General features: G+C 39.5%; 2 protein-coding genes across 8 annotated transcripts; both read left to right on the top strand.

The window, feature by feature from the left end:
• Positions 1 to 31,486: 31,486 nt before the first annotated feature.
• CFAP206 (cilia and flagella associated protein 206) lies at positions 31,487 to 75,084 on the top strand. Of its 7 annotated transcripts, none has more exons than XM_042253425.2 (13): positions 31,487 to 31,760; positions 33,834 to 33,942; positions 34,599 to 34,682; positions 37,444 to 37,534; positions 39,136 to 39,324; positions 40,121 to 40,279; positions 41,788 to 41,996; positions 51,599 to 51,718; positions 56,127 to 56,325; positions 58,277 to 58,417; positions 61,095 to 61,288; positions 63,363 to 63,506; positions 74,856 to 75,084. In XM_042253425.2, exons 2-13 carry the CDS (start codon positions 33,835 to 33,837, stop codon positions 74,907 to 74,909), a joined length of 1,692 nt encoding a protein of 563 aa, XP_042109359.1. In that variant the 5' UTR covers positions 31,487 to 31,760; position 33,834; the 3' UTR covers positions 74,910 to 75,084. The 7 variants fall into 7 exon arrangements, with proteins under 7 accessions (XP_042109359.1, XP_012038193.2, XP_042109355.1 ...); XM_012182803.5 differs by lacking the exon at positions 74,856 to 75,084 and adding an exon at positions 68,193 to 68,652; XM_042253421.2 differs by lacking the exon at positions 74,856 to 75,084 and adding an exon at positions 68,193 to 68,652 and having other exon boundaries at positions 31,487 to 31,847.
• A 6,126-nt stretch (positions 75,085 to 81,210) lies between these two features.
• Positions 81,211 to 112,679, top strand: SLC35A1 (solute carrier family 35 member A1). Its single transcript, XM_004011288.5, has 8 exons — positions 81,211 to 81,253; positions 85,376 to 85,553; positions 98,765 to 98,924; positions 99,102 to 99,254; positions 107,070 to 107,136; positions 108,963 to 109,139; positions 109,621 to 109,755; positions 111,775 to 112,679. Exons 1-8 carry the CDS (start codon positions 81,238 to 81,240, stop codon positions 111,900 to 111,902), a joined length of 1,014 nt encoding a protein of 337 aa, XP_004011337.1. The 5' UTR covers positions 81,211 to 81,237; the 3' UTR covers positions 111,903 to 112,679.
• Positions 112,680 to 113,697: the final 1,018 nt, after the last annotated feature.

The raw sequence follows: 113,697 nt of genomic DNA, 5'->3' as shown, positions 1-113,697 counted from the left end.
GATGAGATGGCTGGATGGCATCACAGACTCGATGGACGTGAGTCTGAGTGAACTCTGGGAGTTGGTGATGGACAGGGAGGCCTGGCATGCTGCGATTCATGGGGTCACAAATAGTCGGACACGACTGAGCAACTGAACTGAACTGAATATTCCAGTGTGTAGATATAGACCAGTTGTCTGTTGATGGGCAGCTGGATTGTTCCCATGTCTTAGCTATTGTAAATAATGCTGCAGTGAACATTGGGAGGCATGTGCATGTGTGTGTGTGCATGAGTGTTTTAAAATTAGAGTTTTCATCTTTTCTGGATGTGTGCTCAGGAGTGAGATTGCTGGATCATATGGTAGTTCTAGTTCTAGCTTTTTAAGGAACCTCTATAACTGTTTCCATAATGGCTGCACCAATTTACATTCCCATCAACAGAGAAGCAGTTTACAAACATTAATATTTAATCCTCCCAATGATTTCTGAAAGTAGTTGTAATTGTACCCAATTTATCAGGAGGGAAACTGAGGCTCGGGGAGATTCAATAACTTTCCCCAGGGCACATAGCTGGTGACAGGGTGGGAATTCAAAATACCACAAGGCATAGGCAGATGGTTGCTTGAAAGAGACCTGGACCCGGGTTTTTCAGACTTGAATAGATAAGAACAGCAGCTGACACTGGGGAGTGCTAGTGTGTGCCAGACAGGTGTATACAAGTGGAATCATTCGTGTTCATGTGGAACCATTAATTCAGGTACAGACAGGTCAAGTCACTTTCTCAGTGCCATACAGTAAGGAAAGGTCATAGCCAGTCTCAAATCCAGAAAGTGAGTCTTTAGCTCATGCCTTTCATCATTATTTTGTTCAGAGATAAAGGCCCTGGTGCCTGGTTGGTTGGGTCTCTGGGCGTGTGTCTTTGTGGCATCTGTGATGAGGACTGGAAGGACGTGGTTTGTCCTTGTTTGTCATGCATTGTTTTTGTCTCTTCTAGAAGGGAGAGGAAGTTGTACCTAGGATTGTGTCTGAATTATTGTAGTTACCCAGCAGATTTTCAGCTAAGCACACTCTGTAGAGGAGCAGAAGAAAAGCATCTTCTGAAAGGGTTCACTTCATTGCCTCAATTAAGGTGTCTCTGTTGGCATCAGTTGCCGGAGTCCAAATCCAGCAGCCAGGGATTCAACCTGAAGAGATGAACGGTGTCGGCGAATGAGACAGCCTCTCATTTTTCTATGGACTGCCTGTGTATTCCAAGTTTAAGATTCTCTTTTATACTTTTACAAAAACATTAAGCCAGAGGTTTGACATTTTCAATTCCCCCTCTCCCAGATTTATTATCTCCATAAATCACTGTTGCTCCTCAGAGTTCCTGCTTCAGTGATTCTCTCAGAATCAGCCTTACTATCTATTATCTACCTCTTCTAATGTGTCCTGTAGTTAACTTGTGATCACATTGTAACTCATGCTACATTCCTCAGTTTACTACTTATCTTCCTAAGTCCTGTTTGTCCCTAACATCCTAAGCTCACTATCTCTTAAAAAGGCTTCTAGCTATAGTGTCTCTAAAAATTCCTAGCTTATATAAGCTATAGTAAAATATGCTAACTTTACAACATTCCTTAAATCTTTAACTTCTAACTATTTTAATTATTTCTAAGCCCCAAATTCAGCAAACTCCTTTGCCATAAACATTTTCCTCACAAATAGGCTTCAGATATCAATCTCTCCCATGGCCTCACGCTGCAGCCTATGTGCTCATCCTGGAACACTTTTTTGTAAAAGTCCTTGAACAAATGTCAATGATTAACTTTATGAATTATTTTCAGAGCAATGCTGCAGAAGGCCTTGTGCCTTCTCATGCTCCTCTCAAGAACAATAAGCACCTTAATAATCCTTTTCAGTCAGCTCAGCCGAGGAGAGGAAAAGACAAGTCAGAATTACAAGGCCTAACTCCTTCATCCTGGGATCCATGCCTGCGGAATGAGGAGAGGGGGCTGGGGACCGTGCCTCCATTTTGTCAGTAATGCCTAACGCGGCTCCCAACAATCAGTGATAAACTGAGTAACATAAAAAGAAAGCAGGTGACTTGTTTTTTGGTTTGGAAAAGGAATCTAGTTTCTCAGGTTGCAACCAGATCGGAATAAATTACATGACGCCTGTTTTTAGTCTTCAGTATTTTCCTTGTTTATATTTCACCCTCAGCTCCACCCTAATCCCAACTCTTAGCTTCCTTTCGTTTTGTGTTTGCTCCTGCTCCGTCATGTCGACTCCTTGGAACCCCATGGACTGCAGCCTGCCAGGCTCCTCTGTCCATGGGATTTTCCAGGCAAGAGTACTGGAGTAGTCTGCCATTTCCTCCTCTATGGGATCTTCCTGACCCAGAGAACGAACACGTTTCTCCCGCATTACAGGCAGATTCTTTACCACTGAGCCACTGGGGAAGTTTCCTAAGGATTTTAATTTGGATGCTTTTGAGAAGGGTAGAGTTAGAGATCTTCTTACTTGACCTTCCCAGCTTGACCTGCTCACCAGAGGACTCCTCCACCCCCTCCCCCAAAATGCTAATCAGCCCTCATGTTGTACTGATCTCAGGGGGCCCTATCAGGACAGATTGACCTGATCCCTGACCCTCACTTGCCTTTCACCTTGTAGCCTGGAGTCAGCACTAAGCATGGTGGTAGGGCACCTCTTCATTCCTTTTCCTCACTCAGCTCTGCCTGTCCCAAGGCCAAGTTAGAGAAACAGCATCTTTATTGTTATTCAAATCCTTCACTTTGACTTGATCACTTCACACCACAGTTCTTTCTAACTTGAGTGTCTCCAAGATGATAGACCTCTGAGAATTAAAGTTCAAAATGAATGGATAATCTCAGCAGAAAAAGCTGAGAGTAAACTGAAAATGAGATTATCCCATCTGCAGTGCCTCTCAGCGGTCTCTTGTTTCTTTTTTTTTGTTTTTGTATTCTGCTACTTAAAATTTTATTGTTGTTGTTCAGTCACTGAGTCGTGTCTGACTCCTTTGCTACCCCATGGACTGTATCCCTCTAGGCTCCTCTGTTCATAGCATTCCCTGGCAAGAATGCTGGAGTGGGTTGCCATTTTTTCTCCAAGGAATCTTTCCAGCCCAGGGATCCAACCTGTGTTTCCCTGCATTGGCAGGCAGTCTCTTGTTTCTATGGCACTGATAAGGATGATCCTTGTGGATAAGAAAAAAAAGAATGGAAAACATAGCAATGAACACCGATGGAGCATCTGCTGCGTGTGTCAGCTATTGCACCAAGTTCCTTCTAAACCTTGTCTTAACTGAAATCTCACAGTAGTCCTGTAAGATGCCTCCTGTTACCTCTGACTTGAAAACTAGGAAACTGAGACTCAAAGAAGTCAAATCGACTGCTGAAAAGTCACAGAATTGTTTGACTGCAAACTCGTGTGCGTTCTGCAGCTACAGCACACCAGCCTAATTTAGTGCCTGTGCAAATACTGAGGAGGTGTCGGGGTGCCCTGCTTTCAAAATATATTGGAATTGTAGTGGGCAAGTCTAAATTACTGTGCAGAACACTTACTCTTCCAGTGGACATGGGCCAAGATTCAAGAATTGATCAACCTTCACTGAATGTGCTTGCGGAGCCCTCCTGATGTGGAGTGCAGGGAGGGATTTATGTAGGGGCATAGCCTGGAGTGCCCCCTCCTTACACCAGCATCAAGAAAGGCAGGTTCCCCTCAGGGTTCTGGAGAGAGATCAACTGCCTGATGCTCAAAGGTGAGAATCTCAATGTCAAGTGAAAATTGAAAGTGAGAGATGTCTTTGAAATCTCAGTGGAACCCTTACTCAAGTTTTCTGGCAAAACCTGATGGAAACTAAATCAGGGTATTTTCAAAAAGCAAGATTCCCCAAGTGAACCAATTTTTAGTATAATTTATCTTGATAACACTTAGTAGCCTTCCTGGTACCAATTACTCTGAGTACGGTGCCTGGAGAGGCCACTCTAGACCTTTGATACTAAGACCGACATAAGTTATTAAGGCTGGTAGGATCCTACTTCCTCGACCAAGGATGAAACCCGTTCTCCCCATGCAGTGGAATCTCAGAGTCTTAACCACTGGACCGTCAGGGAATTCCCTAGAGAGTTACTTTAAAAAGCACATAAAGAATGCCTTTTTCTTTGTTGTCTTAGACGCACCCCATACAGTAGGAGTCCATGTGGTGTCTATGTGGTTCCTATGTTTTTTTGTTGAACTTTTTGTTTTGCATTGGGATATATCCAGCTAACAATGTTGTGATAATTTTAGGTGAACAGTGAAGGAACTCAGCCATGTACATGCATCCATTCTCTCCCAAACTACCCCCCATCCAGACTGCCACATAACATTGAGCAGATTTCCCTGTGCTATACAGTAGGTCCTTGTCGGTTATCCTTTTTTTTTTTTTTTTACTTTTTTATTTAATACATTTTTAAAAATTTATTTTTGGCATGCTGGATCTTTATTGCTGCTCAGGCTACTCTCTAGCTGTAGTGCGCAGGCTCCTCACTGCAGTGGCTTCTCTTGTCGCCGGGCACAGGTTCTGAGGTGTGCAGGTTTCAGTAGCTGCAGCTCCTGGGCCAGGATCTAGAGCACAGGCTTAATAGTTGCAGTACATGGGCTTAGTTGCTCCGTGGCACATGGGACCTTTCCAGATCAGGCATCCTGCATTGGCAAGTGGATTCTTTACCACTGAGCCCCCAGGAAAGCCCTGGTTATCCATTTTAAATATAGCAGTGTGTACACGTCCATCCCCAACTCCTTATCTCCTCCCCTCACCTTCCCCCCGCCACACCTTTGCAACCATAAGCTCGTTCTCAAAATCTGTAAGTCTGTTTCTGTGTTGTTGTCTAGTTCTCTCTCTTTTAAAGCAAGTTTTATTTATTTATTTATTTATTTATTGGCTGCATCCTGTGGCACGTGGGATATAGCTCCTAGATCAGAGATCGAATGCACACCCCCTGCATTGGAAGCAGTAGTCTTAACCAATGGACCACCAGGGAAGTCCAGCTTCCATGGTTTCTAATACTTAGGAGGGTATATTAATTCCTAGAGACCATCTGGAAACTTAATATGAAGACCCTTAGAAACTGTAGTTTAATTACTGTAGTTTAATTTTATAGAAGTCATTCCACCAAGACAAGAACCTAGTTTTTAGAGACAATAACCCTGTGAGCTGAGAAACAGGTGCCTAGCATCCCTAGGAGAGATGAAGAAGCTGCTGCTACTGCTACTGCTGCTAAGTCGCATCAGTTGTGTCCGACTCTGTGCGACCCCATAGATGGCAGCCAACCAGGCTCCCCCATCCCTGGGATTCTCCAAGCAAGAACACTGGAGTGGGTTGCCATGTCCTTTTCCAATGCATGAAAGTGAAAAGTGAAAGTGAGGTCGCTCAGTCGTGTCTGACCCTGAGCAACCCCATGGACTGCAGCCTACCAGGCTCCTCCATCCATGAGATTTTCCAGGCAAGAGTACTGGAGTGGGGTGCCATTGCCTTCTCCAGATGAAGCTACCCACACCCATAACAGTCACAAAACACTGAGATTGGACTGTATAGTATCCCTGGGCTTTTATGTGACCAAGAAGTCACTCTGATATTGTCTTTCTCTAACTTTGGTTTCCATTTGACCTATTAAAGCCTGCATAGCCTAGCTTCGGGGGCCTTATTTCCACTGAAGCCATAGTAGAATAGTAGACACTATTTGGCACAACTCCAGTTTGTTTACAGAACAGAGGATTTTGACATTCTGCTACCTCTAATAAGCTCTCCTTTCTGCTTGACTGCTTGGCTGAAATCACTCAGAAGAAAAAAGGAGAAACCACTGGCATTTGCTGTCCAGTATCAGAAGTCAGGCCATGCATGAGTGCTTCACCTGTATTATCGAACCTTTGCCTCACAATAACCAGGGAAAGAAATTTAAGCACATCGAGGTTGGGTATTCTGCATCAAGTCACTCCATTTGAAAAGTACAAATGCATTAAGCTCATTGCCATCTGATTCCAAATAGCAGGATTGAAAACAAATGATTTTACTCTCAGTCAGTTCAGTTCAGTTCAGTTCAGTCGCTCAGTTGTGTCTGACTCTTTGTGACCCCATGAATCGCAGCACGCCAGGCCTCTCTGTCCATCACCAACTCCCGGAGTCCACCCAAACTCATGTGTATTGAGTCAGTCATGCCATCCAGCCATCTCATCCTCTGTCGTCCCCTTCTCCTCCTGCCCACAGTCCCTCCCAGCATCAGAGTCTTTTCCAATGAGTCAACTCTTCGCATGAGGTGGCCAAAGTATTGGAGTTTCACCCTCAGCATTAGTCCTTCCAATGAACACCCAGGACTGATCTCCTTTAGGATGGACTGGTTGGATCTCCTTGCAGTCCAAGGGACTCTCAAGAGTCTTCTCCAACATCACAGTTTAAAAGCAACAATTCTTTAGCGCTCAGCTTTCTTCACAGTCCAACTCTCACATCCATACATGACTACTGACTAGTCGGACCTTTGTTGGGAAAGTAATGTCTCTGCTTTTGAATATGCTATCTAGGTTGGTCATAACTTTCCTTCCAAGGAGTAAGCATCTTTTAATTTCATGGCTGGAGCCCCCAAAAATAAAGTCTGACACTGTTTCCACTGTTTCCCCATCTATTTCCCATGAAGTGATGGGACCAGATGCCATGATCTTCATTTTCTGAATGTTGAGCTTTAAGCCAACTTTTTCACTCTCCTCTTTCACTTTCGTCAAGAGGCTTTTCAGTTCCTCTTCACTTTCTGCCATAAGGGTGGTGTCATCTGCATATTTGAGGTTATTGATATTTTTCCCGGTAATCTTGATTCCAGCTTGTGCTTCTTCCAGCCCAGCGTTTCTCAGGATGTACTCTGCATAAAAGTTAAATAAGAAAGGTGACAATATACAGCCTTGACGTACTCCTTTTCCTATTTGGAACCAGTCTGTTGTTCCATGTCCAGTTCTAACTGTTGCTTCCTGACCTACATATAGGTTTCTCAAGAGGCAGGTCAGGTGGTCTGGTATTCCCATCCCTTGAAGAATTTTCCGCAGTTTATTGTGATGCACACAGTCAAAGGCTTTGGCATAGTCAATAAAGCAGAAATAGATGTTTTTCTAGAACTCTCTTGCTTTTTCCATGATCCAGCAGATATTGGCAATTTGATCTCTGGTTCCTCTGCCATTTCTAAAACCACCTTGAACATTTGGAAGTTCAGGGCTCACATATTGCTGAAGCCTGGCTTGGAGAATTTTGAACATTCCTTTACTAGCGTGTGAGATGAGTGCAATTGTGCGGTAGTTTGAGCATTCCTTGGCTCAAACTACTTGCCTTTCTTTGGAACTGGAATGAAAACTGACCTTTTCCAGTCCTGTGGCCACTGCTGGGTTTTCCAAACTTGCTGGCATATTGAGTGCAGCACTTTCACAGCATCATCTTTCAGGATTTGAAATAGCTCAACTGGAATTCCATCACCTCCACTAGCTTTTTCATAGTGATGCTTTCTAAGACCCACTTGACTTCACATTCCAGGTAGTTAGTTCTAAATACAAGCACTTTAATATTGAATTGAACAAAGTTCAAATTTTTCTTTAATACATAGCAACTGCATGCTAGGTCTTAAAATTGGCAGGGATCCAAGTTCATTGGTCTGCCTTTCCCTGTTTGTAACTATATGTGATACTTACTGTTTCTCATAGCACTCTTTCCATCTCACCTGCTTTGGGTGTCTGTTTCCTACGGCTGAACCTTAAAATTCACTGGCCAGACAGTGACCTTGACATATCACTCTATGCACAAGTGTTTTTCATCTCCCCACTGCACACCCCCCCCACACACACACACACACTCAGTGTTCCCAAGAAAGGTTATTTCTATTATTGGTCCATTTGAAGGATTATCACTTAATTACATAATAGGATATATCCACAGAGTTGTGCAGTTTAACTAGAAATATATTTATCTTTAGAAGCTCTACAATCTGTTTTAAAGAATCTACATCTTTAGAAAGCATAGAGATGTATGTGATATTAGTGATTGACTTTGTTTACTCAACATGCAGTAGGGAGCAACCTACTGTATCAGGTACTGTGTTAGATGCTCAGGTTCTTGGTATAAGAAGTAAGGGTGGTCCTTAGTCTTAGGGAAATCAGTTAAGTAGGTACAAGGATATTGAATACATGTATTATAACATTGTTGAAGGTTGGAGAAGTAGCAATAATGTGCTCACAGCTCACTTCCTAACTCATGTCATGTTGTACTGCCAAGGGGTTAATATCTACCATCAGTAGCCTTCTAGCCAAATTGGTAGTCTTGCTTTGTGCTAAGTCCTGTCCACAATAGTGACAAAATGGCTTGATTTTTAAATGTTCAGAGTCTTAGAAAAGTTCAATCTTCCAAGACTGAACCAGGAAGAAATAGAAATTATGAACAACCCAATTACAAGCACTGAAATTGAAGCTGTGATTAAAAAAAAAAAAAATCTCCCCCAAAACAAAAGCCCAGATGGCTTCACAGGAGAATTCTATCAAACATTTAGAGAAGAGCTAATGCCTATCCTTCTAAAACTCTTTCAAAAAATTGCAGAGGAAGGAATACTTCCATATTCATTCTACAAGACCACCATCACCCTGATACCAAAATCAGACAAAGACAACACAAAAAAAGAAAACTGTAGGCCAATATCACTGATGAACATAGATGCAAAAATCTTCAACAAAATTTTAGCAAACAGAATTCAGCAACACATCAAAAAGCTCACCCACCATGATCAAGTTGGGTTTATTTTAGGGAGGCAAGGATTCTTCTATATATGGAAATCAATCAATGTGATACACCATTTTAACAAATTGAAAGATAAAAACCATATGATCATCTCAAGAGATGCAGAAAAAGTCTTTGACAAAATTCAGCACCTATTTATAATTAAAACTCTTTAAAAAATGGGCATAGAAGGAAACTACCTCAACATAGTAAAGGCCATATATGATAAGCCTATAGCAAACATTATTCTCAATGGTGCAAAAGTGAAAGCATTCCCCCTGAGATAATTTGCCGCTATTATTCAACATAGTTCAAGAAATTCTAACTTCAGCAATCAGAGAAGAAAAAGAAATAAAAGAAACCCAGATCAGAAAACAAGAAGTAAAGCTTTCACTATTTGCAGATGACATGATACTGTACATAGAAAACCTTAAAGATAGTATCAGAAAATTATTAGAGCTAATCAGTGAATTTAGCAAAGTTGCAGGATACAAAATCAATACACAGAAATCACTTGCATTTCTATATACTAACAATGAAAAATCAGAAAGAGTAATTAAGGAATCAATCCCATTCACCATTGCAACAAAAAATTAAATATCTAGGAATAAACTTACCTAAGGAGATGAAAGAACTGTACACAGAAAATTATAAGACAATAATGAAAGAAATCAAAGATGACATAAACAGATGGAGGGATATTCCATGTTCCTGAGTAGGAAGAATCAATATTGTGAAAATGACTAATCTACTGAATGCAATCTATGATTCAATGTGATCCCTATCAAATTACCAAAGGCATTTTTCACAGAACTAGAACAAAAAATTTCACAATTCATATGGAAACACAAAAGACCCCAAATAGCCAAAGCAGTTTTGAGAAAGAAGAATGGAGCTGGAGGAATTAAGCTTCCTGACTTGAGATCATACTACAAAGCTACAGTCATCAAGACAGTATGGTACTGGCACAAAAGCAGAAATATAGATCAATGGAACAAGATCAAAAGCCCAGAAATAAACCCATGCACCTATGGGTACCTTATCTTTGACAAAGGAGGCAAGAATATACAATGGGGCAAAGATAGCCTCTTCAATAAATGGTGCTGGGAAAACTGGACAGCTACATGTAAAAGAATGAAATCAGAACACTTCCTAACACCATACACAAAGATAAACTCAAAATGGATTAAAGATGTAAATGTAAGACCAGAGACTATAAAACTCTTAGAGGAGAACATAGGCAGAACGTTCAATGACATAAATCAAAGCAAGATCCTCTATGACCCACCTCCTAGAGTAACAGAAATAAAAACAAAAGTAAACAAGTGGTACCTGATTAAATATAAAAGCTTTTGCACAGCAAAGGAAACTATAAGCAAAGTGAAAAGAAAACCCTCAAAATTGGAGAAAATAGCAAATTTTTGAAATTTTGAAAGAACTGACAAAAGATTAATTTCCAAAATATACAAGCAGCTCATACAACTCAATACCAGAAAAATAAACAACTCAATCAAAAAGTGGGAAAAATACCTAAACAGACATTTCTCCAGAGAAGACATACAGATGGCTGACAAACACATGAAAAGATACTCAACATCACTCATTAGTAGAGAAGTGCCAATCAAAACTACAGTGAGGTATGACCTCACACTGGTCAGAATGGCCCTCATCATAGACTGTACAAACAAAAAATGCTGGAGAGGGTGTGGAGAAAAGGGAACACTCTTGCACTGTTGGTGGGGATGTAAATTGATACAGCCACTATGAAAGACAGTATGGAGATTCCTTAAAAACTAGGAACAAAATCACCATATGACCCAGCAATTCTACTCTTAGGCATATAACCTGAGGAAACCGAAATTGAAAGAGATACACATATCCCATTGTTCATTGCAGCGCTATTTACAATAGCTAGAATGTGGAAGCAACCTAGATGTCCCTGGACATCCATCCACGTCCATGAATGGATACAGAAGTTGTGGTATATATATACACAATAGAATATTACTCAGCCATAAAAAGGAATGCATTTGAGTCAGTTCTGATGAGGTGGATGAACCTAGAACCTATTATACAGAGTGAAGTGAGTCAGAAACAGAAAGATAAATACCGTATTCTAACACATATATACAGAATCCAGAAAAATGGTACTAAAGAATTTATTTACAGGGCAACAATGGAGAAACAGACATAGAGAATAGACTTATGGACATGGGAGAGGGGAGGAGAGGGTGAGATGTATGGAAAGAATAACATGGAAACTTACATTACCATATGTAAAATAGATAGCCAACGAGAATTTACTGTATGGCTCAGGAAATTCAAACAGGGGCTCTGTATCAACCTAGAGGAGTGGGATGGGGAGGGAGATGGGAGGGAGTTTCAAAAGGGAGGGGATATATGTATACCTATGGCTGATTCATGTTGAGGCTTGACAGAAAACAGCAAAATTCTGTAAAGCAATTATCCTTCAATAAAAAACTAATTGAAAACAATAGTGCTCCTTCATTCTTTCTTTAAACTTTTAATTTTATATTGGAGTATAACTGATTATACCCCAATACAAACCAGAGATCAAGTTGCCAACATCTGTTGGATCATAGAAAAAGCAAGAGAATTTCAGAAAAACATCTGCTTTATTGACTATGCCAAAGCCTTTGACTGTGTGGATCACAACAAACTGTGAAACATTCTTAAAAAGATGGGAATACGTACCACCAGACCTGCCTCCTGAGAAATCTGTATGTAGGTCAAGAAACAACAGTTAGAACTGGACATGGAACAACAGACTGGGTCCAGATCAGGAAAGGAGTAAGTCAAGGCTGTATATTGTCACCCTGCTTATTTAACTTGTATGCAGAGTACATCATGAGAAATGCTGGACTGAATGAAGCACAAGCTGGAATCAAGATTGCTGGGAGAAATATCAATAATCTCAGATACACAGATGACACCACATTTATGGCAGAAAGCGAAGAAGATCTAAAGAACCTCTTGATCAAAGTGAAAGAAGAGAGTGAAAAAGTTGGCTTAAAACTCAGCACTCAGAAAACGAAGAGCATGGCATCTGGTCCCATCACTTCATGGCCAATAGATGGGGAAACAATGGAAACCATGGCAGAATTTATTTGGGCGGGCTCCAAAATCACTGCACATAGTGATTAAATTAAAAGATGCTTGCTCCTTGGAAGAAAAGCTATGACCAACCTAGACAGCATATTAAAAAACAGAGACATTACTTTGTCAAAGGTCCGTCTAGTCAATGCTATGGTTTTTCCAGTAGTCATGTATGGATGTGAGAGTTGGACCATAAAGAAAGCTGAGCGCCAAAGAATTGATGCTTTTGAGCTGCAGTGTTGGAGAAGACTCTTGGGAGTCCCTTGGACTGCAAGGAGATCCAACCAGTCCATCCTAAAGGAAATCAGTCCTGAATATTTATCAGAAAGACAGATGCTGAAGCTGAAATTCCAATACCTTGGCCACCTGATTTGAAGAATTGACTCATTTGAAAAGACCCTGATGCTGGGAAAGATTGAAGGCCAGAGGAGAAGGGGATGACAGAGGATGAGATGGTTGAATGGCTTCATGACTCAATGGACATGAGTTGGGCTAAGCTCCAGGAGTTGGTGATGGACAGGGAAGCCTGGAGTGCTGCAGACCATGGGGTTGCAAGGCGTCGGATGGACACGACTGAGCAACTGAACTGAACTGATTACCGATTAACAATGTTGTGATAGTTTCAGGTGAACAGTGAAGGGAATCAGCCATATATATACATGTATCCATTCTTCCCCAAACTCCCCTCCCATCTAGGCTGAGGAATGGCATGATTTAAATTTGGTTTTCTGCAAAGTGGAGTCTACAATCTCAAAGTTAAATTTTTCTAGTTCTCATATGGTTTTGTTCATCTCGAGGTGGTCAGTTGGCCAAGAGAAGATGGTTTTTTCCTTCACTGGTTCAGGCTGACAGATTCTTACTTAACCAAATACCATCTCTGGTTCTTCAGAATACAAGGGAATTCCCGCATCTCTGGGAGAGGAAGACACAAAAGACAATGCTGCAACTGCTGTCACCCATTCCAGAGAGTCCGGGACATGGTCTGGCTTCATACTCTCTGGTCTCACAGATACACTCAGTGGACTTTTACCAGCGAGCCCCCTCCAAGTAATGAGAGCATTGCAGAAATAAACCCCACTGTTCTTTTGCTGAATGATTTAGACAAGTTGCCCAGGGAGAGTGCCACTTTAGAAGGGTATGACCTAGTCACTCCTTGGGTCTTATCTCCAGGCCGTTCTCTGCCTCTTCTAGTCATCAACATAAGGAAACATGCCTAAAAAGACTCCTTGACAGACAAGTAGTATTTGGTAACTGTTAGTTATTATTTTTCATCCCTACAAAAATAAGCCCACAAATCATATATGACCCGTCATCTCTCATGCAGATCCTATAGCCACTGATTCTAATTTTTAAAATGTAACAATTTTATTAGTCTTACTTCTTCAGTCTTTTATGGAACTAGATGGGTGTGAATTATCATTTATCTACTGTTTGAAAATTCTAAAGTCTATTTAGTCAATGTAATATAACTTTATTTTAGCTTTAAAAATTTAATCTTATGAGATGCCTGCTGACATTTAAAATTGTTCTGTTCAGTTCCTTTATCTCTATACCCTGTGGAGTCTGTTTATTGACTATAGATGTTAAGCACTTTGTTAAGGAACAGACAGCTGCAAGATGAAATGTGTACTTCACCTGAGTGGTGGCATAGAAACCAGCATGTGTCTGAATCTATAAGAACTCAAATGGAAAGTATGTTTACAAGTTTAAAGGGCATAATCACAACCTACAGATTGGATTGGAATGACTGCAAGATTGTTTCAGGTTGTAAGATTTCCATGCAAAAGAAGTTAATAAAAGGCATATTAAGGTAAGTCCCTTATAATTGTGATTTTGAACAAGCTACTTTAAATTATACAATAGCATGAACTGACAAGAAAAAAATAAATAGAGGGACATCAGGATTGTTGGGGCTCAGAGCCCAAAACAACTTTGCAAGGCAGTCATAAAGATGAAACTGTGCATGTCCCTGAAACCAGAAGTCCAGCAAGAATTAGCTCAGAGACAAAACCGAAAAAGCCTGTTTTCCATTGATTTCAATACACTAAAGGCAATAGCTAAAACTGGACATGGAGAGTGTGAATGTAATAGAAACCCACCGAAATACCACAGGGTTGCTGTTGTTACTGTTGTTTTGCGCTCAGTCTTGGTATTCTTTAAGACATAATAGAGAAGCTGATTCTAAATTTTAGGTGGAAAAATAAGCAGCAAGTCTTTTAAGGGAAATTCTGACAATAAATGCAATGATGGGCCACTCACCTTTTCACTCTGTGCCATTAGAATCTGAAACAGTAGTCCTGGGGCATGAACAGAGAATAAATGTCACAGATTAGGATCTGAGAATAAAGCGTAAAGGTATAGGAGAAACTTAGGGATGCTGCCCCAAATTATGGAATATTCCATTCTGAATCTCCTTAATATTGCTTATTAATTCAGCATATGACAAAAATGGCATTTTGAAGAAGTGAAAAAAAGATGCCTTATTTAATTAATTGTTTGGAGGTAACCAGGTAGTCTTTGAGGGCAGAAATGATTGAATCATATTTTTCAGTTCATCAGAGTATATTCAGTTGGAAGAAGTGAAAAAGTGAAAGCATTAGTCGCTCAGTCGTGTCTGACTCTTTGCGACTCCATGGACTGTAACCCAGCAGGCTCCCCTGTCCTTGGAATTATCCAGGCAAGAATACTGGACTGGGTTGCCATTCCCTTCTCCAGGAGATCTTCTCCACCCAGGGAGCAAACCCATGCCTCTGGCATTACAGGTGGATTCTTTGCCTTCTGAGCCACCAGGGAAGCCCACTCTAGGTGGATCAAAGGTGTAAAAGTAAAATCAAAGCTGTAAAAATATTAAAAGAAGCCATTTGAGAACGTTTATTTCAGACTGAGGAGAGCCTTTTAGGTTTGACATAAAGCCTAGAAGAAAAAAGTATTAATAAAAATGATAAATTTAACTTAATAAAAATTTTAAAAATATGCTAGGTCAAAATCATAAGCAAGGACAAAAGACAAACCATAAATAAGAGGAAAATATTTGCATTTCCTATTAAGGCAAAGGGATAATTTATTTATATATCTAGGAATGAATAAGGAATGGATCAACAATCCAATATAAAAATAGATTAAAAATATAAGTGGAAAATGGAAAAAGTCAAACATCATTTAAACTTATGAAAAAATGTTATAATCAAAATAAGAGGAATGTGAATTAAAATTACATTAAAAATTTATTTCCTACCTATTAGACTGGAAAAGATAAGAAATTATAAAACTGTGCTGGTTAAAGTGTGAGAAAAACACTCTCATGCATTGCTGGAAGGAACATAAATTATACAGTTCTATGAGATTCAATTTGGCAATACCTGTTGAAATTAAAAAGCATATATTGTTTGACCCAGCAATTCCACTTTTAGGAGTTTATCCTACAGATATTCTTATATATGTAAAATAATATATGGACCAGATGGTCATTACAGTATTATTTGTAAAAGCAAAAGACTAGAAACGGTAGAACTGGTTATGTCAATTATGGTACATCTTTCCAATGATGCAATTCCAATGAAATAATAAGCTTCTATAAGAAAGGAGGAAAAAAAAAACATATGTGCTGATTAAAAAAAAACTTCCAAGACTTCTGAGAGTATTTGTTGAATGAATGTCATTAAGTGTAAAGTCAAGGTGTGAATGATATGCACAGTCTAATCTATGTATATGTTCATCTATTAGGCAAATACCGTTGAGCATCTGCTGTGTATCAGGCATCATGCTCCACACTTGGGATGTGCTGTAGCCACACAGGCAAAGATCTCACCCATAGTGGAGCTTACATTCTGGTAAAGGGGACAGAGCTCTGGGAGCCATGGAGGCAGTGATCCTATCAAGGGGCAGTTGGCCACCATCTGGGAGACAGTAGAGGAGGGGGCAAGCAGAGACCAGATTCCAGAAACATTTTCAAAGTAGTCAGCAGGCCTTTCTGAGAGACTGGATGTAGCCCATGAAAGAGAGGAGTCAGGGATGGCTGAGCAGCTTGAAGGCTGGGATCGTGATGGGCTGGGGTCATGATGGGCTAGACGAACACAGGCCGGCATGGACAGGATAGGAAAGCTGCAGGAGGAGTTTTTGTGGGGCGAAGAGTAGGAATTCAGCTTGAACAAGTTGAATCTGAAACATCAGTAGACATCCAAACAAGTGTTTAATCAATGTCATCTCTAGATGGCACACAGAGCCAAGAGTACAAGTATGCTACTGTACTCTTGAATTTGAACCTATGAATTTGTGTATCTGGCCCCACAACTTGGTGTACAACTACAGTAATTTTAGGCAGAGTTCCTCCAAGAAACTAATTAGAATAGTCTCGAAAATCTGTCTACTTCATTGATAAAATAGGGAACACCTGAAAGGAATAGTTTAGTGTTTTAAATCTCTGGCAAACTGCCTAAGATAGTATCTAAATTGTTCCAGGGAGTTTTCTGGCAGCCGGGTGGTTAAAACTGTGCTTCCAATGCAGGAGGCCTGGGTCTGATTCCTGGTCAGGGAACTAAGTTCCCACATGGTATGTGGTGTGGTCAACACACACACACACACACACACACACACACACACACACAGAAAATGCTTCAAATAAATGTTTTTCACCAAAAATGCCCCTCAGCCTATGCTAAACCTTAAATGTGCATGTAGTTATTTATTTGTACCAGAAGTAGGGCAAGCATTGGGAGAGGGTCAGAGGGGAAACGTTGAAGAAAAGCAAGATTTGGGGCATGGTTTTTAATGATTAACAAATCAGCCAGATTTTACTCATAAGCCCTATTTCTGAAGATTTAACCTATAAGTCATTCCTTCCAAGAAACCAGGAACTCGGCTTGGGGGATATTATGGAATACTTAAGACCCATTTCATCCCAAAGGATGCCTTCAGGGACCTTGGTTTAGGAATGCTTGCATTCCTACCTACTACCACTAGGGGCGCTGTCAGGGACACTCAGGTTTCCTGCAGAGGGAGAAGGTGACTGAGAAGACAGGAACAATGGCAATGACTTTCTCCTCCATCACAGATGCATCACACCCTCTGTAATCCCAGGGCCAAGTCCACCTCCCTTGGTTTGCTGGTTCCTATTTTACATAAAGTCAATATAGTATTGCTGCCCCGTATGGCAGAAAGTGAAGAGGAACTAAAAGCCTCTTGATGAAAGTAAAAGAGGAGAGTGAAAAAGCTGGCTTAAAGCTCAACATTCAGAAAACGATGATCATGGCATCCGGTCATGGGAAATAGATGGGGAAACAGTGGAAACAGTGTTTATTTTGGGGGGCTCCAAAATCACTGCAGACGGTGATTGCAGCCATGAAATTAAAAGACGCTTACTCCTTGGAAGCAAAGTTATGAGCAACCTAGATAGTATATTAAAAAGCAGAGACATTACTTTGCCAACAAAGGTCTGTTTAGTCAAGGCTGTGGTTTTTCCAGTAGTCATGTATGGATGTGAGAGTTGGACCGTGAAGAAGGCTGAGTGCCAAAGAATTGATGCGTTTGAACTGTGGTGTTGGAGAAGACTCTTGAGAGTTCCTTGGACTGCAAGGAAATCCAACCAGTCCATTCTGAAGGAGATCAGCCCTGGGATTTCTTTGGAAGGAATGATGCTAAAGCTGAAACTCCAGTACTTTGGGCACCTCATGCGAAGAGTTGACTCATTGGAAAAGACTTTGATGCTGGAAGGGATTGAGGGCAGGAGGAGAAGGGGACGACAGAGGATGAGATGGCTGGATGGCATCACTGACTCGATGGACATGAATCTGAGTGAACTCCGGGAGTTGGTGATGGACAGGGAGGCCTGGTGTGCTGCGATTCATGGGGTCGCAAAGAGTCGGACACAGCTGAGCGACTGAACTGAACTGAACTGATACGTTTATTTCTATTTGGATAGAAAGAACCTTGTAAAAGAAAAAAAGCCAGGGGGTAGGGATGGAGGATGGCTTCCCTGGTGGCTCAGATGGTAAAGAATCTGCCTGCAATGCAAGAGACCTGGGTTCAATTCCTGAGTTGAGAAGATCACCTGGGGGAGGGAACAGCTACTCACTCCAGTATTCTTGTCTGGAGAATTCTATGGACAGAGGAATTTGACGGGCTACAGTCTATGGGTCACACAGAGTCCGACACAACTGAATGTCTAAAAAGAGGAAAAAAAGAGTTTTTACTTCTAAAATGTCATGGAAAAGGCTTGGTTTGGGAGGAAATTGCTGAACTTGAAAAGAGAAAAAAACAGCATATTTTAGAATAACTTTTTATTTTAACAAAATTAATTTATGTTGCTAAGAAGTCTGAGACAAAAATATATTGCTTTTGCTTTGTGAGTAAATGATATACATCTCCCAAAGGACAATCTCTGGTCATTATGATGTCACCTTGGCAGAAACTTCAGGACGTTAGTGGATCAGATGTCTTGAGTCTTAATAAAGCACCAATAACATTTGAAAACAAATGAATATATAACTTATTCTTACTTTCTTTATAGAGAGGGGCACTTCCAAAAAATACCATCAACCTTATTGTCTTTCAATTATAAATGGATTCAAACGTAATTTTTTCCAGGATGTTAACGTCACATTTTAAGACCCATTACAGAGAAATAAATAATTCAGAATGTTTTCTGGATTACTGGAATTTAGAAGTAAAGCCAGCTTTGAGGTCATGTAATAGTTTTGCCAAACCTAAAGCCGTCCTAAAGGTCACAATTAGATTCATAGTCATATTTTTCCAGTCTATGATTATGGTGCTTGAATAAGTACCAATGGCAGATGTTTTTATTTTTCCCAGAACTAAGATTTTAGGTAGAGAACCACCTAGCAGTGGCATACCAATACTAACGTAAAATCTGGTATTATATAAGGATTTGACTCCTAAATGGAATGAAAATAAAAAATGAAAACATTTTTAATTAAAATTTTTTTCAGATCTTAAATAAGGAATCTAGGTTGGAGATGGTAGGTTGTTCTTTCTTTAAGCATTCACAGAAAACCTACTGTGTGCCGTCATTGTATAAGTTTATAGGGATCATAGAGATAGATCAGAGAGTAGTGGGAGAGGATGCATTCATAAACAATGATAGAAACAACACAATTCCAAATCTGGGGACTGCCCCAATGGAGGAGTTAATAAAGGGGTACAGGAGTTCAGGGCCTTCCCAGGTGGTGCTAGTGGTAAAGAACCTGCCTGCCAATGCAGGACCCAGAAGAGATGTGGGTTCAGTCCCTGGGTGGGGAAGATCTCCTGGAGGAAGGCATAGCAACCCACTCCAGTATTCTTGCCTGGAGAACCCTGTGTACAGAGGAGCCTGGTGAGCTACAGTCCATAAGGTCGCAGAGTCAGACACGACAGAAGTGATAGCATGCACATAGGCGTTCAGAGAAATACAATGGCTAGTTTTGATCTGGGCTGAAAGACCAGTTCAATCTCAGTTGGCAGATTTGGTGAAAGAAGGTAGGGTATTCCAAGCAGGGAGAAATTGAGGAGGAAAGGCACAGTCAGGAAAAGTCACCTGATGTGGTACATAAAGTGAAGGTTGTGAGAAATAAGGCTAGAGAGTGAGGTCAAGGTTAACCAGAGACCCTCTCCCACACCATCCTGGAGAATTCAGAATTTATTTACTAGGCAATGGCATTATTATGAACACCTTCAAAATGGATCAGAGAAAGATGTCCACAATAAAATGCAAAAATAAAGAGCTAAATTAACCAAATGATACTCCAAGTTCACAATGCAGGAAGCTCTTTTGTTGTCAAGAGACACTTTCCTATTTAGGAAAAAAAATAGAGTGAAAGCTATCAATAATCACTTTTGTAACTTGGAACACTATTTTCCAATAGGGATTTGAGAGAAACTATTATTAACAAAACAACATATTTGCAAACAATAAAGTCCTATTTATTTAATTTTTATTTCTTAAGTAACAACAATAATTTACATGACGGGAAGAATAATATAACATTAAGGACATGGAATAGTGTTTTATCCTACAAAAAGTAATAATAAATAACATTTTTCAGACAAAGTGAGAAAGAAGGAGAGGCAGGATGGAGTGGGGGAAGAGAGACAGAAGAAGGAAACAGGGAAGACAGGAGGAGAAAGAAAGATGAGGAAGAAAGGAAGGTGGATTGATGGAGATAACGAGAGTCCTTAGGAGAGAGACATGGGGTGGGTAGTTGAGTAATGGTTAGGTACACAGATAGCAAGAAGCTTAAAAAAATCCCTGATCTTTTCACTTCCCTCTGCCGACAACTTCCTCTCTTTTTCACTGGCACTCTTTCCAAAGTTCTGCTTGTGTTTGCTATGTGCTAAGTCGCTTCAGTCATGTCTGACTCTGTGCAACCCCATGGACTGTAGCCCACCAGGTTTCTCTCTCCATGGGATTCTCCAGGCAGGAATACTGGAGTGGGTTGCCATTTCCTTCTCCAAAAGTTCTGCTTGCTCCTCTCCAAATCAAGAAATAAAGAAAACCTAAGGCTTATATTTCGGAGAAGGCAATGGCACCCCACTCCAGCACTCTTGCCTGGAAAATCCCATGGGCGGAGGAGCCTGGTAGGTTGCAGTCCATGGGGTCGCTAAGAGTTGGACACGGCTGAGTGACTTCACTTTGACTTTTCACTTTCATGCATTGGAGAAGGAAATGGCAACCCACTCCAGTGTTCTTGCCTGAAGAATCCCAGGGACGGTGGAGGCTGGTGGGCTGCCGTCTATGGGGTCGCACAGAGTCAAACACGACTGAAGCGATTTAGCACAAACAAGGGTTATATTTAGGTCATAGTTCACATGATGACAAGCCTCCTGATGGCCAATAAAAGGATAACAATTTTAGGAATTGCCTACTTTTGCAAAAGACATCATAGATGTATAGTTTTACTGTGCCTTCCTGTCTCTCATCTCCTTTGAGCTTTCAGTTATGTAAAACAAGCATTCTCCTCCTTTTACAGATCAGAAAAGGTAAAATGGTCCTAGGATCTTCCTGAGTCAGTGATATCCATCTCCCCACAAGCCATCTGTAGCCGTTATGATGTCACCTTGGTAGAAACTTGAGCACATGAGTGGATTAGATATCTGGAGAATGAGTGGAAACTATCTAGGGTCTTGATAAAACACAACATTTTAAAGCCAATAATTGTATAACCTGGTTTTTCTGAGTTTATGATAATGAAAATGGTACTGAAGCAGAAGAGCTGAGTTTTAATAGTAATAAGGATATTATTAACTAATAAAGATAGCTCTGTTTATTAAGCCCTGATGCACAGACACTGTGCTAACCCTCATATATATGCACTATTTCTTTCCACCTCCGCCCCAGCTGTATGAGGTCAATGCTATTTTTTAATAAGTGATGCAACTAAGGTTTAGAGAATTTAAATGATTTGGCCAAACGTTTTATTCAAGCTTTAGGTCATTTTGTTTATAACCTCTTTGGGCCTCTTCTTTGTCTGTAAAATAAAGCCACTAAGGTAATTTGAAAAAGAATGAAGATGTAGTTTACGCATCAAAGGAAAAGTGTCTTTCACACTGTCAGGAGTTGCTAAACTTTTTCTGTTAAGCATCGAATATGGACTATTTCAGCTTTACAGGCCCTATCATCTCTGTTGCAGCTATTCAACTCTGCCCTTGTGGAGCAAAAGCGGCCTTAAACTTGGGATGAACGTGGCTGTGTCCCAATCAAACTTTATTAGGGACATCAACATTTGAATATCACATGTCAGAAAATATCGTTCTTTGTTTTTATTTCCCCCAACTGTTTGAGAAAGTATAAAAATCCTCCTTAGCCATACATAAACAGGCAGGGGGGTGGATTTGCTGTCATCCTGTCATTTGCAGACCTTCCTTTGGGTGAAGTAAGGCTGTCATTTGCAGACTTTACTTTATGTGAAGGTATCACAAATGTCTGTCCACAGAAGCTTTTCTTAGAAGACTGGTGACATTATTTCTAAGTAATCAGGAAGGAAGTTTTTTTCAAGTAAAAGAAACGGTTCAATCTATTCTCATCAGTAACTGCTGGCTCTGCAGTGTCTTCTACTTGTGGTGTGCCCTATATTAGAAGGAATTGCTGGACCTCTTGAGTGTCTATCTTTATATTATCCTGACCTAGACGGGGTGCATTGGAGAGGCAAAAAGCAAATTAATCCCAGATTCAAGCTCCAGAGGAAGAAACTGCAAAGTAAAGCATTGTTGCTGGATTCAGAAATAGTTGGTTTTAAAAGATAAATTGCATCACGTCGGCATTCAGTAAAATTAGCGAATAGCTTTTTGAGCATCAACAATTACAGGTCTGGTTCTTCTCAAAGCAGTCAGGCTCCTGGCAGCTTAGGAGGCAGTATACCAGGTGTGATCAGAGACGCACTGTCCTTGATCTGTCTCCACATGCAGTCTTCTTGGTGGTCTCTCATTCATTAGCACCTTAAATTAGTGTATCTGGAAACAAACCGTGTATCCCCGGCCCCTAGACTGTGTTCACAGGCGCATGCGCAGATGTACCCTGGAGGGTCCGGCTGTGTGCCTGACGGGCTCTATGTGTTTCACTGGTTTCTCCAATCTTTCAGCCGTCCTAGTGTGAGCATTCCTTTCATCTCTTACCAAAGGAGTTGGTGTGTGACCACCTACTACGTGTAAATATCTTATACAGACGTTGGACTTGTCCTGCTGAGGCTTGAGAATAGGTCTCCTTTCTGGGGGAGTGGCTGAAGGCTAGGCATCTCCCAAGAGGGCACTCATCTCCCGTGTCCATCGTCTGTGGGAAAGGCAGACCCTCGTCCAGGAAACAGGAACTGTGAATTCTGTCTCAACCCACGGGAGAGCCCCACCTTGCCCTGGACCCAGCGCTCTAATAGCCTGAGTTTGGAGAGGACAGGTGCCAGGTTAGTATTCTTCAGTGGTAGACATAAGGATGGAGCCTCAGCAGGAAGGAACCTCAAGAGTTTCCACTTTGTTCAAGCCTTAGAGAGAGGGCCACACCTTGTAACCAGGTTGTGGTACTTTTTGCTATGCTTTCTTTACTTTGTGTTACTACCCTTTGCGTTAGTGTTAATCACTCAGTCGTGCCCAAATCTTTGTGACCCCATGGACTGTACCCTGCCAGGTTCCTCTGTCCATGGAATTCTCCAGGCAAGAATACTGGAATGGGTTGCCATTTCTTTCTCCAGGGAATCTTCCCAACCCAAAGATCAAACCCGGGTCTCAGTTAATACCCTTGACTGTGGTAAATTCTGATTTAAATGTCCCAGCCTTGCTTCAGGATTGCCACTGTTTAAAAGCAAGCATGTAAAAACTGAGGTGTTAAAAGGGAAGCAGTGCCCCCCTGAGGCCAGTTTAGTGCTGCCAGCAATAACCAGAGGAATCCCTAAAGACCTGTGCAAACCTACTGAGAGACTGGGATTAAGAGTTGGTGTTCAATGGGGAAAGCCATCTTTATCACTGTGTGTTCTCCACAATGTCTAAATCCATTGCAAATAAACATCCTTTTACAGTAAGTGTGTAATGCTGATAGATAGCATACAGGTTAGGCTTAGGCTGGAGTCTGTGTGACCTCAAGCAACTTATTTCATCTCTCTGTGCTTCAGTTTCCTTATTGATACAATATGTGTAATACGACCTCTCTGAAATGATTTATTAATAGGATTAAATAGGTTACTATATAAAATTACTCAGCACAGCGCCAGGCTTACAGTACGTCCTCAGTTCCAGTACTCTGTTATTACTGTAGTCTCTCCCCAGACTTGTTTTATATCATGCTGATTAACAGGACCAAACCATCTTCTTCCATGGGTCTTCTGACTTCTTGGAAACCTAACAAACTCCAGTAAAACTATAAACATCAGCTCCTAAGATTCCAGCACCAGCCTACGCACTGTAAGAACTCAAAAAAATATTTATAACACAGTTCTTGTCCTCTGGGGCCTTACAAACAAGTTGGAAAGGTAGATACATGGGTTTAATTGTGGCTCCATTGCTTAATAACCTTGATGATGTTGGACAAGATTTTTTTTAAATCTCTCTAGAACTCAGTTTCCCCTTTTGAAAAATGTGGATTATAATAGTGACTATGTCATAGGGTTAATGTGAGAAGCAAATAAGTTCATAAAGGTAAAATGCTTACAACAGTGCTGGCATATGGTAAATGTTAGTTTCCTGGCATATAGCACCCTGAAGCAGTGCATGTATGATGAAGTACCAATAAGAGGGGTGTCTTGGGGGTAGAGCAGGGGTTCATGCAGCTTCATGAAGCCTCATGGAAGAGATAAGACTCATGCTGAGGTTGTAGGTTGGATAGCACTGGGTAGGCAAGACAAGTTCATAGCATTCCCCAAAACACTGAGAAGGAAATTGGCAGGGACATTTGTTATTTGTATTTGTTAAAATACAGACTGCTTGCTTCATTATTTCCTACATGCCAGAAACTCGAGAATTTCAATGTGTTAGTAAATGGATATAGATGCTTAACAAATATTTTCTGACTTGCAAAAGAGAGGGAAGGTACTGTGTGTTACTTATCCCTAAAAGTTATGTTGGTTTCTTAAATTCTATAAAATATTTGGTCTGAATTACTGGAGCTAAACTTACGCAGTTTATGGAGTTCAGAAAAAAAATGGAAGAAATTGTAGCCATAGGATCCTATTTCAACAGCAGGTGGCTCCCTCACATACAGGTAACAAAAGTGGCCCTGTGGTCTACACAGGGATCATTTAAGTCATCTGAGCAGTTGTATGTCATTGAGGCTGGATTTGGAAATAGTTTTTTGCACTGATTTTTTTTTTTTGAATTGATTTTTGTCTGAGAGATGACATTCATACTGCAAGAAGGAATGTCTTCTTTCTTGGGAGCTATGCTTACCTCTGAGGATCACAATCTGATTACTGTTCTTTCTGTGAATGAAAATCATACTTGGCAGTGCATGTTCCCTTATTTCTATCATTGAAGGACTTTAGTAGTACTTCACTTATACCTGCTGGGAGCATCACAAATTTGGACTTCCCACCTTTCAACATTACAGTACAATTTTTGTAACAGCACCGATGGCGCACCAATCACCTTTCATTTAATCACTTCTTGATATTTCAGTTCCACAGACCTCAACTTCATTTCATTTGGCATGAGAAGGAACAGTTTTCTGCCAATTGGGCCTCCTGACACCCACCGGTGTAATCATAGTTCCACCCTGATCAGCTCAGCCCTTGTCTGGTATCGTTTCTCCACCTCAGCTTAAGCTTTGCTACAGATCTCTGTTTTAGGATGCTGCTGGAGAAAGTCCACAAATAGAGCAAATATAGGCCACTGTAGATTTAAAATAACATAATTACAGAGCTGAGAGGTTACTTAGGGCTCCTGTGGTTCATACACCTCCTTTTATGGTTTTCTAAAATGAGGAAGTCAGGGAAGTTACTTTGTCTATACACACACAAATATGTCCATATATAAATGTACATATACATATATATATGATCACTCTGCTGTTCACTCCAAACTAGCATGACATTGTAAATTAACTATACATCAATAAAAATTTTTAAACACGAAAAGACTGTACCACAGTGGCAAAAGTGGGATTGGTTTCCTCATATATTCTTTTTCAGATTCTTTTCCACCATAGGTTATTCCAAGTCCAAGAATAAAGGGGAAGAGGACAAAGGAAGTTGTGGGAGGGGAATCAGAGAGGGACTTACAGATCTTGGCGATGTCCTTCAGCAGCAATGAGGGACATCTCTGTCAGAGAGTTCTGAAGGGCAGTGTTATGACCTGAATGTTTTGTCCTCCCCAAATTATTATGTTGAAGCCCATCATGAAGCAGTGCATGTATGATGAAGTACCAGTAAGAGGGGTGTGGGGATAGAGCAGGGGTTCATGCAGCTTAATGAAGCCTCATGGAAGAGATAGGACTTGAGCTGAGATTGCAGGTTGGATAGCAATATAATGGTATTGGGAAGTTCTACCTTTGGGAGGTGTTAGGTTTAGTTAAACTCATGAGGGTGGAGCTCCTGTGATGGAATTAGTGTGCTTATAAGAGACACCAAAGGACTTGCTGCCCCCCTCCACCCTCGGTGTGTGGATATGTCTTTCATACCCATGAGAAATGGGTTGGAGAAATGTCTGTTTAGGTCTTCTGTCCATTTTCTGATTGGGTTGTGTTGGGAATTTTTTTTTTTGTCCCAACAAACTATTTTTATACTAGGCACTTAATAAATATTAAAACACTAGCCAAATTTTCATGCTTTTAATATTACAGGTGTGTATCTAATAATTGTTGAAACCAGAATTGCTTCCTTGTACAATTAGTCTCACCTTGCTATACCTGTCAAAATACTTCAATTACCTGCTCAAGGATTAATTTTAAATGAAATGCATCTCTAGCATAAGACTGTGATTTAAGAGAGGATATACAGTATTTTGATGACCTGACTGACAACATATTTCTTCTTCCAGATTTTTACCTGTCAGTGAAGGATTTAAATTGGAATGTTAGCCATTTATGAAGACTCTTGACCTTTTGAATATTTATTTGTAATATGTATTCATTCACAAAAAATTGAGTGTGTATTATATGTCAGGCTTTGGTCTAGGAGCTAGGAATACAAAGATAAGTATGATCGGGCCCATTCCCCCACCGAGCAAGCTCACACCATAGTAAAGGGAATCAGACATGAACACCAGTAGGTGACAAGGAGGTTAGGAGGGCCAGGGTAGCGGTCAGCATAGAGTGCAGTGGAGGCCCAAAGGGGGAATCAGCCAACCATATGAGGGTGGGAGATTTGGTTGGGAATGACTCCACCAAATAGGGTGACATTTGAGCTTTGTCTTGAAGAGCTCAGTTGGGTAGGGCAAGTAATCTGATTAAAGGAAGTTGCTTTAGCCAAAGCACAGAATGCTCAAGGGTGTGAATCATTTGGAAGTTTGAGTTCAGGTACAGCAGGCACGGGCTTCCCTTATGGCTCAGTGGTAAAGAACATGCCTGCCAAGGGAGGAGTTGAGGGTTCAATCCCTGGGTTGGGAAGATCCCCTGGAGAGAAAATGACAACTTGTTCTAGTTTTCTTGCCTGGGAAATCCCATGGACAGAAAAGCTTGGCAGGCTATAGTCCATGGGGTCGCAAAAGAGTCAGATATGACTTAGTGACTAAACAACAACAGCAGGCATAAGTGCCCAGTAGAACTTTCTGCAATGATGGAAAAATTCTATTATCTTCACTGTCAAATATGGTAGCCACTAACTGAATGTGGTTCATGCAACTGAGGAATTAAGTTTTAAATTTCATGTAATTTTGACTAATTGAAATAGATTCTTGTGGTTGATGGCTACCATATAGACAGTGCAGGTAGAGAGACAAGAGGTCAGATCAGGGAAGAATTTATATCTCATTCTAGTAGGACTGACTGTTTTCTTGTAGGTAGTGGGAAGTCTTCAAAGAGTTGCACATAGGAAATTATTTGATCAGCTTTGCATTTAGGAGGGGCTGCAGACAAGAAGCAGATGAAACATTTAAAAGCGCTCAGAACACAGTAACTAGGGAAGTAATTAGGGAAGGGAATGGACTTTAGACACGCTCAGAAGGAAGAAGAGCCTGGCTTGGTGACAAGTCTGCATGTGAGGGGTGATGGAGAGAGAGGAGAATTATCTGAAGCAGGTTTGGGCTGCTTCAGTCTTTCTTCAGTCATTGTGTCTGCTACTAATTACTGACAATTCATCCCAATAAAGAATGTCGAGTGGGATGGGTTTTGAGAGAAGATTCATATTAGAGATAATGAGTTGGATCATGTTAGAGATAATGAGCTTGGAATGCGTCAGGCATTCGGCTGAATTGTTACTGTCTTCCTTCTTGTAGTGAGCCAGGAGGGACTGGCAGTCCAGAGCTCACCATTGGAGGAACAACTATATTAAAATAAACTGATGGAATCTTTGACCATTATCTAGCCACAACAAAATAGTTCCTGAAAGTGGAGTGCAGCTCTATTATAATTTCAGCAAACTGGTCAAAAAAATTCCTCCTCAAAAAATGAAGACTCACGGACTACAGAGTAAGGTGAATTATTTGATAACTGACAAAAAAATCATTTCATCTTTAAAGATTAAAGTATAGTTGACTTATAGTTGTGTTAGTTTCAGGTATACAGGAAAGGGAGTTGTACAGATTGTTCCTTTTCAGGTTCTTTTCCATTGTAGGTTATTACAAGATATTGGATATAGTTGCCTGTGCTATACAGTAGGTCCCTGTTGCTTCCCTATTTAATATATAGTAGCATGTATCTATTAATCCCAAACTCCTAATTTATTCCTTTCCCCTTTGGTAACCATAAGTTTATTTTCTATGTCTGTGATCCTGAAAAAAAATTTTTTTTAAATAAGAGTTAAGACTTTACCAAATTAAAGTTTGTCCTTGGGAGCCAATAAGCCATATTGTCCTTCACAGAGGAAGAGAAGCACAAAGATGAAATCAGTCTGGATCCCAATCACCAGGCACCATCCCCACCTCCAGCACCTGCTATTCCAAGAAACCTGTAAGCCTAGAGGTCCCACCCTTCTAAAGCCCAGGCACCACTGGAAACCGTAGACTCTAGTTTGAGGCATGGTCAAAAGGAGCAAACCTGAGAGCAACCTTTCTTCCTGGGGACACAGAAAAGGGTGCTTAGAGGTGGGTAGGAGATTCTAAAGCACGAGAGTCAAAAGTGGAGTCAGAGGAAGATCTTCTGAAAACCTGTCATTTAAATGCCTCCTTTTTTCCCTCCACAATTATAATTCCCTCCAAAATCACCCTAACTTTTCAGTAAAGATAGTAAAGAATCTAAAATTTCTCTCTCACTCTCTCTCTTTTTTTTTTTCACTCTCCCACTGCTAAACTCACCTCCCTAACCCAGACTGTCTTGCACGACTCTTATGTCCCAGGCTGTTCTTAGGTGCTGGGGATTCTGCAGAACATGTTCCCTGCCTTCAAGGAGTTTGTGGTCTAGTTGGGGGACAGAAAAGAAAACAGACTCCCTGAGAGTACTGAGAACCCTGTTGGGTGTATGTACTGGGGGACAGGCATGGGGAGTGACTGCTTAGTGACTGTGGACATTCCTCTTGGGGTAGGTGGAAATATTTTGGAATCAGATGAAGGTGAAGGTTTAGGACCCTAACCCCAATTGACAGGTCAAAGAAAGTTTCATAGGAGACCTGGCTTCTGACAACTTGGAGGAATTAACCAGATGAAGAGGGAAGAAGGACATTCAGATAGAGGAAGTGACCTCTGCAGAGATCTGGAGGCCAGTGAGTAATGCAGCACAGCCAGTGAGTAGAAAGAGTGTGGTCTGGAGCCGGGGGAAGTAGTTGTGAGAGCTGATGTTGGGTGGGTGAGCTGAGAGCAGGTCGTGGGTGTCTTATATGCCACGCCAAGAAGTTTGCACTTTGCCCCAAAGCCACTGAGAAGCCTTCATATGCTTTTAGGCAGGGAAATGACTTGATCAGATTTTCATTGTTTAAGTATCATTTTGGGATAGGCAAGAATTTGGAGGGGTCTCTGGCTGGAGAGGGGAGCTCATTTAGTTGGCTGCTGTTGTAGTCCAGGCCAAAAAAAACAAAGAAAAAGTAGTTGCTTTAATTAGTTCAGAAGTGGGAATGGAGAGACTTGAATTGATTCAAGAGACAATAACGAAGACTGGGTTGTTAATTTAAGGATTGAGGAGATGAGTGAGGGAGTGAATGGGTGAAAGACAGGAAGAAACTCACCTTTTAAAAAGCTATCTAGTAACATTATCTGCATATACAAAGTAGGTAAATAGATCTCAGAATTCATCATGGGGGGACTCCCAAGGAATTTCTGATATGCTATTTCTCACTCTCTAGTGTTGAGAATCACTGTCACAGAGGCTATAATGTAAAGGGTTTTATGCTTTAGATCCCGTTTTATTCATTAGGACTATGTATATAAAATTTACCTCGTTTGAGGGGAAAATACACTTAAGAAAGAACCACTAGCCTCCACTCTTTTTTAGAGGTTTGGTTTTGATTGTAACAGAATTTGCTGACTTAATTTTTCTCATTTTGTGTTCTTGTAATTTCATTTCTCTTGTAACACTTGAAAGAACAGGACCCCATGCTTGGGGAGCTGCAGTGTTTCAAGTCACCCCCTAGCCCCACCCCCACCTAGGTTGTGAAAATCTGACCCTAAGCTTTGCTGTTTCCCCGAGGGCTGAGGCATGTGATGGAGAAAAAGATGGGAAACCAATAAGTAATGCTTTTGCTCATCCTTCATCTCACCTTTAAAGGTAATTGATAACCACAAAGAAAGGCCAATTTTTAGGGGTAAGTCTAATGAACTTGGGCTTCCCAGGTGGTGCTAGTGGTAAAGAACCTTCCTGCCATTGCAGGAGATGTAAGAGACATGGGTTTGATCCCTGGGTTGGGAGGATCACCTGGAGAAGGGTATAGCAATCCACTCCAGTATTCTTGCCTGGAGAATCCCATTGACAGAGGAGCCTAACAGGCTACAGTCCATAGGGTCATACAGAGTCAGACACAGCTGAAGCAACTTAGCATGCATGCACACTAATGAACTTAAGAAGCTTGCTGTTTTTGTGTCAGGAAACTCAAATTTTGCTTTTTTTCTGGCTCTTCATATCTGTGCCCATGTAACTAACTCTAAAGAGGAATCTCTCTAAGGAAGATGATTAAGAAATGATCTTGTGAATCTTGACTGAAAGGATGTGGGAAAGCAGACTAAAAATAGTTAATGCTTTTTCTAAGGGAACCTTCAGTAAGAATGACTTGCATTGTCTTCCTTGGGCAATGGTTTCTTTTTCATCATTACTCTGAAAATTCAGCTACCCACTCCATCATCAAGCATTTCTGTGGAGAAGGAAGGTTAAACTGGAAAAGTAAATTGTCAGCTAATTCTTAGACTATGGCTTCCTCCATTTCAAAACTGGTAAACCATACATATTACATAGACTAACATGATGGTTTGTGTTTAAAAAAAAAAAAAGCCAACTGTTGCATAGTGCATGGATAATAATAGAGAACATGAGTGAGATAGGTGAAAAGCACGAGATCTGAATTTTTATTTTAACTTTGAGGATTTCTGGAAACCAGGATGCAGCTCTATTTTAATGATCTATATAGCCCAAAAGCATAACCCAAAGTGGAGAATTCTCCATTATTGTGCCTTTTCTTTTTTTATTATGAGATATATACAGAAAAGGTTAATGTAACATATGCACCATTGAATAGTTATAAAGTGAACATCCATATAAATACTATTCAGATGCATTAGAGATTCTTAATCATGAGTCTACTGATACTTGCAGAGAATTTGCCCATATCTCCTTTTTTCTTTTTTTTTTAACACTGCATAAGTTTCCACGCTGCTAAGTTAATACGGTTGTTTAAGAAATCTAGTTTTTTACATCCTTTAGCTCACTGAGGTGTAGTGAACCTGTCTTCTCTCTGGGCTTTGGGTCTCTCTATATCTCGTCTTTTTTTTTTTTTTTTTTTTAAGTTATCCTCGCCCATCCCTTCCAGTAAAGGCTCTTTTGGACCCAGCCACGCCTCCCCACCTTGGCTCTACCCACGCCCAGGTCCCGCCCCTTTCGGGCCCTAGAGTTTGGTCTCCATGGTTACGCCGAGAGTTCTGGGCTGCCGTGAAAGCCCCAGGGAAGAATTGGGTAGACCCGGCTCAGGCTCTTCACTACAGCCAAGGTCAGCCCAGCCTGGGCTCCACGCCCTTGATCCGGAGTGTACCTCGCGAGGAGGCGAGCATGGGTCAGCGGACGGAGCCTGGGCCGCGGGAGCATGTCGTCTAAACTGGTTCAGGCGAAACTGACAGTAAGGACTCTTCAGGCCCCGCCGCTGAGCGTAAAGAGCTGTCGCTTCCGGTCGGAGGCTCACAGGTCCCCAGGTCAGATCGCTAACGCGTGCTGCTCACCGCTGTTCGGCACTGCTCGCTGCCCCGCCGGCCAGAACTCGGGAGGTTTAGGCTGAAGCGGTGGGTGTGGGGAGGGTCGGGGGGCGGGGACTGAGGAGAACCCGGAGAGACCTGTACCGGGTGCCCGACGGCGCACGCGCACACGCGCGGCTTATATTCATTGAGCAGGCGTTTGTTAGTTACCAGCTGCTGGTTTGATGCTCTTACTTTCTGCCAACGCTATGTTAACCACTAAGTATATAGACTGGGAAAGGAGTACGTCAAGGCTGTATATTGTCACCCTGCTTATTTAACGTATATGCGGAGTACATCTTGCGAAATGCCCGTCTGGATAAAGCACAAGCTGGAATCAGGATTGCTGGGAGAAATATCAATAACCACAGATACACAAATGACACCACCCTAATGGCGGAAAGTGAAGAGGAACTAAAGAGCCTCTTGATGAAAGTGAGAGAGGAGAGTGAAAAAGTTAGTTTAAAACTCAACATTCAGAAAACTAAGATCTTGGCATCTGGTCCCCTCACTTCATGGCAGATAGATGGGGAAACAATGGAAACAGTGACAGGCTTTATATTCTTGGGCTCCAAAATCACTGCAGATGGTGACTGTAGCCATGAAATTAAAAGATGCTTGCTCCTTGGGAGAAAAGCAATGACCAATCTAGACAGCATATTGAAAAGCAGAGACATTACTTTGCCAGCAAAGGTCTGTCTAGTCAAAGCTATGGTTTTTCCAGTAGTCATGTATGGATGTGAGAGTTGGACTATAAAGAAAGCTAAGCGCCGATGAATTGATGCTTTTGAAATGTGGTGTTGGCGAAGGTTCTTGAGAGTTCCTTGGACTGAAAGGAAATCAAACCAGTCAATCCTAAGGGAAATCAACCCTGAATATCCATTGGAAGGACTGATGTTGAAGCTGAAACTCCAATACTTTGGCCACCTGATGAAAAGACCCTGATGCTGGGAAAGATTAAACGCGGGAGGAAAAGGGGAGGACAGAGGATGAGATGGTTGGATGGCATCACCGACTCAATGGGCATGAGTTTGAGTAAACTCCAGGAGTTAGTGATGGACAGGGAGGCCTGGCGTGCTGCAGTCCATGGGGCCGCAAAGAATCGGACACAACTGAGTGACTGAACTGAACTGAATTGATATAGAACTCAGTCCTCAGGACAGCTCCAGAGACAGAGTAGTAGTCGGGTTTATACTTTTCAGATGAGAAAATCACTTCAAAGAGAAGTTAGAGAAATGGCCAAGGTTTCAGCTAGAAAACGGGGCACGATGGAAACCAGGCTCTCTGGTTCTCCTGGACTAGATGCCAGGTGTTGTTAACCTTACCTGAACCCTAATATGCTGAAAGTGATCTTTACCTACCTGGGATTGCCTTTGTTATTCTCTGCATGCTAATTTCCCCTGTGCTTAGATCGGAAAACCTGATCACTATTAAAACCTACCACCTTTTCACCAGGAGTTCTTTTTTTTCCCCCATGATCCATGACTCGTTATATGTTTTGCTTTTTTTTTTGCTTTTATGCTTTTAATCAAGAGTATAAACCTTCACTTGGATGTGCAAGAAATAGAATTTTGATGATTCGAGCAAGAATTGTGTTCCAAGAGTCTCTGATAATTATGAAAGGTCATTTAGTGAATGTGATGAAATAAGCATGTTCTGTTTCAAGCTGACTTTGCCACCTACATAGTGGAATTTCTCACTAATTCTACTCCTACACCCATCCTCCATCTCTAATACTGTTTAACATTTTTTTAAATTAAAAAATATCATGTTATAGGGGTACTTTTGATGACCACCATCATTTAAATAAAGAGGAAATGTTTCAGTCATTAAGTCCCAATTACTCTCACTGTTATCATTAGTCCTTCATTTTTATAAATATGAAACCAACTAATGAAAAACAAGAGGGGCCTTATATACTAGTAAATATTATTAAGTTAATAAATAATATGACTCTTTACAAATATATTAGTGGTGAAATCTCAAAAGGAAAAACTAATATATAAATACAATTTAAAAAATCTTTTTATTTAGAATGCCTCCCACTCAGGCTGAAAGTGTTATAAAGAATATCATTAGAGAAATAGGACAAGAATGTGCAGCCCATGGAGAGATTGTTCCTGAAACTCTGGTTGCTTTTATGGTAAGAATAAATATTTTTGTGAATTACTGCTTTATTAAAAATTTTTTTTCAGCAGTGCCTATCTTGCTCTTAGAATTCTGTGATGTTCTCTTAACTTGTTGCATTGAAAACCTATGGCGATTGGTAGACAAATTGTGTCTGTGTGTGCTCAGTCGTGTCCAGCTCTTTGCAACTGCATGGACTGTAGCCTGCGAAGCTCCTCTGTCCATGGGATTTTTCCAGGCAAAAATACTGTTTGTTTGTTTTTTAAGTCTATAAAGCATGTTAGTTCTAGATTTAAGAGACTGATCTAGAAGATCTCAAAGAATCTTAGAAACATCAATAATGTTTTTCCTGTGTTGTAAGTTTTTTTCTTTTTAACATGTGTTGTTCACTGCTGTAAAAATTACTCATTTCCTTGATATCTCTCTGTTCTTGCTTTTGGTATAATAATACACAATAAAAATATGGTAAAAATATTCAAATTCGTTTCCCAAGGTAAAATTGCTCCCTTTCTCCAGTTTCTGATGAAGATGCTGAGGAACTGGGTGGTAAGAAACTCAGCTGAATGATCCACCCCTGGGTAATCAAGACAGAGTTATTTAAAAAATGGAAAAATATTAAACTAATGTTGTAGTAATATGAAATAAATGTAATGGACTTTTTCCTACTCTCAGGTGAAAGCTGTTGTTCTGGACCCGAGTAATGGCTTTAACACGGATAGGACACTCACAAAAAGTGATGTGCAGAAACTGGTGAAGGTGATTATCTAACATTTCTCAAATTTTGAATGATTTACTCACAATTCTAAATATTTGATTTGTCTTGCTCAATAGTGCCTTCAGCTCCATGAAACAAAACCCCACCAAACAGTGATGCAAACAAATGAGAGATTAAATTTTTTCTCGTAGAATGAAGTCTAGAGGTTCATAGGTTGTTTTTCCTGGCTTCCTAGGTCACTATCATGCATGTATTTTCACCCCAGGGTCACAAGAAAGCTCTTCTACCTTTGGGCAGGTATAAGGTGAGAGGACAAAGGTCAACATGTGTGTGCAATTGGATCTGTCACTTTGTTTTTTGGAAATAATGGGCTTTCCCAGAATCCCTCCCATCTCTTTCCATTTGTGGCCTGCCTGCATGCTCAGTCGTGTCTGACTCTTTGCCAGCCCATGCACTGTGGCCTACCAGGCTCCTCTGTCTGTGGAATTTTCCAGGCAAGAATACTGGAGTGGGCTGTCATTTCCTTCTCTAGGGGACCTTCCCAACCCAGGGACTGAACCGTATCTCCTGTGTCTCCTGCATTGGCAGGTGGATTCTTTATCACTGTGCCTCCTGGGAAGCCCTTGCATTTATTGAATGGAATAATATTTCAAGTGAGCCTAGGATATTGATTGTTTTCCTCTTTCCTTTTTTAGCTGAAAGAAAATCTCTGCCTTAATCCAGATTGAGGCTTTGTTAGTAAGGAAGGAGGGGCATGGATGCTGGCAGTTAGCAGTGTCTGCCACAGTATTTTAGAGACATCTTATTCATCTAATGAGACATTGAGAAAATTAACTGACTTATATACAGTTAAGTTATATACAAATTCATATTCATATAATTTTTGATTCAACATAATTTGTGTTTTCTAAAAGGAAAATTGAACCCAAGAGCAAAATGATTCATAGGATAGTTTGGAAATTTGAGATTGGCATCTATACACTGCTGTATTTAAAACAGATGAAAAGCTAACCATAAAGGATCTACTATAAAATAAAGAAAAAAAGAAATCAAGTAAATGTGCCTGAAAAGCAGTTGTAAGAACTAAAGAAGGCAGGAATTTTAGATACTATTAATTTTTCCATATGTTTTAAGTTTGACTCACTGGATTTAGATGCTTAAACATTTATTTTCTAAATATTTGTGAATGGATTTCCTAAAATTTCAACATTATTTTTTCCCCTGGGCTTAATGATTTGAATTCCCTCCTTCACACACAAGACTTGAAACAAGCTTTCCTAAACTCGTATGTGGATATTTTCTGAGCTCAAACAAATGGCAGAGAAAATTTTCATCATCTCAATCTTCTCTCTCAGCCAGTAATTTGCATAGTGAAACACAGGTCTGTCCGCAGATGTTAGAGGGTCAAGAAGAGCTTTGGAAGCTTGAAACTAGGGAATATTTTGTTAGGATAACCATGCAGAAGAAATGCCGTGATTCTCTATGGCAGCTGAGAGCTGGGTCTTTTTGTGCTGAAACTGAGAATGTGCTATAAAGCCTGTTCTTAGCAATAGGGGAAATGACTAATGGTCAGTCAGAAATTTTGTTGGAAAGCCGTGGAGAAGAACCAAGGAGGGGCAGAAAGTGTTTTTCTCCTTTTCATGGCTCAAGAAGCAATTTTCCCCCCACCAACTCAACTAAGTTGGCAGGAGTTTGATATATTTTTTGAATCTTATTTTTCTTATTGAAGTGTAGTTGATTTACAATATTGTGTTAATTTCCACTGCACAGCAAAGTGAATCGGTTATAAATTCTTTTTTATATTCTTTTCCATTATGGTTTATCCCAGGATATTGAATATAGTTCCCTATGCTCAGTGTACTTTTAATGTGACAGGGACATTAACTGTCAATTTATATCATAATTCAAGTGATAAAAAGTGTGTTTCATTTTTTCTCAATTAAGAACCATGTGGATGAGCTAAGTTTTGCATTTGTAAAGTCTGTGCTTGGACCAGCACCTCTCCACCTGGAACAGTCCAGGTGTCCCATCTTCACTCCTGCTTTCTCCTCTCCCTTCTCCCAGGAAAGCAGTGTTGGTGCCCTGGGAGGTGGGCTGAGGGAAGCTGTTGATGTGCCTGCCAGGTACAGACATAAAGTCTAACATGAGATAGGGAAGAGTGGGGTTGGGGGATGGAGAAGAGAGGAGAAAAGAAAAATTCAGGTTAACTGTCTATCATAAAAGCGCAAAACAGAGAAGGAGGATAAGCTATCTACGTGTGTGTCGGTGGGGGGAGGGGGCAGTGGAGGGCAGACAGGAGAAAATGGACCAGAGGAAGAAATTTTGAAACAGAAGGCAGGGTCAGAGATTGTCCGTGAGCAGAGGATGGTAGCCGCAGCAGCTTCTTATAAAATGGACATGACCTCCAGCATCAGCTAAAAAAAAAGGAGCATGAAGGTTCAAATAAATGGTAATGAGGAACTCAAGAAGAGCTCCAGACATGAGCATAAGCTTCATGCAATGTCCACCCACATTCAGAGACTAACCTTGTCGAGGTCCTTGCCTCCAACTAGAATATTAGCCACCTGGGTATGGTAATATTGGCTAACTCAGGGGCAATTGCTTATTACTTAATAAATGTTATTGGTTAAATGATCTATAAAGCATGAAGTTCTGAGAAAAAAATAAAAGGGCTTATTGGTAGATGAATATCAGAAGCTATTGCTTTGATGTTTCTCTTTGATTTTAAAAATAACATTGGAAAATACTTCTAATTGCTTCAGAAAATATAACTAGAAGCATTTATGGGATATTCTCTTTTAGCTTTGTGTGAATCGGCTATTGGACAGCAAAAATCCTTCCCTGGACACCATTAAGATGCAAGTCTATTTTGATATGAATTATACAAGTCGAGGTAATGTCTATCTACCTATATTGATACCCTTTAAAAGAAGATTCATATTGTATTTCAGGTTATAGGGCTTCATTTGGTTGATGAAGAACAATTTAACTTTTTTATCTGTCTTTTGAAATTTTTTCCAACTTTGAAGAATGTAATAATATTGGAGATGCTAAATGAGACCATTGGCCTTAATGAGTGTCAAAAGTTTCTGAGTCTATTGTGCTTTAACTGTTATATGACTAATACATAATATAGTAAAGCAGCCAGCCCACTGAAGTTAAAAATTTTAATTGGCTGATTTTTTGGTTCCTGGTTTATATTATTATCTCATAATGCTTTCCTAAATTAAATAACTTACCTAAAAATGAAGTTAATGATGGGAAATATAAGCTCAGAACATATTTTGTATGTAAATCATTTATTACATACATCCAAGATAACTTGGAAATAAGATAAAAAGGAAAATAAAGATTGCCTCTGCTGACTGTAATGATATAATTATTAACCATTTGGTTATTTTAATTGTCTTTTTTCCCTCTATGTATTAAACTTTTAGTTATGCTATATGTGTAAAATCATGTATCTTGCTTTTTTGATTAATAATAATGACACTTTAGGGCTTCCCTCGTAGCTCAGTTGATAAAGAATCTGCCTGCAATGCAGAAGATCTGGGTTGGGAAGATCCCCTGGAGAAGGAGCTGCCAACCCACTCCAGTATTCTTGCCTGGAGAATCCGCATGGACAGAGGAGCCTGGCAGGCTACAGTACATGGGGTCACAAGTTGGACACAACTTAGTGGCTAAACCATCACAATGACATTATAAAACAATAGTCATGAATTGATGTAATTTAGGTTTTTCTTAATTTCAAAGTTTGGTGGTAAAGTTATAGCTGTGAATTGTGTATGGTTGATATTTTAATTATTGCCCTTGTTAAAGGGTGTCTAATTGACTTAGTTGCAAAAATTATAGTGCTGGTGAAGTGCGGCTCCTGCCACAATTAAGCTTAAACCTCATTGTATCACAGGAAGAAGGGTGAGGGATACAGTTCTTGATGCTACATTGTATTACAGTAATGCCATTCAAAGGAAATTTATCTAGAACTAAAATGGAAACACACATAGTTGAAGAGGAAAATTTATACTATCTTGATGGGTATTCATATTTGCTTACATACAGTATACTATATGTGCTTACCAATAGCATATAGATAGTACATATAATTTATACTGTATATGTTTATAATGTGTATACATACATAATATACGTATATAATGTTTATAATGTATATTATAAAATGTCTTGTATACTTCCTGTTTAGAAGGTTTTAGCCCTATCTATTATGGTTTGGATTGTCTGTTTAAAAATCTTACGTGTTTTGACAAAGTATGCCATTTAAATCACTGTAGTACATCTTTGCCACCAGATTTTTGTCTTGAAGTTACTTGCTGGCCACTATTTATTTTTTTGTTTTGATGACTATATCCTAAGAAAATACTTGTTTTCATGCAGTAGAATTGCCATACCATGCCATTTCCCCCTCTGGTCCTATTTTCTTATTGGAGAAGAATTCTAAGTATCAATGTATGGAACATTGTCTATTGCCATTTTTAGAGGAATTTCTTGAAGAACATCACCGGGTCATAGAGTCTAGATTAAGTTCTGTTAGCAGAGAGATTACAGACAGTCGAGCATGTGTCCGAGAGGAGCTGGAAAGCCTCTACCGCAAGATCGTCAGCTACGTGTTACTGCGTTCTGGGCTGGGGTCCCCAACAGACATCAAGATTGTCAGAGAGGCAACAGGTAAAAAATGTACACCATTTCCAGTGCGTGTGTGAACATACATGAACATCGTATCTTATAAAATATGGTGAATTACATGTGTTGAACATTGAAGTTTTCTCCTTTGGTCTGAAAAAAAAAATAGCACAAATAAGAGGTTAAAATTTACCCACATCCCTCTTACACAATGTAGCATCACTAAAACTCAAGTAGCACTTCTGGAAAGTGAATATGTTCATCTTCTTAGAGCTGTATGTACCTAGGGACCTAGTATTCCTCACCAGAGAAGCACTGGCAGTATGATTAAGAGTACCAGGCTGGCTGAGGAGTGGGAAATGTTGGGAGAGTAAATTTCATACTGGTGAAAGGAGTTGAGTCTGTCATCTAGGATGGATGAAGGTAAACAACACTATTTTATCCTTAGGAAATACTTGCCCAGTTTCATATATAAGATAAGGAATAGGCCATATCTCTAATCTTCCCATGGCTTTCTTCCATAATGCTTTTAAAGCATCATTTTTTTTTTCTACTCAGAATCCTACTTAGAAAGCTTATTTTAAGGCCCATTGCCAAAAAATTACTGATGGATGCATAATTGTAGAAAAAGATGTGAGGCAGTGGCATTATTTTTAGCAGCTCAGCTTTGATGTATGCTAAATTTTGCCAAGTATTCTGGAATCAGGTATCAGACTGTTAAAGAATCATCTAAGTAACTCTATAAAGACAAGCCCCTTAGCTTTCTGCTGAAAGAGACTCATCGTTTAAGTTTTGGTATCTTTATTCTATCATTTTGTTGTCCTTTTTGTGGTTTGTTTAGCTGCCCTACAGAGTGTATTTCCTCAAACTGAACTTGGGACATTTCTAACCCTTTCTAAGAAGGACAAAGAACGCCAGCTGAAAGAACTCACCATGATTGTGACTGGAATTCGTTTATTTAACCGAGACTGTGGAAAGGGAGGAGAAGGCATTGATGACTGTAGGTATATCATTAGGTTAATTCTATAGGTTACACAGGTTTAAATTTTAATGGGAACAGAGGAAAATAAAACACAGTACACCACTGGCATTCTTAGATTTAACATTTGTAGTTTTGACTATACCTTAGGTACTGCTACTGTTCATAATGTACAGTAATCTTTCATTTTACTGGGGCAAGACCATACATTTTTATGTATCATGAAGCTTAGGGGCTTTGATCCCTGCATTGGGAAGGTCCCCCAGAGTAGGAAATGGCAACCCACTCCAGTATTCTTACCTGGAAATTCCATGGACAGAGGAGCTTGGTGGGCTACAGTCCATTAGGTTGCAAAGAGTCGGACACGGCTGAGCATGCCCCGCACATGAAGCTGGTATGGGATGTGAATCAGTAAAAGGATTGAGAGGGCCTCCTGGAGTCCAGCCTCCCCAATTCAGTGGACCTCTATGTTCTTTGCATGCATATATGCTCAGTTATGTCTGACTCTTTGCGATCCCGTGGACTATAGCCCACCAGGCTCTTCTGTCCATGGGATTTTCCAGGCAAGAAAACCGGAGTGATTGCTATTTCCTACTCTAGGGGATCTTCCCAAACCAGAGATCAAACTTGTGCCTCTTGCATCTCCTGCATTGGCAGGTGGATTTTTTACTGTTGGTACCACCTGGGAAGCCCTCCAAGCCAAGTAACCAAAATGGAATAAAATTCAGTGATTCAAAAAAAGAAAATCACCCTGAAAAGAAAACTGTTGCTGATGTGGTTAATGGAATGAAATAGAATAAGAGGAGAATATTTGCAAGTCTATAAATCCAGAGCCTCTACTGTGCTGTTACATACTTAATGCATTCATTATCTAAGTTTGAAAGCATTTGTTCAAACATTTGCTCAAAGACCAACCAGTAGGAGTAAATTCCTTGTGTATGTGGTGCACATGTAGGCCCACTGAGAAGGTGTTAGTGTCTATTACCAGATCACTGATCTAGTACAATAGGGTAATTGTTTTTGCAATTTAAAAAGTGTTCTAAAAAGTCCAATTCCCATTCCTCATACATTTCCCTACTTTGCTAGATGATTCTATTGTTGTTCTGTATCCCAGTGAGCTTCTTAAGTGGTACTCTTTTATTTCCTTTTTTACAAACAGTAAAGAAGATTCACAGAAGAGATATAGTGGCTTTTCTAGAAGCACGTAATTAATAGCACAAAACACCAAAACCTGTCTGTTCTTTAGACTCTTCTATATTTTATTGACAAAAGGTGATCTGCTTTAACTTTTGGTTCTTATTCTGGCAGTGTGGTGTTTTGCTTTATTTGTTTTTTGATAGGTTTTTCTTTTTTGTTCTTTTCCTCCTGATATAGAAGTGATGAAACACCTGCCTCTTTATTATTAATTTGGTTAAAAAAAAAAAAAAACTGACTCAACCTACTGTTGAAATATGACTACTTTCTAGGCTTTTTTTTCCTGAATTCTTTTAGCTTGCCTCATGTTTGTTTTATTATACCTTTCAAACCAGTGCCAGCTATTCTACAAGAAGCAATCCCAGCCACCACTCAGCATGTTGATTCCCAGCTTGAGGCGGTTCAGGACCAGGCATACCGCTACACAGCCATCCTGGAGAAGGCAGCAAAGAATCCCCTTATGAGTCAAGAACTTCAGCCCTATATGTTAAGAGAAGCCCTATATAATGTGCGGCAATGCGAGATCTTCCTTCAGGTCATTTTGGTGAGTTATTGTCTTAAGAGCTGGCCATTTCCACAGAATGCAGCCTCATATATGTATATGTATATATGTGTGTATATGTACATATATACACTTGCTTTGAATTAAATGTTTAGCTTAATTTTTAAAAAGCCACTGATTAAATAGGGTTTTTTTAGCACTGTCTATGATCCAGGTTCCAACTTTTTCACTTACTGTGATCCAGGTTCCAACTTTTTAAACATTCTTTTCCATAATGGTTTATCATAGGATATTGAATATAGTTCCTCATGCTATATAGTAGGGCCTTGTTTGTTGTTTATCACAATCTCCTTATATATTATAGGGTGACCAGGTCATTGATAAAGAAAGCAACCTTAATAAGTGTTCAGCATATATTGCATCTGTAGGATCAAGGACTAAAATAGAAATGGGAGAGTTGGATGCTGATTTTAATGGAGGTGTGTTGAGAGGGTTTTTGATGGTTGATTCTCTTTGGTCCGTGGTAATATGATTGTTGCATGGTTGCTATGGTAATGCAGGTATATGTCTGTGTATAAGACATGTTGCATTGTTTGCTTTCATTCAGAGCAAGTGTCTAACATATAGTTTGGCAGGTTGTTGGCATTCAAATAACTTTTATATAATTACTTGTTCTAATTGTAAAATTTGGTGGAGAAGATTTTTTTTCCTGCTTCTCTAGATCTAATAAATGAACCTGCCAGGAGCCAGCACGGGAGATCCCACCTATGACAAGGTCATGTGGAAGAGCCTGACAGGGCAAGGCGGATCAGGTCTCAAGGGGTCCTCTGCCTGAGCATCTACCCCGAAACCAGAATCTGTCTGTTTTATTATTTTATGCCTCTCACCAACACCTCTGACATTAATGGGGGGCTATCCCCGACCACCTTTCTCTAAAGAAAATTAACTTAGAGCTCTAGTTAATAAGTCTCCTGGGAGTAATTGGAGTGTTTCAATTCAAACCCTTCTGATAGCTTTCTAACTTTTACAACTGCGCATATGATTGTTTACAGCCTCCCAACTTCAAGAGGCACAGGAAGCTTAAAAATTCTAGGAATGTAGAGCCTTTTGAGGAGTTAAAAATCATTAGAATAGAACTGATTGAGGGTTTCATTGTTGAGCCAATACTTGCTGCCAAGTTTTCATATCCTTTATTTGTTGTGTACCCGGGAGTGCATTAATTAGTATAGTTGGTATATAGAAAAAACAAGTAGCAACATAGATCTTTGAGTTAAGTACTTTCTTTCTTGTAACCCACTGCACCTTTGATCTATAAGGATGTAACTTCATTTAGTACTTTGAGGGTGATGCAGATTAAAGAAAAACACTTCAGGGAAAATGAGATTAACATTCATCAAGGAAGAGATTAACATAAAATGTTAACAGGCCTCTTGGCCAGAAGATAATATAAATCACCTGAGACCTTTTGTATACAGAAAGATATGCAGAAAGAAAGCCTGGTATCGATAAGGGTTAGGACTGCTGCCCCTGCATGACTCTGCATCTTCCATTATGTACAACTTAGGGTATATAAGCACCTTTTGAAAATAAAGTTATGGGATTTTTACACAAGCTTGGCCTCCCCCATGTCAAGTCTCTCTCTCTCTTTCTCCCTCTCCCTCCCTCTCTTTCTCAGGTTGATCCCTTGGAACACAGAGGCTCTCTGTGTTCACTTTTCTGCCCCAGCTTCTAAGACCCACGCGAGAGGGAGCCCAAGGTGGGGCACTCTCCGCTATTCAAGCAGGTGCCTGTGGCCTACGTGAACAGAGCAAGTCTCTTGTCTTGAGACTTTATTAGCTTTCCGTGTAAACCAAGGAATATCATCCTCTTTTCTCCTCTATTTTTTTCACTACATTATTCTTTCCTAATCTCTCTTTATATCTCTAAATAAATAAATCTCTCCTCACCGACGCCGTCTCCCCTTTCAATTCCCTGGATCCACAGGGGCTGGACCCCGGCACAAACCAAACACTCTCCCTGCAAAGAGTTGGAAAATATGGTATGGTAAAGTGGTGGTTTTCAACTTTTTTTTAAAAAAGCATCAGAGCCCTTTCTGACAGAAACTTACTCAGAAGAAATTTACTTACTCCTAAAAATATAAAGCAAGTATCTAGACCAAAGGATCAGAGGCCCTTTTCTTCAAGGAGCATTCCCAAGCCATCCTAAGATTCCAGGAAACACAGTTTCTTAACTGTGTCACGGCAGCAAACTAAGTTTCTACCAGTTACTGTTTTGTCTTCTGGCTTTTTCCCCCTAGCTATACTGGAGAAGGAAATGGCAACCCACTCCAGTGTTCTTGCCTTGAGAATCCCAGGGACAGAGGAGCTGGGTGGGCTGCCGTCTATGGGGTTGCACAGAGTCAGACATGACTGAAGCGACTTAGCAGCAGTAGCAGCAGCATACTGAGGTATAATTGACAAAGTTGTAGGATATTTAAATTGTACAACGTTTTGATTTAATATACCTCTATATTCCCCCACTAAAAAAATACATCCATCCCCCTGGTCACTGTTTACCTTCACACAGCCTCTCATAAGACCACAGGATTGGTGGAACTGTCTTTTGTGCAAGCAAATACTAATGTCTTGGATACAACAGGCTGTGTTCTGCCCCCCTTTTTGTTTTCACTTGTATTTTGATTGCTAAATAGTACTTTGTTTGCTTGTTTTGGTATGGCTGTTTCAGGTCTTTGTTGCGGCACTCCCGATCCTCATTGTGCCATGTGAAATCTTTCATTGCGATGCATGGACTCTCTACTTGTGGCTTGCAGGCACAGTAGTTGCAGCGTGCAGGCTCCAGAGCACACGGGCTTCAGTAGTTGTGGCACACGGGGTCTCTCTTTGTGGTGTATCAGTTGAGTTGCTCCACAGCACGTGGCATCCTAGTTCCTGACCAGGGATTGAACCCACGTCCCCCACTTTGCAAGATGGATTCCCAACCACTGGACCACCAGGGAAATCCCTTCATACTACTTTTGGATGCCCTAGGTCTGTCTTCTCTCCTTACCTCTGCTACAGAGGAGAGAAGGATAACATCCAAAGACATGAATGCATGGCAGCAAACTAGGAGGGTTCCTCACAGCTGGCCTACTATCTGTTTGCCTTCAGAAGGGAGGACTCTAAATCAACTCTCTGAAACCAAACCATTCTTTAGGGTAGGTGTTCCCCTGATGTGGACTTGCAGCTAGCAGCCTCATGTAACCAGTCAGATACTAAGAGGATTTCACAGTCAGTTTGAGTGTGTAGGGGTCCATAGGAGCAGAATCTCAAATTTACTTTTGTCCTTTATGCTCAAAAGGGATATTATAAGAAAGAACTTTGGGAAACTGTCACATATACTCTAAGGATATTGTGGAGGATGTGTTCGTTCTATAGTATCTTCTCACAGCTTTTGCTCATGAATCATATTCAGACAACTGAGAGTCTTAAAATCTTTTTGGTGCTGTGCCTTTCAATGCGATCTTATCTCCTCGATCAAGGATTGAACCTGTGCCCCCTGCTTTGGAAACAAGGAGTCTTAGCCACTGTACCACCAGGAAAGTCTTAAATTCCCTGACAGTCTTGAATTCTCATTGGAGTTCTCACTCAGAGGGTTGAAGTGCTAAGTGTGGGTCTTGCAGCCAGACTTCCTAGGTTCTAATCCTGCCATTGCTACTTACTAAATCTGTGTCCTTGATGAAGTTGCTTGACTTCTCTGTGCCTTAGTCCTCACATCTGTAAAAAGGGGTTGCTGATAGTCCCCACTAGGTAAATAAGGTAGAGCAGTGTTGTCAGACAGATGAAGATGATGACAACAAACACAGTGTTTACCATCATCATTGTCAGGGCATTAGCAGAGCAGTTCTAACTTCATTTCAATAGGGGCACAAGCTAAAGGGCTCTTACCTTTCTTGGAATATCTCATTTCCAAACCCTTTGTTGCTCATGTTATTGAGAAAGTTCACATTCTGATCTTAGCACTCTTCACGACTCTTTCGTACTCCCTTTAGTCAGAGTCAGAATGAGTGTTCTTTAAGTTTCTGACTTTCTTGCTGCATAATCACTGTTCCTTTTTGTTGTTATTGTTTTTACTTTTATTGAAACATACTTGAATTACAATGTTAGTTTCAGGTGTACAACATAGTCATTCAAAATTTTTAAAGATAATACTCTATTTTTAGTTATTACAGAATATTGGCTATGTTCCTTGTGCTATAAAAATGTATCCCTGTAGCTTATTTATTTTCTACATTGTAGTTTTTATCTCTTAATCCCCTATCCCTATTTTGCCCTTCCCTCTTCTCCACTAGTAGCTACTAGATTGTTCTGTATATCTGTGAGTCTTTTTAAAAAAATATTCACTAGTCTGTTTTATTGGAGAAGGCAATGGCACCCCACTCCAGCACTCTTGCCTGGAAAATCCCATGGATGGAGGAGCCTAGTGGGCTGCAGTCCATGGGGTTGCTAAGAGTCGGACACGACTGAGTGACTTCACTTTCACTTTTCACTTTCATGCATTGGAGAAGGAAATGGCAACCCACTCCAGTGTTCTTGCCTGGAGAATCCCAGGGATGGGGAGCCTGGTGGGCTGCCATCTATGGGGTCACACAGAGTTGGACACGGCTGAAGCAACTTAGCAGCAGCAGCAGCAGCAGTCTGTTTTATTTTGTGAATTCCACATATAAGCAGTAACATACTTTTCTTTCTCTATCTGACTTATTTCACTAAGCATGATACATTCCAGGTCCATCCATGCCACTGTAGATGGCAAAATTTCTTTTTATGGCTGACTAGGATATGGTAGTTTTTGATACTCCAGCCTTCCATCATCAATCTGCCTTAGTTACAGTTTAAGGTTGATTGTTACAGAATGGATACAATTTAATGAGTATTGGTGGCTCAGAGGTTAAAGTGTCTGCCTGCAATGCAGGAGACCCGGGTTCGATCCCTGGGTTGGGAAGATCCTCTGGGGAAGGAAATGGCAGCCCACTCCAGTATTCTTTCCTGGAGAATCCCATGGATGGAAGAGCATGGTAGGCTACAGTCCATGGGGTAGCGAAGAGTCGGACACGACTGAGTGACTTCACTTTCACTTTCATAAAATACCTCAGTTTTTATTTAGCTGAAACTTTTTCCTATCCATGAAATCTATGAATACTCTTTTTAAAAGTCACATTATTTGAACAAATATTAATAAGATTTTTTGAAATATTGATTTTGATTCAAAAAATTTTCTTTTGCCAATGCTACATTCAGTTTATATAGACATTTGGAAAATCCAGTTATATCCTGGGTAAGATGGTGAGTTATTGTCTTTTGATCAGGACTTTATCTGAAATAGTGAACAAATTCAAATATTCTGGAAGAGAAAGGAAGGGGTGATTGCAGTCTTGCTGACTGTCTCAGCTGAGAGAACAGAATTCCACCCTCTGTGGGCTTTTGATGAGCACGGCAGTTACCAAAGAGAGAAAGCCACTTATTGTTATTGTACCAGTAAAAGCTGCATGACACACAACATTTCTTAAAATATATAAGTCAAGACTTTTGTATGCTTCTTCTGCCCAAGCTGTGTTTGCAGGGCCATTCACAGAATAGATTGCACAGGGATTCTTGATTTTTCTGAAAATGCAAGTAAAATGTCTGTTAGGTGGAATTTGTGCTTGTTTTAGATTTGTTGAAAAATGGTCATAGAAGAAAGTATGAGAAACTTATAATTTAAAAAGTGGGGGAGAGGAAGAATAATGCTAGGTATACATGCTTTCCCCAAGCATTTTTTGGACTGCACTATGAAAGAAGGTTTGTGACTTTATTCTTGTTTGTTTGTTTGTTTTTGCCCCCAACAATCTCATTAGAAATAGCTTTGTGTTAGGATGCTGTCAAATTTGTGGTGGCAGATATAAGTTTTTAAAAATGTGAATTTCATCATGGGTAACAAAAACTATCCTTTTCCCAAAATGACGGACTCATTTCATTGACTCTCAGGAAACTATCTGCCAATAGATAAGGCTCAAAAATCATAGGTTGTCTGCCAGTTGTCCTTTTCATATAAAAGTGCTTTTCTGCTAGAGAAGGGAGAAAAAGGCTAGTTCAGCTTGCAACCCAGTCATGTAAGAGAACTGTGTGTTTTAATATGCAGGATAGCTCGACTGGTTAAGAATCTGCCTGCAACACAGGAGACCCTGGTTCAATTCTTGGGTCGAGAAGGGATAGGCTACCCGCTAGAGAAGGGATAGGCTACTTACTCCAATATTCTTGGGCTTCCCTTGTGGCTCAGCTGGTAAAGAATCTACCTTCAATGCGGGAGACCTGGGTTTGATCCCTGGGTTGGGAAGATTCCCTGGAGAGGGGAAAGGCTACCCACTCCAGTATTCTGGCCTAGAGAATTCCATGGACTATACAGTCCATGGGGTCACAATGAGTTGGACATGGTTGAGTAACTTTCACTTTCACAGAAGTGTTTTATGTATATTTTCTATTTGATCTGATTGTTAAAAAAATATGCACATAAAGATCAAAATTCAATAAAATTAATACTTCTTACTGCAGTATCAAGGATAGTGAAAGGATAGTGAAAATAGCTTTTTTATTGAGATACTATTGATATATAAGATTATAATTGTTTCAGATATATAACATAAATGATTCCATATATGTGTATACTGCAAAATGGTGACCACAATAAATCTAGTTAAACTTTTCAGCACATATAGTTACAGTTTTTTTTCCTTGTGATGAGAACTTTTAAGATCTCCTCTCTTAACAACTTTCAATTGTATAATACAGTATTATGCACTACAGTCATAGTCAGCATGCTGTGTGTTACATCCCCATGACATATATCTTATAAGTGGAAATGTGTACCTTTTGATCCCCTTCACCCATTTTGCCCACCTCATCCCCCCACCAATGGTAATTACCAATCTGTTCTCTGTATCTATGAGCTCAGTTTTTTAAAAAAAGATTCCACATGTAACAACAAGGTCTTATTATAGAGCACAGGGAACAATATCCAATACATAGTAATAATCTATCATGGAAAAAGGACCTGAAAAAGTTGTATATGTGCAACTGGATCACTTTCGGTATATCAAAAATTAACACAAAATTGTGAATCAACTATCCTTCAATTTTTAAAAAATTCCTCATAGAAGTGAGATCATATGATATTTGTCTTTGTCAGACATACTTCCCTTAGTAAAATTCCCGCAAGTTTCATTCATGTTGCTGCAAATGGCAGGATTTCCTTGTAAATGATGCTGCAATGAATATGGGGGCACATGTATCTTTTTGAGTTAGTGTATTCATTTTCTTCAGGTAAATACCCAGAAATGGAATTGTTGGGTCATATGGTGGGTCTATTTTAATTTTTTGAGGAACATCTCTACAGATTTTCCATACTGGCTGCACTGAGTTACATTCCCACCAGCAGTGCACAAGTGTTCCCTTCCCCCCACCCCCATATCTTTGCCAATGCTTGTTCTTTCTTGTCATTTTGATAGTAGCCATTCTGTCAGATGTGAAGTGATACATCATTCTGGTTTTGATTTGCATTTTCCTGGTGATTAGTGATGCTGAGCAATTTTTCATGTATTTGTTGTCCGTCTATATGTCTTCTTCGGAAAAATGTCTATTCAGATTCTTTGGCCATTTTAAAATTTTATTGTTTTTGCTAGAGTTGTATGGGTTCTTTATATGTTTTTGATCAGATACATGATTTGTGAATATTTTCTCCCATCCCATTGGTTGCCTTTTCATTTTATTGATGGTTTCCTTTTACTGTGCAGCTTTTTAGTTTGATACGGTTCTACATGTTGATTTTTGCTTTTGTTGCCTTTGTTTCTGGTGTCAGAAAAAAAAAAAGTCACCAAGACTGAGGTCAAGACTTTACTGCTTATGTTTTCTTCTAGGAGTTTTATGTTTTCAGGTCTGACATTCAAGTCCTTAATTCACTTTGAATTGCTTTTTGTGTGTGGTATAAAATAGTGGTGCAGTTTCATTCTTCGCAGGTGGCTGAACAGTTTCCCCAGCACCATTTATTGAAGAGACTATCCTCTCTCCATTGAATATTCTTGGTGCTTTGTGGTAAATTAATTGACTGTATATGTGTGGGTTATTTCTGCACTCTCTGTTCTGTTTTATGGGTCTATGTGTCTGTTTTCATGCCAACACCATGTTGTTTCGATTACTGTGACTTTGTGACTTTGCAGTAGTTTGAAACCAGTTAGCATGATGCCTTCTGCTTTATTCTTCTTTCTCAAGATGCTTTGGCTATTTGAAGTCTTTTGTGATTCCATACAAATGTGAGGATTGTTCATTCTATCTCTTTGAAAATGCCATTGGAATCTTGATAGGGATCATATTGAATCTGTAGGTAGCTTTGGGTAGTATGGTCATTTTAATAGTATTAATTATTCTAATACCGGAGCATGGAATGTTTTCCCCTTTATTTATGAGGACTTGCTTTGCAATTAAAATTCTACATAGTCGTGAACAAGTTCTTTTCGGTAAAATGTTAACAGTGTGATCGTTCTAGGACACTGTCAGGAAAAATCAAGAAGTTCTGTGTGTCTAATCTGTAGATGGAGCCTACAGGCACAGGTTGGGGGAGTAGCTCTGGAGTAGCTTTACTTAATACATCACACCTCTTAAAACCTGTAGTAAAGCTACTCCAGACCTACTGGAGTAGACAGATTTATTTGTTTCTGGTTCTTTGTTTATAAATCTAAGTGAGTTAAGTACTGCATTTTCATATTTTGATTTCTAAAACAAAACTAGCAGTCAAGGGGGAAAAACAGAAGGGTAGACAAGAGACTTATTAGATAGGATAAATTATATGTAAATTATATATAATTTTGAGAAAATATTTATAAAATTATAATAAATAAATAATGGGAGAATGAGGAAAGAGGAGGGAGATGTTTAAAGAATAGTACAGGTAAAATTAAAACAGGATACATATTACAGAAGTGAATGAAAAAATTCATTAGTTGAAATGCAGGGCTAATTGATATTTCTTATAATTATTTTCTGTCATTTAAAAATAGTCTAGCAAAGCATGTCATTAGTCTACAGATATCTGAGAACTCAAATGCAGCTGTTTTTCTCTTCCTGTAATTGTTACTCTTGAACACTGTTTGTACTAATAAACCTATACACTGCCATTTCTGGTCACAGCTTGGGGTAGGAGCCAGGGGCTCAGGTGATCTGGTGTAGAACCATGATTCTATCCCTCATTCACTGTGTATCCTTGGGCAATTTACTTACCTTTCTGTGCCTTACTTTTCTTATTTGTACTTACCTCCTTTTGTACTTCTAAATATTTATTGTGGGTCTAATGTGTCACAGGATCCACTGCTTAGGGATGTAGTTATGCTGAATATCAAAGAGTACCTGTATGCATTTGAGAAAAATTATAGCCATTGTACTTCAAAGGGTTTATCAGTCCATCAGATGTTTCTGGAGCCCCATTCATATGTTAGTACTCTTCTTGGTGTTCAGGATACCCCAGAGGGCAGAATCCTTGCTCTCACTGAGCTCACCTTCAGGAGATGTGGGGAGCAAGCAGGGCTTAAGACATATATAATTGTGTAAAGCAAAATATTAATGCAAATTATGTTGTCTTCACAGTCAGATATAATTACCTGTGCTCAAGAAGTGGAAATGATGATAAAGCAGTTAGAAGCCCAGCTGGAACAATTAAAATTGACTGTAAAGTCAAAGACGGCTATCCCGACATCACAAGTCTTTGTAAGCATTTGTCATCAGCTTTGAAACTTATTTAAGGGTAAAGGAGCTTTGAAGTCCCATAAAATTGGATGAAAAGTAATTTTAATTGTATTTAATATGGAAAATATAATATTAGTTTTATACAAGTTGATCCTGTTCTTTTTGCTTATTTTGTAGTTAATAATCATAGAATGTGGTTGTTTTAAGTTGAATGAGAGGATTCTCTTAGTAGGCAATTGCTACCAAAATACATGATACCAGTATTGTCTGTCAGTTCAATTGCTCAGTCTTGTCTGACTCTCTGCAACCCCATGGACTGAAGCATACTAGGCTTCCCTGTCCATCACTAGCTCCCAGAGCTTGCTCAAACTCCTGTCCAACAAGTCGGTGATGCCATCCAACCGTCTCATCCCCTGTCATCCCCATTTCTCCTGATTCAGTCTTTCCCAGCATCAGCGATCTTTCCCTGATTCAACTGACTCTTTTACAGTGAGTCAGTTCTTCATATCAGGTGGCCAAAATATTGGAGTCTCAGCTTCAGCATCAGTCCTTCCAATAAATATTCAGAATAGGGCTGATTTCCTTTAGGATGGACTGGTTTGATATCCTTACAGTCCAAGGGATTCTCAAGAGTATTCTCCAACACCACAGTTTAAAAGCATCAATTCTTCAGTGCTCAGCTTTCATGGTCCAACTCTCACATCCATACATGACTACTGGAAAAACCATAGCTTTGACTAGACAGACCTTTGTTGGCAAAATAACATCTCTGCTTTTGTTGGTCATAGCTTTTCTTGACTTTTAACTTCATGGCTGCAGTCACCATCTGCAGTGATTTTGAAGCCAAAAAAATAAAATAAAATAAAATAAAATAAAGTCTGTCACTGTTTCTACTGTTTCCCCATCTATTTTCCATGAAGTGATAGGACTGGATGCCATCATCTTCGATTTTGAGTGCTGAGTGTTAAGCCAAGTTTTTCACTCTCCTCTCACTTTCATCAAGAGGCTCTTTAGTTCTTCACTTTCTGCCATAAGTGTGGTGTCATCTGTGTATCTGAGATTGACATTTCTCCCAGCAGTCTTGATTTCACCTTGTGCTTCATCCAGCCCGGCATTTTGCATGATGTACTCTGCGTATAAGTTAAATAAGCAAGGTGACAATATACTTTCATGTACTCCTTTCCCAATTTGGAACCAGTCTGCTGTTCCATGTCCAGTTCTAACTGTTGCTTCCTGACCTGCACACAGATTTCTCAGGAGGCAGGTCAGGTGATCTGGTATTCCCTTCTCTTGAAGAATTTTCCACAATTTGTTGTGATCCACACAGTAAAAGGCTTTGGCATAGTCAAAAAGCAGAAGTAGATGTTTTTCTGGAACTCTCTTGCTTTTTCCATGATCCAACAGATATTGGCAGTTTGATCTCTGGTTCCTCTGCCTTTTCTAAAACCAGCTTGAACATCTGGAAGTTCATGGTTCATGTACTGTTGTAGCCTGGCTTGGAGAATTTTGAGCATTACTTTGCTATCATGTGAGATGAGTGCAATTATGCAGTAGTTTGAACATTCTTTGGCATCGCTTTCTTTGGAGTTGATAAACTGACCTTTTCCAGTCCTGTGGCCACTGCTGAGTTTTCCAAATTTACTGGCATAATGAGTGCAGCACTTTCACAGCATCAGCTTTTAGGATTTGAAATAGCTCAACTGGAATTCCATCATCTCCACTAGCTTTGTTCATAGTGATGCTTCCTAAGCCCCATTTGACTTCACATTCCAGGATGTCTGGCTCTAGGTGAGTGATCACACCACCATGGTTATCTGGGCTATGAAGATCTTTTTTGTATGGTTCTTCTGTGTTTTCTTGCCACCTCTTCTTAATATCTTCTGCTTCTGTTAAGTCCATACCATTTCTGTCCTTTATCGTGCCCATCTTTGCATGAAATGTTCCCTTGGTATCTCTAATTTTCTTGAAGAAATCTCTAATCATTCCCATTCTATTGTTTTTCTCTATTTCTTTGCACTGATCACTGAGGAAGGTTTTCTTAGCTCTCCTTGCTATTCTTTTGGAACTCTGCATTCAAATGGGTATATCTTTCCTTTTCTCCTTTGCCTTTCACTTCTCTTTCTCTTCTCAACTATTTGTAAGGCCTCCTCAGACAACCATTTTGCCTTTTTGCATTTCTTTTTCTTTGAGGTGGTCTTGATCACCACCTCCTGTGCAATGTCACAAACCTCCGTCCATAGTTCTTCAGGCACTCTATCAGATCTAATCCCTGGAATCTGTTTGTCACTTCTACTGTATAATCGTAAGGGTTTTGATTTAAGTTATACCTGAATGGTCTAGTGGTTTTCCTACTTTCTTCAATTTAAGTCTTTATTTTGCAATAAGGAGTTCATGATCTGAGCCACAGTCAGCTCCTGGTCTTGTTTTCATTGACTGTATAGAGCTTCTCCATCTTTGGATGCAAAGAATTTAATCAGTCTGATTTCAGTGTTGACCATCTGGTGATGTTCATGTGTAGAGTCTTCTCTTGGGTTTTGAAAGAGGGTGTTTGCCGTGACCAGTGTGTTCTCTTGGAAATACTCTGTTAGTTTTTGCCCTGCTTCATTCTGTACTCCAAGGCTAAATTTGCCTGTTATTCCAGATATTTCTGGACTTTCTACTTTTGCATTCCAGTCCCCTATAATGAAAAGGGTGTCTTTTTTGGGTGTTAGTTCTAGAAGGTCTTGTAGGTATTCATAGAACTGTTCAACTTCAGCTTATTCAGCATTACTGGTTGGTTTATAGACTTGGATCATTGCAATATTGAATGGTTTGCCTTGAAAACGAACAGAGATCATTCTGTCATTTTTGGAATTGCACCCAAGAACTGCATTTTGGACGCTTTGGACTATAAGGGCTACGCCATTTCTTCTAAGGGATTCTTTCCCACAGTAGTAGATATAATGATCATCTGAGTTAAGTTCACCCATTCCAGTCCATTTTAGTTCACTGGGTCCTAAAATATCGATGTTCATTCTTGCCATCTCCTGTTTGATCACTTCCAGTTTGCCTTGATTCATGGACCTAACATTCCAGGTTCCTATGCGATATTGCTCTTTACAGCATCAGACTTTACTTCCATCATCAAGTCACATCCACAACTGGGTGTTATTTTGCTTTGGCTCCGTCTCTTCATTCTTTCTGGAGTTATTTCTCCACTCTTTTCCAGTAGCATATTGGGCACCTACCAACCTGAGGAGTTCATCTTTCAGTATCATATCTTTTTGCCTTTTTATGCTGTTCATGGGGTTCTCAAGGCAAGGATACAGAAGTGGTTTGCCATTCCCTTCTCCAGTGGACCACATTTTGTCAGAACTCTTCACCATGACCCATCTGTCTTGGTTGGCCCTACGTGGCATGGCTCATAGCTTCATTGAGTTAGGTAAGGCTGTGGTCCATACTATTGTCTGTGGCAACAGAAATAATCCATAGTGCAGTGTTGAAAGCATGTTTACAGTAGCTAGTTAGAAATTGCCTCCAGCAAAGAAGTGATGTAACTTGTGACCTTTCTGAAAAGAAAGATAAAATCACTTTGTTTACAAGACCTGCCTGTATTCCGACTTTCTGATTATCTGCATCACCTTTTAGGCAAATCTGGGAGTGATCACTGGGTTGGGAAGATCCCCTGGAGGAGGCCATGGTAACCCACTCCAGTGTTCTTGCCTAAAGAATCCCCATGGACAGAGGAGCCTGGAGGGTTACAGTCCATGGGGTCACAAAGAGTCAGACATAAGTGAGCAATTAAGGACAGGGAGCCCCAAAGACATACAAGATGCATTTACAATATTTCATGGAGCATTTTGATTTTCTGATAATTTTCTGTAATCATTCCCAATATTTGATTTTAAAAACCAAGGAACAAAAGCCTAAGTTATTTCACTTATAAGTAGGGCCTGATTAATTTTTTGTTGTATGAATATGAAAAAGAAATATTTTATCTCATTACCACAAAATCTCTAACTTATAGCTTACAAGAAAATGCCCCAAGATGTATCCCTGACTTTCCAAGTTCTTTTGAATCATAATTGAGTCAGATAAATCTAAATGAGTCATATTTAGCTATTTTTTTAAAAAAATATTTTTTTCCTCTAGACCTTTTGAAATGAAGTGTCCGTGAATGTTTCTCACATAATCATATGTCTTTGGTTCTTTTGAATAAACTAACCTTCTAACAATTATACCAAAATAATATACTTTGAAATACAAGCTTATTTTCTTGTAGTTTGTGAATCCAATTTCTACTGATTCTATTGTCTAACTTCATGAGACTTTCAGTTGTCTTACGAGAGAATTAATCTCTTTATCACAACATAAATTTGTACTAATTTTTAAGAGTGATTTATAATTTTATTAAACAGTGACATTTTGAACATTTTTGTCTCTTGTGCAGCCTATCTTCATTGCCCTTTCCAACCTGTGGACTAGCTTTCAAGATGAAACTGTCTTGATTAGCATCCTTAGTAATTTAACTACTCATCTGGAGCCATTCCTGGGGGCTCATGACCTGTTCTTTCCTGAGAAAGTGATGCAAGTTCTTCTTGATGGAGTGACTGTGAAAACCGACGTGTGTAGAATAAAAGAGCACATAGGTAATAGGAATCATCTATTATTTCCTCTTCCTGTTAAAATTACCTCTAGAATAAAGTCATTCTTTTGTTTTAAAATTTTCATCTTTTATCTTTCTGATAAAGTTTGGAATATCTTTCTTGATTATAAGACTACTAATGTTCACTATAGAAAATGTAGAAAACTGTAAATATATAAACTGAAGAGTCTGCTATCCAGCAATAACCACTGGACCATAAAGAAGGCTGATGCTGAAGAATTAATGCTTTTAGACTGTGGTGTTGGAGAAGACTCTTGAGAGTCCCTTGGACTGCAAGGAGATTCACCCAGTCCATTCTGAAGGAAATCAGTCCTGAATATTCACTGGAAGGACTGATGCTGAAGCTGAAGCTCCAATACTTTGGTCACCTGAAGCAAAGAGCTGACCCATTGGAAAAGACCCTGATGCTGAGAAAGAGTGAAGGCAAAGGAGAAGGGGGGAGTAGAGGATGAGATGGTTAGATTTTATCACCAACTCAATGTCCATAAATTTGAGCAAACTCCAGAAGTTAGTGAAGGACATGGAAGCCTGGCATGCTGCAGTCCATGGGGTCACAGAGTCAGACATGACTTAGCGACTGAACGACAATAATCATTCCCGATGTTATTATTAGAGTTTTGGTTAAGAGTGATTTCATGTGCTTATGGGTTTCAGTTGTAATCTTACTGATTTTGTTAATTGGTTTGTAGTAGAAAAGGATGTTAATCCTTGCTCTATTTGTGCAAACAAAGCTCCACTTTTTCAGGGTGCTGTTTGCCATATATCTACCCCAGATTCAAGTGGAAACTTATGAATCAATAAATGTTACTCCTGTAAAATTGAGCTCATTTTAGACCCTTTAAGAGATGCACTGATTCTTATATAAAGGCTGTCTTTACCAATAAACTTCTTTTTATGTTTGTAGCCCCTTCTATAATTTGAGTTAAACGCAACTCAAAATTCATAAGAAATGTCAAAATAGAGTTTGGGAATTGAATTGTTGTCTAAAATGGAAAGTTTTTTAAGAAGATGAAATTAAATAGTTTGCTCTTTAAATTTCCTTTTCAAATTCTATTTTTTTGAAAGTGAAAAATAAAATATAGTGATAACACTCACTCTTAAACTGCTAGAATATGTAAAACCTGAACACTAAATCAGAAAGACTTTAAAAACATCCTCCCAGTTAGTTTTTCCTACTCATGTCATTTTGTTAAAACAGCATATCTATGTAAATACTAAATAAAATTGAAAAGTTAAAGCCACTTCAGCAGTAGATATTAAAGTCAACCATATTGGCAAGGTATGTCATCTCCTACTATAAATCAGAATTGTTTATGCACTAGAACACAATTTATCAAGTCACTGCTCCAGTGAACTGGGAGACCCAGTGTTCTTCTTAAAAAATTTAATTTATACTTGCCACATCTCATCACTGTTTGAAGCTTTCAGGCACATCAGGAAAGAAGAGGGAAGAAGGTTTGTTTTTTTCTAAACTATGCATTTACTTCCAGCTGTAGCCACAGGGTCATTTATAGTGTCTACTGTTTGGATACAGAGCCAGAAACAGAAGCGTAGGTAGCATTGCAAAAGCAAAGAAGCTCAGGCATCAGTGCTTTGTAAATGCTCATTTTTATTTGTGTAAAAAAAAAGTAGCAACATGAAGAAGACTTTTTATAAGTGTGAAGAACAAAAATTGCATTCCTTGTATCAAAATTAAGTTACTGAAAGATGTTTTTGTGACTCTTTCTGCTCATTCTCAACCATTTCAAGAAGGGACAGTCCTAGTATATAAGCATCATATTCAGAGTATTTTGTCACCTCACATGTTATGTTACTAAGAGCTACGCTGTCTTGAATGAAGTTAATTTATTTCTGTTTTAGTCACATAGCAGTCAGTCTCTTCTGCTCATTTACCCAATGAATAAGGTTTCTCTTGTACTCCTCTTTCATTTTAGAAGATAAAGTAAATGTGGCAGATTTCAAAAAAGTGGAGTGGCTTTTCCCAGAAACAACAGCCAATTTTGATAAATTATTGATTCAGTATCGGGGATTTTGTGCTTACACTTTTGCTACAACAGATGGTCTTCTCCTTCCAGGTACGTCATTGGAAATAATACTGTTCTCCCTTCTCCAATTTTTTTAATTTAAATGAAGTGTGCTTATTGTCACTCATTCACTTTGTAAAACTTTATGGAATCTAATGTTGAACTAGGAAAGGAGCTACAAATGTGATCCAAATGAAGTATTTATCTTTGAAGCACTTGCAGCATAACCTGATAAACTGACATAAATAAGTTACAATACAAGTGATAAGTGATGGAGTGTATATAGTGAAATATAAGCACTGCAATGGCATAAGAGGGGGATGACTCATATTTCAGTGAAGGATTCCAGAAACATTATATGGCATTCCTAAAATATGTCATTTTCCAAAGTGATTACTTGAAAGAGCAACACTAGTAGGACTGATATATTTATTAAAAAATATTTTTTGTCATTTTATGGCTCTATTCCATTAGCATAGATCAGTATTTCTATATAAGTCAGATCCCAGTAAAGAAATGGCCAGTATTTTATCAAGTCAAATTCCCCTATGAGGTATACATATATATTACTGGAGCTTCTTCAAAACAAAGTAAATCAGAAATTGAGAGGAAAATCAATTATTATTCAAAAAGTGCCATGTGAATTAGAAATAGAATCATTACAAAGAATTATTGGGATTGTATATATGCAGGGTAGAGAACATACACATTGACTCATTTTTTTATGGTAGTAGATTTTTTTATTATGGGGGTAATAAAAGGTTTACCTTGGGGAACTGAGAGAATAGTATTCTGAGGTCCCATGAGGGTCACTGATCGTGGAGAGAAACCAAACAAGAGCCATGAGGAAGTGAAAGCAATGGAATGGAGGTGGTTTCTTTCTTCTCTGTTGTTTTTTCCATCCCTTTCCTCCCCCTCCCCAATTTCTCTCTCTCTCTCTGTTCACAAATACAAAAGGAAGGGAGTCATGAGATAGACAACAGAGAAACATGGATTCGGACTGAAGAGAGCAGTACCACCACGTGGCTGGAAAAGCTATGGATGGAGCAGCCTGGTAGGCTCAGTCCTTGGGGTCGCAAAGAGTAAGACACGACTGAGCAACTTCACTTTCGTTTTTCACTTTCATGCATTGGAGAAGGAAATGGCAACCCACTCCAGTGCTCTTGCCTGGAGAATCCCAGGGACGGGGGAGCCTGGTGGGCTGCCATCTATGGGGCTGCACAGAGTCAGACACGACTGAAGCGACTTAGCAGCAGCAGCAGCAGCAGCACTTAGAGAGCCTTGTTTCTAGTCCCCATTGTCTGTTGGTAAACAGGGTAACTTTGAGCAAATCTTGTGCTTTGGACCTCAGTTTCCAGGTCCAGAAAAGGAGAAGGACCAATTAGGAAATCTCTTTGTTCCCTTCCAGCTCCCATCAACTATGATTCTAAGAAAGGGGGAGAAGGAGAAAAGTAGACAGACTTGTGGGGCGGTGGGTTTTAGCATCTTTTCTGAATCAGCTAGTCTGGAGGCTTTATTTCTGCTTATTCAATGTAGGCTTTATTTCTACATTGTTTTCTGGGCAGTAGCCACCTACACTGCCTGGGAGAAATGCTCTAGGAGTCCCTCCTTCCTCATGACTGCAGATCACAGGGCTTGAGTCCCCAGGTGATGCTGGGGCTTACCTGATAGAGTCCTTTCAGATGACATCGTTGACTTTATTGTCTGCCCCTTCTTCCCTTGCACACTGCTCCAGCCCCACTGGCCTTCTTGCTATTCCCAAACATTCCAAGCCCATTTCTCACCTCAGAGCTTTTGCACTGACTATTCCCTCTACTTGGACCACTCTCCCCCCAACCCCCACATAGCTACATACCTTGCTCCCTCATCTTATTCAGCCTTCTCTGTTCACCTACTTTAAAATATCAATCCCACCCTCCTTCCTTTGACTGTTCAAACTGCTTTACTTTAACCTGTTTACTTATTTGTTTTCTGTAGCACTGATCACTCTCTGGCCTATGTTATATTTATTGATTTGTTTTCACTGTATTCTCAGTGCCAAGAACAGGGTCAATAAATATTTGTGAATAAGTGAAAGAATGAATAATTAAGAATGTTACTGTTTCCCACATAATTCCCACAAACGTGGATACTTATAACCCATATTTTATGTAGTATCTTTTCATAGTGGGAAATACTTCCTAACATGCAAATGTACATCTTGGGAAAAATGTCTCATTTTTGTAGTTCTTACCAAATTATTTTTAAAACAATGCTTCTAGTAGTTGGTTTGGTTTAAGAGATTTGAAAAACCTGCTAGATGACTAAGTGGCTTCCCATAGAAGATTTTTAAGCAACCTATATCTGGATAGTGAACTATATTTAGATAAAATCATAATTTAAAGCTTAACAATATGGTACGTCCCTAGCAGTCCAGTGGTTAAGACTCCATGCTTCCAATGCAGGAGGCATAGTTTCAATCCCTAGTCAGGGAACGAAGATCCTGTATGTGACATGGTGTGGTCCCTCCCCCCAAAATTAAAAATATAAAATAAATTTCTTTTGAATTTTACATAAATACAATTTAACAAAATGTGTAACTTAAAACTGCTAGTTGTAACATTTTAGCTAAATAAAGACATGTGATGTGTTAAAAATGGAGTATGAGGGAAGGGTTCTATGAGTGTATTATAAACATAGAATCACTGAGTATTTCCTATCTAATTTAGTTCCTTTTCTTAATTTTCAGGAAATCCATCAATTGGAATTTTGAAATATAAAGATAAGTATTATACTTTCAATACCAGAGATGCTGCATATTCATTTGCAGAAAATCCTGAAAATTACATTGATATAATTAGAGAAAAAGCCAAAAAAAATGCAGAATTAATTCAGCTACTGGAACTTCATCAACAGTTTGAAACCTTTATTCAGTATTCTCAGGTAAACAGGGTCATCATTTTAAGAATTTATGACATTTAAAAATGTAGTTAATAAAAAGGTTACATTTTGTTGTAGAATGCTCCCCAAGTCCAGGCAGGAGACATGGTCAGGTGAGAGCCTTTGCAGATGAGGGCCTTTCCAAAGACGGAAACTAAGGAAATCCACAAAGAATAAATGAAAACAAGATAAGGAGTCAAACTGGTGAATTAGACTGGAAAAAATCTGGAAGGATAAGACTGCTGCTGCTGCTGCTAAGTCACCTCAGTCGTGTCTGACTCTGTGTGACCCCATAGACGGCAGCCTACCAGGCTCCTCCGTCCATGGGATTTTCCAGGCAAGAGTACTGGAGTGGGGTGCCAATTGAGATAAATCACTGAAACGACAGTATTTCCTTGTCTAAAACTGAAGGAGCTCAGTACAGGTAATACAGGTGATAACTCATGCTCAGAGGTGTGAAATCACTTAACAAGTTTAAATGGCAGTAGTCTGAAAGGCCTCGGAATGAATCTGAAGGTGTGTTTCTGTGTGAATTGGTGCCTATCCCCTAATTCATTCAACAGATATTTCCTGAACTGCTTGCCATGTGCCAGGCACGATTCTTGGCACAGTGAACAAAGCAGGTAACAATCCCTGCCTGCAGGAGTTCCATTCTGCTGTTGTAGATCCTTGTTTTCTTCTTGCCTCTCATTTTCACTGTTCCAACTTTTAATTGCTCTGTCATCCTCTCTGGTTTAATTTACCCCTTTTAAACTCACTAAAGTAAAACCCTGCAATACATAATTTATGAATTTTTAAAATATGTATCAACATTCCAATGATCAAGCAGGTGGGTTTGGGCTGGACTAAAAGGGTTGGCAAGGACCCCAGCAGTAACTGGTAGGGGGACGATGGGGCTGGTAACTGTGAGCACAGAGGTTGGTCTGAACGCTTGGGGAAGGAGACTGAGAACCAGCCAGGGATGACATGGTTGAAAGGGATCTGCTGTTGGCACTCTTGTTCTGACACCCCTCTGCCAGTCTGTTGATGTGACGCTGCAGCTGTCCTCTTAAGGTAGCAGGAAGACAGGGAAAGACTAGACTCGGATAATCAGAAAGGTGTGCTGAGTGTGGATATCTTTTCTATTAACGGACAATTTCCCCCTGTATTCCTGGTTTTCCCTTTCTGTGTATTTAATCCTTCACTAACTTTCACTACCCTTAGAAGTGAGTATTCCCTCTACATATTTCAATACTGTATTCATAAGTTTTACTTGCCATTTGCTTGTATTGATATAATATTGTTATCTTTCAGCATCTTTTTATCTACCTAATTATATCATAAAGTCATTTTGTATATGTGCTGCCGAAGCAAGCACCATAAGGTCATTTTGAAGGCAGAAATTATATCTTATGCTAAATAGTAAGCATTTAGTAAATCATCTGTTTCTGGATTTGGAGAAAGAAGTTAATCTATTTGCCCTCCTCTTCTCTAGGACTGGAGTTCCTTAAGCCTCTCCAGCTGCTCCAGCAGCCTCATTTCCAGCATAATCATAACTTGTTTAGCCTGGAATTATTGAATACTCAATATTTTAATACTGTAGTGAGCTTCTGGGTGCTTTGGCAGAAAAATAAATCTGTTTAAAATATATAATAATCTGCTGTGTATACATTGTTTAAGATATATTCTAAAGGTGTTCTGATACCTTAAACATGATTTATACCTAATACTTAATAGCTATTCTAAGCTTCAATCCATTTCCAATAAGGTATTCACTTCTTCTTCAATTGTGAAAATTGGAGAGGGGCATTTGATTTGGGAATGAGTGATGTTATGTTTTCTCCTTTCAAAATATACCTCCTACATTAAGGAGGTACAAAATAAAATTGGGCACAAATCCACAATGCCCAGGAAATTAATTACATTTGGCTTACTTTAATTATGAGGTTTTCTTTTTTTTTCCTTTGCTGATATTTACAAGTAAGTTTCATATTCTTCTTTTCCTAATGTTTTGTTAATTTTAGCTAAATATTTTAGTTATCTGTAAAATAATGTTTATTTTTGTAGAAATATTAATTATAAAACTCTACTTCTTTAGATGAAAGAGGTTGACAAACGTTATATAAAACCAATTACAAAATGTGAAACTGGCACTCAGACGGATACGCACTTGTTGCCACCAACAATTGTGAGATCGTATGAGTGGAATGAATGGGAATTAAGGAGAAAAGCTATAAAATTGGTTTGTAACAATATTATCTTCTAAATTATTTATAGTTGGAGAATTTTTAAGAATTTTAATCTGTTATTCATAGAGTTGGTATGCTAAATTATTTACATGAAATAGTGAGTTGTACAGTTTTTTTTGCTAAAATAAAAATAATTAGCATAATTTATAATTTTCTAGCTTTACAATGTTAGCTTCTAGTATTAAGCATATGTAGAAATATAAAAGCCTGAAGCTGCTCTCAAATTTTATCAGTCAGTAACTATAACAGTGATAGTTGCTATCCTTCTGTCTCCCTATTGATCTATATAATGGTTTTAATCTATTGTGCCAACCTGTGGGGTGCTAGTATTTAAAGCCCTCCAGCTTCTTCTAATCATTTAAAGCATGCTCTTCTCCTTTATGGACTTTCTTGAGAAGCAGAATGCTACCTCTATTATATCATAGATACATTCTCCTCTTATTGTCAGCTTGTTCTTTCCAGACACTTGACACGCCTGTCCTTCTGATTCTTTGTCATCTCGATCACAGCAGATACCTACCCTTGGGGGCTTCCCAGGTGATGCTAGTGCTAAAGAACCTGCCTGCCAATGCAGGAGACATAAGAGTTTCAAGTTTAATCCCTGGGTGGGAAAGATCCCCTGGAGGAGGGCATGGTAACCCACTTCAGTATTCTTGCCTGAAGAATCCCTTGGACAAAGGATCCTGGAGAGCTATAGTCCATGGGGTTGCAAAGAGTTGGACGTGACTGAAGTGACTTAGCACTCAGGCATGCACCTACCCTTGAAGTCTGTCTTTAAAACTTTCATCCTTATCTGACTCAGTGGAATTCCTTCCACTCATCCTTTTTATAGCATCTTGTCATTTTAAACAGCAAATACAGTGTGAAGGAACAGACTCTCTTTTATCTGTAGCCTTTTCTCAGTATATTTTACCCATCTCTTTAACTGAAATAAGGTATGGAAATAAACGAAGACTACTCATGTGAGAACAGAGGCTATTTATTTAAAGATTGCTGTATCCAGGGAGTCAGTCACCATCACTTGCTTTGGGCAGGGACTCAGAGTTGGGGAGAGGAGTGAAAAAGTTTTATAGTGAAAAAGGGGGAGGTTTGGGTATTCCTCTGGAGGAAGTTGACAGGAAACTCAGTTAAGTTCAGTCCTTCAATCATGTCTGACGCTTTGCAACCCCATGGACTGCAGCACACCAGGCTTCCCTGTCCATCATCAACTCGCAGAGCTTGATCAACTCATGTCCATCAAGTCAGTGATGCCATCCAACCATCTCATCCTCTGTCGTCCCCTTCTCTTTCTGCCTTCAGTCTTTCTCAGCGTCAGGGTTTTTTCCAGTGAGTCAGTACTTTGCATCAGGTGGCCAAAGACCTCGAGTTTCAGCTTCAGCATCTGTCCTTCCAATGAATATTCAGGACTGATTTCCTTTAGGATTGACTGGTTTGATCTTCTTGCAGTCCAAGGGACAGGAAACAAGAGGCAGGCTAACTAGAGGTGGGCTAACTAGCAGCAGGGCATCTTATGTGATTGGCTTAGTGAGCATTAAGACCCTGATGCTGGGAAAGATTGATTGCAGGAGGAAAAGGGGACAAGAGAAGATAAGATGGTTGGGTGGCATCACTGACGCAATGGACATGAGTTTGTGTAAACTCCAGGAGTTGGTGATGGACAGGGAGGCTTGGCATGCTGCACTCCATGGGGTTGCAAAGGGTTGGACACGACTAAGCAACTGAATTGAACCTAAGATCATTTTATATATATATCCTGTTAACATTATTGCAAAATTTTTCAGAGTTGGAAGGGGAGGTAGCCGGGGGGGAAAAAAAATAGGGCTGTTCTGAGCTGATTGCTACAGCTACTGAGGTTGTGGTTTAACTTCTGAGACTGGTTGCTGCAGAGGTTGTAGGTTAGAGTACTATTTCATATAAAGTGAAAGTGAAGTCGCTCAGTCGTGTCTGACTCTTTGCGACCTGTGCACTGTAGCCCACCAAGCTCCTCTATCCATGGGATTCTCCAGGCAAGAATACTGGAGTGGGTTGCCATTTCCTTCTCCAGGGGTTAGGGTTAGGGTTAGGGTCCAGCCTATGTCTGTTTGTATATTCAGTCTCTCTTGTCACTAACCATATCAATTCCCTTGTTATCCTCTCTGGTGGCAACTTTTCAGCCCCTGATTTCTTGAGATGAGAAAGCTGCAGCTTCCTGGTGTGCCTTCCAATCATCATCCCATTAGCATTCTCACCAGTTACTCTTTGTAGTTCTTGAAGCTCCCATTCCCTGTATTCTTTTCTATCATCTGCTAGACTGGCATGAAGTCATCAGATGCGTACTGGGTAGCTTACATACCCTGCTGCTTTGTTCTTCAGGAGCTAATAGTCTAGCAGGTGACGTTGATACATTTCTGTTAAGTGGTTTAACAGAAGTGAAATAAAAATTCTATCCCATTGACATAGGTGACTTATTAAGTTGACCTTGAGGTACAGATAGGCAATGGAGAAGAGAGGAGTGATGGTTAGACAGACTGTGAGAAGTAAATGTTAGATCTGGGCTGGAAATTTTAAAGAGAATGGAGTGTTCAGTGGGGCAGAACTTTGTACTAACTGGACTCTCTGTTCTCATTCTTCAACTTCATTCTGATCCCCACCTTAGACCAATTACCCCTAGATTTGCAGCATGTTGAAGGCCAGCTCCCCATATATTACCCAGTACAACTTGTTAATAAGACAAAACTGAGTATATCGCTTACAGTGATGAGGGAAACCACCCCGTCAGCAGAGATTTGCAGTGTCTCGGAGTGGGGAAGAGTAAGGTCAGGATTTATTGAGACTTCGAAGTTTGGTTGAAGGTAGGTGTTCCAGTGCCTGGGATCAACTGGGGGATGGGTTGGGGGCTTGAATTGGGTTGGGCAAAATCATGAACAAGCAGTCCAGGATTGATGGAAATAAGCAAGGTGAATCTGAAGGCAACTGATACAAAGAGTCCTAGGGTTTCTTCTCTGTGTTAATGCTTACAACTGAAGAGTTGATGCATCTTTCAGGATGCTCTATAATGAAGTCAAGTGATTTGCTTTGGCAAGAGACTCTCAGAATAGTAAAATTATGCTAATGAAGACATAGGAATAGTAAAGCCCTCCTAATGTAGACAATAAGTTGTGGGCAGAAGTAGTTCTTCATCATCTGCAGTTTCTCAAACTCTGAAATGTTTCCTCTAATTCTAGGTCTCTCTTTCTTAACTCACATGTTCTAATCCCTTCTGAGTTTTTTCCTGGGGCTTCACCACAGCTTCAGTAAAACCCTTATTCTCCTTTATATAAACTCTTCCTTGCTTCCCAGCTGGAGTAATCTGTTTAACCTCATGTTTACTAGTAATCTGTAAAAGGAGCAAGCAAAATGTAGAATAATATAAAATATTATCTGGAAACATCTGAGCATTTCAAATTAAGTGCTGGGTGAAGCCCATTTAAGTAAGACAATGGAAATCTTAAAATTTTTGTCTTTTAAACAAAGAAACCAAGAATGGTGGAGAAAAAAAAATCCAAGTGGTATGACTCTCAAAGTACAGTAATGAATTGAGCTCACTGTACATTTGAATCTGTATGTTTTCTCTTTAGGTTTTTATGTCAATTTTCATTTATCTATTTTCCTACTTCTCAGCAAAAGGTATTTATTTTCTAATATGCTCTAAATTGTCTAATATTTTAATGTTTTATAGAAACATGCTGTGTTATAGGACTAATTTCTTTGTGGATGGAGAGGAGGAAAAAGAAAAGGCAGATATTAGCTATTCAGTTCAGTTCAGTTCAGTCGCTCAGTCGTGTCCGACTCTTTGAGACCCCATGAATTGCAGCACGCCAGGCCTCCCTGTCCATCACCAACTCCTGGAGTCTACTCAAACTCATGTCCATTGAGTCGGTGATGCCATCCAGCCATTTCATCCTCTGTCGTCCCCTTCTCCTCCTGCCCCCAATCCCTTCCAGCATCAGGGGCTTTTCCAATGAGTCAACTCTTCACATGAGGTGGCCAAAGTACTGGAGTTTCAGCTTTAGTATCAGTCCTTCCAGTGAACACCCAGGACTGACCTCCTTTAGAATGGACTGGTTGGATCACCTCGCAGTCCAAGTGACTCTCAAGAGTCTTCTCCAACACCACAGTTCAAAAGCATCAATTCTTCCGTGCTCAGCTTTCTTCACAGTCCGACTCTCACATCCATACATGACCACTGGAAAAACCATAGCCTTGACTAGACGGACCTTTGTTGGCAAAGTAATGTCTCTGCTTTTTAATATGCTATCTAGGTTGGTCATTGGAGAAGGCAATAGCAACCCACTCCAGTACTCCTGCCTAGAAAATCCCATGGACGGAGGAGCCTGGTAGGCTGCAGTCCATGGGGTCGCTAAGAGTTGGACACAACTGAGCGACTTCACTTTCACCCATTGGAGAAGGAAATGGCAACCCACTCCAGTGTTCTTGCCTGGAGAATCCCAGGGACGGCGGAGCCTGGTGGGCTGCCGTCTATGGGGTCGCACAGAGTTGGACACAACTGAAGCGACTTAGCAGCAGCAGCAGGTTGGTCATAACTTTCCTTTTATTAGCTTTTACCTTAGAGTAAAAAGCAGATATTAACTAATATCTTAGAGTATTTTATTTGTTCTTTAGAGGAATGTTCATTCCAGTGTAATTCTCTTTCTACTTAGGCCAATTTGCGTCGGAAAGTTACTCACTCGGTACAGACTGATCATAGTCACATGAGAAGAGAAAACTATTCCCAGGTGTACCCTTCAAAGGATGTTGGTACGCAGTCCATGAGGGAGGGCAGCAGCCGAGTGCCCCGGCCCCAGATTTACATAGCTGGTCTCCGCGGGGGCCAAACTAAGACCACCTATGGAGTCAAGGTGAACTTAACTAGAGCGGTTGATGAAACCTAGTTAGAGACCGGGTTTTTAATGTGGATGCCACAACTGATGAACAGTGGCAAGTATTTAAGAGTATGTTTGCATCCGTGAAAATTCACTGATTTTTTGGGGGGGCTGGTACATTCATTGGTGTTATGAATGTCTTTGGATTCTCATTTATATGTACTATCAAACTCCAACAATAAAGGAAACATTGTTTTCTGTAATACATTTTTCATTCTATTAAAATTGAAAAGTAAAACTCTGTCCATTCCTCTTTGACTTCTTAGAAAATGTTTGGCAGCATCGAGACTGAAATTGTTAGATATTAATATATTAACATATGATTAGATATTTATATATATAATATTATGCTTGGGATGGAAATTTATTTAGATAACTTTTTATACATTAATATCAGATTATTATGCCTGGGATAGAAGTTTATCCCTAAAATCACAGTTAATGTTGAACATTAAAAATTTAAAATGTAGTTAACATTTTCAGCTTCATTAGCTATCCAATGTAACATGAATTAAATTGGTATAAGATTTCATTAATTTGGAACAGTTAGAACAAAGGGCCATATAATGTTTTTATTTTTATTTATTTATCCCAATTGAGGTCTTGATTTTAATACTTCAGTATTCCTTCACTCAGATTATTTTTCTGTCTATCTTTTATCTAGCACAAATTTGTTGAACACTTCTTCATTATTTTAACCTCTCATTTCTGTTTTCTACTTGTAATAGTACTTAAAATGTAATCCTAAATCATAGTTGTGATCACATGATGTCTTTTAAAATCTGAAAGTTCTATATGGAGTCTGGCTTATGGCCCCTTGAAAGGACCGGAATATCTGGCAGCACTCGGTCAGCCTTCCGTAAGTAGCGGCTCTGCCCTTTCGTAGGGCAGGTGCATCTGGTTGCAATGTAAGGGCGACTCCTGCTGCCTTACGGGGCTCCCACTTCACTCCTTTGCCCTGTTTGCCTGATTCCACGGCAGCTGTGTTTCAGGTCCCTGTGAATTACTGATAGCTGAATTTTAGAGCCACTGTTTTGTTACTGCCTTACGTACTCCCAATACACATGGATGGGTAATGAAAACTCTCAGATGGACGGGCTGTTAAAACTTGCCTCGGCAGCTGGGGGTTCATTTATATTTAATACATTTTTTTGACTTAGGTGACTCTTACACCTAAGTTTGTATAGTTTGTTTTCTATATAGGTTAAATATTACTTATATTAATAGCATGATATGCTTCAAAATCCATTTTCCACATACATTATAGAGGTAAACTTCAAAAAACAGATCTACTTCTAAGTTGTCATGATTTTCACACCTATAGTTTAATTTTTTAATTGATGTATAGTTGATTTACAATGTTAAGCAAAGGGATTCACTTATAACTTTTTAATATTCTTTTCCATTATGGTTTATCACAAGATACTGAATTTAGTTCCCTCTGTTATACAGTAGGACCTTGCTGTTTATCATACCTGTAATTTAAAAGTGATGTTAAAGATAGGTTGGCTAGCTATTGAGGCAAAACCCTGGGGGTGAGAGTCGGGGTGAGAAGGCTCTGTCCCTGAAGACGGTGGATGGTTAAAGGTAGTACTAAACTTTACAAATTCAGGAATTTGATTTTACCTATTCTAATCAACCCTCTTTTGATCTTACAAGATTCCTAAACACAGAAAAGAATGGCCGATAAACCACAATTTGGGGTTCTGAAGTTAGGGCTGAAAATAGAATTGCCAAGCAAATAAAAACATGAAATACGATTTGAAAAGCTAATATCAGAAAGTCATCTGGTAAGAATAAAAGAATCAGAATAAAGGTAGCTATGTCACATGGTCAACTCGTCTTCTCCCAGGACCTCTCTAAAGAATTCTAACTGCATGTTGGACCCAGTGTCAGTTGGTCAACACCATTTCAGCAGGTCATAGCCCAAATTCATTTTCTCTACCAAACTTGTTTTTCCCTCTGTATTTCCTTCTGTGGTCAAAGGTATCACCACCTACTCAGTAGCATAGATTAAAAACTTCTGGACTGTCTCCCACAGCCCCTACATTTAACTAGTCATTGCACCCCACTGATTTGGCTTTAGCTGCCTTCAAGGTCCGTGTCTTCCTATTCTTACTGCTGTTGTCATAATTTAGATTTAGAACTATTGCCTGATTCACTAGCATAATTTTTGTAACATATAAATCTGATCAGATCACCTGGCTCCCTCCCCGCCAACCCTCACTCCCCTTACTTAAAAAGACACTTTTTTCATTATCTAGGGGATAAAGTAAAAATTGCTTAACACATGTGAGACTTTTCAGAATATATCCCTTTATCTTTCAGTCACATATTCTGCCTCCATGATCTCTGTACACATTATATACATAGTAGGCAGAGTCCAAACAGTCTGAATGTATTAGAGTCTTTAATATACTTTTGTCCCCTGGAATAGACTCCACAGACAGCCCTAGGAAATGTTTGTCCCCATGAAATCTGTTCATCAGTTCAGTTCAGTTGCTCAGTTGTGTCCAGCTCTTTGCAACCCCATGGACTGCAGCATGCCAAGCCTCCCTGTTCATCACCAACTCCCGGAGTTTACTCAAACTCATGTCCATTGAGTCAGTGATGCCATCCAACCATCTCATCCTCTGTCATCCCCTTCACCTCTTGGCTTCAATCTTTCCCAGCATCAGGGTCTTTTCCATTGAGTCAGTTCTTTGCATTAGGTGGCCAAAGTATTGGAGTTTTAGCTTCAGCATCAGTCCTTCCAGTGAATATTCAGGACTGATTTCCTTTAGGATGGACTGGTTGGATCTCCTTGCTGTCCAAGGGACTCTCAAGAGTCTTCTCCAACACTACAGTTCAAAAGCATCAATTCTTGGGCACTTAGCTTTCTTTATAGTCCAACTCTCGCATCCATATCTGACTACTGGAAAACCATAGCTTTGATTAGATGGACCTTTGTAGGCAAAGTAATGTCTCTGCTTTTTAATATTCTGTCTAGGTGGGTCATTAAAGCTCAACATTCAGAAAACAAAGATCATGGCATCTGGTCCCATCACTTCATGGGAAATAGATGGGGAAACAGTTGAAACAGTGTCAGACTTTATTTTTTTGGGCTCCAAAATCACTGCAGATGGTGACTGCAGCCATGAAATTAAAAGACGCTTACTCCTTGGAAGAAAAGTTATGACCAACCTAGATAGCATATTCAAAAGCAGAGACATTACTTTGCTGACTAAGGTCTGTCTAGTCAAGGCTATGGTTTTTCCAGTGGTCATGTATGGATGTGAGAGTTGGACTGTGATAGCTGAGCACCGAAGAATTGATGCTTTTGAATTGTGGTGTTGGAGAAGACCCTTGAGAGTCACTTGGACTGCAAGGAGATCCAACCAATCCATTCTGAAGGAGATCAGCCCTAGGATTTCTTTGGAAGGACTGATGCTAAAGCTGAAACTCCAGTACTTTGGTCACCTCATGTGAAGAGCTGACTCATTGAAAAAGACTCTGATGCTGGGAGGCACTGGGGGCAGGAGGAGAAGGGGACCACAGAGGATGAGATGGCTGGATGGCATCACTGACTCGATGGACATGAATCTGAGCGAACTCTGGGAGTTGGTGATGGACAGGGAGGCCTGGCATGCTGCGATTCACGGGGTCGCAAAGAGTCGGACACGACTGAGTGACTGAAATGAACTGAACTGAACTGAGGTTGGTCATAACTTTTCTTCCAAGGAGCAAGCGTCTTTTAATTTCATGGCTTCAGTCACCATATGCAGTGATTTTGGAGCACAAAAAAATAAAGTCTGCCATCTATTTGCCCCATCTATGAAGTGATGGGGTCAGCTGCCATGATCTTAGTTTTCTGAATGTTGAGTTTTAAGCCAACTTTTTCACTCTCCTCTTTCACTTTCATCAAGAGGCTTTTTAGTTCCTCTTCACTTTCTGCCATAAGGGTGGTGTCATCTGCATATCTGAGGTTATTGATATTTCCCCCAGCAATCTTGATTCCAGCTTGTGCTTCATCGAGTCCAGCATTTCTCATGATGTACTCTGCATAGCAGTTAAATAAGCAAGGTGACAATATACAGCCTTGACATACTTCTTTCCCGATTTGGGACCACTCTGTTGTTCCATGTCCAGTTCTAACTGTTGTTTCTTGACCTGCATACAGATTTCTCAGGAGGCAGGTTAGGTGGTCTGGTATTCCCATCTCTTTAAGAATTTTCCATGGTTTGTTGTGATCCACACAGTCAAAGGCTCTGAGTGCTGCCAGATATTCCAGTCAATAAAGCAGAAATAGATATTTTTCTGGAACTCTCTTGCTTTTTTGATGATCCAGTGGATGTTGGCAATTTGATCTCTGGTTCCTCTGCCTTTTCTAAATCCAGCTTGAGCATCTATTGATTAGATTTCATTTTTTCAGTGAAGGTTTTCCCCATCACCTTTGAGATAATTTTTTTTCCCTTGGGTTTTCACAGGAGTTTATACATACTTTTACTATAATAGCGCTTGAAGTAAAAAGGTCTATATGTGTCCCTCTGTGTTCTCCCTGTTAGACCGTGCATTTCTTGAGATCTAAGTTGTATTTTAGCCATTTTTACATCCCTAGTATTGTTATTGTATCTTGTTGGATGAATGAGTTTTTTAAAAAAGGAATGAAAGAAAGGACAGACTGGAAGCAGCATATTGGTTGAGTGATTATTTTAATAGTCAAGGTGGTAGTTCAGTGGCAAAGTAGTTATTGGAAAATAAAAGGAAGAAACACAGGAAAAAGGAAATCATCTTTGGGGAAGTTGGTGGAAAATAAAGCTGGATGAGGAGGGTTGGCATAGATTTTGGAGAACTCTGAAAGACAGAGGAATGTGTTGCCTTTCTGTAGTATGATATTTAAAACAACAACAACAACAAAAAAAAAAAAAACTGTGGCTGATCCTGGAACAGAAGATCCACTGAGGGAGAGAGATGCTGGAATTGGTGAGATGGAGAAAAGTGAAAGTGAGAGTCACTCAGTCGTGTCCGACTCTTTGTGACCCCATGGACTATTCAGTCCATAGAATTTTCCAGGCCAGAATACTAGAGTGGGTACCCTTTCCCTTCTGCAGGGCATCTTCCCAATGCAGGGATCAAACCCAGGTCTCCCACATTGCAGGTGGATTCTTTACCAGGTAAGCCACAAGGGTGAGATGGAGAAGAAGCTGTTAACAAGGGTTAAGGCATCGTGGTTTTGGATGACAGGAAGGGACAAATGTGAGATTTAAGGAAGGAGATATAACAGCCCGGGACAGAGAAGAGAAAATCAGAGTTTCTACCCTGAGAAACAGAGGATGATGTGAGAAGGGGAAGTGGTTGGTCAAAAAAGATAATGTGTTCAGTACTAGAAATTTTGAATTTAAGAAATGACAAAGAAAAGCAGAGGTGACTAGAATTCGATCTGGAGAAGGGTAGTTTGGGGGATCATCACCAATAAATGGGGATGGAATGAGGAGGAAGAGAGAAGACAGAGAAGCAGTCGGAAGAGTAGGAAAAAATGTAATCTCTGTGATCACGGAAGTATGGTCTCGGTCTTCTACTTATTGTTAGCTGTGTTATCTGGTCTCTCCCCGCTGAGTTTCTTCATCATCAAAATTGGGATAATGGTTCCCAACTCATTGGCTTGTCTGAGAGGATTAAACCAGTTCAGTTCAGTCGCTCAGTCATGTCCAACCCTTTGCGACCAGGCCTCCCTGTGCATCACCAACTCCCAGAGTTTACTCAAACTCATGTCCATTGAGTTGGTGATGCCATCCAGCCTTCTCATCCTCTGTTGTTCTCTTCTCCTCCCACCTTTAATCTTTCCCAGCATCAGGGTCTTGTCAAGTGAGTCAGTTCTTCACATCAGGTGGTCAAACTATTGGAGTTTCAGCTTTAACATCAGTCTTTCCAATGAATATTTAGAACTGATTTCCTTTAGGATGGACTGGTTGGATCTCCCTGCTGTCCAAGGGACCCTCAAGAGTCTTCTCCAACACCACAGTTCAAAAGCATCAGTTCTTCAGCACCCAGCTTTCTTTATAGTCTAACTCTCACATCCATACATGACTATTGGAAAATCCATAGCTTTGACTAGACGGACCTTTGTTGGCAAAATAATGTCTCTGCTTTTTAATATGCTGTCTATATTGTTCATAACTTTTCTTCCAAGGAGAAAGCGACTGTTAATTTCATGGCTGCAGTCACCATCTGCAGTGATTTTGGAGCCCCCCAAAATAACGTATGTCGCTGGTTTCCATTATTTCTCCATGTTTCGTCATGATGTGATGGGACCATGATCTTAGTTTTCTGACCAGTTAGCTAACATGTGTGAAGCATTTGTCTGGTAAGTGCCTTGTTAATATCAGCCAAGAGAGGAGGGATCCCCCAGTGTTTTGTTTCTGCTGCACCCCATCCTCATTTTTCCTGATTTTTGTTTTCTAGATCTCAGTACTTAGAATAATGCTTGGCACATTAGGACTTTCCTTAAATGTCTGATGAACAAACACAAGAGGATGAAGAATGGAGTTGGCAACTGCCAGGCTGTTTTAACAGTGTTGGCCTGAGTTGAAATAAGATTGCAGCCAGCAAAGCAGAAAATTGTAGAATTAAGTACAGACTACTTATCAGTGACTGTTTGGCAGGAAAGGAGAAATGAGATTATGGTAACTAAAAATGGCAGCAGAAGGAAGGGAGAGTTAAGCTCAAATAAGAAATGTTTAACCTGGAGTGAGGGGAGGAGGGGATGAGGGGGTAGGGTGAGAGACAGAGGTCCAAGAGGGAGGGGATCTATGTAGACATATGGCCGATTTACTTCATTGTACAGCAGAAACTAAGACAACATTGCAAAACCATTATATTCTAATAAAAAGAAAAAATAAAATTTATTAACTTAAATATTTAGATACTGACGATTATTACTCATTTAACTCAGTTCAGACACTGAATTTTACGTTGTGTTTTTGTATTTTTAAAACAAATTTTCTCAGTTCTAAAATGCAACAATCCTTCTGATTTGTCTTTAGTAATTTTTATACCACAGGAAAGAATTGTTTTAAAATCACAGTGAAAGTGAAAGTCATTCAGTTGTGTCTGACTCTTTGTAACCCCATGGACTATACAGTCCATGGAATTCACCAGGCCAGAATACTGAAGTGGGTAGTCTTTCCCTTCTCCAGAGGATCTTCCCAACCCAGGAAGGGAATCCAGGTTTCAGATTAGTTTGGGTTTTTTTTTAAATAGGAGAATGAGAGTAATATGCTTAATCTGCATTTGTCTACACAGTTCTTTAATGGTTTACTATACTTTAAACCTTGCCACTTTTAATAATCTATCGTACAAATACCATACTTGAAGTGAGCTACAATCCCCTTAAGCCTTTTGGTATTTGCTTTCTGCACAGTCTTTTTGTTTAATGAAGTTCACACTTTTACTTTGTTACTAATGGAGATAGTAGTGGGCTTCCTTTCATACAATTCATTGAGACTAGGGTAGCTCTCAGAGAAGGCAATGGTACCCCACTCCAGTACTCTTGCCTGGAAAATCCCATGGACGGAGGGCCTGGTGGGCTGCAGTCCATGGGGTCGCTAAGAGTCAGACACGACTGAGCGACTTCACTTTCACTTTTCACTTTCATGCATTGGAGAAGGAAATGGCAACCCACTCCAGTGTCTTGCCTGGAGAATCCCAGGGACGGCGGAGCCTGGTGGGCTGCTGTCTATGGGGTCACACAGAGTCAGACATGCCTGAAGCAACTTAGCAGCAGCAGTAGCAGCAGGGTAGCTCTGATACCTAAGCAGAGATAGAAGTGACAGGGTATCGAGACAAATACTTCAGTGTGATAGTGACAATCAGAACAATCATTGAAGTCTCAGATGGAAAGAGCAACAGCTGCTGTAAGGTTATTTCATCATCAGGCAAATGATCTTATGGCTCACATGACGGAGATGTCTGTTCCTTGCTCTAACCAAGGTTTGTACAGAAAACTAGACATACATAAAAGAAACACATTGAACTGATACTTGTCCTGGAAGACTTAGGATAATTCGAAATGAGAAAGTAAAAATTACCTTAAACTAAGAATGTAAATATCTGCTTGGCCATTCACTGGGCTGGGATGAGAAACAAAAAAATTCCAGCTTCAAAGTTAACAGGAAATAATATATCTCTCAAGAATATGCTACAGTTGTAAAGTATAATAACACCCCCCCTTTTTTGAGTGTCTACTTTCTAATTCACTGAAAAGTTTTGTTCTCTGAAATCATACACTACTAGGAACACTGCTGTGGAAATTGTATCAGTAACAATGAAACACTCTATTCTTGCTTGAAGGATTTAAGTCACTTTGATCCAACGACGCAGCTTCAGTTTCCAACCTAGTTCCAAAGCCTTCATTTAGGGGACTCCTGAGTGTAACAGTCCACATATATAGTAACTTTGGAGTTTCCAAGAAACAGGATCCTGAGACTATTCAGGTCTGATGTTGAGTTTTTCACACACAGCCCTTCTTTGAATCTAACAAAGTACTGCTTTTTAAATTTCACCCACTCTAATATTCATGTCTAGAAAATCCCACGGACAGAGGAGCCTGATGGGCTACAGTCCACGTGGTCGCAAAGAGTTGGACATGATTGAGCAAACATACACAGTAAGTCCATCCTTCCCCCAGATTCTGTAACTGTCTTTTCCTTTGTTTCCCGGGACCTCCTACAGTTATTCTGATGTGCAGTCTCCTTCACTGGAATGGACCAATCATCCTGACGTGATCTGACTATAGGTTTGTCCCTGGTGGGTTTTGGGCTGATCATGTTAGGACAAGAGGCATCAGAATCTAGTCAAGGCTCATGGTAATGGAGCAGAAAGTCTTTGCAGGCAATGAAAATTTTAAGAAGGAAAATTTACATTATGTGAATCAGAAATGCCACAAACTAGCTCTAAAGCATCTTACCCACCACCCTAATTATGATCAGTGTGTATGTGTGTAATACTGTTCTCCCCCAGAAGGAACCATAGTTTCTTGAAGTGCAGTTGATCCCATGGCTTAGAAAAGGGAAAAAATCAAGATTGGCCTGGAACCTGGGACCTTGTTGCCAGAAATCAAAAATGTTTCAAAAAGTTTCTGCAGATTTAAAGAAAGGAGTGGACTTATAGGGTCCATACTGTGGCAATTTGAGTGTCCAAAGAATAATTATAGTTAATTGAAGTAAGTTGAGACTGTAATGATACTCCAAAATAGGAGATAAATAAACCATATAAAACAATATAGAACAAAATAAATGTATGATAGAATATTTTTAATTTTTACAATTAATTTCAAGTACAGATATGAGTTTTTAAGTGTATATGGGTACGTATAAGAACATACAGCAGTGAACTGAATAATTGCATCAGTGAGAACTGTACCAATTACAAGAAGAGGTGATCAGCATCAGTCAGCACACATACAACCAGGCAGAGGGAAGGAAGATTCAACATTGCTCTGAACTGAGATTAATCAAATGTCTCACTATATAAACTATGGTCTCCTGCTGTGAGTTCCTTCTGATATTGTTGTTTAGTTGCCAAGTCATGTTTATTTGCCAAGTCCTGCTCTTTTGATACTCCATGGACTGTAGCCCACCAGGCTACTCTGTCCATGGGGTTTCCTAGGCAAGAATACTGGAGTGGGTTGCCATTTCCTTCTCCAGGGGATCTTCCCCACCTAGGGATAGAACCTGCCTTCTTTACACTGAGCTATCTGGGAAGCCCCACTCCCCCCTATTAATGTGATGCTAATAAGGAATGAAAAATTTTATAATAATGTTAACAGGATATATATATAAAATGATCTTAGGTTCAATTCAGTTGCTTAGTCATGTCCAACCCTTTGCAACCCCATGGAGTGCAGCATGCCAAGCCTCCCTGTCCATCACCAACTCCTGGAGTTTACTCAAACTCATGTCCATTGAGTCGGTGATGCCACCCAACCATCTTATCTTCTCTTGTCCCCTTTTCCTCCTGCAATCAATCTTTCCCAGCATCAGGGTCTTTTCAAGTGAGTCAGTTCTTCACATCAGGTGGCCAAAGTGTTGGTGTTTCAGCTTCAGCATTAGTCCTTCCAATGAACATTCAGGACTGATTTCCTTTAGGATAGACTGGTTGGATCTCCTTGTTGTCCAAGGGACCCTCAAGAGTCTTCTGCAACACCACAGTTCAAAAGCATCAGTTCTTTGGTGCTCAGTTTTCTTTATAGTCTTTGTTTCTTTATAGAGAAATATCCATATATGCCTACTGGAAAAACCATAGCTTTGACTAGATGGACCTTTGTTGGTATAGTAATGTCTCTGCTTTTTAATATGCTGTCTAGGTTGGTCATAGCTTTTCTTTGAAGGAGCAAGTGTCTTTTAATTTCCTGGCTGCAGTCACCTTCTGCAGTGATTTTGGAGCAAAAAAAAAAAAAAAAGTCTGTCACTGTTTTCACTGTTTCCCCATCTACTTGCCATGAAATGATGGCATCAGATGCCATGATCTTAGTTTTCTGAATGTTGAGTTTTAAACCAACTTTTTCACTCTCCTCTTTCACTTTCATCAGGAAAGTTTAGTTCTTCTTCACTTTCTGCCATAAGGGTGGTGTCATCTGCATATCTGAGGTTATTGATATTTCCCCCAGCAATCTAGATTCCAGCTTGTGCTTCATCCAGTCCAGCATTTCTCATGATGTACTCTGCATAGAAGTTAAATAAGCAGGGTGACAATATACAGCCTTGATGTACTCCTTTCCCTATTTGGAACCAGTTTGTTTTTTCATGTCCAGTTCTAACTGTTGTTTCTTGACCTGCATACAGATTTCTCAGGAGCCAGGTCAGGTGGTCTGGTATTCCCGTCTCTTTAAGAACTTTCCACAGTTTGTTGTGATCCACATAGTCAAAGGCTTTGGCATAGTCAATAAAGCAGAAATAAATGTTTTTCTGGAACTCTCTTGCTTTTTCCATCATCCAGCGGATGTTGGCAATTTGATCTCTGGTTCCTCTGCTTTTTCTAAAACCAGCTTGAACATCTGGAAGTTCATGGTTCATGTACTGCTGAAGCCTGGCTTGGAGAATTTTGAGCATCACTTTGCTAGTGTGTGAGATGAGTGCAATTGTGCGGTAGTTTGAGCATTCTTTGGCAATGCCTTTCTTTGGAGTTGAAATGAAAACTGACCTTTTCCAGTCCTGTGGCCACAGCTGAATTTTCCACATTTGCTGGCATATTGAGTGTAGCATTTTCACAGCATCATCTTTTAGGATATGAAAGAGCTCAACTGGAATTCTGTCACTTCCACTAGCTTTGTTTGTACTGATGCTTCCTAAGGCCCACTTGACTTTGAATTCCAGGATGTTTGGCTCTAGGTGAGTGATCACACCATAGTGGTCATGATGGGTCATGAAGATCTTTTTTTGTACAGTTCTTCTGTGTGTTCTTGCCACCTCTTCTCAATATCTTCTGCTTCTGTTAGGTTCATACCATTTCTGTCCTTTATTGTGTCCATCTTTATGTGAAATGTTCCCTTGGTATCTCTAATTTTCTTGAAGAGATCTCTAGTCTTTCCCATTTTATTGTTTTCCTCTATTTCTTTGCATTGATCACTGAGGAAGGTTTCTTCCCTTTCCTTGCTAGTCTTTGGAACTCTGAATGTAGATGGGTATATCTTTCTTTTTCCCTTGCCTTTCACGTCTCTCCTTTTCACAGCTGTTTGTAAGGTCTCCTCAGACAACCATTTTGCCTTTTTGCATTTCTTTTTCTTGGGAATGGTCTTGATCACTGCCTCCTGTACAATGTCATGAACCTCGGTCCATTTAGTTCTCAGGCACTCTGTCTATCAGATCTAATCCATTGAATCTTATCTGTCGCTTCTAGTCTGTATAAGGGATTTGATTTAGGTCATACCTGAATGGTCTAGTGGTTTTCCCTACTTTCTTCAATTAAGTCTGAAAGTCATGTAGGGGAAAGATCATGCTACAGAAGGTGTAGGCTGCTGGGCATCTCAGAATATTGTACCCATGTTCCTGTAAGAATGGAGGTACTTATATACAACAGTATTTTTAGCCAATCCACATATCTTGAAAACCATTTGACAGTGAATTATTTCTAATATCACTTATGCCAATTAACATGCTTCAGTGATCGTGGAGATTATAGCGGTTGAAGTCAGTGCCTGTTGATATGCCTAAGGTTTTGAAGCAAAGATTGTGCAATTAGAATGTCCGGTAAGGTAAATATAATCAAAGATGATGCTGACGATGAGGACACAGCCACAGACTTTGAACAATATATAATATAAACTATAAGCTTAAATAAGAGGTAACAACAGAAGTTAATGAGTGAGGAAGTTAATGCAAGTTACAGAAGTTGCCTAGTTTCTGTTACTTTCCGGGTTTGGGGAGGATCTAACAACAGCTTTGCCAGAATCCTTAAATCGAAGACCAATTCCTATTTGCCGCCAAATCACCTGGTGAGGACTACAGCTCCCAGAAGGCAACGCTCGGCTCTCGCGACTCAGCCTTCTTAGCCGGCCGGGAGTTGTAGTTTTACAAAAGAGCGCCGTGGAACCTAAGTTTTACGCGCTTGTCAACAGAAACTGGGCGGTACCGGTCTCTTCTCCATCCGGGTCCGCCCCTTTTCTGCAGCGGTCGAATTCGTGAACCTAGTCCAGGTGCTTGGCTGGGCTGGAAGCCGCGGCCAGTCGGCTGGCGGGGCGCTCTAGGCCGCGCGGGTTCGTCTCTATGACCCCAGGAGGCGGTCCCCGGTGCCCTCAGCGCGCGCGGAGGGGGTGCGGGTCAGTTCCGCGCGGCGCTGTCGGGGAACCATGGCAGCCCCAAGAGGTGAGGCCGGGGCCCGGCAGGACTGGGGGACCCGGGTCGGGGGCGCTATGCAGAGCGAGCCTCAGCGCTTGTCTGCATCTGTCTGCGGGCGAGCATCCTCCGCGCCTGCGGGGCTCGGGTCTCCGAGGGGTAGGCCCGGGCGTCGGGGATCAGGGGTTTGTGTTGAGCTGCTCCCGGGCTTGAGCGCGCGCTGCCACGGGTCAGGGCAGCGCTGGGCAGCCAGCCTCCCACTGCGGCTGCCTTTCCGGGGGGCGGACTCAGGGCCAGCTGGTTTGGCGGCCGGAGACCGCACCTGCCTGGACATGTAGGTGGGAACAGAATTCAGACAGGCCTGGGCTGTAGCAGACCGGGTGAGGGGTCGGTGCGCCGGGACCTGGCTGGAGCCGCATCACCCAGCGGGAGGCAGGAACGGTCTCAGTGCGGGCCGGGGTCACCGCGGTTGCGGTCTCCGCGGTGACTTTTACACTGGGATGCTCAGAGCCTTAAGGGTATGCTCCGGGTGCAAAACCTAAGCAGCGGCTAGTCCACCTAACAGACACTGAAAACATCCTTGGGGCAGGAGAACAGCCTTGCAATGTGACGAGACGGAGAAAGCTGTTGTTAACAGTTGCTCTCCAGAATGTTGTTATGTGGTTAGAAAGAACACTTGAATATTTTGTGGGAAGGGTGATATCCATCCTCCGCCCCTGCCCTTGCCCCTTCCCCAGGGATAGCTCATTAGAGTAATAATGTTTGATGACTAATTGCCTTTTCCTGAGTGTAAGTATCATTAACTCTGCATCTTGTTTGCTTTGCTGAATGGGATAAGTTAAAACCGGAGTTGAGTTTCTGGATGGTGAAGCTACGAGAGATTGGGCAACACCCGGATTCTTCTCCACATTTCCTCCATAGAGCTGTTGGCTTCACCCCTGAATATACGTTGAACAAATATTTGAACAATACCTTTTTGCGTGGGTGGCGAATTATTTTCCTGGTTGGAGAGGCCACGTTTTCCTTCAAGCCCTGCTCAGGGGCATTGTCTGCAATTGCATATGCTTCTCGCATTTCAAATAAGCCCACCGTTAAGAGTCTTTTATAGCAGTACCCGAAATAAAGGAAAAAAGTAGATTTTGATAATTGACATAAAATGAAAATAGCAAGGTGAATGGTGAAGGCAATTGTAGAATTACCTAAGTCAAATAATCTGAAATAGTTGCTCAATTTACAGATTTAGGTTTATTGCCAATACATATTTGTTGTGCCTGGGTTGTGTGATAAATCTTACATGTCCGCTAGAACTGTGTAATACAAAATTGCAATCCTGAACTTCCTGATATTCACAAAGGGTTTATTTATCTGGGACTTCCTAATTTCCACCTTCTCAGGTGTTACAAATAATGTCCCCTCTAAAATACAGTAAACTATAACTGAGAAATGGCACCCCACTCCAGTACTCTTGCCTGGAAAATCCCATGGACAGAGAAGCCTGGTAGGCTGCAGTCTATGGGGTCGCTAAGAGTCGGACACGACTGAGCGACTTCACCTTCACTTTTCACTTTCATGCATTGGAGAAGGAAATGGCAACCCACTCCAGTGTTCTTGCCTGGAGAATCCCAGGGACGGGGGAGCCTGGTGGGCTGCCGTCTATGGGGTCGCACAGAGTCAGACACGACTGAAGCGACTTAGCAGCAGCAGCATAACTGAGAAAAATATACAACTCCAGATTGTAAATTTCTTTTGCGGGGCGGGGTGGTGGGATTCTCCACATAGAAACAGGTGTGTGGGAGCTAATGGGAGCTTTGAGAGGAGAAAACAGTGCTGATGTGCCACTGTGCCCACTCAGCAATGCAGGTGAGCTGTGACTTTTTGCCACCGCATGGATCTTAGTCCCCGTCTAACGACTGAACCTTTGCCCCCTGCAGTGAAGCTCAGGAGTCTTAACCATTGCACCCCCAGGGAAGTCCCTGTATGGACTTGTGATATTACCTTGAAACAAACTGAAATTGCTAATAATTGCACTTTCATTATATAGATATCTAAACTTATTTGCCTGCTCTTCTATTTAATCGGTATTTTCAGGAATATAATATATTCCCATTTAATCACTATGCTAATAGGTGTATTTTCAAAATTTTAACCATTCATTGTGTTGTTTTGGAATCAGGAACCTATATAATCACTGACATAGTTTTTAGTTTAGCAGACCTAACCTCTCTTATTTATGAAAGTATTGATAATCTAGGACATGTGGGTTGGTAAACTTTTTCTGTTAATGGCTGATGGTCTCTGTCATAACTACTCACTCAGCTGTTGCAGGGCAAAAATAGCCATACATAATTTGGAAACAAAGGATATAAGTATGTTCTAATAAAACTTTTTTTGTGACACTGTAATTTGAATTTCATATAATGTTCATACATCACAAAAGGTTATTTAAAAACTTTTTTCCAACCATTTAAAAATGTAAACCTATTCTCAGCTTTCAGATCATAGAAAAATGAGAGGAAATGTACTTTGTTCACCCCTGATCAAGAAGATGGGAAATGCTTTCTCCTGTACTGCTGTTTATTTTTTGTCTTACATTTCCTCTTTGTGTAGGAGAGTTTTAGGGCAAGTGAAGTATTACAGTGATGCCCTTCAGTCTCTTTTACATTAACATTGCCTTTTGGGTCCTCAAGATCGATTGAAACTTTAGGCAGAGAAAAGCTCTATTTTTTCTGTTCTGCCTTTTGCAAATAATTCTTTAATTCACCCAGGGAAAAATATTTATATTGAAGAACCTGTTTTCCTAGTAAGTTTCCACCTTACCATAATAAAGATTATTTGTTTGAAACTTTTATTTTCCTGTGCAAGTCACCTTTGAATTGTGGTTAGGCTTCCAAAGTAGTTAAGAAGCATACTTAGATGTAATGTAGTTGTAGTAGCAGCCCAGAGCAACTTCTGTCCCTCTGGTTCTTAACCCAGGTTGTCAAAGTATGGCCCATTGGTCAAACCCAGCCTATCACTTTTTTTTTTTTATGGCCTGTGAGCTAAGAATGGTTTTTACAGGTGAACCTTTGCAGTTGATCTGATGGAACACCAACTTTGAAGACCAGTGAAGCACAATGTTACCTGCCTCCACCTCCACCCCCAGAATTCCCGTCTTCTCAATACAAGAAAGCATTGTACTTAATTATTATTATATTTTGAATTTTTCCAATTAAATATAAGTTAAATGTGAAAATATGTTTTCTCTCTTGTCACCTAAGTACCTACATGATATCCTTAATTTTGCCTCGTGGCCTAAAAAACCTAAAATGTTTACTGTTGGCCCTTACAGAAAAAAACTTGTGGATCCCTGTTTAACATGTGCCTGAAGATTTGAAAGAAGGTTAAATATAGCTGGGGATGAGGGAAGTATGAAGTGGGTAAAAAAGTAGAAATAGTTTGAGTATTAGGTGATGGTTGTCTCATAACAGGGCTGGGAGTACTGAAGGAGACCTGGCTCCCCACTGCTTGTGGTTTTACTGAAGTTGGTGGACCGGCCTTGGTGCCTGAGTGATGGCTGATGCTCAGATATACTTAGAATAAGTACTTAAATTGAGTGTTCATAAGAAGTGTATATTTCTTGGATTTCAGGTTTACAGAACTTCACTCTTAATACTCTTCTTTTGTGTGTGTTATGAGTTATCTTTCATATAATGCTGTGAAATGAGAGGCTGGATGTAATTTATAAAATTCTGTATTATTTTATCGTTCACTTATTCCTTTTGTTTTCTTCCTACTGCCTCTCTGTTTAGAGTATACATTGCTGTTATTGTTTTTATCCTGCTATCATGTTTTGCTTTCACAAGTATGAGTTATAAAGATACATAAAGTGTGTAATCTATAACATCCTAAATTAGAGTTAGTTAAGCCAGATATCTCGCAATTGAGCCCTCCCCAGGAACAAAATCTGTGCCTAACCAGTTGATATTGAAAGTCAGCTGTGTATTGTGTGTGTGTGTTTGTTTCTTTTCATGTAGTTAGAGAGCACTGTTTTGAAAAAAATTTCTTTAATGTATTTTGTGCTTGAAATTGGAAAGCATCTTGAAGTATAACACTGATTAACTTTTATATACACAATGTTGCCTATTAAATAATATCTTTGCACATATTTTCCAGAAAATGTCAATTTATTATTCAAGTTATACTGCTTGGCAGTGATGACCCTGGTGGCTGCAACTTATACCATAGCTTTAAGATACACAAGGACATCAGACAAAGAACTCTACTTTTCAACCACAGCCGTGTGTATCACAGAAGTTATAAAGTTATTGCTAAGTGTGGGCATTTTAGCTAAGTGAGTATAAATACTTTTTAGTGTATTAAATTATTGCTTTTTACTCAGTTACGTTCTTTGTTAGAAAATTCAAGCTATATCTTCATATGTTTGGTTGCTCTAGAGCAAGCTTTCTCAGCTCAGGTCATTTTTGCTCCCCAAGAGGTATAATTTTGGTTGACCCAACTTGGGGGATGCTACTTACATCAAGCGGGTGGAGGTCAAGGGTGCTGATAAACATCCTGTGATGCCGTGTCCTCCAGGGCAGCAATCCATAACAAAGAAGTCTCCATCCCCAAACATCAGTGGTGCCAAAGTTGAAAAACCACTGTAAAGCAGGTGGAGTTGGCTAACTATGGCCCACTGGTTAATCCAGTTTTCTGCTTGTTTTTGTTGCAACACAGACTGTATGGCTCACACAGCCTAAACTACCATAGGGTTCTTACAGAAAATGTGCTGACTTCTGTTATAGAGGAATACAGCGATCATAATAGTTAACATTTCTTTAGTATTTTCTATGTTAATTGTCAGACACTGTACTAAGTGCTTTTCATTAGTTATCTCGTTTGGTCTTAATACATTCTTTAGGTAAGTATGATAATTACCCTTATTTTACCTGTGCAGTGTCTGAGGTTCCTCACTATCATGTTGTTAATATGTGGTAGCACTGGGGGCTTTGGATCAGAAATATTGGGTGAAAATTGTTTTAGCAAGGCTGAAATATAAGACGGGGTTGAGAACAGTGCCTTTGGAGTGATACAGACCTAATTTTAGTCCTAGACTCATTGGGATTATGACTTCCCATACATTCCTTAGCTTCTCTTCTCCTAAACTTCAGTTTCTCTATTTCTTTTTCTTTTTTTAAAGTTCACATTTTAAGTCTTCAGTGCTGCCCATAAGCCCAGCAGTTTTTTACTTGTCTATTTTCATTTCCCACATTATATTCATAGACTGGAATATTTTAAGTTTAATAAAAATCAGGTGACTTTCTCACCACCAGTAAAGAAAAGTGGGAAATATATGCAAAGGGAAGTTCTGGACACTGTGTCTATAAAACCAGGGGTAAGAGTCCATTCAAGATAGAGGAAAATAGCCATAGGCTGTGGATCAGAGAAAGCAGTAACAAAAGAAATGAGACAAACAAAAGAAGGCAAGCTTCGAGTTACATTGTATAGTTTCTTCAGTTTGTAACTGGAAAAAACAGAGTTGTGAGAATTAAAATCTGGTAGGAAATTACCTGAAAAGTTTTTTTAACTTTTTTTTTTAAATTTACTTTTTTGGCTCTGCCGGGTCTTAGTTGTGGTACGTGGGATCTAGTTCCCCGATCAGGGATCGAGCAGGCCCCCTGCACTGGGAGCCCAGAGTCTTAGCCACTGGACCACCAGGCCCCATACTTGGGAAAGATGTACGAGATGGGGACTCACCTGGGTCATGTGGACAAGTGAATTCATATAGGTTTCAAGATGTAGGCTGGTGAATGTAAGAAGCAGTGAAGAATAGGATGTGTATAATTTCATTTAACAAATATTTATTAAGTGATTTCTGTGTGACAGTCTTATAATAGGTGCTGGATATAGAAATAGACTGGAGAAGGAAATGGAAACCCACTCCAGTGTTCTTGCCTGGGAAATCCCATGGACGGAGGAGCCTGGTGGGCTATACAGTTCACGGGGTTGCAAAAAGTTGGACAGGACTGAGCGACTAAACAGAGAAGGCAATGGCAACCCACTCCAGTGTTCTTGCCTGGAGAATCCCAGGGACGGCGGAGCCTGCTGGGCTGCCATCTGTGGGGTTGTACAGAGTTGGACACGACTGAAGTGACTTAGCAGCAGCAGCAGAGCAACTAAACCACCGTAGAAGTAGACTTGGTATGATATGAAATAGATACAGTATAAATAAAATAGATGTTGTGGAATGAATGAAATAGATATGGTTCCTACTTGCTTCAAATTTAGGTTTAGTGGAAGAGACAGAAAATATACTAGAAAACACATGCATGATTACAAATAACCCATCTGAAAAAAATATTTTAAAAATGGTGTGGAGAGGGAGAAAAGAACAGAAAAATAACTTGAGGCTAGACAGTGGAAAGCTTTAATAAAAAATCTGTGTTTGAGATTTGTCTTATAGGCAGAGCTACTTGTTTCTTTACTCCTAAATTGGTGGTGGTTCTGGCATTTCAAATATAGAGATTCCTGCCTTTGGAACATTGCACAGAGCTACTTGTGGCAGTCTAACTTGTTGGGTTGCAAGTAGGTTAAAATCTCAGGCGTTTACGGTTTCTTACTTAACAAGATCCATTTTTAAGGAAATTTGGCTCCACTATTCTGGAGAATGTCAGGTAAAGGAGACGCCTCATTGTATCTTTAAAAGGCAATGGCTAGCAAGAGTTTGGCTGTGAAGAAAAATCATTTAAAACACAAGGAGTTTCCAAGTGGGAAAAAACACTTGGGAAAAAAAAATTACAAAGCATGAAAGAAGTGAAATGAATTTGAAGTTACTGGATTTTAAAGCAAAACGTAATTTTTAATGAGAAACATGTTGGCAAATTATGTGGTTATTCAAAACACGTTGGTAGGACAGAATTTCTTGGAGCAAATAAGGAGGGCATCTGTGAAAACGTTAATTTCTTGGAATGGTAAAATAGTAAAAGAATTATTTTACAATGTTAAGTCAAGGTTGATAGCTGCAGAATGAAGTGGAAGGACATTGTGTATTACTTCTTCAGCTTATCCAGCAATATGTCATGAGACAGTTGCTAATGAAACTAAATCAGAGCTGTGTGGGAAACATACCCAGTGAAAACGTTGCAAGTTGATTCTAGATCTTGAAAGGACAACTAGCTTATAACGGTTCACCTGAAGCAGTTTGGAATATGGAAAAGGTGAATAAAATAGATGGCTGGACTATGATTGAACAGTTAGAGTTGGAACATGTGAAAGTGCCTAGAACTTTATCTTTTTGATGCAGTTGTGTGAAGTTTGCGAAGTAGATTTTCCAGATATTCTCTATGCTGTAATTTCTTTATACACATATTAAAATCAGTAATTTCAAAAAAGTGGATCAAAGGCAACTAGGATGTTAAGTAGTTTGTCCAAAAAAAAAAAAAAAAAAAAGGCCAGGTTGGATGTCAGTGCTTTATTTGCTGTGATAGAGAGACTTTAAATATCAGAAGGTACTTATTACTCAGAAATTTTAGGAGTTGCTTTGTTGGTACACATAAGAAACAGATTGATTTCATAATTTTGAACTTACATTGTTTGAAAATGCTTTACCATGTGATGTTAAACTAATTCCTTCTATAAAGCTAGAAACAGGACATTGGACTTTTTTACTCTGTTTTCAAAGTAGAAGCAACACTTTATCATCTGAGAGAAAGGATGACGACTTCAGGATATTGTGGGAGAATGTGCAAGAATTATGTTAGAAATAACTAAAGATTTAGAACTTGGAGAATCTTCTGAGAAGAAAAAGGAAAAGTTAGATCTTCATGATTAATACATTTTCGCTATGTTCCAAAACACTAAGTTAATGTAAAAATTAGATAATACTAAATTTTGATTGGAAAGTTTTAGATAATGACAGAAAAGGAAAAAAGTGAACTACCATGTCAATGGAAAAAACTGTTAAAGGAGGTAAAAGCTTATTTGCTTCTTCCCACTCTTTACATTCTGTTAAAGGGCAATAACTTTATCGAGTTGATAACTCCAGAACCTCACTTGTTTCTGATGTGTGCAGAGCTTGCCCCGCTTACTTAGGATGGCCTCTCCAGTAATGTTCTTTGCTCAGTAGTATGCTTCAGTTCAGTTCAGTTGCTCAGTTGTGTCCGACTCTTTGCGACCCCATGATTTGCAGCATGCCAGGCCTCCCTGTCAGCCTGACAGGCTGCAGTCCATGGGGTTGCTAAGAGTCGGATATGACTGAGCGACTTCACTTTCACTTTTCACTTTCATGCATTGGAGAAGGAAATGGCAACCCACTCCAGTGTTCTTGCCTGGAGAATCCCAGGGACGGGGGAGCCTGGTGGGCTGCCGTCTATGGGGTCACACAGAGTCGGGCACTATTGACGTGACTTAGCAGCTTAGCAGCAGCAGGCCTCCCTGTCGGCTAATTTGTTAAAGTACATATCATTTTACACTGTGTGGAGATGGGGGCAGAGACTCAGGACAGTTGTTAAAAGGTCTTAACGTCTTGCTTATAATTAAGTTCACTTAAAGAGAAATGTGTCAGTGCCATGTCCAAATAATCTGTCTCACTACCTTCAAACATTTTTTTCTAAGTTTTTTTTAGATGTGGACTATTTCTAAAGTCTTTATTGAATTTTTTACAATATTGCTTCTGTTTTATGTTTCGGCTTTTTAAAAGTTGAATTTGTTACAGTATTGCCTCTGTTTTATGTGTGTGTGTGTTGTTTTTTTTTTTGTCTGTTTCTATGTTTTATGCTTTGGCGATGCATGTGGGGTCTTAGCTCCCTGACCAGGGATGCAACCCTTGGCCCCTGCATTGGAAGGCGAAGTCCCAACCACTGGACCACTAGGGAAGTCCCAAACAAACATTTTAAATAGTCATGCTTTGTTTCAATATATTGCTAAAAAGATGTAGTGTGATAGTCAGATTCATTCATTTATCAAGCCTCAGCTATTTGCTCAGCACTTCTCAGGATGTAAGAAATAGAGCTGCAAATTAAAAAGATCTATTCTGTTCTCATGGAGCTTGAGTCTGATGGAGAACTGGATATTAAGCAAATGAATAGTCAGTGGGTGGTGGTAAGAGGATAAGTAGTTTGTTGCATAGTTGCTCAGTCGTGTCTAACTCTTTTGCAACCCAATGGACTGTGGCCCACCAGGCTCTTCTGTCCATGGGATTTCTCAGGCAAGAATACTGGAGAGGGTTGCCATTTCCTTCTCCAGGGAATCTTCCTGACCCAGGGATGGAACCCATGTCTCCTGCTTGGCAGGTGGATTCTTTACTGCTGAGTCACCAGAGGATAAATAGAGGATGCTGTAAATAAGTAAGAGGGGGGTCTCCATTTGAATATGAGGAAGTTATATTTAACACAGACCTGAAGATCAAGCAGAAGATGGGCAAGAAAAGAGCAGAGAGAAGGTAAAGAGATCAGTGTGTTAAAGAACAACAGCAGATCACTGGAGTGCTGTGAGTGGAGTGGTACTAACATGAAGCAGGAGAGGTGGGCAGGGTATCAAGAGGAACTGTGTGCCTGTGAAGGAGTTCAGATTTTATCTCAAGTGCATTAGGAAATCACCAAAAGGATGAAACCAGGGACTAACAAGGCGACCCATATTATGGTGAGTCACTTTGACTCCTTTGAGGAGAATGGGCAAGAAGGGTGTAAGAGTTGGGAGTAAAGAAGCTTATTAGAGCCTGGGGATTGTGGGCATGATGGCAGTGTGATGAAGAGAAGTCAATGAAGAGAAGGTTCTGCTTCTCAAAAGTAGAAGCTACAGGACTGGTGATGGCTTTGGATAAACAATTGATTATGACTATCTCAGTAGTTCCCACCAACACTGAATTAGTGATTACTGAACTTGCTCCTAGAGGAGCAGGGATAGGTTCCTGTGAGCCTCTGGTCACAACATTTTCATCAGCTGATCACCACAGAACCTTGTTTCTGTTTAAAGACATCTCATTTAATATGTATTATTGACTTAATAGCATTCAACTCAGGGCCAGGAGTGCTGTAATTCATGCCTGGACAAAGCTTATCTAATGTGTTTTCTCCATAAGGCACACCACAACTTTCTGGCACTAAGGAACACTAGCCAGCACTTTAGCACTATTGCTATAATGTACAGTAAGTTGAAATTTGGTTAGAAAAACGAAAGAATAATACTTCTTTGGGTGTCTGTTGAGAAAAAAATTTTTGAAAACCCAATGAGCATATATCTAACTTATTTTCTTTGGAAGGAAGTGACCACTCTCTGGAATACTGGCTGTTAATCACTGTCAAAATGTGTTATGTAAAGTGCCAAACATCCTCTTTTAAGATTGCAGCAACTGCTCTTGCTGTCTTCAGACAGTCAGGATTGTTGCTGTTGAGAGTGGCAGGCTGCCAGAGAGTAAAGGTGTTAAGGAAACATTCTCCGCTTAAGAACAGGTGAGGGAGACACACAGGTAAACACAGCTTATTTTCGTTTGATTCTTGTTCCACTGTTTTAGCCTTAGGTATTATTTCATCTTCTGTAATGAGAAATCTGAGGCTGAGGGAAGTTTTAATTTGCCAAAGATCCCTAGAAAGTGACTGGCAGGGACAGCATTAGAAAGTTCCCTGATTTTTGCTTTTCAAATTATTAGTCTTTTAGAACAATGAAATAATTGAGCTGTTATGTGATTAGCCAGGGCAAAGATAAGCATTGTTAGACACCTCAGTAATTTTATTTTTTGTTTTCTTAAGTTTTCATTTCCAAATGTTAACATTTTACCGTGTGTGTTTTATCATATTTTTGATTTCTGTGCATTTGTACATGTGTATAAAGTTTCTATGAACCGTTTGAGAGCAAGTTTTATACAAGATGCCCTTGTCCCTAAATTCTTCAGTGCATGTTTTCTAAAAAGCATAACATTCTCATACATACTCACATATATCAAATTTGAGGCATTAGTATTGGCGTGATACTGTTACCTAATTCACAGGCCTTAGATAATTTTGCCAGTTGCCCACTGGTGTCCTTTAATAGTAGAATAATCACACTTTAGTTTTATCTCTAGCTGCCTGTAACCTGAGACTGTTCCTCCATCTTTTTTTTTTTTTTCCCTCACGTGTTTGCCACTGTTAAAGAGCATAGTCCATTTGCTTTGTAGAATATCCTTCAGTTTGCTTGTTGAATGCTTTGTTATGATTACGTTTTTGGTTAGGAATATCACAGAAGTGATACTCCTCAGAGCAGCTTATCAAGAAGCACATAATGTCTATTTGCCCCCATTACTGGTGATTTAACTTTGATTTCTTGATTAAGGTAGTGCCTGCTGTGTTTCTCCAAATAAAGTCACCAATTTTCTCTTTGTAACTGATAAGTATCTTATGGAGAGATATTTTGAAACTAGGTAAATTTCCTTTTTCTCTTCATTTTTTGATTTGATGTTTCCAAGTGGTAATTTCCCAATTCTAACACTCTCTACACATTGATTGGTTGGCCTTCTACTCTGAGGGTCTTCCGTGGTGGCTCAGACAGTAAAAAATCCGCCTGCAATGCAGGAGACCCAGGTTCGATTCTTCGGTCGAAGATCCCCTGGAGAAGAGCAAGGCAACCCACTGCAGTATTCTTGCCTGGAGATCCCACGGACAGAGGAGCCTGGCAGGCTGCAGCCCATGCGCTTGCATGAGTTGGAAACGATTGAGCAACTAACACATACGCACACATTGTACTCTGAGAAGCTTTTCCTTCTTTCTGTCCTTCACTCCCTCCATCCACCTCTCACTCTCAGTGCAGAGTCATGGATTATTTCATTATGATGGCTGGAATCCATTATTATCACTCTTTATTTCTGTGCTCATGTTGTCCAGATTTGGACAGTGGGATCATCCTCAAGCTTCCCCGTTTTTTTTGTGTGTGTGTCTTTTTTCCCTTCTTCTTTCTTTCTCATATTCTTACCAATCTTTGAGTAGTTTCTTTTAGCATAACAAAGGGTGCATTCCCTGCCCCAATCCTGAAATCATACATTTCTCTAGGAAACCTTTCTTTTTTACAAGGATGGTATTTAGAAACCAGAATCTGGATGCATGATGTGCACATTGGTACTGGAGGGATATCATTACTTCTGGGTCCTTTCAGTAAACAGAGCTGGGTAACATGTGTTAAATGTATCTGTTACTCCATTTCTATATATGTATGTATATAACTGTGAGTTATATATTGTTTGATACCTGCAATTCTGACCCACTACCACAGAGTTCATTACAACTTCCCCCTTTTCTGTATTTTCTTTTCCAATGATGGTAAGTTTGACTTCCATTATCTTAAAGATATTTACTTATTTGCTCAGTCCTAGAATATATAATAAGTAGATTCAGAATTTCTAACACAGCTGTGGAAAAGCAAACCAGTAACTAAAGTTCAGTATTTGTATGTAGTTCTTTTTGCATTTAGTTTTGGAGCATACAGTAAAAAGACTTGTGTTTTAGAATACTTGGATTAGTTCTATTTTTCTCCATCAGTGTTATTTTGGTATTCATGAAAAAAAACCAACAGGTTTGTTTCTTCTTTTTGATTTGTTTGTTTGGAATTAATTTGGAGTTTTCCACCATCTTTGTTTGATTTTACTTTTAAGTTTCAGTAATTTCTGGAATATGAAATTATACTTGTTTTTATCATAAGTTAGAACTGCAAAAAAATGGGGACTGGGGGGAAGAATTGATGGAAGGAAATGGCAACCCACTCCAGTACTCTTGCCTGGAGAATCCCATGGAGGGAGGAGCCTGGTAGGCTACCGTCCACAGGGTTGCAAAGAGTCGGACACGAGTGAGCGACTTCACTCACTCACTCACTCACTCACTCACTCACCCTTACTTTGATAAATAAGGTTTAAGGTTTACATGGTCTGACTGGGGAATTTTAGGGCATGTGACTAAAATGCATGTACATGTATGTATGTACAGTGCTTGTAATTTTGTGTGCATACAGAGTTTACACTGTGCTTTGCTTTTTAACTTTTTTCCACTTAAATGTTTTATCTTAGAGATGGTTCCATGTCCATACATAGAAATCTGTCTTATTTTTAAGAGCTGTGTGGTATTCTGTTATACAGATGTATTATATAGACCAGTTTCTATTGATGGACATTTGGATTGTATCTATCCTTCTGCAACTATAAAACAAAGATGTAATAATTATTTTTTAATATACACTGTTGTGCATACGTATGAATTTTATGTCAGACCATTCTCATATGGCAAAGGAAATAAACATCCTATTTTGTGGAGAGGGGAGCAGCTTAGCAGTGTGATGCAAAAGCAAGTATTTGAATGTTAAGCTATTGATTTCTAAGTTATAATCCAGTTGAAACATAACACAGATACATGTAAAAATGTTTTAGGTTCATAAAATAATTACAACAACAATTCACAGGAAAATTGCTAGTTAGCTTTACTAACTTTACAACTTCCCCCTTTTCTGTCATAGAAACTATTAAAATTAACACTTTTGATTTGCATCTGTCATTTGTGATATGAAAAAGGAAGTGCAGACATTGTCACATTGTCTTAGAACAAGGTCAGCTTTTTGTTATTTGCTGTCCACCGCAGCCTGTAAAGACTAAAGAAACCTGGAAGGATTTGTAAATATACATATTACTTTGGGTGTGTCTAGTAATAAATACATCTTAAATCTTTGAACTACTTATCCATATAAGACTGGAGAAAATTATTTTACTATTTCATAGTATTACCTAGAATAATGAATGAAGATTAACTTTGCAGATAAGAAATTTGTAAGCAAAACTGAAATTTCTTAAGCTCATGAGTAACTTGTGCTGTATTATTATTCCATTTTGCACAGTGCCTTGGTAACCTAGCCAAGGATTTTAGGTCTCCTAGTAGTTCTCGTCAGATCAGGAGCTGGAAGAATGAGGCCTACTTTTGACCAAACATAGATCAGAAAGAATTGGTTTCAGCCGGTTGGTAGGAAATTTAGGGGGATAGGCAGCAGCAGAATCTGTCTACAATCAACACGGAGCTTCAGCATTTCTTCAGGTAACAAGAGGCTGAACATAGATTCTTTTCCAGTGATAAAAAATCAAACAGTAAATTTAATGGGACAGACTATTTTTTTAAAATATGCTTTTTGATTTTAAACATGCTTTCTCTTATCTCATAATGTCATTTATATAATTAAATTCAATAAATTTGTTTTTAGCAAAATGTACTCATTAAAGTGCATGGGATTTGATTTCCAAGAAAATATCAGGGTGGGAAAATGAAGAAAAAATGGCCTTTGGTTTTTATGTGTTCCTTTCACTAGTATATTCAAGGCTGTAGTATATTTAAAATTGATCATTTATCTTTGTCTGCTTAACAGTAAAACTAGTGTTTTCTGGACGATACATTGGTGTGTGTGTATATATATATACACATATATAAACTTTCATGAGTAAAACTTAGTTTTAGAGCTGTTTTCTTAATGTTAAAATTAAGCAAGATTTAATCTCATACTGAAATATTTCAGCTCTTCCTTTAAAACTTTCTGTGTGTTAAGATTCCCATATATTCTTTGTTATACCTCTTAAGTCTCTTTATTCTACTGTTGTTGTTCAGTTGCTAAGTGGTGTCCAACTCTTCATGAACCCATGGAATGCAGCACGCCAGGCTTTCCTGTCCTTCACTATCTCTCGGAGTTTGTTCAGACTCATGTCCGTTGAGTCAGTGATGCAATCTATCTCATCCTCTGCCACCCTCTTCTTTTGCTTTCAATCTTACCCAGCATCAGGGTCTTTTTCAGTGAGTCGGCTCTTTGCATCAAGTGGCCAAGGTATTGGAGCTTCAGCATCAGTCCTTCCAATGAATATTCAGGGTTGATTTCCTTTAGGATTGACTGGTTTGATCTCCTTGCAGTCCAGGGGACTCTCAAGAGTCTTCTCCAACACCACAGTTTAAAAGCATCAATCCTTTGGTGCTCAGCCTTCTTTATGGTCCAACTCTCACATCCATACATGACTACTGGAAAAACCATAGCTTTGACTATATGGACCTTTATTTTACTATACAATGTCATTAATTATTCTTGAGCTTTTGTTTTCTTTTACAAGTTCTTCTAGCAATCTCTGCTATTTTTTGTAACTTATTTCCAAATGTCTTGTTATAATTACATAATATTGATATAATCCTATGGTGAAGCTTGAGCTTTCAACTAATAGCATTCTGGTAGACCTTGGCTTCTCTAATATCTGAATTAGAGAAGAAACCAGAAAAAGATACTAAAGCCTTCTTGGCAGTGAAGAAGTAGTAATTCCTAAGCATCCAAGAAAAAAGATCCGATAAAAAGGATCTAATAAGGAGCCACAGACCTGAAGGACACAGTACACCATACTTTGCTGGTTTGCCACATTGAAAAAGTGGAGTATTCAGATTGACTGGTGGTGTCTCACAGCCCTTCTTTTGATGTGAAAGCTGACAAGTGTAGAAGTGATAAGAAAAAGTGACATGGAGAAAAGGTGCCACAGCAACCCTGATTATTGTTGCAGGCACGGTGGTTAATACAAGAAGCAATCAGATCTCTGAGCAGCCCATATTCATGCACAGCAAGAGAGTCAGTGATAAAGAGACCAACTCTGGTCTCTGGATAGCTAGTAGTTCACTTGATACTCTTGAGGGTTTAGAGTATCTCTATGGAGTGGATGTGGGGTGGCATTGCCCATACATGGGGATTAGAGGAGGGGTAAATAGCCACTAAACTAGAGCTTGAGGAATCATATATGGGAGATAAATAGACATGAAAGGAAGTAGAACATAAAAGATGGGTACAAACTGGTACCTATCTTTCAGGAGTTCCTTAGGGAACCACTCTGAAGACACATCAGTAGAAAAGTAAGTATTCTGGAAGGATATAAAGTAATGGTTCAGTGAAAGCAGTGTTCTGTAAGATTTATATTTCTTCTATCATAAGGTGCTTCTTAGAATTATGACGAAATGTTCAGTTATGTTTTCTAATATATCACCTGTTAAAATGGTTCTTTGAGTTGGACCTCTGTGATTCTTTTTAATCTTTTTTTTATCTTCAGTTTTATAACGGGAAATTTGAGAAATTTTTCTTTATACTCTTTCAGGATGTGGAGAATTATATAGAACATCATAGATTTGTGTTAAAAAAAAAAAAAGAATGTTAAAGGTTTAAAGGGCCAAACTTCAGGTGTCTGGAAATCTCTATGTAGATTTTCCCAGTACAGTCATCTTTCTTGTATTCTCTCCCTCTTCTGGACGGCATTTGTCCTCTCTAGGCTGTGTGTGTGTTACTTTTCAGCATGAGGGTTTCCCATTGTGGTGTGGAGTGTATTAAATTTGGCAGCAGATGGTCTGTAACTAAGGACATTTTGTGTTTCTGTGGTCCAGGCCAACTTTCCTGTCTTAAGTATTTTCTTGGAGGCTGTAGTGTTCTGTGGTGAAAAGGCATGAGTAGTCAGTTCAACATTATGGACTTTTTGCTCCCTCTCAGAACCTGGGTAATTATTTTTGCCCTATTTAATATGAAGATATCCAGTTAGTGACTGTTGATTCTAATATGTTAACTAAAAATTTGGAGGCTCATTTTGAGTTGACATAGATCGGTCTTCCCAACGAAGCATTATGGTCCTCTTAAGGATATTTTGAGCTGTAGATAGGAGCCTTTTGATGTAACATTTTTTGGTGTTGATGCTTATAAAAGTGTTCCTTTGGTATGTATTTTCAGGGAATAAATGAGCTAATTTATAGCAGGGGAAAGTATGAATCAGATTAGCTATTAATAGTTCCTCTTGCAGAAAAATAAGAATAATTAAGAGCATGCATTAATCAATATGCAGTCAAGTAGTGAACTTTATGTACATTGTAGATATAGTTTACCTTTACTGGTATTAATTATTCAGATTTCCTGCAAAGTTATATAGATACATACTTGAGTTTTATGAGATTATGGTTATCTAAAGATTTACTGTCCACCGTATTGCACAAACACTGAATTAGTTTACAAATAATATTGACCTACATCACTCAATTCCTATTCCTATCTCATTGAGTGATGCAGGTCAATATTTATAAATTAATCTCAGGTAACTTCTTTAAGTAGTAAAGCTTTTTTCTTTTGTTTGCAATGTAAATCTATTGTAATTACAATTGTTTAAAATGGATATGCAGTCTGATTAATCTAAAAAATAAGCGGGGTAAACTTGATGTAATGGCAGTTAAAGTGGCACGGATTAATATTTTATGGGTAATATCAGCAATTCTGGTTTCCTGTTATCTGATAACTTCATATACTAGAAACCTCTGGAGCTTTGACCAGAGGTGGATGATGGTAAACCAAGTTGTCATTTTCCCAAATAGAGATTGTAATTGTTTTCCACTTATTGTTGGTATATTTCTTTTAATAAATCTAAAATTAGTCAAAAATTCTAAAAATAAACTAAGTTTGCTAAATTCTATCAGTGAACTTAACACATTGTAGCTACCCTATCTGTGATGGTATCCAACAGAATGACCTTTCACTTTCTTCCTCACCTCCTCTCATTTCCCCTTTTTGTTTTCAAAGAGAAACTGGTAATCTGGGTAGATTCAAGGCATCTTTAAGAGAGAATGTCTTGGGGAGCCCCAAGGAACTGATGAAGTTGAGTGTGCCTTCCTTAGTGTATGCTGTGCAGAACAACATGGCTTTTCTAGCTCTGAGCAATCTGGATGCAGCGGTGTACCAGGTAGGTGGTAATCAAAAGTGCAGAATCTTTAAAAAACATGTTTTTATGGTGAAAGGATTTTTATTAACCCTTTATCTCACTATCAAATATTTTTCTCAATTCTGTTAATGATACCAGATATATTTGTGTCAGAGTCTAATGTTAGCTGAGTTGATTAGTTCATTGTTTTGTTCTTAGGTGACGTACCAATTGAAGATTCCCTGCACTGCTCTATGTACTGTTTTAATGTTAAACCGGACGCTTAGCAAGTTACAGTGGATTTCAGTTTTTATGCTGTGTGGGGGAGTCATACTCGTACAGTGGAAACCAGCCCAGGCCACAAAAGTCATGGTAAGAAACAAAATGCTTCATGTAACTAAACTAGGAAACTTTTTAAAGTCTTATGCACTTCAGACAGTCACACTGATGCATGGAGCTTGATTATATTTCTTTGAGTGAAAATAACCTTTGCCTTACATATATCCTTTTTCCCCCCTCAGGAAAATGTTATTGTTAAGGAGAGGTATACTGGCTTCTTTTTTTTTAAGAGGAGAATATGCATAAAATACGTTAGAGATGGATGGTATCTTAAACTCAGTATAATGCCCCTCCTTCATTTATGGATAACAAAATTGAAGTAACTTCAAAGAGAGGAAGTAACTTATCCAAAGTTCCACAGTTAACAGCTAACCTGTGACTCAGATTGTGCAAACTTCCACACAGTGTATATGTTCAGAACTTCTAGGCCTCTTTTAGACGTTTTCTCAGAAATACTGGGCAAAGTTTTCTCCATCTAATTTTCATGTTCTCCTGAAGTCACAAAAATTTTTGCTTTGTATATATAACCACTGTCAACAATTGGGCTTATAGAGGGGTAGTAGTGGTTTTCCCGATAATTGATAACTAAAATAGGGCAAAAGGTGCCTTCACGTCTGTTAGTCCAAGAATTAAATATTAAGGTTTATACCTGATTTTTTTAAAAAAGTATTATATGCTTTAATTGCTTGTTTTCCCAAAGAGAAGTAGGAAGTAGAACCACAGTGGAGGACCTGAAGGTCAGGAGCTTCCTTCTGTATATGCTTCCCAAATGAGAGACCATGGGTTCTCCCATCCAAGTACTAACCAGGTCCCACCCTGCTTGGCCTCCAAGATCAGAGGAGTTCAGAGTGGTAGGACTGTAGGGGGCCCATGGTCTTTTAGGAGCAGAGGGCAGCCAGGGAGGTATGCAGAGCTTGTGAAAGTAGAAAAAGTCAGCTTTTTATGTACTTTCTGGTCTGGTGGAAGAATTTTTTTTCTCAGAAAGTGAGTTTTAAGTTAGTTTTTATTGTCTTTACATGACGTTTAAATGTGCTTATATTCTTGCTGACATTTCAAACACTGATCAAATATGTACTGCACTGTAACTCGGATGTAGACCACTGGAGAAATAATGTTTTGGGAAATAATACAAACACTTAAAAGTTAAGTATGAACTTCCAGGACCACTTTACATGTTTAGCAAATGTCCACCTCACATAGGTAATATGTATGAAAAGCTTAGTGAACTAAAGCAGAGAATTCGACTACTGGAGCACTCTAGAAAGTTCTTTCGTATCTTGAACGGAGTGCAGCTTCCTGTAACTGCCTCTTGTTCCCTGCTCTCATCAAGAGTAACTCAGATCCCTGCTAGCTCCACATGATGGTCCCTGGAATGTCTGAGGACAGTGTCACAACCCTACCCTCTGTCTTTTTCTGTCCCCCTATTGAGGGAACCTTGTTTCTTTCTATAATATGCCTTCTGGAGACTTTGTGATCCCTGGCTCGTGCCAGTGCTGCCTTGTATTTCTTTTCTGGATGCCTTTATCCATTGTTTTTCCTCAGTATGTCCCCAAAGCTCATACCATCTCCAGATGTTGACTGAATAGTATGGGTTGTGGTGGTGGTTTAGTTGCTAAGTTGTGTCTGACTCTTACGACCCCATGGACTGTAGTCTACCAGGCTCCTCTGTCCATGGGATTCTCCAGGCAACAATACTGGAGTGCGTTGCCATTTCCTTCTCTAGGGGATCTTCCCGAGCCAGGGACAGAACCCGGGTCTCCTGCATTGTAGGCACATTCTTTACCAACTGAACTGAGTTGTAGTTCACGAATTACCTCTAGACTTGTTCAGTCAGCCTAAGGTTATATCAGGGTGTTTTTTTTTTTTTTTTTGGTTGGAGGTGGCTATCCATTCTGTAACTGATTATATAGCCACATGTAGCTGTTTGACACACACACACACACACACAGTTTTTCTCAGATGTGTTTTGTGCAGCAGGCTTTACAAACACACACACACACACACACACACACACACAAACACACAGAGTTTTTCTCATATGTGTTTTGTGTGGCAGGCTTCTAAGCCAAAGTGCAAGATGTGTTTATATTTATTAAGACCATCTTGTTAGCTTTGGGTTAATGTTCAAGCCTCTAAGGTCTTTCCAGTCCTTACCGGTTGTTAGCTTTTTCTTGAAATGTTATTATGCTTTCTGCAGGTGCAACACATATATCTTCTGGGTCTTCACTGAAACTTTTAGACAGGACAGGATCAGAGTTCTGTGGACATGCCTTTAGATCTCTCTTTGACTATTTTTTTCTTCTTGCTTAAGAAACATTTGTTATCTCTCTCAGTTTTCATGAATCAGGAATTCAAAGGTGCCTGAGCTCTGGCTTCTTTTAGACATTCTGGTTTGAGGGGTCTCATTAAGAGGCTGCAGTCAAGATATCAGCCAGGGCTGCAGGCAGCTGAAGACTCACCTAGGCTGAGAGGAGCTGTTTCTCTGGGTGGCTCATTCATATGCCTGGCTGGTTGATAGTGGTTGTGGGTCTAGCTTGGTTTTATTCTATTTATTAGCACTTTGCTATATAAGCATTCACTCAGCTATGAATAGAACTAGTTATTCTCATTCCATTTCTCTTAGTAACAAAAATACTATGCAAATCTGTCAGATTTCTCACTGAACATTCAGTTCAGTCACTCAGTTGTGTTCGACTCTTTGCGACCCCATGAATCACAGCATGCCAGGCCTCCCTGTCCATCACCAACACCCAGAGTTCACTCAGACTCATGTCCATCGAGTCAGTGATGCCATCCAGCCATCTCATCCTCTGTTGTCCCCTTCTCCTCCTGCCCCCAGTCCCTCCCAGCATCAGAGTCTTTTCCAATGAGTCAGCTCTTCGCATGAGGTGGCCAAAGTACTGGAGTTTCAGCTTTAGCATCATTCCTTCCAAAGAAATCCCTGGACTGATCTCCTTTAAAATGGACTGGTTGGATCTCCTTGCAGTCCAAGGGACTCTGAAGAGTCTTCTCCAACACCACAGGTCAAAAGCATCAATTATTCGGCACTCAGCCTTCTTCACAGTCCAACTCTCACATCCATACATGACCACTGGAAAACGATAGCCTTGACTAGATGGACCTTTGTAGGCAGAGTAATGTGTCTCCTTTTTAATATGCTATCTAGGTTGGTCATAACTTTTCTTCTAAGGAGTAAGCGTCTTTTAATTTCATGGCTGCAGTCACCATCTGCAGTGATTTTGGAGCCCCCCCAAAATAAAATCTGATATTGTTTCCACTGTTTCCCCATCTATTTCCCATGAAGTGATGGGACCAGATGCCATGATCTTCGTTTTCTGAATGTTTAGCTTTAAGCCAACTTTTTCACTCTCCTCTTTTACCTTCATCAAGAGCCTTTTTAGTTCCTCTTCACTTTCTGCCATAAGGGTGGTGTCATCTGCATATCTGAGGTGATTGATATTTCTCCCGGCAATCTTGATTCCAGCGAGTGCTTCTTCCAGCCCGGCGTTTCTCATGATGTACTCTGCATATAAGTTAAATAAGCAGGATGACAATATACAGCCTTGACGTACTCCTTTTCCTTGTTCCATGTCCAGTTCTAATGGTTGCTTCCTGACCTGCATATAGGTTTCTCAAGAGGTAGGTCAGGTGGTCTGGTATTCCCAACTCTTTCAGAATTTTCCACAGTTTCTTGTGATCCACACAGTCAAAGGCTTTGGCATAGTCAATAAAGCAGAAATAGATGTTTTTTCTGGAACTCTCTTGCTTTTTCCATGATCCAGCGGATGTTGGCAATTTGATCTCTGGTTCCTCTGCCTTTTCTAAAACCAGCTTGAACATCTGGAACTTTACGGTTCACGTATTGCTGAAGCCTGGCTTGGAGAATTTTGAGCATTAGTTTACTAGCATGTGAGATGAGTGCAGTTGTGCGGTAGTTTGAGCATTCTTTGGCATTGCCTTTCTTTGGGATTGGAATGAAACTGACCTTTCCCAGTCCTGCGGTCACTGCTGAGTTTTCCAACTTTTCTGGCATATTGAGTGCAGCACTTTCACAGCATCATCCTTCAGGATTTGAAATAGCTCAACTGGAATTCCATCACCTCCACTAGCTTTGTTCATAGTGATGCTTTCTAAGGCCCACTTGACTTCACATTCCAGGATGTCTGGCTCTAGATTAGTGATCACACCATCGTGATGATCTTGGTCTTGAAGATCTTTTTGTACAGTTCTTCTGTGTATTCTTGCCACCTCTTCGTAATATCTTCTGCTTCTGTTAGGTCCATACCATTTCTGTCCTTTATCAAGCCCATCTTTGCATGAAATGTTCACTTGGTTATCTCTAATTTTCTTGAAGAGATCTCTAGTCTTCCCATTCTGTTGTTTTCCTCTATTTCTTTGCATTGATCACTGAGGAAGGCTTTCTTATCTCTTCTTGCTATTCTTTGGAACTCTGCATTCAGATGCTTATATCTTTCCTTTTCTCCTTTGCTTTTTGCTTCTCTTCTTTTCACAGCTATTTCAAGACCTCCCCAGACAGCCATTTTGCTTTTTTGCATTTCTTTTCCATGGGGATGGTCTTGATCCCTGTCTCCTGTACAATGTCACGAACCTCCGTCCATAGTTCATCAGGCACTCTATCTATCAGATCGAGTCCCTTAAAAATATTTCTCACTTGCACTGTTTAATCATAAGGGATTTGATTTAGGTCATAGCTGAATGGCCTAGTGGTTTCCCCTACTTTCTTCAATTTAAGTCTGAATTTGGCAATAAGGAGTTCATGATTTGAGTGACAGTCAGCTCCTGGTCTTGTTTTTGCTGACTCTATAGAGCTTCTCCATCTTTGGCTGCAAAGAATATAATCAATCTGATTTTGGTGTTGACTATCTGGTGATGTCCATGTGTAGTCTTCTCTTGTGTTGTTGGAAGAAGGTGTTTGCTATGACCAGTGCATTTTCTTGGCAAAACCCTATTAGTCTTTGCCCTGCTTCATTCCGTATTCCAAGGCCAAACTTGCCTGTTATGCCAGGTGTTTCTTGACTTCCTACTTTTGCATTCTAGTCCCCTATAATGAAAAGGACATCTTTTTGGGTGTTAGTTCTAAAAGGTCTTGTAGGTCTTCATAGAACTGTTCAACTTCAGCTTCTTCAGTGTTACTGGTTGGGGCACAGACTTGGATTACTGTGATATTGAATGGTATTGAACATGGTAATGATATTGAACATTATCTCTGTGGAATTCCCCTCATCATGTAACTAGGAATCCTTTCAGTAAGACAGTTTGGTATGTTGTCTTCTTATTGAAGCCACACTCTGTGTGTGTGTGTGTGTGTGTGTGTGTGTGTGATGACCATTAGACTTTTTAAGCTCTACAAGTCATCTGTTCTGTGATTTTGCTTGTATTCAGTAACAACACTGCAGTCACATTAGTTATTAGCAATGTTCTAAGTGCTTTACACACATTAACTCACATATGCCCACACCAATCATATGAGATGTGTGTCTTTATTTCCATTTTCATATGAGGAAACTGATAGGCAAAGAAGCTTAGGAGTGCATCCACAGTGACCTTCCTTGATCCCAGGCAGTGTGGCTCTAGAGTCTGTGCTTTTGTTAAGTGTACTGGCCTGCTTTCAACATCTCAAGCTGCTGTTGATAATTTCTGCAGGTTTTCCTCCCTTCTGCCTTTCTGAAAACCAGGACAGTATTTGCCCAATTCAGATTTTCTGGCATAGTTTCCATGCCCTAGTAATCTTCACAGACATAGTGAACACTACCTTGACTTGCTACTGTTCTTGGTCAAGATGCTTCTGAGTTTAGGTAGGTGCTTTTATGACAGCAAACCACACATCTTGGACTTAACTTCCCATTCACTCATTCATTTAAAATCATTATTCACAGAGAAAGTGGAAACTATATTTGGGTAACTTTTATTTTCTTGCCCTCTAATAGAATGTCATTTAGCCAAACAAACACTTTTTTCTTCTCTTTTAAAGGCCTTGAAAGATTTAAAGTATTTTTGTAAGCCTCCACTTATTCTGAGTTTTCAATTTTTTGATACTAAAATTCCTGGTTGGTTCCTCTTGGTTTTGTATACTGTAGTTTTAATTTTTTTTCTTAGTGTTCCTATAAAATAAAATGAGAATTCATCTAAGGTGCCCTTAACTAGTGACACCCGACTTCTTTACTATTCATGAGAATCTCATTCTTATGAAACTCTTATCCTTCTTGAACCATCTTCCCACTAGCTATGGAATATCTCTGTTTTATTTCTTTGAATTTTCATTTATTCAAGACTGGAGCTCAGGTCTTCTTAACTATCCTGTGTTTGGCTGTTGCTCATCCTCTTAAAACACTGCCCTTAAGTTTCCATGACTTCTGCTTCATTGCCTGGTAGTTTATCAGTTAGAGCAGTCAGTGTCTATCACCATTTTTCCTAACTGTAGAGATTAAACTGGCAGAAAAGCCAAGAATTTGTCAGACATTATATTTAGTAGCTTGAGCTTTCTAGTGCCCTTCCATTATTTTTTCTCATCTCTATGCCAGTCTTATAGTTAGGAAAGCATACATGTTTATCCATTGTAGTCTATAGCAGTGGTCCTCAAAACAACAGTGTGCATCAGAATTAACAGGAAGGTTAAACAGATTATGAGGGTGGAGGCTAACAGTTTATGATTCGGTAGGTCTGGGGAATGCCTGTCAATTTTCATTTCTAACAGGTGATGCTGCTGCTGCTGCTGTTCCAGGGACCATACTTTCAGAATCATTAGTTAATAATATCTTGTATTTCTTCTTTTATCTTCATGCAGATATTTTCTCTCTCAGGTCCTTAAAGTAATACTGTCCTTATATAAGGCTTATTTGTTTTGAACAAGGTATGTGCTTATCACATTAAAGGATTGAGACACGTGACTGTAGTTTCTGAGTGCTACCACTCAGATAATATTGATCTCTGAGAAAAGACTGATGAAAGCTCCTGAGGATTAGTTTAGGAAAGAGGAAATAAAGTTGAAACAATAGGTTGGGGGTTCATATACCTGTATCTGTTAGCAAAGTATTATGAATATATATACATGTTAATCTCTTACATTAGTGACCTGTTTAAGAATCAGAGCTGTGTGTCAGCTTCCTCTTTATTCATTTAGTATCTAAAATAGTGTATATAGTACATAAAAGTCATGCTATTAATATCTGATAAAAATTCAGTAAAGCTGGAAATCTTACAAGTCCTTTATCCCATAGGTGATAGGGAATAAAACAGGTCAAAGTGTCATCATTTCCATGATTGATCCTATAAGGGCTTGCGTTATGGTGGTGTCAGAAGTTAAAGCTGCTTGCATGCTAAATTGTTGCAGTCGTGTTTGACTCTTTGTGACCCCATGGACTGTAGCCCACTAGGCTCCTCTGTCCGTGGGATTCTCCTGGCAAGGATACTGGAGGGGTTGCCATGCCCTCCTCCAGATCTTCCCAACCCAGGGAGCGAACCCGTGTTGCTTGTCTCTTGCCTTGGCAGGCAGGTTCTTTATTTACCACTAGCGCCGCCTGGGAAGGCCAACAGGTGGTTGACGATGCACAATTCTGTGCTTGGGTGCCACTGTTATTAGGAAGAAGGTACACATGGTTATCAAGCATTTATTGTGGCTGTGATTTGACCAGTATGTTTTTAACTTAATTCTTTTGTTTGTCCCTGGGATGGCATTTTGTTTGGTCCTGTCTTATTCTCTGGAAAATGTGTCTGATACACATACTTTCAGTAGAACTATAAACAGATTTTTGTATTCATTTGTTTGGTCTCTTGGATGAGTTGTATTTTTAGTTACTAAGAATAACTTTTAAAACATTACTATTGCAGGTGGAACAGAATCCACTGTTAGGATTTGGCGCTATAGCTGTTGCTGTATTGTGCTCAGGATTTGCAGGTAAATCATAAAAGCACCACTTTATTCAGTTGTCAAATTGTTTTTCTAGGAAGCATGTAGTAGTGTTAACTCAGCTTAGATCTCAGTCCTTACTCATTTTTGCAGTTATCTAAGAATGTATTTGTCATCGTTCACTATCCCCAGTCCATCTAAGAACCCCAAAATAAATGAAAAAAGTCCTCTGAAAATGGAATAAGTTAGCCATCAGAAAGCTCAAGTACTTTTCTATTTTTCTGACACTGACCTCAGGCTAGATTCAGCTGCTTTAGGTTGCTAGTTACCAGCTTGCTATCTGTATTTCCCTGGTAATCTCAATTTCTTCCTCTGCTTCAACAGATTAGGAATTATGGAGTAGGGAGGAAAGGGAGGTGGAAAATACCTCAGAAAACCTAGTACCCAGAAGTAAGAGCCAAAAAGGGAGAGAAGAATCAAAACCACTAATATCAGATAAACATGGAAGTCTGGACTCACATGTGTGGGGAAAAGCAGTCCTTCACTGAATCAAGAAGAGACAAAAGTATGAGTGTTAAGTGCAATATAAGAAATGAGATGTTTTAGAAATAGTTCCTACAGAGAAGAAACTGAAAGGGTTTATTAGTTATAGCTATACATCTTTATTATTTATTTGTGCTATTTCAAGAGTTAAGACTATTTTTTTATTTTGATAAGAGGGGAAAATCTAAATTTAGGAATAAACCTAATGACAGCATTATGCTAGACTTTTATTCTTAAACAACAAATCAGAAACAAAAATTGACTTACACTTGGAATAATATACTGTTTGATTTTTAGCACTATTTTGAACAGTTAAAGTGTGTCCAACATTCTGTTTAGTTCAACCTCTCAGTACACAAGTGAGGAAACAGTAGGTGGTTTAATACCCCTCTATGCTTGGAGTAACTGAGAACTGAATAGTTAAATGGTTTTTCCAGATGAGGAAAATCAAAGTTAGAAATAGGAGTAGCCATTATGTTCGTTTCCATTCTGTGGCTCTTTCCAACACAGGTTCATCAAAGAAAAAAATCTTGGTTTTCATTTTAGTTGAGGGGTACTCCAGTGGCTGAGTCCCTAGCGTTTGTAACAAAACTCTTTAATGTTCTTGTTAAACACGCATTCATTTTAAGTACAAAACTTAGAGCTGTGCTATGTGACTTTTTGAGGGAGAAGTTATATGCTCTCTTGGAGTACCTAAAAAGCTACGGATCATCAACCGCAGAAAAACGCACATATACACAAAACATATTGTCTAGTTAGGGAATTCATGCTCCTTCTGACAGTGTGTATGAGCTTGGCCTGTGGACCCCTGCTTGAAAGGAAAGTGGCTTCACTCAGCAAGTTCTATTTAAATTTTATTTTGGTTGTGTTACTTATTCTGAAAAAAATTCCTGGTGGTGATTATATAGGTTATTTTGCAAAGTGGAGAGTATTCATCATTAAGCAGATACTATAGGAGTATGATTCAGATAATTGACTCTTAACAGTATAGTTTTCTAGCTGACCACACCAAGTGTTTCAGTGGCATTAGTAGACAGCTTTGGTGATCTAGCTCACTGCTATAATAAAGGCAGAAACCTAAGAATTTCTCATTAAGTGTGGGTTAGAAAGCTCCCTCTTGGTTATTAATTCTATATGCTTTGTAAAAACAAACTGGTAATATTCAGTGTGCCATGTGTCATAACCAGCATAATAAACATGCATTAAATTAATGTGAAATGTTTCGTTTCCTAAATCATATACTTTATATCTTTAGATTTTTATTCTAAATGAAAGACATTTTAATTTCTAATAATATCTATTTCATATTTGCATGCTTAATTTTCTTTCAGGAGTATATTTTGAAAAAGTTTTAAAGAGTTCAGACACTTCCCTTTGGGTGAGAAACATTCAGATGTATCTATCGGGGATTGTTGTGACATTAGTTGGCGTCTACTTGTCAGATGGAGCTGAAATTAAAGAAAAAGGATTTTTCTTTGGTTACACATATTATGTCTGGTTTGTCATCTGTAAGTATCTAGGAATTAAAGGTTCTAGGTAGATCGTTTTTTAAAAAAATATAAAATATAATAATATAGTATATATTATGTAATATAAGTTAGATGTCTTTTAAGCCTTTATAGCATTTTAAAATTGTTCCTTTGATACTGAGAATACTAGGTTGAAAATGTAATTTTGATTTTATTGACTTACTTTTGTGGCAAAGCTATCCCAAAGCAATTTTTGCCTTCACAATCAAAAGTACCTAATGTGTTAGCAATAAGTGTGTACAGTTTAGTAGTAGAGTACATAGCCCTTTGGGTATCTGAAAAACAATGTTTCGTAGGAATTACGACTCACTTTTAGTACAAACTCTCTCAGATGGCTGCTTCTAAGGAAAATAGCATTTTCCTAGGTAAATTAGTATGGCATCTCTGAGGATGAAAAGTGCCCCACTGTCAAAGAATGTTTCATATGAGTGTTAAGATTCTCTTTCTTTCTGTACACAAGTCCTTGCCAGTGTTGGAGGCCTCTACACATCTATTGTGGTCAAATACACAGACAATATCATGAAAGGCTTTTCGGCGGCAGCTGCTATTGTCCTGTCTACCATCGCTTCAGTGATGCTGTTCGGATTACAGATAAGTATGTTTTAGTTTGTACTGTAAGTTTTTAACAGGGAAGAGCTTCTCATTTCCTTGGTTCATCTTTTATTAAATATGGCAGTTGCTTATAGTGTTAACAGAAATTCCTTAGTTTTGCTATCATTTATCCTGGAAGTACAGCAGTTCATATATGTGTGGAATGTGGGGTTCACGGTACTTAGGTTATTTAAATGGTTCCAGAGCTTAAACCAAGGGTGTTACTTCTGTGTGAGAGTGAGCAGGCTACTCAGTAGGAAGAGCATTTTTGCAGTCAGGGCCTTCCTGTTTCCCAGGTATTATCTACAAGACAGCTTAAGTGCTTCAGTGTGAATACAGTATGACTAGGTACACAAGGAAAGAAACAGAAGGACCTGAGGAATTGATTGCTTACCACAGGGAATTACAGTAAACTTGACTGTTTTTTTTTTTTTTGAGGAAAAGAATAGTAAAACTTCTTTCATTTCCCCCTTAGTTTGTACCTTCCTGTTTTAGACTTGGGTATAAACTGCTTTTGAAACTACAAATCTAAATTTTCTTTCATAAAGCTATCTTTATTTCATTTAATATGTAATTAATAAATTCATTACTGTAGCTGGCATTATGGCACCTCCTTTATGCTTGTCCTTCTAATATAATTTTCCCTAGCCATATCCACTATTAGTTGGCTTCTGAATTATTTAAGCAGAGATACTGACTTATCAGTTATACCATAAACTAACACATGAGGAAAACCTGTCGAATATCAACATTCAGTAAAAGAATCAGATCTGGCCTATATTTACATTTCATTTTAAAACTGACTTTTGTTATAAATGCAAATAGAAGAACATCAATGTTGTACATATCTTAGAAAAAAAATTGATAGTATGGTTCAAATCTTGCTTTTACCATTTATTAGCTGAACAGCCTTGGGGAAGTTACTTAACCCATGTCTCAGTTTCTGTGTCTGTAAATTGGGAACAAGATCACCCATCTCCTAGGGTTATTTTAGGTGAAGTGCTTATTCGAACAGTGCCTGGCACACAGGTGTTCTGTATAGAGGCAGCCGCTTACCACTTCTAGGCCCTCCTTTAGATGTTTTTTCTTCTCTTATTTTCACTTTGCATTTTGATCCCTCTTTATGCTCAACAGATCCCTATGCCTGTACTCCTAATGAATATCTGGGAACAGTGTAAATGCTTTCTGGTCAGTGTTCTGGCTGACTGATGTCAAGGAACTTAAGAATGTCTTAGCAATCTTAGTTTCCTATTTAATTTACCCTCTTCTCCCCTTTCTGAAGGAAAAAAGCTAGTCTGTCTTAGGGATGAATTAAAATCCATGGCTCGATGTCATTTCTCTGCATGACATTTTTTTTAAAGATAGTAAGACTGTGCCATTGTACTCCCTAAGATAGAATATGGCTTAGTTTTGAACAGAATATACAGTGTGACACAAATATTTAGTTATATAATGCCTACTTTGGGCAAGTAATTCAATTATGTCCTGATTTTCAGAATTAAGATTTAAAAAAAGGTTAGCAGAAAATGTAAGTTTACTGATTAAATCACCACCTCATTTGCTACTCAGGAATCCTCAAAGGTTTGAATCATTAGTCACCTAACTTTTTGAATTTGCTAACTACCTCTTATTCTAAACTTTAACTCTAGTATCATGGAAAATCCATACTCCCCTGCTCTTTCAGTCAGCATATAGGGATGCTGGTATGCTCTTGGTCAGTGACCCAAGATGGTGATATGTGTGTTCTTGAAAAGTGTGTAGTCAGTGATTGTCACTCCCTTGACTTTACCACGTTTTTTTGCGGTGGGGGGGGGGGGGGGGGGGGGGGTGGCGCTCGAATTGATTACTTTTCTAAACCTTACCATCAAAATACAGAACACTTAAAATTTATTTTCCATATTTATTTTCCATACAATCTGATAGTGTAAACCCACAGTTGAAAGTCTTCAAAGTTTTAAACTGATCATTATTACGTAGTTTTAAGGGCACAAGTACAGATTAAGCTCTTTTTTTTCCTTTCCAGCACTCACCTTTGCTCTGGGTACTCTTCTTGTTTGTGTTTCTATATATCTCTATGGCTTACCCAGACAAGACACTACGTCCATCCAACAAGGAGAAACAGATTCAAAAGAGAGAGTCATCGGTGTGTGACTTTAGCCCCAAAAGAGAATCCTACTAAGACTAAACCATTTATATTAAACTAGAGCCTTAAGTCAATTTCAGAAGGTAGATTTAAAAAACAAAAACTGTTGGCCTAAGAATTAAGAAGAAAGCTATGTGAATGAATTGCAGAGTTTTAATGCGACCTGTTTGGAATCAACCTGTTTTAAGAATGAAGGATTTTTATTATTGTATATATAATAATGTATATATAAAAGTATGGAGATGATGTGGTGTTTAAAAAAAAATCATGCGAGGCTGCAATATTCAATTAATGAGGTTTGGGATTATGTTAAAGGTTAAAGTGCCAAAGCCATTTCTGTACTAACTGTTCTCTTGTTCAGGTACCAGGGGAGAAGGGTTGACCCCTCCTTATTCTCCAAGGCATGTACAGTATTTAGTCCCAGCAGCAATGAACCTAACTTTTTTCTTACAAAAGGGAGGCAAAAACAAGACAGGCTAGTTCAGAAACAAACTGAATGTGTAACTTCAACTGAATCTATTTAGAAACTCAGACAATGATGTATGGGTGGTGACTGAATACCCCTTTAAGTGCTGTCTTTGTGCCATTCATTGTCTGGATTCATATTTCTTTGCTGTTAGAGGATATACTTTTCTTCAAAAAATATTTCTAATGTCACTTTTGTACTTTTTTTAATAAAGTATGTAACTGTCGGGCTCTCAATAATTTGTGAAATTTCAGTGTTTTTTAAAAAAATTTCTATGATATGGGAAAATTCAGCAATAAACTTAATTTATTATATGAAATCGGTTTGCTCACTACTTGTATTGTAGATATGACCATTAAGATAATACTTAAGCATAAACACAAGCCCAAACCATTAAATTTTTTACTTTCTATATGTGGACTTCTATCAAGTTGCAAAAAAGGGCTATAAAGCAACTCTGCTGCTGCTATTGTTATCGCTTCAGTTGTGTCCGACTCTGCACAACTCTAGCTAGCATTAAACAACAAAAGGAATTTGTAAGACTGTAGAGCTCTAGGCTGGATCATCGAAAAAGCAAGAGAGTTCCAGAAAAACTTCTATTTCTGCTTTATTGACTATGCCAAAGCCTTTGACTGTGTGGATCACGATAAACTGTGGAAAATTCTGAAAGAGATGGGAATCCCAGACCACCTGACCTGCCTTTTGAGAAACCTGTATGCAGGTCAGGAAGCAACAGTGAGAACTGGACATGGAACAACAGACTGGTTCCAAATAGGAAAAGGAGTACGGCAAGGCTGTATATTGTCACCCTGCTTATTTAACGTATATGCAGAGTACATCATGAGAAACGCTGGGCTGGAAGAAGCACAAGCTGGAATCAAGATTGCCGGGATAAATATCAATAACCTCAGATATGCAGATGATACCACCCTTATGGCAGAAAGTGAAGAGGAACTCAAAAGCCTCTTGATGAAAGTGAAAGGAGAGGGGAAAAAGTTGGCTTAAAGCTCAACATTCGAAAAACTAAGATCATGGCCTCTGGTCTCATCACTTCATGGGAAATAGATGGGCAAACAGTGGAAACAGTGTCAGACTTCATTTTTTTGGGCTCCAAAATCACTGTGGCTGGTGACTGCAGCCATGAAATTAAAAGACGTTTACTCCTTGGAAGGAAAGTTATTACCAACCTAGATAGCATATTAAAAAGCAGAGACATTACTTTGCCAACAAAGGTCCGTCTAGTCAAGGCTATGGTTTTTCCAGTGGTCATGTATGGATGTGAGAGCTGGACTGTGAAGAAGGCTGAGTGCCAAAGAATTGATGCTTTTGAACTGTGG

This window comes from Ovis aries, chromosome 8 (genome assembly GCF_016772045.2).
Source record: "Ovis aries strain OAR_USU_Benz2616 breed Rambouillet chromosome 8, ARS-UI_Ramb_v3.0, whole genome shotgun sequence".
Lineage (NCBI taxonomy): Eukaryota > Metazoa > Chordata > Mammalia > Artiodactyla > Bovidae > Ovis > Ovis aries.
The sequence above is the reverse complement of the archived record's forward strand: the minus strand, read 5'-3'. Positions and strand labels throughout refer to the sequence as shown.

Coding starts and splice junctions, on each gene's coding strand:
- SLC35A1 (XM_004011288.5), top strand. Junction 107,137..108,962: donor ATTGTGCTCAGGATTTGCAG/GTAAATCATAAA, acceptor ATTTTCTTTCAG/GAGTATATTTTGAAAAAGTT. Junction 109,140..109,620: donor TTATGTCTGGTTTGTCATCT/GTAAGTATCTAG, acceptor TCTGTACACAAG/TCCTTGCCAGTGTTGGAGGC.
- CFAP206 (XM_012182803.5), top strand. CDS start 33,835: ATGCCTCCCACTCAGGCTGAAAGTGTTATAAAGAATATCATTAGAGAA. Junction 33,943..34,598: donor AAACTCTGGTTGCTTTTATG/GTAAGAATAAAT, acceptor TCCTACTCTCAG/GTGAAAGCTGTTGTTCTGGA. Junction 51,719..56,126: donor TCCCGACATCACAAGTCTTT/GTAAGCATTTGT, acceptor TCTCTTGTGCAG/CCTATCTTCATTGCCCTTTC.